General features: G+C 50.0%; 4 protein-coding genes across 4 annotated transcripts in view; 2 read left to right on the plus strand and 2 right to left on the minus strand.

The window, feature by feature from the left end:
- The window catches only part of SSC4D (scavenger receptor cysteine rich family member with 4 domains), a 9,047-nt gene extending 5,841 nt beyond the window's left edge, over positions 1-3,206 (plus strand). The window contains exons 7-10 of the mRNA XM_087815097.1: positions 1-47; positions 164-475; positions 1,431-1,508; positions 2,148-3,206. The exon at positions 1-47 is cut by the window's left edge and continues 28 nt beyond it. Of these exons, the coding sequence (XP_087671223.1) occupies positions 1-47; positions 164-475; positions 1,431-1,508; positions 2,148-2,464 (754 nt within the window). The 3' untranslated portion in view covers positions 2,465-3,206. The remainder of the gene's footprint in view (positions 48-163; positions 476-1,430; positions 1,509-2,147) is intronic.
- Positions 3,207-21,937: 18,731 nt separating this feature from the next.
- On the plus strand, positions 21,938-46,032 carry YWHAG (tyrosine 3-monooxygenase/tryptophan 5-monooxygenase activation protein gamma). The gene is made up of 2 exons (XM_016199003.2): positions 21,938-22,187; positions 42,640-46,032. The coding sequence occupies exons 1-2, from the start codon at positions 22,101-22,103 to the stop codon at positions 43,294-43,296; spliced, it is 744 nt and encodes a 247-aa protein (XP_016054489.1). The 5' UTR covers positions 21,938-22,100; the 3' UTR covers positions 43,297-46,032.
- A 12,536-nt stretch (positions 46,033-58,568) lies between these two features.
- On the minus strand, positions 58,569-60,099 carry HSPB1 (heat shock protein family B (small) member 1). Its single transcript, XM_016199051.2, has 3 exons — positions 59,503-60,099; positions 58,971-59,034; positions 58,569-58,880 (listed from the first exon to the last, which is right to left on the minus strand). The coding sequence occupies exons 1-3, from the start codon at positions 59,873-59,875 to the stop codon at positions 58,691-58,693; spliced, it is 627 nt and encodes a 208-aa protein (XP_016054537.2). The 5' UTR covers positions 59,876-60,099; the 3' UTR covers positions 58,569-58,690.
- Positions 60,100-68,516: 8,417 nt separating this feature from the next.
- Positions 68,517-120,962, minus strand: SRRM3 (serine/arginine repetitive matrix 3). The gene is made up of 15 exons (XM_087815098.1): positions 120,761-120,962; positions 100,585-100,849; positions 95,362-95,463; positions 86,557-86,685; positions 86,369-86,446; positions 85,821-85,850; positions 85,304-85,366; positions 85,147-85,182; positions 83,226-83,276; positions 82,610-82,711; positions 82,078-82,255; positions 71,513-71,886; positions 70,719-70,943; positions 70,466-70,603; positions 68,517-68,754 (listed from the first exon to the last, which is right to left on the minus strand). The coding sequence occupies exons 1-15, from the start codon at positions 120,960-120,962 to the stop codon at positions 68,517-68,519; spliced, it is 2,211 nt and encodes a 736-aa protein (XP_087671224.1).
- Positions 120,963-121,896: the final 934 nt, after the last annotated feature.

Below are 121,896 nucleotides of genomic sequence, written 5' to 3' on the forward strand. Positions count from 1 at the left end.
GGAGACCACACTGTTCACCACAGCCTCCTGGGCCGCGGGAAAGAAAAGTAAGTGGCAGAGCTGGGACTCTTGGGGGGGAGGGGGAAGGCTGGGGTTGGGGCCCTGCCTGGGAGCGGGTGGCTCCAGCCCAGCCCCTCTGGCCGCGGGCCTGTGCGCCCTGCAGGCGGGCGGCTGCGGCTGGTGGGCGGCCCGGGACCGTGCCGCGGCCGCGTGGAGGTTATGTACGCCGGGGGCTGGGGCACCGTCTGCGACGATGACTGGGATTTCGCGGATGCGCGCGTGGCTTGCCGAGAGGCAGGATGCGGGCCTGCGCTGGGCGCCACGGGCCTCGGCCACTTCGGCTACGGCCGCGGCCCCGTGCTGCTGGACAACGTGGGCTGCGCTGGCACGGAGGCCCGCCTGAGCGACTGCTTCCACCTGGGTTGGGGTCAGCACAACTGCGGCCACCACGAGGATGCGGGAGCACTCTGCTCAGGTGAGCCCGCGGCGGGATCACGCACGGAAACGAACTGCGCGGACCAGACAGCACAACCTTGGGCGGGACCGCGCGCAGGCTGGTACTGCGGGGAGGGCGGGATCAAGCGGGATTTAAGAAATAGGCGGGGCCGCGCATGCGCACTCACTGCAGCGCGGGCTCGCGCGGGTGCGTACTGCGGCGTGGGCGGAGCAAGGCAGTATTTGAGTGAGGAAGGAGACTGCACGTAGGCACGCACGTAGGCACGGGTGGGGTGGGATCTGTTGAGGAATGGGCGGGGCCGCGGGTGAGGCCTCACTGCGGCTCTGCAACGTGGGCGGAGCCGGAAAGGACGCGCTCTCCGCAGAGAGGCGGAGCCCGCCCGTTGACGCAAACTGCCGCTGCGCGGCCCGGGCGGGGCCGGAAGGGAGTGCCTTTAGCGGTGAGAGTGTGAGGCGGGGCGTGGGGAGGGTGCGGGCTCTGCCGCAGTGAGGGGCGGGGCGCGGGGTGAGAGACCTGACACCATGGATAAATTCTGAAAGTCCACAAAGGGTGGGGCTGGGGCGCTATTGCCCTGCTGAGTTAAGACGCAAAGCTCTAATAAACGGAGAGTTATCAGTGCTCGGGAGCAAGCGTCTGACCTTTGGGAGGAGGAATCAGTAGATAGGGGTGTTTGCAGAGTCTTACACATTTTAAAATGCTTCTGTTCATTGCTTGGTTTGGGAATTGGTTGGTATCTTCTCCCTAGTTTGGTAGCCCCGGGGCCTGGTAGCCTTGGCCACGAAGGGTAGGCTACAAAGGATTCCACTTTGGGCCCCAGGGTAAAAGAAGCACAATCACCATTTTTGATCCAAGGGGCGGGGGAGCTGTTCTTAAGGGTCCTGTGAAGTTCGTTGTCCCTAGATCAGGCTTCTGCCCTCAAGGAACATATTCCCCAATGTGACAGCCACCTTTTTCTTTGTCCTTGATGAGCCAGGCCCAGAGGAGCTAGGACTGCAAGTCCAGCAGGATGGTTCTGAGACCACCCGAGTGCCCACTCCTCGGCCCAGGGACGGTAGGTGCCCACAGCCCCTAAGAGGGAGGTAGAGGCATCAGAATGGTAAGGATCAGGGGAGGTCACAGCTCAGCATATTTTTACCATGTCCTAGAACCTTTCTCTTGTGCAAGTCTTAAGTCTCATTAATAGAAGTATGGTGTCCAGAAAGAGGGAGGTGGGTTTTAAGCTAGAGGAATCTAGAAATTTCTAGAAATGGGACCAAAATGAGGGGATAGGGCACCTTTCCTGAGGAGAGAAATGAAAGAATTCATTCTTTAGCCTGAGAAGCCCAGGGGGTGAGGGTAGGCACCCCCTCAGAGGGGGTGCCTTCAGAGGACACAATCACAGTGTCCAGAGAGTAGCCCTGTAGCTGAGATACTGGGATTATGAACAGAGAACTAAGGAGAGAGCAGACATGGAACCCAACATGCCTAGAGCACCCCACAAAGGCTTGTACATGTTCTTCCATCTGGAGGCTGTCTTGACTGATATCCATCCTATTTTACTCTCATTTGTCTGCCCTTGTCCAGTGGCTTCCAGGGTAGTGCTGTGTCTCAGACCAACACCCTTTGCCTCCTCTACCCCTTCCCTGGCCTTGCTTGGAAGTGGCCTGGCATGGGCCAGCACCTTCCAGCTCCCGGCCTTGTTCCCTTACAGGGCACCTACGTCTGGCCAATGGAGCCCACCGATGCGAGGGGCGTGTGGAACTCTTCCTAGGACAGCGGTGGGGCACTGTTTGTGATGATGCTTGGGACCTGAGGGCAGCCGGTGTCCTATGCCACCAGCTAGGCTGTGGCCAGGCTCTGGCAGCCCCTGGAGAGGCCCACTTTGGCCCAGGCCGAGGCCCTATCCTCCTGGACAATGTCAAGTGCCGTGGAGACGAGAGTGCCCTTCTGCTCTGCTCTCATATCCGCTGGGATGCCCACAACTGTGACCACAGTGAGGATGCCAGTGTTCTGTGCCGGCTGTTATGACCCAGCCCACTCTGCAGACCACCTCTTCTGGGAACCTACTGTGACCTGCCCCTCTTCCTCCAGGAAGCCTTCCTCCTGTGACAACTGCAGTTCACTCAGCCCTTCCCTCCCTTTGCCTGGGAGAGAGCTTGCCCAGATGGTGTGGTCCTGCATGGGGCAGCCTGACTTTATCCCATCAACTGTTGTGGGCCCAATTCAACGAAAGCTCCCACTTTCTGCTCAGCCAAAACAGAAAATTGGGGGAAGGGGATGACTTCTAACTCTCTCTTTGGTAGGGTTCCAGCACCCCTGATTCTGCCTTCCTGGAACCCAGTCCAGGAGGTTTAGGGGTTCTCTGAAAATGAGGTCTCTCCCTTCCCCCCACCCCAAGAAGAGGGGTCCCCAAGAAGAGGGAAGGCAGGAAAGACCTGCAGCTCTTACCTTAGCCTGCCTGGGGCTGTAGAAGAACCTGGGTCATTGCCCTGGCCTGTTCCATGAGGACCCAGACTCAGATGGTGCTTGGCTGGACAAGGGGACTGGAGGGGCCAAAGCAGGGACATTGGCCCCTCCCTGCAGCTGGAACCAGCATCTCTGATTTATGCTGCCCCCACCACAAAGCCTCTACTTTGCAATAGCAAAGAACTGTGGGGGCCTATAGCCACCCGTTCATAGGTGCCAAGTCAATAAAGCATTGTCCCCCCCCTGTCTTTTAACTGAGGTCAGTGTTTGGGCACAAGTGCAGTGTTTGTGGCAGCAGGAAAGACTGGTGAGGATTCTCTGGAGGCTTGGGGATCGAGGGCAGTTCAAGAGCATCATCAGAGAGCTCTGTGCAGGCCCATCACATTCTGGAAATGCTGACTCACAGTGTCAGGCCGGAAGGCCCCTAGAGGGTCTCCTAGCCCATCCTTGCTTTGCTTTTACATATAGAGAAATCTAGGTCCTGCAAAAGGAAGGTCTACTCAAGGTCACATGGCAAGGTGGTGGAGTCACTAGAACAGAAAAAAATGAGAGGAGGCAGGAAGGCAGATAAGGGAGAGCAAATAAACATTGGGGCTTCCCCAGAGGCTGCTTTTGGGGCACCTCACCTGCGTTCCAGGGGCAGAGAGAAGTGGCAGATCCTGCCAGAGCTCTCAGCCACGGGGTCTTCCCAGTAGCAGCGGTCTAGTGTCAAGCCTCTGCTCTCCAGGTATAGCCTGCAGGCTCTGCATTAGTTTCCTATAGCCGCTGTACCAAATGACTACAAACTTAGGAACTAAAAACAACACTAAATTGATTGTCTTACAGTTCTTCAGGTCACTAGTCAGAAATGGGCTAAGTTCAAGGCATTTGCAGGGTGGTGTTCTTTCTGGAGGCTCTAGGGGAGAATCTGTTTCCTTACCTTTTCCAGCTCCTAGAGGCTGCCTGCATTCCATGCCTGCACATGTCCTCCTTCCAGCCAGCAATTACATCACTCTGACTGCATCTTCTACCATCTCAATCTCCTCTTCTGACTCCCTCTTCCATTCTCTAAAGCTTCTTGTGATTATGTTAGACCCACCTGGATAATCCAGGATAATCTCCCCATCTCAAGGTCCTTAATTTAATTACATCTGCATAATCCTTTTAGCCATGTAAAGTAACGTATTCTGGAGCTCCAGGGATTAGGATGTGGACATCTTTGAAGGGCCATTATTTTGCCTCCCACAGGCTCTAAACTTGGTCCTGGCTTCCAGCCAAGGAGGGAGGCAGACACTAGCTCCAAACTCCATCAGCTCTTGTCAGTAATGGCTTTGTCTGCATTTGTTAGGGAGCGCTCCGAAACCCACTGTGTCATTGGAGAGATGAGGGGTGGAGGAATGAAAATGCTTAAGAATTCAGAGAGTTGGACAGTGATGCTCTATCCACCCCACAGCCCCAGATCTGAACACAGCATACTCAAATTCTGCTTAGCCTCTGGTCATAGCCATTACAGCTATACCCACTTTTGAGTGTGCCTCTCTGTTGTCCTCAGAAATATCACAGCTTCCCACTCCTTAAGTCCCCTTTCCCATCTAAACAAAGTGTTTTCATTGATGATCTCTCACCCTCATAGCAGCCCTGTGAGGGAATTATTATTGCCTCTTTTTACAGACAGGGAAAACTGAGGTTCAGAGAGGAGAAATGGCTTGCCCAATTTTGTACAGTGGACCCAGGACTACAACCTAAGATTCTTGATGCCCATTAATACTGGTCACCAACATGTCCATTTCTTCCCCTTCGTAGCACATGGTAGCTTTGCACTTCCCTGCCCTCTTGAAGTGAGGTGTGGCCCTATGACATACTTTGGCCAATGAAAGGTGAATAGAAGTGCTCCCCAGGCAGAAGCCTTTAAGGACCTGAACACAATTGCCAAGTTCCCTTCCTTCAAGGTGACCAGTGATGTTCCAGGTGGTAGAGGCTCCATCAACCTGTGTCCCTGAATGAGGGCCACCTGAAGCAAAGTCTTTATTGACTCAAGATGGACACAGAGAGTGAGTGAGAAATAAATCTTTGCTGTTGCAAAATACTGAGATTGGGGGTTGTTTATCAGAGCAACCTAGCATAGCCCATCCTGACTTTCCTGTGGGGTTACCTAAAACCTGTTTTCCAGCCAGTTATTAAGGCTGGTTCTGATCACTGTTTTATTCAGCACATTTAGTGTTCTATGTGAGAAGACTCAGTGGGATTGGGAGCATACAGATAAAAAAGGGCTTTTGCCCTTGAGAAACTCCTAGAATAATCCAGTGATTGAGTACCCTGCAGTCTCCTGAAACTCAATCTGTCCCACTGAGAATTTTGTCACCTACACCTACATCTGGGTTTCCCTGTTTAGTAAGCAGCACTACCAACCACTAGCTTAAGCTAGATATCTGGGTATTATCCCCAACAATCCCCCCAAAACCTAATTAATCACTAAATCCTATTGATTCTATCTCCCAAATCCTGCTGGAATTTGTGTCTTCTCTCCATTCCCACATTTTTTACAATGGCTTCTTCACTGTCTTCCTGTCTCCCAACCCATTCCCCCTACCACAGTGAGCTGTCTAATGTTTACAAAGCCAATAGTGCCACTCCCTTGCTCAAACCCCTTTTATGGCTCCCCAGTGCTCTTCCTCAACTCCTTAGCTTAGTTTATAAGATCCTGCACAGTCTGGCTCTGCCTCTGTTTTCAGCATCATCCCTTGCCACTTGCTGCCAGGATCTAGCCAGGTTGAACTACTTTCAATTTCTCTAATGTCTGGGCTCTCTTCCCACCAAGCCTCTGCACATGCTGTTCTCTCTGCCTGGAATAGGCGTCACCCTCTCTCCTCCTTCCCCTCAGTCAACTCTTATTTAGCCTCATGTCTTGGCTTTCATTTTCTCCAGAGGCCTTCATTGACACAACCCCCTTTCTATCTGGACTAGGAGCCCACTCTGCACCCCGTACCTCCCCAGTGACAGCATTCACCCCAGCATCTCGGCAGACTGCTATCTTGGCTGTACCCTCTACTAGCCCAGGATCCTTGGAGGGCTGGGTCTGGGTCTGTTGTGCCCAACTTTGTATATAGGATCTCACACACAGTAGGTGCTCAAGTAATATTTACCCAGTGAATGTAGGACATTAGCAAATATTTCTGGAGCACCTGTGTGCTAGGCCAAGTGCCATGCTGGGCTCTAGAACTGCAGAGCAAGAAGAGATGTAGACCAGGTTCCGGTTTGCACAGATTGCCTTCAAGGGAAGATTGATAAGCCATTAAACAAATCAATAGCCAAGAGAATCTGACCTACTGATTAGTGCTATAAAAAACATAAAGCTGCCCTAGCTGTTTTTGCTCAGTGGTTAGAGTATCAGCCTGCAGACTGAAGGGTCCTGGGTTCGATTCCAACCAAAGGCTCATACCTCAGTTGCAGGCTTGATCCCCGGCCCTGGTCGGGGCTTGTGCAGGAGGCAACCAATCAATGTGTCTCTCTCACATCAATATTTCTCTCTCTCTCTCTCCCTTCCACTCTCTGAAAAGCAATGGAAAAAAATATCCTTGGGTGAGGATCTTTTAAATAATTTAAAAAAACAATAACCATAAAGCAGCCTGTTGTGGTAGGAATTGGGTGGTCAGGTAAAGCCTCTGAGGAGGTGAGGTTTGAGCTGGGTCTCAGTAGTGAGAGGGAGCTGGCCATGAACTTTTGGCCATTCCAAGTCTTTCAGTGGGGATTTAGCCTGACCTGCAAAAAGGACCAATGAGAAGGGCATTGTGACTGGAGCAAAGAGGGTCATGCTGAGATGAGTCAGAAAAGCCAGGGAGGACCAGACCACTCAGGGCTTTCTAGGCCATGGGAGGAGTTTTATCTAAGGGTTCTGAGACTCCATTGGAAAATGGGTGATACAGGTGCCCCAGATGTCAGCCTCTTGAATATCTCCCACCTCATTTGACTTGCTGAGAGCATCTTGCCTCTTAAGATTTAATTAAAAGGACCCAGCCAGGTATCTCCTATTCAAGTAGGATTCCCAGCATACCCACCAAAAACCTCAGGAATTCTTAAGGAGCTTAGATTCTGCTGATTTCTGAATATCTGAGTTTTGCTGATTTCTGAATCTCCCACCTGCTTTTGCCTCCTCCGTGACTCCTTTTTTCTGGTCACTGACTAAGCTTTCACTCCGAAAGTTCCACCAATTCCATGCTGTGCACATAGCACACCTGGCTGATGATTTGTAGCAAGTAACCAACAAGCACCTGAGAATTTAAAATTAGATATCCTGTTTTTAAAAAGTCCTTGTATACACACACACACACACACACACACAGCCTCCCAGATAATTTTCACTGATTTTTCTCTACTCTAGCCCTAATGGTCTACCCCAGTGCTAGGGTCCTCTCTTCTACCACTTCCTTTCTTCTCTTCCCTTGTTTTCAGACTCCTACATTTTTGCTTATTGGTTTTTTGTGTTTTTTTTTTTTAATAACAGCTTTATTCACATATAGTTCACATACTATAAAGTTCACTCTTTTAAAGTATACAATTCAGTAGTTTTTTTGTATAGTCGCAGGTTGTGCAACCACCACCATCTTAATTTCAGAGCCATTTCATCATCCCCACCAAAAACCCCCCTCATATCCATTAGTCGTCACTCCCCGTTCCTACTCCCCCAGCCCCTGGCAACCACTAATCTACTTTCTGCCTATGGATTTACCTATTCTAGACATTTCATAGATATGGAATCATGCAATATGCAGCCTTTTGTGTCTGGCTTTTTTTACTTAGCATAATGTTTTCAAGGTTCAGCTGGGTTGTAGCATGTATCAGTACCTCATTACTTTTAATGGTGAAATAATATTCCTTTGTATGGACTTAACAAATTGTTTATCCCGTCATCTGTTGATGGACACTGGCTGTTTCCACCTTTTGGCTACTATGAATAATAGTGCTGTGAATATTCCTGTACACGTATCTGTTTGAGAATCTGTTTTCAATTTTCTTGGGTATATACCACCTAAGAGTGGAATTGCTGGGTTATATGGTAATCCTATGTTTAGCATTTTGAGGAACTGCCAAACTGTTTACCACAGTGGGTACGCCGTTTTCCAGTCCCAGCTGCAAAGCCTAAGGGCTCCAATTCTCCACATCCTTGCTAATTCTTATTACTCCCCCGCCCCCACCCCCACCCACCCCCCCTTTAAAAATTTTAGCTATTCTAGTGGCTAAAATTAAAGTGTTACTTACTGGTTTTGGTTTCCCTAATGACTAATTATGTTGAGTATTTTTTTCTTGTGCTTATTATTTGTATATCTTCTTTGGAGAAATGTCTATTCAAGTCCTTTGCCCATTTTTCAACTGGGTTCTTGCTCATTTCTCACACATAACTGTTCAGCTATCTTGTCTGCTGCTTAGCCTCCAGGACTAGCTTTGCAAAGTTGCCCTTTTCATTTTGCTAGTCAAAGCTGGCCCTCCTAATTAGAATTCTGCAGCCACCTAGGAAACTTAAGTTGTTCTGTTTCCCCTCCCCATCTGTGTACACTGTCTCATGGCATTGTCCCAGCCTGAGATGGATTTCACACAAGGATTGAAGGATTGTCCAGGATCACACAGCTAGCTAACTAGTGGGGGAGGTGTCTTCACACCCTGAACGGACAAACCCCCCAAAGCCCCGCACTCTCCGGTACTCATACTGTCTCGTCTCTTGACCATCTGGGCGGTGCTTGTCATTATCTCCGCAGTAAGGAAGGGAAACCGAGGGCAAAGAAGCGTCAGGTTTTCTGAGTCACACAGAAAGCTCAGGGACCAGGTCTAGGAATTCCCACCTCAGCCCACAAACCCGCTTCCAGCCCCACCCGCTCGGCGGCGTGGACCAGGAGGGGACGATGCCGCTCGGCCCTTCAGGGCCCCGGGCGTCTCGCTTCCCGCTGAGTCACCGCCGGCGGCCGGGCGGTGCGGGGCGGGGCGGTGCGGGGCGGGGCGGGGCGGGGAGAGGAAAGGAGCGGAGAGGAGGGCGAGTAGGAGGAGCCCATCTCTCGTGAAAACCGAAGCCTCACCCCTGGCTTCGCGGCAGCCTCTCATTGCAAAGCCTGGGACCGAGCAGCTCGCTCCTCCCCTCAAAACAGCCCTTCCTGGGCGCGCCCCTGGTATCTTTTGGGAGAGTCCGGGTCTGGGCCACTGGAGGGGTGCGGCTGGCCGGACCCCGGACACTGAGCCAGGGTGCGGCCTCACGGGGGACCGAAAGGAAGGCTTCAGAAGGGTCCCTTTTAGTCTGAGCGGCCATTTGCAGCTGTAAAAGAGCGTTTGGCCTCCCCAGTCTGGCCGGGCTGGGACCTTTACTCTTGTTTTCAGAGATTAACCTAGAGAGACGCCTGTTAAATTGTAACGCTGCTTTTCAATAAAAGTCGATTAGAAAGGGGCGGGCCGGGACATTCACAGACCTGCACACTAAACTGAGAGTTTAGCAACCAGCTGCTTAGACGTACTTCAGCCGAGGCTTGGGGATGCGGGGTCACGCTGAGAATGTGGCACCTGTGGTCTCCAGAGTTGGCCCCGAGGGCCTTTGAGATGTAGACTAAGCAGGGAGGGTGGTCTCTGGATCTCGGGGGTTTGCTTTGCAAACTCATAGTCAAGGCCTGATGCTCTGCCCATCTCCCTCTTACCTCTGCCTTCGCTCTGGCACTGTCCCTCTCTCTCCACACACACACTACCCTACCGCCCTTGCTCTTGATGTGTCTTGGTCGGCTGGAGTTTACTTTATTCTCAAAGACTTTCAGTCTTCCTTCCTTTCAGCTCAGCTACTCAGCAAGTATTTGAGTCCCTTCTTGTGCCAGGCAGGAGTGAAAAGGCCAGTGAGGGTGAACCAGGTCTCTGCTCCTCTAGAATTTACAGTCTAGCAGGAGACAGACCAATGGTTATATCAAAGATGGATGAGAGTTGGGATGGGAAAGAACAGAGTGCTAAGTCAGGGGCAGGTTGCCCTGGCAGGGTGGCTCAGTTGGTTGGCATGTCCTCCTGTGCACCAAAAGGTGGCGGGTTCGATTCCTGGACAGGGTGCCTACCCATCCAGGTCCTATCGATGTCCCCCCCAGCCTTTTCTCTCTCCAATCAATAAAAAGCATATTCTTGGGTAAGGAAAAATAAAAAAGATTACCGACATTATCCTGAGGGTACTAGGAAGCTAATTAGAGAGTTTTAAACAGAGGACAGACATAGTAAGATGTGAATTTTTAAAAGACCACTCTGGGAATCCTGGTAGGAGAATAAGATGAAAGCAGGGAAACCAGTTTGGAGACTACTGCAATAATGCAGGGAGAGATTATGTTGGTTTGGACTCGGTGGAAGTGGTAGAGACAGTGAACAGAGGATGAACTGTTGACCTGTCCAATGGAGGCTCTAATGCTTCAGGAGCCTTAGAGACTTAAAGTGGCCCCATTTATTTATTTGCTCATTTATTCTCTTATTCAATAAATATTTGAGCATCACTCTGGTTCAGAAATTATGCCCAGTCTCCCAGGGAAGGGGTTACTTCCTGACCCAGTCAGGGTGTGGAAGGCAAGGGCTGATATCTGCAGAGGGGTTGGTGCAGACCTCACTTTGACCCCACAACTTCATAGTATTTGGACATTGATGTGTGTGTGGGGGGGGGGGAGGCTCCTATGTATTCCAACTTTCATCAGGGCCTCTGCTGCCAGTCAGCCAGATATTATTATTTCTACTTGGCAGATGGAGAAACTGATGCTCAGAGAAGGGACTGACCTGCCCAAGGTCGCCTATCCTGAGCTAGAAGCAAACCTGGAACCTGGAGATTTGGGCTCCCATTGGTTTCTCTTCCCATTGTGGTCTGGCTGCCCACATTTAGGTTGTTTCAGACTCAGAGAGCCCCTCCACCACCGTCAGGCAGGAGGAGAAGCTGCAGACAGTGGGGCACCTGCTGTCTGCCTCTCTGTGTCCAGCTCCAACCTCAAGATTACTATATTATTAGCAACAGCCCACAGCTGCGCAAAGCTGTGCAGCCTCCAGCATGCCAGGGAACTTCGCATGCAATATTTCATTTGCTCCATCTGGCCATAATGGGAAGTGAAAATTATTATCCCCACTTTACGACTGAAAAGACTGAGGCTTAAGACACAACTGTTATGCATATATTGAACTCCCTTGAAATTCAGAGATACACAACTAATATGTATCCCTTTAACTCTTATGCCCTCCTACTGTGCAGGGCTTGATAGGATGCAAAGATGAATGGGATCTGGGCTCTGCTCCAATGAGGAGACAATCTATAGGGATATAATGCATATACATTCCTAGCTTTTGTATAAGATCCCAATGTATGGGGCCTAGAGGCAGAAGAATTCACTCCTAGAAATCCTGGGAAGCCTCCTGGAAGAGGAAACTTTTAAACTAAACTGGAGTTGAAGACCATTGTAGGCAGTCCACATTTGAATGAATGAGAAGGCAAATGAGTGGTAGAGAGGCAGAATGAGGCCAGTGTGCAAGTGACCTTGGTGATCAGGAGAGTCTCTTCCAGTCCTGTTGTGGAGGGCTACCACCTGGGGCAGATCCCTTGAATGGTTAGGACAGAGGAATAAAACATGTCCTTTCTTGTGACAGGGCTTGACACCCGGCATAAGGGTTCAGTGCTGGGGTTTGGGTGTGAGGGGAGGTGGATAGGAACCCTTAATTGGTAGGATCTTTATCAGTTGTGAAGCCCTGGGAGCTGGGGTCACAACCTACTCTCATGACTCATCACCCTCAGCCCAATTCGCTTGGCCAGATTTTTGGAACTATTCCCAAAGAGTGCTGGGAACAGAAGGCATCTGTTACCTCCAAGTTCTTGTTGGACCTAAAAGACATCCTTAATGCTCCAGGCTATCCAGGTCCCTGTCTCTATGGAGCAGGTGAAAATGTCAGGATCACTGAGGGTTGGGTGATTGTTCTCATTTGACAGGTGGGAATGAAGCCTGCAGGGAGCTCAGTGGCTGCCAAACCCCCACAGCTAGTGAGAGGCAGAGCAGGGGTCCATGCCTACAAAGCAGCTTTCTTCTCCGACCTCCTGCTGCCCTCAAGGAAGCCCTCAGGGGGCATTCCTTAGTCTGCTTTGGGCAAACAGGGTCACCTGGCTGGGCTTTCTGCAGCAGGTTGTGTAGGCAAAAGAGATGGCCCAGATGCCTGGCCTAGTGGCCTCTGCCTTCCCAGAGCAGCCATCCTTCTTATATTGATTGAGTCCAGCCCAGCAGCTTCTGGGATGAGCTGCGGGCACCTGGCCAGCCTGCTCTGTCTCCTCATCTCTGTCTCAGGCAGTCTTTCTTTCTGATTGTCCCTTGTCGGATCCTTGTGTGTATGCGTGTGTGTCTCTCTACTGGGTCTACGTCTCTGCCACTGTGTGTCTGTCTCTCTGTCATTACCCTTTTCTCATCTCTGCCTTAGAGCTTCCTCCCAGGCCAGGAGTAACCTCCTTTTCACCCTGCTTCAGAATTAACCCCAGGACAGCCAGCTCCTCAAGAATCATGGTTGCTCCACTCTGCCTGCTGCCTCTCCTCAGTCACCTGCATGCCCAGTGGATGGAAAAATTATAAAGCAGGGGAGTACCATAGTCATGCTCCAATTTGTTCAAGCCCTTGGCAACCTCTTCCCTCATTCTGAAGCTCTAATTGTCATTTCACAGAGGTGGAAGTGCTGGCCCAAAGATCAGAGTTAGGGGAGCAAGATGTGAGGGTGGCAGGGCCTCTGTGCCAAGTAGAACTGAAAGGTATGACGTTCTGAGCCACTAGCTGCCCCGCTGGCTGGGTGTTTTTATCCTTCCACATGCCGTGGGCACACTCCCTTCCCTAGGGCTCAGGCCTTGTAGTTCTGTGAACCGTTTGCCTGGATAGCCTGTAGCATTCCTGGTGGCATTCCTGAGGCCTTTGGCCCCTGGTTGCAGTTTGCCTCCTTCTCCAGGCCCTGCCTCACCCTGTGGGATTCCAGCATCCATAGACATAGCATCTCCCATAGCATTTCTCACCTCTCCAGGGAAACTCTTTAAACCTGGGCCTCAGCCCTAGCCCATGTCCACTCCCAAAAATTTTCCATGGGTCTTGGGTAGCATGTCAGAATGGTGACATCTCACTCTCCTGATCCTCTGGCACTCCCACTTCCCTGCTCCCCTCTGCTTGTGCTGTGTTCCTGAAGCCTCCAGCCCTGACTCCCTCTTGAATTTTATTTTCTCCACCTCACCTTGTCCTTGGCCAATCTTGGCACTCACTCCTTTGATATACTGAGCTCCCTGTACCCCAGTCTCTGGGCTGCAGCTGGCCACTGCTTGCTGTGCTTGGCCTGACCTCGACCTGCTTACCTCCTGGCCCACACTACTGAGAAAACCACAGGGCTGGGCAGATGGGGCCCTTGAGTGTGGCCTCCAGGTCCAGCTGGTCTTCAAATGGTCAACCTTTTGCCAGCTCATTCCCCCACCCTCCCCAGAGGCTCCCTCAAACCTTCCTGGGCTCACAGCCTCTTCCCCTCCTCCTCCCATGACTCAGCAGATGACTTCAGCTTCTCCTTCTCACAGAAAGAGATTCCCAGGAACCTCCCTTCTTTCCAATCAGAAGTCTATCCCACTTGCCTTCCACCCCAGCAGACTCTTCCTCCAGGGCTCTTAACTCCCACCCCACCTCAATGCATCCACCTGTTCCTTCTACCTCCCCCATCCTTCCAGCCTCTCTTTCTCAAGACTCTTCCCCTTGAGCATTTAAACAATGCCCAGCCTCTTTCAGACAAATGAAACTCTCCCTCTGCCCTGAGTCACCAGCAATGTTAGCTTCTCCCTCCTTCATCTGACCATTAAATTACCAATGAAGAGTCATCTCCAAATCCTAATTTGTTGCCTCTCTACCTTCTGCCATTCTCAAACACTATAGTTGGGCTCCACCAAAATTTCACTTGCCAAGGTCAATAGAGATGCCCTAACTCGTGAAATGGCCTTCTTTTCTGTCCTTATGTGAGTTTTCTGGAGGCATTAGGTGCCGTGGAGCACTATGAGGACTGGATGGCCACATTCTTCTGTGATCCATCAGTCACGTGGACTCCTGGTTTTCCTGACGCTCCCTCTATGTCTCCTCCTGAGCCCATCTTCACTGGCCATTCCCACACTTCACCCCCCGCTCATTTATATCTTCTCAGGCCCTGGCGTCTACTCCTACTGAGAACTCACAATTCTATGTCCAGACCCAACCTGGGCGTCTCACTTGAGTATATCCTTTCACACACATTTAAATCAATTCCTAAACTGAACCTGTCGTCTTTTTCTTAAACCTGCTCTATCTAGGTGAATGGGACCGTCCCTGTCCACCCATTTGCCTAGGAGCCATGCTGATCATCTCCCTCCTCCCACAGCCACCACTGATGCTCTGCCCCAACCCTCACCACTTCTCAGAGGAGCTCCCGCAGGAACCCCCCCAAATTACTCCCTTCCTTTGGTCTCCCACCCAATCCACCAGCTACCCCAGCTGCCAGAGCAACTGTTCTAATATGCAAATCTAACCTTATCTTGCCCTTGTTTAAAATCACTCCTGACTAAAAAAATCTTAAGTTCAGCATCTGGTCCATTCTGAGATTCCCAACCTTGATGCCTCTCGGGACCCTTTTATTTGTCTCTGCCTCTAGAACCCAGGAAATCCCTGTGATGTCATAGATATCCAGGAAACCCCTATGATAGTATTGTGAGATATCCTGATCTACATGGAATAACTGGAATTCAGATCATTTTAACAAAGGTAAGAACATGTAAAAGTTTTAGTATTAACCCAAGTAGCTTGTTTTGAGCTGATGAATCATTGGTTCCTGATTTTGCAAAGGACGGACAGAGATCCAGACAAGAGAAGTAATTAGTTTAAGGCTGTTCAGCAAGTCATTGTGTTCTGTTTGCTGTACCAGGCCCTTAATCCAGCATGGACAGCCACAGCCTTGGGCAGTACACCTGGAAATGCTGTTCCTCCAACTCCAGGAGGGCCTTGGCTTTGACTCATCCCCCTAGAGACCACACTCCTTCCCACTTCTGTGAGCGAGCAGGTCACTCACCTCCTCCCTCTGCCCCCCCCCCTCAGCTTTATCTGTGTCCTCCCACAGGAGAGGTTAGAAATAAACCCAGCTGTGGGTAGGGAGTCAGGCCTGCCTTTACTGGCTCTGAAAAGGGGGCAACAACAACAAACAATTCTCTCCACTGAGGTGGTGCTTCTGGATGGTGAGATGAGGAACAGGAGACACATGAGCCTCCTTTATGACCCAGCCCTTCTGCTTCCTAGCTGTGTGACCTGGACAGGTTACTTAACCTTTCTGTGCCTTGAATTCCTCATCTAACGTGTGGCTTCCCTACTGTCTGTGGGGGCATGGGGCAAACACATTTGCTCTCCTGTTTTTTCTCACTTATTGGCCTTTCCTTGCGATCTGAGTGTTACAACGGAGGTGAGGGCTTAGGAGTAGGAGGAAAAAGCATTGATTATAGGTCCCGAGGCAGCCTTGATATGGGTACCTGGCCCAGCCTAGGCTGGGGATGGCTGTTCTGGAGTTGGCAGCCAAACCTCTACTTGTCATGAAGTGCACTTAGGCCTTGTATAACCCTCTGGGCACACATTTTTCAAGTGTGTGTGTGTGTGTGTGTGTGTGTGTGTGTGTGTGTGTGTGTGTGGAGGGTAGGTGTCAAGAGCTCAGTGACGCCTGTCCTGGCAATGTGTCTCTTTGGCCATCTCTCCATTCCCACCAGGCATTATGGATGGAGAAAAGCACATCCTGAAACCGACTCTCTGCTCCTGGGGAAAGTGTCCAATGTGGAGACAAAAGGCTTCATATATTCTGGTCTCAAATGTAAAAGGCTGGTGGGGAGAAGGGTTTTCCTTTTTCTCATAACACCAGAAGGCAAAATGAGGAACAATGGGAAGATGGGTCTAGAATGTGAAAGCTGTTAAAACCTGTCCCATAGCTGGAGGGAAACCTGGGGAAATGGTAATTGCCTGTGTTTGGAGGTGTGCTAGCAAGGGCTGCCACTCAGGAGAAGGGGTGCTGCAAAAGGGATTCCTCTACTGGAGGGACAAGAGTCCTTCTGCCGTCCCTTCCAATTACCAACTCCAAACTCCAGGGAGACAGGGAGGAAATCTGGCTGGCTCTGAAACATTGGCATGGAAGGGGTGCCTTTTGCCCCTGCCTGTCCCTAGGCTTAGAGCAAAGAGTTGATGCCGAATGTCTTTGCTTACCTCCCGTCCACTGCTACAGCCTGGGCTCCTGTCTGCCTGCTGTGTCAGCATCAGCATTCCTATTACGTGACCAAGTGGGATTTGCACTCTGGAAGCATTAGTGCTGGGTGGACTAGGTAGAATGGCCAACAGAAGAAAATGCTAGTTCCCTCACCTCTTCCAGCCAGCTCTCAAAAAGCCTCATGAACACTAATTCCTCCTCAAGCAACCCAGCCTGGCCTCCTTCAGAGTTGCCAGGGCCTTTTGAGTTTACCCTAGCAGACTACTGGTGGTAGAATAATCCCCCAGAGAGCTTTGGAAACGTACAGGTTCTCAGACCTCATTGCTGGAGATTCTGACCTCATATGTTGGATCTAGGACTCTGTATTCTAGACAAGCATCCCCCAGGTATTGGGGGATTGTTGATGCACAGCCAGGTTGAGAACTACTGCTCAGCATCATCCCTGATTGGCTGGTCTTCTGGCCCTGCTTATCTGCTGGTCCCTGACCCAATTCCTATCCTACCCCCTCCAAACTCAGCTCATGTCATCACTGGACAGTTCCATCTGATGGAGAAATTGCTTCCTTGAAATGAACTGAATCTGGTGGGCTCTCTGCAGCTTGGAGTCCTCTAAAAACAGAAGGCACCTGCTCCACTCGATGTGATTGACAGGCTGCCACCATCTCCATCACTGTGGGACTCCCATGAGTCATTTGCTCTCTGTTGGGAGTTTCAAGCATCAACACTTCAGACCCCTCTACCAAGTCAAAGAATGCATTCATGTCACAGTCCCATTTAGAGGGCAGGGTGGAGATTTGTCTTTACGATTCAGTGGGGAACCTGAGGTCCAAATTGGTGAAGCACTTGGCCCAAGTTCACATAGCTGAGTTTGGGGTGAAGATTCTAGTTCAGGCCCCTCTGCCCTCAAATGTTGGTCTCTTGAAAATGGGGACAATTTATCTCTTTGTTTGAGACAGTACTCATTTTTTTATGGTGACAGACATTCCCTTGGTGTGCTAAATTCTGAAGTTGGCTCTTTATATGGAAATGTAAGACTTAAAATGTAAAGATGTAGTAGACTTTCAAATTTCTCCCTCTTTCCAACCCAGTTGGTTTTAGGGGATCTAAGAATCAGGCCCTAGATTTAGGGAAGCTGGTCGGTGAGGGGTGGTCAGCCCCAGGTACTCAGAACAGGAAATTCCTGTGGGTCATCAGCCTTATGTCAACAGGCTCCTTTTCGAAATCCACTGTCTGAATCCTCTCCAAGATCATCCTTTCTGGCTGTGGCCTTTTTTGCTCCTGGGATCGTCTATAGTCCTGCCTTCTTGAATTTTTGCACAACTTGGCCATGGCTACTTGTTTGGGGCAAAACCTTTCAAGTCTTACTCAAGAGGTAAGACCATTACTAGGCCAATTCTTTCTTGAAGCAGAGCATACCTTTCATTGAATGAGACTTCCCTGAGCACCTGTTCTATGCCAGGCTCAGAGCTCAGAGGTGACTCCAATGGATCCTTGTTTTTGAGGAATGGTTTGTAAGACCCTAGGAGAACACAGACTTATACAAGTGCAATAAAAAAGTCTAGACCCCGGGCTGGAAGCATGGAGCATGGAGCTGTGGGCAGGGGGGAACCAAAGGGGGACAGTCAGTTCAACTTATTGTGTCTGAGTCTAAAGGATGAGGAGATAGGAGTTGAATGGGGGTGGGGATAGATGTAGTTCTCAGCAGAAGGAACAGCTTTTGAAAAGGCTCAGAGTTGGAAGATGGCACTGTGTGCTCGGGAAATGCCCTGTGTGAGATGGGGAGGTAGGCAGGGGCTCTCAGGAAAGGCCTGAATTTTAGGCTAAGGAACAGGAACTTTGGCCCATATGTAATGAGAGAGACATGCATGGCAGAGCCAAGGCAAGGGAAGGAAAACAGGTGTACATTTGGAAAGATATTTCAGATCTTTCACTGGGGAGGCTGGAAAGACATTGAGGCAGGGCTGTTTAAAGGCTGTTGTTATAGGTTGGAAGAACTTAAAAAGCATCCATCAAATTCTTTTATCTTATTGATGCACAATCTGATGCCCAAAAGTTAAAGCGACTTGCTCAAGGTCACCCAGCAAGATTAATAGCAAAGTCAAGGCTTCAACCTGTGGTTCTTGCTTCCCAGCACAGGCATCCTCCACTGCCCCAGTATCTTCAGGAAGAGAGGCAGCCCACTGAGATTTCCCTGTTGTCCTTTGCCTCTGAATCTTGGTGTGCTCTGCCGCTACTGCAGACCAGCCCGCTAAGCCAGTGACAGGGAAGTGTTCCCAGAGGACAAGGCAGGGAGCACTGCCTGTCTGCTTCTGAAGCTGGGGCTGCTGCTGCTGCCGCCTCTACACCAATCAGGGAGCTTTCCAGCCGCAGGAGGAAGCCAGGAGCCAGAGGATGGGGCTGCAGTGATTTATGACTGCACAGAAACAGCAGGACACTAACATCTCTGGCTGGCCTGCTTGTCCGCCAACTTAGCCAGAGAGGATGCCTCTAAGGGTCGTGTCCTCCAGGCCTGGAGATGGGATGGACAGTTAGCCATACAGGGTACCTGCCCAGTGCCCTTGTGTCAGGCCGGCCACCAGAAGGCAGGGCCCCTCCTTTCCTGAGTACATGCCAAGGGGTAGATCCTCATAGCCTGGGCAGGAAAGGGTATCCTTGCTATGGAGAGTCCAGAAGATCTGCCTGGGTTTGAATTCAGGCTCTATCAGTCACCTGTAGCTGGTCACACAGCACCTGTCTCAACATTTTTGTCTAAAAAACAAGGATAATTCTTTGCCTCTCAATCATTGGGCCTCGACCATCTCCCAGGTTCTTAGGTACAGATCCCTTGTTTCCACAGCTAAAGAATGCCAATAGTTTTCTATTTCAGAAGAGGAACATGCTGAATCTAGAACTATGATTCATCACAGCTGGATGGAGCACTTAGTCTCCTTTAGTTTAATTTCTCACTTCAAAGGAGGGGAAATTGAAATGCAGAGAGGGGACAAGGCTTGCACATTGAGCTGGGGGCCAGGCAGAAGCCAGAATGCTAGTTCCCCAAATCCCTGCTTCAGGTTTCTTTCAGCAGTACCAGGCAGTGGAGGAGGAAGCCAGAATATTAAGCCATTTGCTTTGTATAATGTCACCATGCCTCTGAAGCAGTCCTCTAAAAAACCAGGGGCTGCTGGGCTGCTGCAGCTTTAAGCCTAGCGTCTTAAAAAAAATCAAAAGGGAAAGGAAGGCAGGGCCAGCTCTCCCCTGCACCAATGGAGAGAAGCCTCGATATGGAGACTGCAGATGTCATTATTGTTTGGCTTTGGAACATCCTTTCTTTGCATCTGCTTGACTTTTCCCAAACAGATTTGGCCTGGATTTTTAATTTTTTTATTTTTTTAATGCACACTGGACTGGTAGGGGAAGGAACTGAGGTGGAGAGGTCAGGGAAGCAGCCTGAAATGTGCCAGGAATTTCCCAAGATTTAGCATTGACACATTTAATCACATGTAGACAACCAGGGTTGACTGAAACAGCTCATTCTCATGGACCTGTGATGCCCAGGCCAGAATAGTTCAGGCCTGGCCTGCAGGCAGGAAGAGAAAGGAAGAGGAATGATTTGGCGAACAGTCTTATAAGAGACAGAAGGAAGTGGGAGGGTTTATTCACCAGCAGGATTGCATTTTGCTGGGTGGTATATTAAGAGGGGCTAGCTTCTATGTTGGAAGTAGGGAAGAAGAGAGCCATTCTAGATTCTCTCCTCACTCAGTCCATATTCATTCCTTTCTTTAATATGTTCTACATATTTACCGTGTACCAGGCACTGTGCTAAGCACTGAGGAGGCAATGATGAAGAAGACAAAACACAAATCTAATTTTCTGCCCTTTTTAAAATCTCTCACAGGCTTTCTATTTATTTCAGAATAAAAATTTCACTTCTTTGCCTGCCATTCAGGGCTCCTCATGTTTGGCTTCTGACTCCATCCACAGCCCCGCTATCCATCACTTCAGGCAACAAACACTGGATTCTTTGTCTATCAATATATATGTCAGGGAAGAAGCTGCCTCTGAGTCTTGCTGTCTGTGCCCTCTGCCTGCTCTCAAATCCTATGTGTCCTTTAAGAGCTGAGTTGGAAATGTTACCAACCTCCATTGAGCAGCTTTTCAGAATCTATTCCTACCCAGCCCAAAACACTTAGGCACTGCTGGTGTGGTTCACTTGGCTGAGCGTCATCTCATGCACTAAAGGGTCGCCAGTTCAATTCCCAGTCAGGGCACATGCCCAGGTTTGGGGTTCGATTCTCCTGCAAGAGGCAACCAATCAATGATCTTTTTTCTCTCTCTCTCTCCCTCCATCTCCCTTTTGCTCTTTCTGAAATCAATTTAAAAACGGCAACTTAGCACTTAACACATTCTAAATTCCTGAGGGCAGGGTTCCATGCCTTCTCCCCCTAGCATCGAGCCTGGAATATTCCCTCAAGAGAAACTCCTTCATTCTAGGTTCTCATACACAACACTTAACATCCCTTACTTTATGTTTTTACTCCTTATCACTTTTTAACATACTCTACATACAGGGGTGGGCAAATGTAGGCCTATAGTTGTGAGTACCTGAAACACAGAGTTTATTCTTGTATTATTATTTATTTGTACAACTGTAAACATACTTTCGCCCACCTATATTTATATCCTGCCTTTTGCTTGGGTAAGGATTTTTGTTTTTGTTGTTCACTGCTGTATCCCATGGCTTAGAACAGTGCTGCAACATAGTAGGTGCTCAACAGATACCTGCTGAATAAATGAATAAAATGTGCAGTGAAAACTACGGGGTATGAGCTACATGGAATGTCAAAAAGGGAAGCACATGAGCAAGCATTTGTCAGTTTGACCTCAGTGTGTATGTCCCAGGCGGAGAGGATTGGTTAACGCCAGACATAACTCAGTGTTAAGCATACAGTAGGCTCTTCCTAACAGAATTGAATCTTTAACACTCCACCCTGGAGAGGAAGAAGGGACTCCCCAGGCGTCAGCCGGCAGACAGCTGCATCCTTTCTGTAAATTAACCAGTATGCCTGGCCAATATTTTGAGAACTTTGTTTTCATCAGGTCCAAGAACCTCAAGGTGGGGTTGGGGAACTGGAATCTTGTAGGGGAGGGAAACAGTTTAGCTCCCAATGTTTAGCTCCTTAATTCAACCGCCCCAGGGGCGGGCATCACCGTGACAGTTTGGACCTACAGTAGACGCGGGCCCCTCACTTGTGAACCGCCTGGGCCCCATACTTTATCTCGGGGGAGGCCCTGGCCCCCTGCCCTCGTAATTTCCTGGAGAATATGGGGCGGGGCAGTGAATCAGCACTCGTTGGAGCTGATGCAGCCTTCCTCCCCGCCAGGGGTCCCCAGCGGCCGCGGAATTAGAACCCACCCCTCCCTCCGCCTGAGCGCTGTGACCACTGGGAGATGTAGTGTTGACCGCCCCTTTGTCCTTGATCTCTTCAACGCATCACCTCCGCGGTGGGTGAACTACAACTCCCAGGGGCCCAGGCGCCGGGGACCTGGCAGGGCGGAGGCCTTAGGGGGGAGGGGTGGGGGCGTCTGGGGAAGCTAGCACGCTGGAACCGGGGTGAAATGAAGAACCGGGAGTGTTGAGAGCAGCGGGGAAGGAAGGGACAAGCAGAAGGGCGCGGCGAGCTGATTTGGGGAGGGGAAGCCCTAGAAGCGGAAGAGCCGGGGCGGAGCCTGGGCGGGGTGCGCGGGTGGGCAGGCCCTGTGCGTCACGGGGCGTGGGCGGGGCCGCAGGGGGTTGTCCTCCGCGGCACGCACGGCAGCCGCAGCCGCTTCACGCCCGCTCCGCTGGTTGCAACTCGAGCTGCAATCTTCGCGCCGCCTTAGTCGCCTCAGCTACCCGTTTCGTGGGTCGGTCCCTCCGGCACACGGGCTCCAGCCGCGCCGCAGCTGCCTTCCGAGCCCTCAGGCCTCCCCGGTTTTCTCGCCCGGCCCGACCCAGCCCGCGAAGATGGTGGATCGCGAGCAACTGGTGCAGAAAGCCCGGCTGGCCGAGCAGGCAGAGCGCTACGACGACATGGCCGCGGCCATGAAGAACGTGAGTTTCTCTTCCCCTCCCCCTCATCGCCCCAGCCCCTTCGCAGACGCGGGCGTTCGCGTGGACGACCCGTGGACTAGTCGCCTGTGGCGACTGTAGGGTTGGCCGCCCCTCTTCGCTCACTAAGGGGACAGGGGATGGTCCTGATAGCGTGTTGGGACCCAGATTGTGACGCGGCCTCTCCCCGAGTGTCTCCCAGGGCCGGCGGCGCTGCCTACTAGGCCCTCCCCGGGCTAGGGTTGGGGCGGGGTCTTGCTGGGCTGGTCTGTGAAGTGAGGTCTCTGCCCTCGGCGTCTCCGGGCTGCCGGGGGCCTGAGCCGGGACCGTGCGCATCCTTTGTGCCCCACTTCCCCTCCTCCCAGCCTTGGCGTGGGGGCGGGGGACCGCATGGATGCGGTTCCTCTTTTTCTCCCTTGTGTCTGGGCGGCGCCTTTCCCATTCACTCAGTTTGTTTCTCGATTTCTTAACATTCTCTGCCCCCCCCCCCCAATCTTTCTCGCTTCCTCTCCCGACAGATCCTATAGAATCTCCCTGGGAAAAATGTAGGCTCCCCTGAAAACCTGGGCCCAGTGGTGCAAAATCGAAACCTTTCTCACGTTTTTCTTAACAAAAGGGCTCCCCTTTCTCCATTTCCCAGAGCAGAGTCCTCGTGCTTTTAGGACGGGGGGAATGTCTGTCTCGCTAGTCTTTTCATTGATTGTTCTCAACATGCCATCTTCATTTTTTCCTAATGTTTTGTACTGAAAAGGGTAGGTATTGTCTTTAAAATAAAGGTGGTGAATTTATCTGACTGGTTCAATTTGTGACATGCTGTTTGTTTTTTAAACACAGGCACACATCTGTTGAAATTCCTGTTAAGTTGATAAAATATTCTCACTAGTCTGTTATTGCAAACAAAGCGGTGGTGGGAGGCAGTATCAAGTCATTCCAGAAGATTCTGCATTTGTCATATTGCAGAGAGCCTAGACTGGGTGGAGGCTGGGAGGAGTTATTTTAAAGGGGAAAAAGTCTTTTTTAAAAATTTTGTTAGATGCATCTGAGGCTTAAAAACAAACAAACAAAAAAACAAGCTAGCACATTCTCATGCTGATGAAATGGGAATACTGATCTCCAGTTGTCTACAGATTCCTGCCTGTATTGCACCATTTTGTCAGTGTCACTACATTTATCTAATGGGTGTCAAAGAGTTTGATATTAAGGGGGGAGGTATTGAGTATTATTAAATGAAACATGGAAAATTAATCCAATGATTTAGGCCTCCCACTATCTTAATATTTAACTTCCTACCTTATGTAACAAAGGTTTTAAAATGCATCTTAAGTGTGAAGTGGATTTTGGAGTGTATCTTACATGTTAAATCTTTTTAAATGAAGCAGTATGGGTATTACAGATTACTGAATAACTACAAAAAGATGATAATGCTGATGCCTTTATATTTAAGCCAGCTACATGAACAAAAAATTGATCTCAGTAAGGAATGCAGTCGGTTCTGAAATTGGGAGTACCACTGAATTAATACATTGCTACAGTTGCTATCTTAAAACATTTTAAAACTCAGATGATAAGTTGCACTTTTAATAGTTATCAATATTGGAAATATATTTATTTCATGTTATTTAGTCTCTTCTAATATTTCCGTACTTCTAGTATCACAGAAAAGCGAGTGACCTCCCACCTATATCCATAGCAACCCAGTGATGTCACACACAATGACACAGAGGCTGCAATGCACCTAAGGGCTGGTAGGGAGTATGCAAATGGCATTTGTCCAAGGTAATGCAGAAATTAGTAGATAAGCCAGGTGGAATTGAGCACGTCATCTTTCACCAGATAAGAATTAGTGCAAAAAATAAGAATTTCATTTACCCTTCGACATGCAGGTCAGTGACCTCTAGATATGCCTATTCATTTTCCTATTTCTAGTTTTCTCACAAGAATGTATAAGATACATTTGTATTTTTAAACATTCATCTCACCATTAAAGTTGGGCAGTGATGGAATAAAGATAGAAATTTTAAACAAGAATACATTTTATGATCATAGTGCAGGAATGGGCTGTATACTTGGGCTTGTTGCATGTTATTAACTTGGCAGGTTTTAATAAAAACCTTTAAAAAATTATGACTTCCCACTGGGTCATTTCAGTAAATGTTAGGGAATATTCTGTTACAAAACACTAGGTTGGGATTTGGAAAAGTTCTCTTTTCCTATATTTATGCTTCTGCTGCTTGATGGAGTTTGAAGGAAAGAACAGTTTGTAAAATAAAGCAGACCTTTTTTCAAACCTGTTTACTGGGACTTTGATGAAGTAGGTTTACCTTGAACCTCATTTTCCTCATCTGTAAAATGGGTTAATATTTACTTGAAAAAGTTGTGAGGATTAAATAAATGCAATAGGTGCTCAAAATGGAAACTAGAAAACTTTTTTTCTCATAAAAGTCATCTCATGGAGAATTTGGAAAATACTGGAAGATAAAAAGAAAATAGTCCTATATGTTAGAGGGATTGCATTTATTTGCATTTAATGAGATTATTCTAGTAATAACACTGTTGGGATCTGTGCAAAATGGTAGTTGTATATGGGTAACCAGGCTAGAAATAATATGCAGTATTTTGAAATGGAGGAAAGGGGGAAATTTAGTCTCTAAGACAAATGTGCAGCCTTGCACTTAAGAAGAGAGTGAACACCTAGGTGTTTGCTACTGGTTAGACAATGCTGTCTAGTCCTTTGGATTTTAATGGCCTCCTAGGAAGTTAACGTTCTAAGTAGGCTACTGGTACTTGCCTGGGGTGGGGGATAGAGAAAACATTCTGGGCTACTAATTTTGTTGAAGTCACTGGGTTAAGCAATTTAACTGTGTGGGTGGGGGGAGGGCATTGGTGGCAAGAGGCTATCTTAATTATATTTTAAAAAGTCTTCCTAGTAGAATTGATATACTTTAAAATTCTTGCTATCTCAATACTCTGTTTTTCCTACTAGCTCTTCCAGGAGGCTAGATCAATAGCCATTATTGCTAATGGAGTAATGACACCTTTGTAGACTCTTCAGAGGTGGAGTTCTGCCAGCCATTATTCTAAGTCATGTGGTTTCAATTGTTCTCTTTGGGGTGGAAAGAATACAGATAACAGTTTGCTTTTTGTGTGTTATCCTTCACAATAACAAATGAATGTTAACTGCTTTTATTATTAAAAAATTATATTGAGATAATAAAAGGTATTGCTAAATGTATATCCTCATTAATCCTTTGAATTAACTGCTGACCCTGGGGAGGATTTCATCCCTTGTACTTGGTGGAAGCCTTATTTATTTATTACACCAAACTAAATTATTAAAAAGAGTAGAGAAAATGTCCTTGATTTTATTGAGGTAAAAGTGACATAACTAACCATTTTCTTTTTAAATTTTTAAATTTATTTTTTAAAGAGGAAGTGGGGGGGGCCTTCAGTTTATTGTTCCACTTATTTATGCATTCATTGGCTGGTTTTTGTATGTGCCCTAACTCGGAATTGAACCCGCAACCTTGGTGTATTGACACACTAAGCTCCTAAGCTGTCTGGTCAGGCACAAACTAACCATTTTCAAGTATACAATTCAGTAGCATTTGGTTTATTCACAATATTGTATACCATCATCTCTAATTGAAAAAAATGAGATCTTTAAAAAGTGATGATGGTCTGGCTATCGCTGGCCGGATTTCAAGACATGACTGATTCAGGAATGTGTCAGTAATGAAGTACCCACAATAGCAAAGCCAGCAGCAATCAGTATCCCTTTGTCTTTGTTTTCTAACTTCTGAAACTTTTCAGCATAAATTTAAAAGGATTTACTCTGAGCTAAGTTTGTATTTCCATTTTAAAAAAGCTACAGAGCTTAAAAATCATATGATGCTCGTCCAAATACATAAGAACAGTTTATGAAATCAGAGCAAACTATTAACTATTTGTAGATCATGGAGATTTTGCTGGTGGTCTTATGACTCATTTTCCACCCCAAGGCTGACTTGGTTATAGGTGATTTCCCTGCTGTGTGGCTGCAGCCTCCTAATGAACACTATGCAGTACTGAGAGTGGTGAGCTACTTAAGCACGTGATTCTTAACTGATGGGATTCCAGTAAATAAGATGTTAAATACAGTGTTGTGGTGATTCTGAGGTTGCCAGAAGCTTCTCATCGTCATATCACTAGCCCTAACCCTATCTGGCAGGGCATTTTTCTGCATTTCTACCAGATTTCATGGAATGTGAAAGAAAAGCAAAGACCACTTTATACCTTTAATAGTCAAGGGAGGGGGGAATTACATATAAACCACTATCTTTTGTCTTATTTTCTAAACTCTGTTTCTTAGTGCTTGACCAGACATTTGAAACTGTAATTATGGGGGAGCTATATTTTTGTTGTCTTTCTAGGCTACCAGTACCAGTTGTCTTATGGCCTTTCCTCTCATAATCATTTTTCTGTTGTATTCCCCAAATTCCATTTTAGGTGTCAGCTATCATTTTGGTTCACTATCAAACCATATCATCCTACTTTAAGTTTGGCACTTGTAGAGGTCCTTGAAATTTTGTTTTTACTAATTTGTGAATTTGAATAGTTAAGAAAATAGTTACATGAAAAGTGATCAAAAAAATTCCCAAAAGGCAGTTTAATTTTAAGATAAATGGTTAAATAACTGGTCTGGTCCCATGATTTTGCAGAAACAATAAAAATTGTAAATCTTAGCCTGGCAGGGCGTGGCTCAGCGGTTAAGGTCGGCCTAGGATCCAGGAGATCGCAGTTCGATTCCCAGTCCGATTCCCGGTCAAAGCACATGCCCGGGTTGTGGGCTGAATCCCCCATCGGGGGGGGGTGTGGGAGGCAGCTGATCAATGACAACTCTCTCATCATTGATGTTCCTATCTCTCTCTCTCCCTTCTCTCTGAAATCAATAAAGATATATATAAAAATAATAATAATTGTAAATCTTAAAACTTTGCATGAGTTTTTTTGCTTTCTTTCCTCTTAAAAGAACTTCTGTTGTCCTAGCCAGTTTGACTCAGTGGTTAGAGCGCGTCAGCCCTCGGACTGAAGGGTCTTGGGTTTGATTCTGGCCCAGGGAACGTACCTGGGTTGCAGGCTCTGCCCGAGTCTGCGCCAGAGCAGGAGGTAACCAATCTACGTGTGTGTCTCACGTTGATGTTTCTCTCTTGCTCATGCGCTCTCTCTCTCTCTCTCTCCCTCCCCCTTCCACTCTCTTTGAAAAGCTAATGGAAAAAAATATCCTCGGGTGAGGATTTTTAAAATAATAAAAATTAAAAATAAAAGAACTGCTGCCTGGCTGGTGTGGCTCAGTTGGTTGAGCGTTCTTCTGGTCAGGGCACATGCCTGGGTTGTGGGTGGCTCGATTCCCCAGTAGGGGTTGTGCAGAAGACAGCTGATCCCTGTTTTTCCCTCTCCCTCGCTCTAAAATCAATAAATACATATTTAAAAAATAGGAATAAATGAACTGCTGAAGTCTAAACCAAATCTTCATCAACATTTCACTTATAAGGGTGTGTCCCACAGAAGTAGAGTTTTCTTTACCTGAGCTGAATGCTGTTAATGTGCCACAAAGCATTAGTTGGGTTGTAAATAGGTAAACAGAAATGAGAGCCTTATGTAGATTTTTAAATATTTATTTTTCAATTACAATTTACATTTACTATTTTGTATTAGTTTCAGGTGTACAGCATAGTGATTCGACAATCATATACTTTACAAAGTGATTCCCCTCAATATTTCCACTACCCACTTGGCACCATACATAGTTATTACAATATTATTGACTATATTTCTTACGCTGTACTTTACATCCCCGACATACTGATTTTTAACGTGACATTTAAAAAATTTCCAAGTAAACTCATTGGTCTTATTTTCTTAATTTTTGGAGTGAAGTCTTATTTTTTTAGAGAGATCTAAAGCCAGTCTTAGCGAGTAGGGCCTAGGTGTAGTGTCCTTAATAATTCTGTTACTATAACAGGGTGTCAGAGCTGGGAATGTGACAGTGACAGCAATGGGCAGCTGAACATGTAATGACAGTAGTAGCTCAAGAGGAATCCCTTATCCAACCTCCCCACAGCTGAGTCTGAAGAGCAGCTGCAGTGGTATAGAGAAGTGAGAAGGCTAAGAGGTAACAGGAGGAAGGCTTTTAAGAATGCAGGTTTGTTTTGAAAGAGATCATTGAAATCTTTAGCTTTCTGAAAGGAGTTATGAATTAGACAATTAAGCTATCATATTTAAATACCTTGATCTAGGAAACAAAGTTGCCTATGGTGCCAGTACTTTAAGGATGTAGAAATGAGCTGTTTTTTGTTTTCGTTTTTGTTTTTTACTGAATTATTTCACTTCAGTACCATTCAATTCAATACAATTCTCCTTTTGTAGCAGTTTAACATGAAATAGTGAATGGGCATGTCTTTGTAGTGGAGGTCGAGCACGAATAGTAGCCATGCAAACAATCCCGTACTCCCTACCAGTATACTTTTACACATGAGGCCTGCTTGGTATGGGTAGACTATGGTGGATGGCTGTTATTTTCAAATCATACTCCAGTCTTCACATGTGGACTACATCTGGTCTTTTCTAACTACATTTGTGTAGTAGAAATAGAAACTTTAAAGTTTAGACACCAGATTTTTTTCTTCTAGGCTGAAAATGACCCAATCCAAAAGGGCAAGGAGACCTAACTGGTTAGAAGAACAGTAGTAAAGAGCATTCTGAGGCAAGCAAAGCTAGTGGGAACAAGTGGGCAGGGAAGGAATATTCTAGAATATCTTGAATTTGGGGATGTTGTGATTTTTCTAAGGAGTCTGGTTTTTGGAAGGCTGTCATCAATGAGACTGACTACTGATGATTAAAATGTCTGGCATTTAGGGTGCTAGAAAATTTGGGAGAAAAAGCAAGTATTTTCACTAGAATAATTCCCCATGGACAGATATTGCCATCATGTCTTTTTTGACATGTTTAGGCTTGCTTTTGTACCTTGCCTTTTCCCCTTGACATTATTTCAAGGATATTTCCTTCTATCATTAGTATTCTCAGTGGCTGAATAATCCTATGGGTGTGTCATAATTAAATTATTTTTTGTTTGGCATTTAGGCTGTTTCCAATTTTATAAATAAAACTGCCATGAATATCTTTGTGACTAAGGCTTTTGACACAGTTTATATATTAGGACAGAGACCCAATAGTGGAATTGCTAAGAATAATTTTTAGGGATCTTGAGACCATTACTAGTACTAGGTACGACCTCAAAAGTTTTGAAAAATATAATTGTTTGAACAGGTATGACACACAGTTCAAAATTCAAGGATACCCTACTGATCTACCAAGAAGAGAAAATGAGGTTCACATGGGGGAAAGGTTGACTGCTAGCTTTCAAACTTGACTTTTTTATAAAATTAAAATTACCCCTATTTGCCACAAATGCTCAAATTACCAGCAAGATCTCTTTACATTCAAATTTGGCAGCCTCAAAGTATAGTTTCTTGCTTAAAGCGTTTACTCCAGCTGGCAAATAATTTAATTTTTCTTGATTTTTAAGAGGAATGCTTCTTTTAAGTTAACATCCAAGTCAGCTTTTACTCTCAGGAGGGGTTGGTTGAAAGGCTTGATGGGTCACTAATAGGGAGAGGAAAAAGAAAGAGTTCTGTATTTGCATCAGTATGTTCTTCCCTTTTTACTGCCTTTTCCTTGTTTTGAAAGGATAATGAAGGTAGATTCTTTTGTCAGTTCTAGTTTTTATTACTAATCTGATAGAAGAGCTAAAACCCAATTGATTTGTTGAAGACAATGTGAATAAACAAATTTTGCTTTTGCTAGGCTTTGTTGCTTGCCAAGCTTTTTTTTTTAATGTATTTTTTCTTTTTTTAATATGTCTTTATTGATTTCAGAGAGAGGAAAGGAGAGAGAGAGAGAGAGAGAGAGAGATAGAAACATCAATAATGAGAGTCATTGATCTGCTGCCTCCTGCACACCCGCTACTGGGAATTGAGCCCACAACCCCACCATGTACCCTTACCAGGAATTGAACTGCCGTCTCCTAGGTCATAGATAAGATGCTCAACGGCTGAGCCATGCTGGCCAGGCGCCAAGTTTTTTTAAGAAGAGAATAAAGTTCTCTTTTTTTAAATCCTCACCTGAGGATATGTTTATTGATTCTAGAGAGAGAGGAAGTGGGGGAGGGGGTGGAGAGAGAAACATCAGCTGCCTCCTGTACAATGCCCTGATGTCCCAACTGGGATAGAACGCGAAACCTAGGTATGTATCCTGACTGGGAATCGAACCCACGTCCTTTTTGGTGTATATAGACGACACTCCATCCAACTGAGCCACCCTGCTGGGGTACTTGCCAACCATTTAAAAAAAAATTATTTTGCCTTAATGTCAATATACTACTGGGGGAATGTGTGTATAGATAATCTATAGTAAGTGTACATATTAGCTGTCTGGACCCAGACAGCTGGGGTTTGAATTATGCTCAGAAGTATAGAGCTGACCAATGTAATGATATCAGTAAATTAGGTGGATATACTGCCATTTTATTTTATATTTTACATTTTATTTTATTTAATTATTTTTTACCACTTGAAGGTCCTGTAGGTAAGTAAAGACTTTAGATAGTTGGAACTTGATCCATCTATTGAGGAAGGAAGGGAAAACAATATGGTAAACTTCAGCTATAGTAATGGATTGAATTTTAAAACTTGCATGAAATATATTTCTATTGATGATGTTACTTATTTAGAACTATGTCTAGCATTTAGATTCTCAAAAACAATGAATTATAACTAGTTCTTATTGAATATATGGTATACTTAAATTTTAATCATGTTTTTTCTGTGTTCATAAGTTGGCTGGCTATATATACACATATAGGCTATATATACACGTTTTTAATAAATGATGACTAAGGACTTTTAAACAAGTGTTTATATCTTTTGTGAAAATTGAGCCAATACCATTATTTACTGCACTATTGCAGCGTAGCATTGCTCTGACCACAATGGAGAACTTAGGGTACTTTTTGGTATAACTTTTTTTTTTTTAAATATATGTTTATTGATTTCAGAGAGAGGAAGGGAGAAGGAGAGAGGGAGATAGAAACATCAATGATGACAGTCGTCATTGATTGGCTGCCTCCTGCATGCCCCCAACTGGGGATCGAGTCTGCAACCCAGGCATGTGCCCTTACTGGGAATTGAACCGTGATCTCCTGGATCCTAGGTCGATGCTGAACCACTGAGCAACGCCCAGCCGGGCTGGTATGACTTTTCTTAAACATCTGTTCTGTAGATTTCTGAACTGACTAAAATCTTTTTGGGGAGCCCTAGCCAATTTGGCTCAGTGGTTGGAACCACGGACTGAAGGGTCCTGGGTTCAGTTCCGGCCAAGGGCCTGTACCTCAGTTGCAGGCTCAATCCCCAGCTCTGGTCCAAGTTGGGGTGCTGCCGGAGGCAACCAGTCGATAGGTCTCTCTCACATCGATGTTTCTCTCTCTCTCTCTCTCTCTCTCTCTCCCCCTCTCCCCAAAAGCAATGGAAAAAATATCCTCTGGTGAGGATTTTAAAAAAACAAACAAACAAAAAACATTTGGGAAAACAAAAGACAATAAATTACATACTCTTAGATAAAACATTGCAATGTAGTTTGACCTTTACTCTTACTTGGGAAGCATCTTTATATACTTTTTCCACTTAATTTCACAAAAGTTTTATAAAGTGAGAGTCCCATTTGACAGGCATAAATATTTAAGCAATTTTCCTAAGGCTTCAGCTAAAAGTATTTCCCCCCTCTAAATTTAAGGCTCTTTTTAAAGGTTTTTTTAAGGAGTCAAAGGTAATCTGTATAAATCAATATTGATGATCTTTTAACTGTTGTTCTCACTGATTTATTTTCATTAACTTTAGTAAATTTTCCATTGTTTGCAGAAACATTAAAAATCCTTCAAACTATTGCATATTTAATATTTTTCCAGTTAGTTGTCCTCGAGAGGGTCATTATGTAGTCCAGATTAAAATATAGAACAAATTTCCTTTAGAACAGTCCTAAAGGCATATTACTCAGTATGAGTGTAATCTGGTTTTTTTTAGAAAACACTTAATCCCATGATCGTGGTATGTTTTAAATGCCATTTAATAAAGGAGAACTTTGGATTTTTAACATGAGGAGTTAAGTACTATAGCTTTGCTCTAGGAGTTTTACAGGTATTTCCAGGAGGCGAAAGAATGCCACTTAGAACTGGATGAAAGAAAAGACCTTACTTGAAAGAAATGGGAGGAAGCTGTGACCTTTTTAAAAAAGTTTTTTTAATTGATTTCTAGAGAGAGGAAGGGAGGTAAAAGAGAGAAACGTGGTGTGAGAGAAAAACATCGATTGGCTGCCCTCCACACCCACCCCTACTGGGAAATGAACCCACTACCTAGGCATGTGCCCTGACTGGGAGTTGAACCTGCCACCTTTTGGTGCACTGGACGACACTCCAACCAGCTGAGCCACACCAGCCAAGGTGCTGTAACCTTTTTGCACATCAAAAATAATATGGTCTTATGTAGAATTCACAAATAGGAGTGTGGAAACATGTTTTGAGTGGATTTGGATGAAGATCAAAGGAAGAAAAAAGATAGTAATTTGAATATTTTGGAGACAGTCTAAGCAAGTGGAAGAAGTGAACAATATTGATAGAATCACAAAGGGAAGACAGTTGTGATGAAGGATTATTGAACATTTGTAGGAATATTTATTCCACACATAAAAATGGAAGTAAGTCCTGGCCAGTGTGGCTTGGAGTGTCGTACTGTACACCGAGAGGTTGCCGGTTTGATTCCGGTCAGGGCACATACATAGGTTGCAGGTTTGATCCCCAGTTGGGGTGCATATGGAAAGATGACCAATTGATATTTCTCTTTCTCCCTCCCTCTCTCTCCCCCTCCCCCTCCCCTTCTCTCTCCCCCTCCCCCTCCCCCTCTCCCCCCTCTCTCCCCTCTCCGTATCCCTCTCACTCTCTAAAATCAATAAGCATGTCCTTGGGTGAGGATTTTTTTAAAAAACGGAAGTAAGCTCAGTGGAATCAGGACATTGACATCACACACTGGGCATCAGGGGGGATTTCCTAGAGGAAGTGATGCCAGAGCAGTGTGGGTGGGAGGGGGTGGGAGGAAGGGGGAAAGGATTTAGGAATAAATGTCTAGACAAAGACTAATAGCATGTTTAGCTTTGGGATATACAAAGAGCAGAGTCTGTTGCAGTAAATACTCATTGTTGATTATACTGGGGGAATACTATAGTAGTGCTCATTTGAGGGGATTTAGGAAAGGAGTCTCGCCCTGGCGGGTGTAGCTCGGTTGAGCGTCTCCCATTCACTGAGAGCTGGCCGGTTCCAGGTTCCATTCCCAATCAGGGCACATGCCCAGGTTTCAGGCTCAATGGTGGGGGGGGGGCATGCAGGAGGCAGCCTATCGATGTTTCTCCGCCTCTTCCTCCCTCAAATAATTTTAAACATTTTTTAAAAATAGGGAAAATAAGAAAATGAGTCTAAAGTAGTAAATGGATCAGTTCATGCAGGCCTTGTATAAGAGGACAGTGACAGTGAAGGAGTCTGATTAGTAGAATGTTATAGGGATCTAGTCTGAAGGGATGAGTACCTGGAAAAGGACAGATTTGAGAATTTGATGACTGGCAATAGAACAAGAAAAGACAAAAAATGATGGAAAAGATGGATTAAGTTGCGGCCATGCTGAGTTTGAGGAAACATGTAAGTAGAGGTAAATAGAGACAGCATGGTTTCATTTTAATACATGAAAAGCACTTAGAACAGTGTCTGGCAGAGTGTAAGCAGTCAGTATTACTTATTATTCATTAAGTAAGCAAGTATTTATTTAAAACCCACTAATTATCGGGCTCTGATCTAAGATAATAATATACCATCCCCAATGTTCTAGTGGGAGCATTCTATATATCCATGATAGTTGAAACCAGGCATAGTAAGATCACCTAGGGACAATGGAGAATTGAAGTCAAAATGTGAAGCCCTGGGGAGTAGTGCCTTAGTAGTGACTGGAATGAGGAATAACAGACTAAGAGTGGATATATGTGCAGAAAACCAGGAAAGAATGCTAACAAAAAGTCAGCAGTATTAGATTCCTTTAAGATAAAGACAAGGTAATATTGGGTATGTGAAAGAGGAAGACATTTGATGACTTTTTAAAGAGTGGTTATAGTGGTAATGAGGTAAGAAGTGAAAGAAAGTTGAAGAAATGATAACAAATACAGTAAATTCTCACTTAACATCAATAGGCTCTGCAACTTCGAGTGGCGAAGAGGGTTTGTTTGAATAGGTACTAGTAAGTCAGAGTTCAACCTTTTCAACCCTTATTGCTTTTCAGCCATTCTGTTTTCAGACCGTTCGAGAAGCACACTGAAAAAATGTATTTTATTCAGTACAGGTAGGGCAAAAGTAGGTTTTACAGGTAAAATACCTTTGCCCCACCCTCTTTTTTTGACGACTAAAATTCCATTATATGGATATATCATAATCACCTCCCATCAAAGGTTATTTAAGTGGTTCAGACTTTAGTTGTTACAAATAATGCAGTGAATTCTTTTCTAGAAATGGAATTGCAGAGTTAAAAGGTTTTTGAGCATTTGTGTTTTCGATAGTCATTTCCAAACTGCCCTCTAAATTTATAGTTTCCAACAGTGGATGAGAGTGCTGTTCACCCACACACATACTGTCCCCTTTCACATGAGTCGTCAGACTTATAAGTTTTGTCAGTCTGATCAGAGAAAAATTAACAGTCATAATGAATGGGGTTGGGAACTCTATGTATATTTTCCTTTTCTTTCTACTGTCTATTCCTTTTGACCATTTTTAAAAATTATTGGTTGGTCTTAAATTCTTTTTAGGAGGTCTTTATGTAATGGAGAAATTAGCCCTTTTCCTGTGTTGTATTAGAGACTCTGCATGGGTGAAAGAGCACAGAATTTGAAGGGCCCGAGTTTGTGTCCTTGTGCTACTGTGTGTTAATGGTGTAATTTGAGGGGGAAAATTATTTCATTTCTTTGCATCATGTGTAATGTCCCCTGTAGGGTAGTTGTGCAAAAAACATAGGACTTAGTGATGTCAGAAAAACACAGGTACTCAGCCAGCTCTCCTCTTATCTCAGACCTTGAGCGTGGCCCTGAATATACCATGGAAGTTTAATACTCTTCTAGAATGACTCTTCATTCCGTCTTCCTGGAATGTTTTTCCCTTCTGTAATTTGTGTCCAGGGTGACCGCTGCTGGTTTTTAAAAACCTAGCTAAAGTAGTTACTTTTTTTTTTTTTTTAATATATCTTTATTGATTTCAGAGAGAGGAAAGGAGAGGGGGAGAAAGAGATAGAAACATCAATGATGAGAGAGTCATTGATCGGCTGCAGCCTGCAACCCAGGCTTATGCCCTAACCGGGAATCGAACCCTGATCGCCTGGATCCTAGGCCGATGCTTAACCGCTGAGCCACGCCCGGCCTAGCTAAAGTAGTTACTTTCTAATTAAAATATTCTCTAAGCTTTCCAGGAAGAGTTTTGCTACCTTAAAAATACCTCTGTGACTGATATTCTAATTTGAATAAGCTCGTGTTTCCTCCTTGTGGAGAATTTTATCTTCAGCACAGTGTGGTGTAGTTGACACTGTTGGATGTTCAATGAATTACCTGCTAAGGAGTGGCTTTTAAGTATATTTTCCTTGCCATCAGACCTTATGGGACATGTTATATCAAGTTATCTAGAATGAATATGTGTTGGAGGTCCCCAAGACTATCCCCCTAGGTTTAATGATTTGCTAGGACTCAGCATAGAGTCTCACTGGTGGCTATGGTTCATTACAGTAGAAAGATACAAAGCTAGATCAGCACAGGGAAAAAGTGCTTAGGGTGAAGATCAGAGTAAACCAGGCACAAGCTTTCAAGGGTCCTCTCTCAGTAGAGTCACACAGGATATATGTGTGAAATGTTTACTGAGTAAACTTATTTTTACTTTTTTTTTTTTTTTAATCCTCACCGGAGAATATTTTTCCCATTACTTTTCAGAGAGAGAGAAACATATATGTGAGAGAGACACATTCATTGATTGGTTGCCTCCTGCACTTGGCTGGAATCGAACCTGGGACCCTTTAGTTCACGGGTTGATACTAACCACTGAATCAAACTGGCTAGGGTAGGGAGTTATATTTCTTAAACTGTTGGTGAGAATAACAGATTTTTCTAGCCTTTTTACTCTTAATCTCCAACTCACTAAAAGAAATGTGAACTTTAGCTAGTATTGTAAGAGTTGAGAAGAGAGAAACTTCAATTTTGTTTTTAAGCAGAACACACAATGCTGGAATATACAAGCTTTCCACATATTCCAACACTTGTGACAGTAAATTTTGGGGACCATATTTGTAAGTATTGCATTCTTATAAACAATTCAGTGATTGTTTTGAAAAACATTACTTCCCTTTTGGCATATGTCACATCTTCCCACATTGAATAGTCATTCTATCTTGATTAAGCCTTTATTGGACACTGGGAATTTTTTTGTCCTTTTAAAAAATTATCTTTTGACCTTTAAAAGTATTATGGTTGTGATCTCTATTTTAATGTAAAAGTCACAGATTCATTCTCATACAAGTCATTTTGATCTTAAGGATTTTTCAAAATTCTGATTTAAGGTTTTTAGAGTAAACTTGCTTTCCTTTGAACAGACTTTTTAGAGTTAAAGGCTGTTCCCTCTGATTTAGTTTTCAGTGGCAGAGAACATCTGGGCATGTTCCAAATGTGGTTGAGTTACTGTATCTAAAGGTGATATTGGCATGTCATAGTCTCCATGTTCCAGTTTGTCAGAGGCAACTAGACAAACTTTACATATGCAGAAATTGCTACCTTTGGGCTCTGTAGCCAAACTTTATTTGCAGTATGAGACCTACCAGTATGTAGCATACTGGTGAGGTAATCTGAGCTTTAAATAGTTGCTGGCTCTTGAAATAAGGACAACATGATTTAGGGGAAAGGCCAGGACTCTATCTCAGTGGCCTTAGGCACTCTGTGGCTCCTCCTTACATGGAAGACAGTTATTCAGTTGCTCTAGAGACAGCTAGTTAGTCTTCAGTATCTGCACATTCAGTGAGTATAGGCTAGAGTCCTATGATATGTTGGCCCAAGGCCTACAGAGGTCCTTGCTTGCCATCACTTGGCTTGTTTGAAAGCCTGTCTGGGGAATTTTTCTAGCTATATGATACTATAGTTTATGGAAAGACAGTGGTGTAAGGTAGTTTCAGCTTAGAATAGAGCACAGGATGAAATGGAGAAGAGATACTCGATATAGGAAGATAAATTAGGAGATTGTATAAGAAATTTAGAGGCTTCCTAGGTGAGAATTAAAATGAAAATTATTCAGGGTATTCTCAAAAGTAATTGCTCCCATCTGTATACAACTTGGCTGTGTCAAGAGCACATTATTGTTCATCTGATAAGCACTCACAACCTTATGAAAGAGGCAGAGGCCTCTGTTTTATAGGTAAGCAAACTGAGGCCCAGGCAGATGACATGTCTTGCTCCCAAGGTCACTTAGTAAATGGTGAAACTGGGAAAACCCCCATGTTCTGGGATATTGGAATGTGTATCAGAAATCAATAGGAATGACAATGGCCTGAGGGCTGAGAATAGTGTATCCAAAGCCTAAATATGTAAAGAATTGGATATGAGATGGTAAGCCTCCTTATTCAGAAGTGATGTTTCCACAAGGGGATATGGTAGGGGGTCATGGAGCAGAAAGCACCTCTGTCTTGGTTTTCTTCTGCTCTGAAGTCCAGTATACCAAACCCTAATCTCCCACTTTGCAGTCTATAGCACTTAGGTCATGTCTGGTAGAGGTACTGTTGTTCTCTAGCGTTATAATGGAGAATCAGTAAAGCACAGTAAAAGGTTAACATAAGAAAAATGACTGAAATATTTGAGTGTATATTACTTGCTGGATATTGTGAGAATTAGTAAGCAAAGCATGATCAATTCATTCAAAGAATGAATTGCAATAAACTAATAAATATGCTTTGGTTTATATTCTGGTTTAATTATTTCTGAGACATTATTTTAAGTTGCACAACCTGTTTCACTAAGCATAACCCTCCCCCACCCACCCCCTTTACAAAAGTAGAATATATACTGAGTGTAAATGATTCATACATAGAAAATAAGTTTATTGGCATCCAATCACTGCCCCCCCCCAATAGTTTAGCAGATCTTTTTGGATTATAGCCCCCTGACCTTTCACATCTATAAGGAATGCGATATTACATAGATGCTGTGGTTGATCTACACAGGAAACAGTGAGACCTCTAGAGAGTAGCCAGTTTAACTGGGGGTGGAAGGAGAGATGGGGAAGATTTCTCAGGACAGTAGTATTAACTTGGTTCTTGATAATTGTGTAAGTATTTTCCAGGGAGGAACAGTGGGAAATAGTCTAGGCAGGGGCAGAAGAACAAAGAGCAGAAGTATGAAGGTTTTCGCAATTAACATGTTACAGCTGGAGCACAGGCACATGAGGGGGTGAGGCGAGGGAACCACCTAATTTGCTGTAAGACTTAGGAAATAGTGAATGATCTGGGGTTCTTGATGTTGTGACTTAGCCATGGACTTAGTATACACCAGTTTAGGTATGATAGTTAACTAGACAAATAAAAATGTGACCTCAGAATAGGAATAAAAAGAGTTCTATCCTTGTAAAATTTTCTGTTTCATATTGTCACATACTTAGTACTTAGTATATATGGATGGCTCTGATACCACATAAATCAAGTTATATAAATTGAATGTAGTATTAGTGACTTGATTTATTATATCAGTTTCAGGTGTACAGCATAGTGGCTAGACATTCATTCATTCATTCATTCATTCCTCACTCGAGGCTATTAACACTAACCACTGAACCAAACAGGCTAGGGCAGTGGTTAGACATTTATATAATGAAGTTATCCAATGTCATTAAATCTAGTACCCACCTGGCACCATAGATAGTTATTATAATATTATTGACTATATTCCCTATGCTGCAGTTTACATCCTCATGACTATTTTGTAACTACCAATTTGTACTGCTTAATCCCATCACCTTTTTCGCCCAGTCCTTTAATCCCCCTTTCATCTGGTAATCATGAAGTTATTCCCATTTTATTTTTCGTATTTTTTATCTTTTTTTCTTAAGTCTTAAAAATTTCTGGTAATAGTGGTTTGTTGGTGATTAACTCCTTCAGCTTTTTCTTGTCTGGGAAGCTCTTTATCTCTCCTTTGTTTCTAAATGATAGATAGCGTTGCTGGGTAGAGTAATCTTGTTTGTAGGTCCTTGCTTGCCATCACTTTGAATATTTCTTGCCAGTCCTGTCTCGCCTGCAGAGTTCCTTTTGAGAAATCAGCTGACAGTCTTATGGGAGCTCCCTTGTACATAACTCTGCTTTTCTCCTGCTACTTTCAAGATTTTCTCTTTGTATTTAACCTTTGGTTTTTTAATTATGATGTATCTTGGTGTGGGCATGTTTAGGTTCATCTTGTTTGGGACTCTCTGTATTCCCTGGACTTGTGTGTCTGTTCCCTTCAGATTAGGGAAGAGTTCTTGTCATTATTTCTGCAAATAGATTTATAATCCCTTATTCTCTCTTCTCCTTCTGGTACCTGTATTATGCAAATTTTGTTACTCTCGCTGTTGTCCCAGAGGTCCCTTAAACTATCCTCATTTTTTTTGGATTCTTTTTGCTGTTCTAATTGGGTGTTTTTTGCTACCTTGTCTTCAAATCACTGATTCGATCCTTTGCTTCATGTAATCTGATGTTGATTTCACCTAACATCTTCATTTCAGTTATTCTTTATTTCTGACTGGTTCTTTTTTTTTTTTTTTTTAATATATCTTTGCTGATTTCAGAGAGAGGAAAGGAGAGGGAGAGAGAGAAACATCAATGATGAGAGAGTCACTGATCAGCTGCCTCCTGCACGCCCCCGACTGGAGATTGAGCCTGCAACCCAGACATGTGCCCTGACCGGGAATCGAACCCAGATCGCCTGGATCCTACCTCAACGCTCAACCTCTGAGCCACTCCCGGCCGAGCATGACTGGTTCTTTTTAATGGTTTCTGGCTCTTTAAGTTCTCACTAAGTTAATCTATTCTTCCCCTAAGTTCATTGAGCATCCTTATATCCGGTTTTTTGAACTTTGTATCTGGGAGATTGCTTGCCCCTGTTTCTTTAGGTGTTTTTTGTTTTTTTTGTTTTTTGGAGTTTTGTTCTGTTCTTTCATTTGGAACATGTTTCTTTGTCTCCTCATTTTGGCTGCCTCCCTGTGTTTGTTTCTGAGTATTAGGTAGATCTGCTGTGTCTCCTAATCTTGGTATGGGGACCTTATGTAGAAGTGTCCTGTGGTGTAGTCTCCCTGTTCACCTAAGCTGGGTGCTCCAGGGGTGGCCCTTGTGTGGGTCGTATGTGTCCTTCTGTTGTTATTGAGCCTTGATTGCTCTTGGCAGGTTGATGGGATTCACCCTCCAGCTATGACTGGCTGAGAGGACTGGCCGTGACTATAGCAGATGAGCTGTTGTATAGGGACTGATCCCACAGAGTGGATTTCGCTTTGGTGGGGCTCTGGTGCCTGCCAAGTTCACCCTTTGGGTGTTTCATTTGTGTAGCTAATTGGGTGTTGGCTCTGGTGTGGTCTGAAGCCAGCCAGGCATGTTGGTTCTGGGGCCTCTTGGAAGGGACTCTAGTGCAGGCCAAGGTGAGCTGCTACCTGTGTCCAGCCTGAAGCCACCTGGTAGGAGTTACAGAGTAATCTAGGATTGGTAGTGATCTAGGAGAGAGGCTATGCTATGAACCAAGGCCAGCTGCCACTAGAACCCAGGGCCGCTCAGCAAGAGTACAGGACACGTGGGGCCAACCGCTGCTTGTTTTAGGTCTGTGGACCTTTGAGAGATTTTTTTTTATTTTTTAATCCTTACCCAAGGACAGTGCTCAACCAACTGTGCCACTCTGGCTGGACAACCTTTGGGAAATTTTAGGGAAGTCTACAGCATGGGCCAGGGCCAGTAGCTTATGAGGAACAGCCTGTGAAAGAGGCTCTGGCTGATGCACAGGTTGGGTGGAGTCGGGTCTCAGGTAATCATAAGGGTGAGGCCAGCAAGTGGTGTTAGGTAGTTTGATGGAGACTCAGATTTGGTACCCGCCTGGGAGGAGGGTTCAACAAAGGAACAATGGCGTCTGCCAGCACTCTGTCCAGCTCAGAGCTGCTCCTCCATCCTGTACCCTATTCCTCCCCATATGTCCCTGACGTTTTTTGAGCTGCTGTCCCAGCACTGGAGCTCAGAGCAAGGGAATGTGTTAGTAAGTCCATGCTCAGGCCTTTTACGAGGAAATTCTGGGTCTCCAGAAGCCCTTCATCTCACCCCGACTGAATCCCCACTTATTTTTACAGCCAGATATTGTGGGGGTGGGACCCCTCCCTCCTCAGGGGAAGGTCTGCAGCCAAGGTACCTCTCTGGATTCTTGACCTCCACAATTTAGTTGTAATTTTGGTGTGGTCATGGGAGGAGGCAAGCACAGCGCTCATTTACTCTGTCATCTTGACCAGAGTTCTCAGTGTTCTGTTGCTTTAGTTTTCTCAAGGCAGCTAGTCTTTGGGATGATGAAAACCCTTTAGAAATGCCCGTCTTGAAAGAAGCATTAATTCCTATTGGCCACCTCAGCTCAGAAGTACTTGTTCACCTCTTCATTCTTTCATATTGCTAATTGTATTCAGTCTGACACTACAACAAATATGTGTTCCCAAGTTACTAAAATCTTAGTGGTCAGATTCTGTCCCATGCCCCCAATTTTGACTACCTTTCTGAGGTTTATAATTCTGAGGCAGAAAACCCTCCTTGTTTCTAAAAGTCTGCTTGAAGTTGACTCAGTATTCTCAGCCAATACTCAAAATATTCTCACCCAGAAGGGATGGGACTGGTTTAGCAGACAGGGCAAGATTAGGAGGAAGCTGTCATTTTAGAACAGAATGGAGTATATGAGGCATATAAGCCATCTATACTAAAATCCCTAGGATTGGTGTGTGTGTAATGTTACATGAAAGAACTGTTGACCAAATTTAGATCAAAATTTGATTTGTCATCTAATAGCTAGACTTGACAGTTCCTTAATGGAACAGCTATGTGATAAGTATGTGTCCTTTTATGGGGGGAAAGCAAGGGTTCAGGCACCATTGAACCGGCTGCATTTTTTTCCCTGTTGCTCCTTCCACCTCCATCCCCCATTCCTTACACCCACACAACCTAATTTCTCTGTTAACCACTTTAATCAACTGATGGATCTGTTTGTGTTTTAGCAATATAAGGTTAAACCAACTGACATCATGTGTACCATAACAACTCTATTCTTTTCTTCCTAATAGGTGACAGAGCTGAATGAGCCACTGTCCAATGAAGAAAGAAACCTTCTTTCGGTGGCCTACAAGAATGTAGTTGGGGCACGCCGTTCATCCTGGAGGGTCATTAGTAGCATTGAGCAGAAGACTTCTGCAGATGGTAATGAGAAGAAGATAGAGATGGTCCGTGCTTACCGTGAAAAAATAGAGAAGGAGCTGGAAGCGGTATGTCAGGATGTGCTAAGCCTGCTGGATAACTACCTGATCAAGAATTGCAGTGAGACCCAGTATGAGAGCAAAGTGTTTTACCTGAAGATGAAAGGGGACTATTATCGCTACCTGGCTGAAGTAGCCACTGGAGAGAAAAGGGCGACTGTTGTGGAATCATCTGAGAAGGCCTATAGTGAAGCCCATGAGATCAGCAAGGAGCACATGCAGCCTACTCACCCCATTAGATTAGGCCTGGCTCTTAACTACTCCGTTTTCTACTATGAGATCCAGAATGCCCCAGAGCAAGCATGCCACTTGGCCAAGACCGCCTTCGACGATGCCATTGCTGAGCTCGACACTCTCAATGAGGACTCCTACAAGGACTCCACTCTCATCATGCAGCTCCTTCGCGACAACCTAACGCTCTGGACAAGCGATCAGCAAGACGACGATGGTGGAGAAGGCAACAATTAAGGCCCCCCAGGTGGACTGGCAGCGCACGCTGATGCTACTACTGCAGTCTTTATTTTTTTCCCATGAGTTTGGGGGTCGGGTGGGGGAGGGAAAGGGAGGGATGACCTTCCTAGGGAGACACCCACGACCTGTCCTGTCTTTGATCGCCTCTTTGACATTTTTGCCAAAATACCACTAGTGGAAAGTCAGGCTAGCTGTGCTGGTATTGGAATAGCAGCCTCACACCGGCATATGGACTGTTCTGTAGATTAATGCAAGTGGAGCTGTCTGTCTTTAATTTAACTTATTGCTAGATAATAGGATTTTAAGATGAAAAGAAAACTTCAGTGGAATGGCCCTCATTCAGTAAGTTCTGTGGTTCCAGTAAGGATTTTTATGTACATATGCTCTTGTCTTAAGTTTTGGGTACTTTCTATCTCATCTGTTTTAGCTGTGCATTTTTTTCAGGGTGTACTCTACCAGACATGGAATAGTTTAAATCCCAAACGGACAGACTTAGAACATAAGGTATATTTATCCTTATGGTTTAGGCCTTGCTAGTTTTCTGAAGTCTCTGATTAGTTGACAGTATTAACACTAAATTGCAGTTTACAGTATTTCTACATTACAGCCATATGTAACATCAAGCCATTGACTGTGTATTTTTCTTTGCTAGTTATTTTGGCTTTACATTCTTATTCAGCCTTATCCAGGTTGGTTCTCTCTCTCCTAGGCCAAAGGCTTGCCTGAGGAGCGTCAAAGCTACTTTAGGTTCTGGTTAATAGGTGCTTGGCAGGTGGCTGTGGGATTTTTGTCTTTCTTTCCTCTTAAATCCACCACAAAAATTATTAATCACTTTAATAGAAACATTAAACACCACAAAAATAGAGAAAATTCAGGTCTGTATGTCATTTATTGCATTGATATTTTCAGAGAAATCCTGATTTGTAAGCTGCCACAGCTCCTTCCTCAGGGATTATGCTGCCATTTCACTCTTCACTTGAGTCTTCCCCACTGTACTTTATGCTGATGCCACTCGGGTTGAAAAGCTGTTGGGTTGTAGAGCTGGGTGGTCATTTTGAGAGAGTTTATGGTGCAGTGTGTGAAAATTCAGGTGCTAGAAGCTTACTGGTAGAAAAATCCCAAAGGAAGAGCTCTGTTCATAAATATTCTGTCCAATTCCAGGATCCTTGTAAGTGTGTCAGTTTTTCCTCCCTGAAAATACTCTTTTCCCAATTAATTGTTACAGGAAAACAAACTAAAGTCATTATCAAATAATAAATACTTAACTCCTATTTGACCAAAACTTTTTTCTATATGTTTTTTTCTCTTTAGCAAAAGCATAGAAATCAGATTCATTTCTTGTGCATTCAGTGCACGGTTTAGAATAGAAGGAAACCACATTGCTATTTTCACAAATTCCTTTTCATTTAGCCTTAAGTCGTTCATTCTTATATTTGATAAATCTGTCTGAAAACATGATCTGTGCATGTGTGTGCAGCCTTTTTTATAAGATCAGTAACTGTGAACTCCCAAGATAGGTAATGACACCAGACTTGATTTCTTTGTTTTATTTAGGCAAGGAGACAGATCAGTAATGATTGAGGAAAACTGACACTTGCTTTTGCTAATACCAAAATTGAGCTTACAATTATGAAATGAATACGTTTAATGGGATCCAGGTGATAGTGAAGATACAATGGTGATGATACTCTGTAACATTGCACAGTTTATCCAGCATGACTTTCCTTAAAAGGTCCCCTTCCTATGCTAGAGTGAAAGTCCCAATTAACTGAACCCTACCAAAAGAACTAATAGAAGAAAGCTTTATAGCTTTTTTGCCATTATAGGGCCCTAAAGTCAATGCCATGGATGGGAAAAGATTTGAGGGGGGGAGGGTAGGTGGGGCTTTCCTTAATTTATCTTAATGTCCAGTGAGCAGTGTTGTTGTCCTTGTAGCATTTGGAAATGATTTACTGGAATTACAAAACCTATATATTTTTTTTAAATTTCAGCTTTGGCTCTGGCTGCTTTTTAGAATAATGTAAGATAAAATCATACCTGAGGGCTAAAAATGAAGAGGGAATAGGAGACTTGATATTTAAGCAGCTTGAATGGTTTCTTTTCTTTTCTTTATTTTTAAAGAAATGCACTTGCCTATGATATTGTCTCTCCAGTGAAATGATTACTCCTCCATTACTCTATTGATACAATATTGTGCATGCTAGTGTTGTATTTCTATACAGTAGCTTGAAATTTATTAACTTATACTGTAGGTGTTATGTATTCCTATGACAAAAAATTAAGTCTTCAAATTTTTTAAAGTTTTTTTAATTTAAGTTTTCCTTTTGGGGGTAAAGTTTGCTCTACCAAATAGTGACTGTAACAAATTGATCTGTTTTGGATGTTGCTATAGTGACATGCAGTTATATATTTTGTTTTTAAAAGGGGGGGGCAAAAGAAACACCAGTGTTAGCTTAATCTTAATGTCTGGTGTTTGTCATGGTGAAATTATAACTATTACAGTGTAGGAGAACAATGAATATGTTCTCTGAATGAGCCTTTGTGCTTTTTGTCATGTTATGCAGTGAACTATTTTTAAGGTCTAATCAGTGATTATTTTTTCAACTCCGTGTTTCTCTAAGGAATTATTTCACACACGGACCATTCTTAGCAGTTTTCCTCAGTGATGGAATATCATGAATGTGAGTCATTATGTAGCTGTCGTACATTGAGCAAATAAACTTACAGATCTGATGTCAGTGCTACATAGTTTTATTTAATGAATTTAAATTTTCCTTTGCTTTTGAAGGTTTGATTGGATGTGAGTGTTCTCTCTCCCTTCCCTACTCTTGGATTGGGGGAGGGGAGGGGCAAAACAATATATATTGAAAAGCACCTATATCTGGGAATCAGACCTGGATTTACTGACCGTGAAAAATCATTGCACCTTTTGGGCCTTCTTTGTTTCTCCTACAAAATGAGTGCCTTCAACTAGATCTTTGAAGGTGGCATACAATTAGACCTTAGTTTGAGCCACAACTCCTTTTGATCTTGGAGCAAAGGGCAAATGACAAAACTGAGCCTTCGGTTGGGGGGGGCGTAAGTCTAAATGAAAACTGGGTCATGTGCCTGGTTCAGAGCTCTCAGGTGCCCAATATTGTTGATCTCATTATGTATTAGATGAGGTGGTTCTTTGTACTTATAAATGTTTATATAGTCTTGGATTTTTTTATTCCTTCTGAGGTGGTCAGCAGCCATAGTTGGTGTGGGCTGAACTCTCACCAGTCTGTTGTTGCTGATGGCAGCTGTCAAAATGTGTCCACCACCTAAATCACATCCCTGGGTGTGTGGGGTGTTCTCCCATGACCAGCGACGAGGAGGGCTGTCTCTACAGGAAGGAATGCCAAGGCAAAGGCTTTCCTCCTCCATCAACTTGGGTGTGCTCTAGCAAAGGAAGGGGCGGGGGGCACTGGTTCACACAGTGGAAGATGGCTTTTTAATTTTTTGAGAAATTAGAATTCATATTTTAGGAATAACACTGTGTGTGACTAGGTTTTTGCCTGTGTAGTCAGTGAATTCACCTACGAATTCATCACTCAGAACCATCCTGAGAGTGCCACTGCAAGTGCAGCTGTGGAAATAGAAGTGACTGATGTGCTTGAAGTCCCGCAACTTGCTGATAAGCCCACATGGGAGGCCCACTCAATCTTTGGACTCAATCTTTGGCCCTCCTCAGCTCTGCCTACTAACACCAGGCAGTTTCTGCTCAGCTAGGAGACTCAGAAACTGAGCAGCTGCCAACATTCAGCCACACTGACTGAGAGCTTTTAATGTGGGAGTTACTGAGGGTAGAGAGATGAATCAGACATCTTGCTAACAGGAAAGTGCAGATATGGGCAAGATCAGAACAGTCAAGCTTATTGAAAATAACAGACTCGCCAAGGCTCGTCAGAAAGAAGGGAAAAGTTGCTATTCTAACACACTTGTTCCTTCCATGTAACTTCCCACTAGGAGTGCCTGGAATTTGCCCAGAGGATTTCAGTAGACACTTAAATCTCTCGAGATAAAATGCTATCTGCAAGTTCCTATCCAGTTTTAAGAGTTCCTTAATGCAGTGTTTTTCAAACTTTTTCATCTCGGGACCCCTTTACACAACTCTTAAGTGCTTTTGTTTATGTGGGGCGTATCCAAAACTGGAAACTAAAAATACTCATTTAATTAAAAATAAAAACACATTACATGTTAAGATAAATAATTTCATGAAAGGTAATTGTTTTCCAAAACAAAAATAGAAACAGAAGTATTATTTTAGAATTTTGCTAATCTCTTAGTAGAGCTCAGCTGGACTCATAACTGTCTCAGCATTCAATCTATTGTGCTATGTGGTTTGAGTTGAAGTATTTGGGGGGGGGGGGGGTATCTGGCATCACACCAATAAGTAGTTGGAAAAGGATGGCCCTAAAGTGTTGAGGTTAAGAAAGTTCTAATTCAGAAATTGCATGATGACCCGGGTTAGACACTAAGGAGAGGTCCTGTTCCTCAGTGCACTTTAGAATTTAAAAAATTAGTGTGAAACAAAGGTGATGAGAAAGGGATAGAAGAGTAATTATAAAGGGGTGAGTAATCCACTCTGCTTGGGGCATCCACAGAGTACAGTTCTCCATTCCTAGAACTTTGCAGGTGGAGTGGAGGGGCCATCAAATGAGATTTAGTGACAGGGGACCTAAAAGTGTGGCAGGTGAGTTGCTGTTCAGTGTGAGTGGTTTTCCTCCACTCTATTTATGTGTCATTACCACATGCATTGGCCTCTGTCTGAGCTGGTCAGCTGAAACTGCATGTTGACTCACTGCTGATCTGAGTGGCTAAGAATGGCAGTTACCTCCTCTTGGTTACACAGTTCTCAAAGCAAGCTTGGAGAAACAACCAGAAGTCTAGCTGGGTAACACTGTTCTCTATGTTTAGGAGTTGACATTAAGTGGTTACCAGCCTAAGCAGAACATTTAAATGTGGGATACCAGCTTGAATAAGGATAAATGTGGTTGAATCTGAGTGACCACAAACCCCACCTCTAATTAGCCACAGATACCTGTGGTCACAAGAGTGGCTGGGTCACACCGATGAATCCTCAGTATACCAGGGTTTAGGATTGTTGGTATCTCATCTTCATACTTAACCCACATCTGGCAAGACTGGAGTAGGATTTCCCAATTTAAGTAGTAGTATGAAATGGCACTCAATTATCCGTAGTAATGGGAGAGAAAAGTTAATAGGAATTATTTTGGGACACTTATTTTTATTAGAATAGGTAGTATACGCATGTTAAAAATGCAAAAGGGTGTAGTCTAAAACAGGTTTTAGTATTGCCTTTGAGCTAAGAATGGTTTTTACATTTTAAAGGGTTGTAAAGAAGAAATGTGCAAAGAGTGGGCTGCCCATGAAGCTTAAAATATTTACCATCTTGACAGTAGTTTGGCAACTCCTGGTTTATCAGTAACTCTCTATGCCTGTTTCCCAAGTCACCCATTTTCCCATCCTAGAGGTAACGACTGTTCTTTAGTCTTCCTAATCTGGCTCAGTTTGAGACAGTAGACTTAACTGGCTTTCAGATAGAAGGATTTTTGCTTCTTTTGAGCACTGACTCTTGGTTCATAAAAGGTTTTGCCTTAGGATTTTAAACATGGATAAATGAAATTTGGTGGACCCAATAAATACCTCTTGAATTAGATTTAACCCCAATTTAAAGGGTACCTAGCCTAGCTAGGTGGTATTGGGCTACTTTACCCCCCAGCCCTTTATTTTGAAATTTTTCAAAGACAAAAGGTGAAAAAGAATGGCGCAATGACAACCAGATACCCACTGTTTGATATGACAGTTAATACTTCGCCGTATTTGTTTTACATTTCTGTCTTGTGGAACCTTGAAAATAATGACATTTTTTGTAACCACCCCTACACACACCCTGACCAGGATCTAATTAAAATTAATAGGATTTCAGCCTCTATTCCTTCCACCTCTTCTTGAGAGACCAGGCTACTTGATAATCTTATAGAATGGCCCATGTTCTGGGTTTGTCCAGCTGTTTCCTCCTGTGCCATTTAACTTGTTCCCATCCCAATTGGGACGCTTTTTACCTTGCATAAGGATTTCATTTTGTGTATCTAGCCTTAGGTAGTTTATGTGGAATGGAAGAGGGGCTGGCCAAGTTTCCCCGCCCCCCCGAATCAGGTGATCTTAAGCAGCAGGCAGCACCAGGGCCTGTTACCTGAGCTTATGAAGACTAAGCCACAGTTCTGAACAACAGGCTAGAGGGAGTGCCTGCCGCCCATCTTGTTTTCTGAGTCTTCTAGACAGGGTGTTTTGTCTCCTAACAACCCTGTCCTACCACCCCTGGATGGAAAAAGTATTAGGTGGGTGCCCAATCACCATTTACTTTGACTCTGCAAGCCATTTCACACATGCATTCACTTGGCCTGGTGGGTCCTGGTGGCTTGCAGCTCTTCTGCTGGTGTCTGGGGGAGGTAGTGAAACTGCAGCCCACCATGTACTGGGGAGTTCTCATGAACAGGCAGGCATTTCTGAGAGGCTGCCTTCACGTTGAATCTACATCCATAGAATGAATCTAGGCTTGTTTGAACACAATCTTGGTGTTAACTGGTTCTTCCCACCATGATGGGCAAATCACTAATACGTACTGGCTCTTCGATAGGGTCTAAGAAGAGACATCAATACTTTATACTCTGTTCACTTTCTCTTAGCTTGAAGCCAGAATTTAGGGATGGAGTTTTTGTTGGTTGGTCAGTCCTTTAAACCCTGATGGAAAGCTCATTTTGAATTCTATTAAAGTATACTGCCTTCCAAAAGTCTGTGCTTCCCAATATGTGCAGTTATGCCATATGTGTTTGTGCCTGCTCGGTTTTTAAATCATTCCTTTTTGGCGATGTTGTGGTCCCTCAGTGATGAGTTCTAGGTTGGAGAGGGTTGGATAGTGGGGAACACTAAGAATGAAAAATATTCCCTTGCCCTAAATTAGGTTACATTAGAAATAGAGAAAAGATAGATTTAGTAAGTAATGGATCTGGCTGCCGCTGTCCCATTTATGGGTTACGGAATGGTTTGCAAGGTCCTGGAATTAGGAAGGGGGGGTGGGGATTCAGCATCAATCCTGGACCAAATCTGGGCCCCAGCACTCCTCCCACCTAGATAGAGGCCTGCTCTGGTGGTGCCGTCCTATGCTGTCCCCAGATCTCTGCTGTCCCCCAACGGGCGCCGCCAGCTATGCAACTGGTCCTCACGGAGCCCTGCCCCGCCCCAAGTTTGAGCCGGTTGTGCTTCCCACGAGCATTCAAGCTACCAAGGTTTGTCTAAGGTCCCAGGACAGCAGCAGCGCCCTCCAGTCCAGAGCGTGGGCGGTCCTCAGGTCACCTCCCAACCCCAACACCTGGGCCCCAAGCGAAGGATTTTGCTGTCCGCGAGTGCCCGTGGGCACACGGACGAATTTGCATGCATGAGCTGCATGGCTCTAAGGGTTCCCTGGTGTGCATGTCGGCCCCACTGCAAGACTGGGCGAGCCTCTCTGAAGAATGAGGGGCTTTGACGACTCGGTTGCGAAGGTTCCAGGACGCGCCAGACTCCCATCTGTGAGCTTGATCGCTGCCACACCTTCCAACCGCGGGCTTTGGCGAGAGCCAATCATAGGCCAGTCTGTCCAGCTCCTCCAATGGTCGGCCTGTTGCTAGGACTTGGGTTCCTGCGCTAGGATCTGCCTGCGCAGCTGCCCCTTCTGATTCGCTCCCGTCGCCGCGCGCAGGGCTTCATCCGCCCTTTTGCAACCACCTCCACCTTCCGCCCGCCACCCTGCGTGTCCGCCTTTGTCACTCAGAGAAATGTGGCCTGGGCTCTTCAGGGCATTATAACTTCTTAAACGGCGTTAGCGACATCTATTGGTGTTGTCTATCGCCTTGGTGGGTGGAAGGAGGGGGTGGAGCCTCAGGCTCCTGCGGGGCTCTGACCCCATGCCTACCCCTCAGTTTCCCCATCTTAACAAAGAGACCTCTAATGTCCTGTGTAGGTTTGCTGTGCTTTGTTACCTACATATCTCTCATTCTGGAACCAGCCCCAGGAGGTCAGCATTATCTGTCCACAACAGTTGGAGGGGCGCAAAGAGGGTTGGTGACTTGGGTTCTGTCACCTCACAGGTTCTGTCACCTCACACGCTGGTCCCATGGCAGAACGCTGAATTAGAGGGCAAACTTGCTGTCATGAGGAGAGTGAGGCCAGCTCCTGCCTGTCTTTGACATTCAAGGTCCTCTGGCATAGCGATGCCCAACCTACCTCTCCAGCCTCACCTGCACCCCCCTCCCCCCCCCAGCCCCAGCCCCATCTTCTCTGTGTATGTGCTGTTCTACTAAATGCCCTGAATGCCCCTGCTTTCCCCCACACTCCTGGATAGGCGCTCAGCTTTGAATTGAATGGTGGCCGCCCAGCGCGCTCTCTCAGAATCAGCTGGCAAAATGTTAGGGAGCGCAGACACCCCAATCTCTGCCCTTCTCATTTCCCACCGTAGAGAGGTATAATCCTGAGGTCTGGGGGGGGGGGTAGATGGGTTTCCCAAAGCACAACCAAACCTAGATTTAGGACTTGAAGATAATTTTCAGTGGCTACTGTTTAGAAGGATGAGATTTCTGTCACTGAGCAACTTCTGTCATTTTCCAAATGAAGGGTTGTCAGTGGAAGAAAGCTTAAGAGCTCAGCACTTGCCCGGCGGTGCGTGGCTCAGCGGTTGAGCATCGACCTGGGATCCAGGCGATCCGGGTTCGATTCCCCGTCAGGGCACATGCCCGGGTTGTGGGCTTGATCAATGACTCTCTCATCATTGATGTTTCTCTCTCTCCCTCTCCCTCTCCTTTCCTCTCTCTGAAATCAATAAAGATATATTTTTTTAAAAAAAAAAGAGCTCAGCATTTGATTTCTCATCCCACCTTGCCCTACTTACATGGTGCTTGTAGCTTCCTTAGCCTTTCAGAGTGTCAGTTTCCATATTTGTAAAATGGAAGTAATACAGTCTACCTCATTAAAACACTTAGCATTGACCAGGTGCTTAATGTGTTTAATGGCCAGGCACTGTTCTAAATGTTTCATGTGTATTAATTCATATAATCAGCTTCATTTTCCAGAGGAAGAAACTAAGACTTAGTAACTTTCTCAAGATCACATAGCTAGTAAGTGGACCAATGGGGATTTGAACCCAGGCAATTTGAAACCAGTGGCCAAAAGCATAATCACAATCCTGTTCTGCCTCTCAGAGGTATAGGGTTGCTATGAGAATTTAATAAGCTAAGGCGTGATTGATAGCTAGCAGGTAGACACCAGTTGTAATTAGTAACAGAAACAGTGGTCAGTACCTATGCAGCAGGGTGGGGCAGGGGCTCTGGCTCCAGACCTGGGCTGTCAGACCCTCAAAGGCAGAGGCAGGGGTGGCAGCCAGGGGAGTGAACTAGGTCCTCCAGGAGGGAATTTTCAGGAGGCTTAAGGGTTCTCAGAAACTGAGGCTCAGAGCAGAGAAAAAGGCATGGTAGGTGCCAGGCTGGGGGCTGTCAGTGTGTTCCAAGACCAGGTCTTCTGTGCCCATTTCTACTCTGGACCTAGCAGGACCCAGAACTTGAGCAGGTTCCCAGATGTCCTGGGGTGAGTGGTGTCAGGTATCTGGATGTCTCTGTAGAGCACCAGGGGGCAGTCACTTACTGTCCTATCTGGGCCTAAATGAAGGGGAGGGGCAGGTAGAACTCTGGTGCCCAGCCTCAGGGCATCCTGCAGGGGGCAGTCTCAAGGCTTGCCTTGGCAGTGCTCCATCTCCTTGGCAGATGGGGCCAAGGCTTCATTTCTGGAGTTGGCCAGTACAGTCAGAGGCCTGACTGAGCTGGCCAGGCCTGCTGCCTGCTTGGTGGTGATTGATTACTCCTCCAGAATCACTCTTTTTCTCACAAAGAAGCCATTGCCTTTGGGCTCCAGAACCCCTGCTGAGGGATTGGCCTGTAGGGCCACTCACAGGGTTCAAGGCTTTCAGGCTGGTCAGGCCTAGGGAAGAGTATCTTTAGATCTTCAACAGAGCCACTGAGGGGATTGTAAAAGGATAGCCCATGACTCAGAGAGAGGTCGGGTGGGGATCAGAGGGCACAGTGACCTCTCTGGTCATTCACCTGATTAAGTTCTCAACCTCCCTATCCCATGTCATTCCCCCCCTTCCCCAATCTGAACACAGGCTCTCACAGCCATCCCTAAGCAGACTTAAAGGACTCTTATGAACCCATATTGTAGAGGGGAAATGATGTGGGAAGAAAAGGGTTACCCAGACCTGCGCTGGGGTCAGGGCCAAGACTGAAGCCTTCCTCATGAAGGTCCTTCAGTCCTGCAGAGAGCTATCCTTACCTTCTTGGGCACCCTTGGGACTTTGGCTTTCCTACCATTGTTAGGGGACTGACCCTGGGCAGCCGCCAATCTTTGTTATTCTCCCTTGATTCCCATTCTGCACCACACCGACAGGCAGTTAGATTAGGAGGGGCCTCAGAGGCCACCCAGATCCCTCAGAATGGAAACTGAGCCCAGAACAGGGCTGGACCCCAGGCCATGCCTCCTAAACACAGAGCTTCTCCTGCCCCCTCTATTCATTCTTTAGTCCAAGCCTTCCTAGCAGGTTCAAGTTCTGCCCTGTTAACCCTAGGGGTGGGTGTAACTTCCTTTCATTGAGGCAGTCCCTGAACCACCAATGCAGAGTGGTATACTGGACTGGTAAGTGAACAAGGCTGGAAGGAGGGTGGGAGGGGGGCATTATGCTGCAGGGACCCCTCCCATAGCTAGGTAGTTTTCCCAGGAGCTCCAGACATAACCTTTTCTCTCCAGGCTGGGGTTTGGGAGCCCTGGCCTCAGTCTGCTCCTCAGTGGAGAGGTTGGTGGCTGGCTGGCCAGCAAGGCTCTTCCACCCTCCAGGCTCCTACCTGAGGTCATCCAGCAATTCTGCTATAGATCTGGAGCTGTCCCTTCTCAGCTAACCCTGGGATTCCTGGCATTTTTCATGCTGCCAGCTCTTCCAGCACAACTAGAGGTTGGCAGAACTATCAAATAAGAAGTTCATGAGAATATGGTGCATCCTTGGGAGGCAGGATTATATAGATATGCATTTATAGTGAAGTCCAAAGTCACTTGGCCAGGTGGAAAAAGGGGAAGAAGACCCAGAGCCCTTAATTAAGAGGATTATGCCAGGCATGGAGTGAGTTCCTGCTTACTTGTGGGTCTCCCCCAGGGGACCCTGTGCTCCTTAGGGCTGGCACACAGGGATATTGATTGATTGACAGACAGTACACATTTTGGGGGTGGAGGGCACATGGTGGGCTTCCTCCTCCACATTCCCTGGGGTCAGTCTCCTTGGGAGACTAACATGAGGGCAGGGCTTAGCCCCATTTTATCCAGGGCCCAATTCTGGCTAAGACCAACCCAGGCTTACCCAGTTGTGCTGGCCCATGCAGCTCCCCCCCTCCCCTTTCCTGCATTGGTACTGAGCTGGCAGCTCCTTGCTGTTGTGCAAATGTGGGCCTGGGGCCAAGCCCTGAGCTCCAGGGTTGTCCCAAACCTCTAGGTTCCACTGTGTGCATATGGAGTTGGGGGTAGGGTGCAGGGAGTCCAAAGTAAGGCCAGCAGATAGGATCCTGGCCAGCCTGATTCCTGCCCTGCCCTGGGCTCTGCCAGGGTAGGACATGGCTTGGTGACTTCTAGAAAACCAAGGGGTCTGGGGTCTCTGTTAACCCAGTGGCCAGTTCCTGGCCAGAAGCTCCAGTTCTGCCTGACCCTCATCTCCTTTATTACTTTGGTTGCCCCTCCCCCACCACAAAGGTTCTCTGGCCACACTCTTTGGACCCAACCCTGGGTTCCTCTAGGCAACTTTTGTCTCCCACCCTGCCTTCCCCACAGAGCAGTGCATACCTGGTAAAGCCCAGGTTGATTCTGTAATGGGGAAAATGATGATATCTGGAAACAATTCACTCACCCAGCAGCCAAGGTCTGGGGTCTGCTTGACCTTACAGAGGCAATGAGGTCAGCGAGCCCCAGGTAATGAGCCATGGCCTTAGCAGATCCCCGCCTTCTCCTCACTGCTCCTCACACCTCTACCTCCAATCCATCACCCCACACTGCAGAGCCTGCTGCTGCTACATCCAGGCACCTGGTTCCCTTTCCCCCTCTCCCTGGCAGGACCCATGTCCAGTACATCTCAGCAGCACATTGCCCTCTGCATCTTGGCTGGCTCCTGTATGATCTGGAACCTGTTTCTAAAGCAGGGATGCTTAAACCCTTTGCTGACTCCATGGCGTACAAAGCATGGCCTTCAGTGCCCTCCAAGACAGGGCCCCACCATCTCCCATATTTGTCCTCTTTCCCTCCTTCACTTGCTGCTTCTCCTGCAGTCTAAATGCACCAGCCTTCCAGCCCTTGACTATGCTATTCCCCCTGGCCTATCACAAAAGGGTCACTTCTGGAAGTCCCTTTTCCCAACTCCACTGAGATCCTGCACCATGTCCCAGCCTCTCTCTAATGTGTAATGCTGCTTGTCACTGAGCTGTTTCCTCCACTTGCCCCCTTGAGAGCAGGGACTTGGACCAACTGGCTGGGTGCTAGGCTAGAGAAGGTATCAACAGGGAGGGCAGATTTCACAACTGGGAGGGAGAGAGAAAACAAGAGACCTGGGAATCAGCCTGGAACTGAGGGAGGTTTGTGTGCTCTACAGATCCCCAGGGGAGCTGGCACCAGCCAGGGGTGACCAGCAGCCATAGGGACTTGAGGTCCTCGAGGGAGCCTTTGTCATCAACCTGGAGCATGGAGCATTGCCCCTCAGATACCCTTCAGCTGAGCAGAGGGGCCCAGATGCTAGCATTCATCAAATCAAGGCCAATATCTGAGTCTGGAAACTTGAAGGACATCAGAGGCCTTTAGAGAAGGACCCACTGAAAATTAGGGAAATGCCTGGAGAGCTTTGGAACTGCTCCTGGGTCATAGCAGGAGTGCAGGGACTCACCAGGGCTCCCAAAGCCTAGTGCCAGCCCCTCCTAATGGAGATCCCAGACCTGAGCCAGCCAGCCCTGTCCACTCTGCCCAGAGGCGCTGCCTCAGAGGCGCTGCCTCACATCTTCCAAGCTGAGCTCTGAGCATAGGGCCAGCCCACCTCAGACTCTCCTCTGCCTCTGCCCCTCATGTGGCCCAGGCAGGCTACAGGGCATCGACCTCAGTTTCCTCGTCTCTTACATTAGTTTCCCATGGAGACGGGCCTGTTTCCTTTGCAGAGAGTGGATTCCTTCCCTCTCACCTACCCCTTGCCCCAGCTGTGTGACAGATTATGGTCTGAATCCTGGGGACCTCAAAGCTGCTGCCCTTGGACTCCACTCCTATAGCATTGATAGCACCCCAGGTGCTGACCCCTGCTTGCCCCAGACCATGGCTCTGGACTCTGGGCCTGAGACTCTAGAAGCTCTCTCCAGGCCATTTTGAGCCTGGCTCCCTTGAACACCTGTGGCCCCTGGGCTCATCTGCATCCATGTCCTCCCCATCCTGAGGTCCGGCCAAACCTTGTTTGCAGCACTTTAAGCTGTGGAACCCCCAAACCCCATCCTTCCTGTCTGAGCTAACCTGCCCTCCCTTGCCTATAGCCACACAAATGTAACCCACCCCTCCAGGACTACCCGTGTGGACCAGGGCAAGTTTCTTTACTTCTTTGAGGCTCTCTGCACCCAGTTAAGCAGGACTAACCACACCTCTTCCCAGGGCTGATGTGGGGGTTATTACCTTGTCAAAAAGGCTTGGCATCAGCTTTCCCACACTTCAAGGGCACTGGGAGGTGTTGGCAGCTCTCTCTGACAAGGCAGGAGGATGCAGCCACACCTGTAGAGGCTAGGGCCACCCCATTGCCACCCACAAGGGAGCTGGCAATCAGAGCAAGGGTGAGAACTAGACAGGCTGACTCTGGATTGTGGCCACAGGAGCATGAAGGTGTCCAGGACACCTGAGATGTGGGATGTGTGTGTCTGGAAGGAAGGTAGCAGATTTAGGAGACTGGAGCTCAGGAAATGAGCGGAAGGTGGAAGGGTGGGTAGACTGGGCAGTGCCTTGGCCTTCAGGCCCAGACCTGTGCTGCCAGCTGGGCAAGCACAATCCTTGGTCTATGTGTTTATTTCCCTGTTGGTTTCCCTCCAGGTCTGGCGAGGCCTCCGAGGGCTGAGACCTGCTTTGGCTTTATGTCTGCTCCATATTATGGTATCCCAGCAGGGAGCCTGCACCAGAGAGGGGAAATCAGGAAACTGAGCAATTTCAGGGGTGGGGTATGTGTGTACACATGTATGCCCAAGCCCTTCCCTGTGGGGTGCTGCTCCTCTCAAGCACCCTGTGAAAGTAAGGCCGTGGGCTTAGAAAAAAATGCAGGGGGATCTTGCCACAGCCTCAGGCTCTAGCACCTTGTCTGTAGAGACAGTGTGGGGGTGTCTCAAGCTCTTGAGGCCTTGAGACTGGGCTCCAAAGCCCCCATCTGCTTTCTCCCTCTCCCAGGTGCCTCCAAACCCTCTTTGGGTCAGGTAAGAGGGTGGTGGGTTGGGCAAGGGCCGACAAAGAAGAGGACCAAGGTAGATGTGACTGTTCCTGCCTGGCCCAGTCAAGGCAGGCCCTCCTGGGGCAACTAACCTCCCTGTTAGAGTCTTTGCCTCTCTTCCACCAAAACCTAGGCCTTGATCTTTGGAGGATACACTCAGGCCTGAGAGGCCAGGCCCCATCCTGCATGCATGAGCTGGGAGGAGGGAGAATGGGTCCTTTGACTTGGCCCACCTCCCCTCAGAAAGTAACCTGGAGTGGCCACACCTCTCATACTGTCTACATGGTCCTGTCCCTGTCTAGGAGGAGAATAAAGTCATGATGAAGTTAGTACCAGACTCTGAGTTCCCAGGAAGTTCCCCTCCCCTGGTCCTGCTGTCGCCTTCCATCTGACCCCAGCCTAGGTGTCTCTGAGTATCCAAGCCTGGGGCAGGAGCCTCTCCTGGTTTCCCTGGCTCCCACACCTGGCTTTTGGTGTTTTAATTGCTGGTTACAATCATTAACTTTTCTCAACAGAAGAAGGGTTGTGTCCTGTGATGGACAGACAACATTGTACCCACAGGGCCCAGCATGGGGCTTGGCACACAGTAGGCACTCAGCAAATATGAGGAATGTGTGAGCCAGCAAACAGCACCAACTCCTAGGCCTCCACACACACACAGGCAGTGGCAGGCAGTTGCTTTGAACTTTATTTGAGAAAAACAGAACATAAATGTATCAAAAGAGCACACAGGCTGACAGGTGGGGATGGTCAGTGGTTGCTAAGGGGGGGTTCGAAGCAGGGCTAAGGCCTTTATTTGGCTGCAGGCTGCTCGGACTTCCCAGCTTCTGGGCCCCCAAGCTGGGCACGGGCCTCGAAGGTGACAGGGATGGTGATTTCTGCTGACTGGCTGGCTGGTTTGGGCATCGGGGCCTCCACGGTGAGCGTGCCCTCAGGGGACAGGGAAGAAGACACCAGGGTGGGGTCCACACCAGGGGGAAGCCTGGACATGCAGAGAGGGAGGACAAGGGTCACACACAAGTGAGTCACCCTGTCCTCCTCCCGACCCCCTCCATTTGGTGCCAGGACTCACGTGTATTTTCGAGTGAAGCACCGGGAAATGTAGCCATGCTCATCCTGTCTCTCTTCGTGCTTGCCTGGGGAAGGGAAGGAGGTCAGAGGGTGAGGGAGGGACGGCCGCTCAGGTCAGCCTACATCCAAACACTTCCCACACGGTGGCCTGGATTCATGGTCATCCCAGACTGGTGGGGGGATTTGGGGAGTCCCCGGACTGTCCCAGGCCCTCATAAGCTTCGGTAAAGCCCCGTTTGCCTGGGACATACACCGGGTCCAGGGACCGGATATGGGAAGAGGCAGCGCCTGGGGGTCACTTGGAGGTGGGGCTGGGGGGAGGGGTTAAAATCTCCGCTGGAATGGGGCGTTTCTTCCCTTAAGAGAGCGTAGTTTAGGGCCGAAAGTTCCCTGAGGAGCTATCCGCACCCCCTCTCCCCTTTTTGGAGAAGGGAGTACAGGCCGGGGGCAGGGCCAGGACGCTGATTTTTCACTGCCCAGGCTCCCCGCCCCGCCAGCTTTATCTCCGCAGGACCCGGGTGGGGGCTGCTCACCGGTGATCTCCACCACGCCTTCCTTGGTCTTCACAGTCAGCTCCTCGGGGGCGAAGTGGTTGACGTCCAGGGACACGCGCCAGCGGTCTGCAGTGTGCTGGATCTCGGAGACGCCGCTGCTGAGCTGCCGGCTGAGCGCGCGGCTGTAGGCGGGCGCGGCCACCGCCGGGGTGCCTTCGACGGCGGCGGCCGCGGGGAGCGGGCGCACGTAGCCCGGCCAGCCACTGTGGCTGAACCACTGCGACCACTCCTCGGGCAGCCGCGGCATTCCGAAGGCCTGCTCGAAGAGGCGGCTGTGGCTCGGGTACCAGTCGCGGAAAGGGTCCCAGCTAGGGCTCCGCAGGAGCGAGAAGGGCACGCGGCGCTCAGTCATGCTGGCCGGCTCGGCTCTGCGCTTCTGGAGGAGGCTTGGAGAAATGTCCGGTGCCCGAGCCAGCGGCGCTTTTAAAGGGTTTCAGCCGGGTATTTTTAGCAGGAGGTGCTTCAGGTCTCTATTAATGGCAATGACTAGTTGTGGCAGCCCCTCCCCCTGCATACCGGGGCCGGGGCGGGGCGAGGAAGGCTCTACCCACCTCTGGAACCTTCTCTTGTTCAAAAAAACAAATAACTGAAGCGCAGACGCTGATGCACTGCCCACTGCTGGACACTCACAGGCCTGGGGGCCGAAGCCCTGGGCCACTGCCTGTGGACAGTCCCATCCTTTTGTCCAGCTGAGCGAATGAGCCACTTGTCCCAGGCCACGCAACTAGGAAGTGATGGGCCAGGATTTGCACCGCAGGATATCTGTGATAAAATGTTTTAAGAAGCAGCCTGGTGGTTTTTTGAGAAGTGTGGGCTATGGAACCAGACTGCCTGAGTTCACATTTTGGTTCTGCCACTGATTGGAAGAACTTCTGCGAGTTAGACTCTGTGTGCCTCAGTTTCCCCATCTGGAAAATGGAGACGATGATGAGATAATAATGCTGACATCATTGGGTTGGTGTGAGGATTCAATGACTTAACGCAAGCAGACTTTAGCTCAGGGCCTGGTACATGGTAATTGTTAATTATTGTTATTATCTACCTGGAATTGAAGAGAGGGAGGAGGAAGGAGTGTGCATTTCTCCCTGTTGCAGAGGCAGTGGCATGTGTGGGTCTGGCCATTTTCCTCCAGTGGGGCTGGCCCAGAGAAGAAATCTCAAATCCAGTGCTGAGAGGGGTTCCGGAGGAAGGTTATTGTCAATCTCCACATTATATCTATGTTGTGAGCAAGGGAGCGTCCCTGAAAGGAGTCACTCACATATGTTTGTGTCTTTCCACAATGTCAGGTTCATCAGGGGAGACCTTCCCAATAAGCCAATAGAGCCTGGCCGGTGTGGCTAAGTGGTTGAGCATCGCCCTGTGATCCAGGTGATCATGGTTTGATTCCCGGTCAGGGCACATGCCCAGGTTGCAGGCTTGATCCTGAGCTAGAGGGGCCAGTGTGTGTGTGTGTGTGTGGGGGGGGGGGGGCGTGCAGGAGGCAGCCGATCAATGACTCTCTCATCATTGATGTTTCTCTTTCCCTCTCCTTTCCTCTCTCTGAAATCAATAAAGACAATTTTTAAATGTTCTAAAAAAAAAAAAAAGATAAATGAAAAATAAGCCAATAGAGTCACACACAGGTTACACAGAGAGGGGGAGCTTGCACGAGCAGAGCCAAGTCCTGGGCACTGGGGGCGTCTGCAGGTGGAGAGGCAGGCATCGGTCTCAAGCCAGGTGGCTAGAGTGGGGGCATGCATCTGGTGGAGTGAAAGTCTGGCAGGGCTCCAAGTGTTACCAGTGCTACAGCCAAGCTTGAGGTGGTAGGAGTTCTAGTTCTTATTGCCCACAAGGGGTGAAGGTCCCACTCATCTCGGTACCCACATGGAATCCTTTACCAAGTGTCCAGACTTGTGGTTTTGGGCCTTCCGGGCTCCTCCTAAGGGTGTTCCCATTACACCCTATTACCTCAGTTTTGACATACCTCAGTCTTGTCTGACAGTGACTCCATATTGGATTGTCCAAAAAGGTGTCCAAAAAGTCCGCTCAGCTCTTGCTCTATACAATCTATTTTTTCTTGAGGACAGGGAACCTGAAATGCAGCTACCTTGAGTCTAGTCTGGGCTTTGCCACTGACTTACTGTGTGATTTTAGACAAGGCCCTGTCTTTCTCTAGTCCTCAATTTCCCTTTTTGCAAATTATAATCACAAAACCCCTTTTTGATTCTCACAGTACAAAGGGAGAGGGGGCTCCAGCTGGTACAGTTTGCTAAATCTTGCTTATAGCCTGAGGCCTGTCCCTCGACTCCATCTCCTACCTGACCACCTAATGGAATCCAGACCCCAATATCCCACCTCTGGGAGAGAGTGGTGCCCTAGGCTCCTGCCATGATCCTAACATTCCCTTGTTCTGGCCTTCATAGGCATGGCTCTGGTCCAGCCTTCCTTCTCAAGACTCTGTCCTGTTATCCCTCCTTTTTAGATGAGGAGACTGAGGTTGAGAGTGACTGGCCCACCATCTCCTGTAAGACACCCTCAGAGTAAACCTCTTGACTTCAGTGCTCAGGGCTCTTACCCTCAGGGGCTCCTCTTGACTTTAGTGCTCAGGGCTCTTACCCTCAGGGGCTCCTACCTTGAGGTTTCCCTACCTCCTCTCTTTCTGAGGCCCACCCTGCTTATTGCCCCTCTCCTGGGGCTGAAGCTGTACTCTATCAGTTCTACAGGAGGCCTTGCTCTGCCCAGGACACCTGAGGGGCCAGAAGCCAGACTCCAGGCTACTTACCTTGATGAGCAAGGGGTAACAAGTTTCATGCTCTCTCTGACTCTCAGTTTCCACTTCAAGAGAGAGAACTCCTGGATACCTTTCTTCTTTATCACCCTGCTCCCCATCAGGAAGGAGCTGGGGCTGGACCACCCAAATCTGATGTCACCTCTGGAAAGGCCTCTGAGCACCTGGGGCTCTATTGAGTCAAGGGTGGGAGGCAGACAGGACCCCTGCCCTCTGCCACATCTCCCTTACTGTGTACCATGTCATGAGCCCAGTGGGTCTCAGTTGGGAGCTACTGGCTTCCTCCCAAGGATCTCAGCTTCAAGAAGCCCCAGGCTTTCACTCCTTGGCACTCCCAGCCCCATAAAGTCAGGATTAGGTCAGGAGCCAGGGAGGTCCCTCATCCGCCCCTGCCTGCCCACATTGGCCCAGACTGGAGCCCAGGTGCTCCACCCTCAAGGGAGCTATCAAGGGTAGTCATGGGTGCTTTCAAGTGTGGTCCTGCAAGGCCCAGCCTCGCTCTGGGTGGGGGCTACCTGTCTGGCTGCTAGCATTTTATAGACACAAGCTCCCTTCATCCTGCCTGAAACTAGGCAGGGAAGATCCTTCCTTGCTGCCCCAGCCAGGGGAAGTTGTGCAACCTGAGGTACAACAACCCCAGCACTCTGCCCACAGTGGGTGGGGAAGGCAGAATGGAGAACTCACATTCATCTTCAATGGGCCAGTTCTTGAGGGACTTGGGTCACCCTGCCAGTCACAAGGGAGGGGACATGAGTGGCTCTGGGTCATGATAAGAGGGGGTGGGGCGTGGGAGAAACTGGGTTTTGGGGTCAGACAAGGTTGGGCTTGAATCTGGGTGCTGCTGTTCACTGGCCTGGTGACCTCTCTGAGCCCACATGTCCCCATCTGTAAAATGTGGCTAATAATGTACCCATCTTGCAGGATTGTGGTGAATCTCAAATGCAATAATGCATGTGAAATGCCTGGTGCTCACTAAGTGTTAATCGTCATTAAGGAAAGAGGGCCTTTAATTTTGGATATTGAGACTTAGACTAATGAGCATTATCCTGTTGTATGTGCATTACAGCATGCCCATGTCTCTTATCAGAGTCCCATTATTGAGATGAGGAAACTGAGGGTCAGAACTGCCTAAGGTCACAAAACTGGAAGGGGTGTGAGGGATTGGAACTCAGGCCTCCTGATCCTCTGTCCTGCAGGGGAGAGACTTCCCAGGCAGTCTAGTGAGGCGCAGGGTGTTATGTTCAGCCAAGGGTTGCCGGTCAGGATGGAGAATTGGGCCAGACTCTCTGGGGTCCCTCCAGCCCTGACCAAGATGCCCTTCCTCCAGAAGGTTGCACTCAGAACCCAGGCACAGGGCTTGGCAAAGGGAGCAAAAGTTGGACATCTGCCCCCAGTTGCCTACCTGCCCAAATGTTCTTTGACAATTATCTGCTTGCATTCCAGTCACTGAGCTTCCAGGGGTAGTTTTTCTGGGATTAAGAGGGGGACAACTAAGTCCACCCCCATGGATTTCCCAGAAGCCATAGTGGGGGTTGGGGGAGGGGAGGTGGGCACTGTAGGGTCTGGGGTTACTTAATTGGAGGGTCTCTCCCTTCATCTCTGGCTCCAGTCTGGGATACTCTGAAGCAGCTCGAAGACCAGCCTCTCAGCCTGACACTGTGCCTGAGGCCTTAGGCACAGTAGCCACACCCTTGGCTGGCTTTTGCCAATTGTGGCTGAGCCAGCTCTTCCTTCCCTGACACAACCTCGGAGAAAGTTCGAGAGTCTTCAGGCAGCTGACAGAGCTCCCTGGAGAGGTCTGACAGCTGACAGATTTCACCTGTCACTGAGCCTGCTGGGAACTGAAAATGTGGGCAGCAGTAATTAGAGCACATGGGGGTGGGGGGCACCAGGTCTTTCTGGAAGTGTCTAAACACTGACCCTCTAGGAGTCCATTTCTACAACCCCATTTCCAACCTGCCCACCCATTAGGCCTCTGGCTTCTGGCTGGCCTTGGGATCACCTCACCCCCATCACCACTGAAGGGGTGCCAAGGAGGGGCCAGGTGGAAGGGGACCCATCCCCTGGCCCCTACCACCCCGCTGTCCAGGAGAAAGAATCTTTCTAGCTTGGGAGTCTGGGGACCTGCATGTCTCTAACTCTGGGACCTCAGCCAGCGGCCAGCTCCCATGACTCATTTTCTTCATCTGTACAATGAGACCATTGGACGGGATGTTCTCTAAGACTCCTTCCAGCGCCGTGAATCAACAGTTTCTCCTCTACTTTCCCCCCTCCCCCCAGGTCCCCTGCACTGCCCCCTCTGCCATCTAATGCTGCTGGAGGGGGTGTGTATATGGTGAGTAGAGGCAAAGGGTCAGGGAGGATGTGGAGATGTGGCATCCCCTGTGGTGGCCGTGGAGGTGGGAGTCCCCACGGCTGGAGCACCTTCATGTCTTAGGTGTCCTGAGAAACTTTTTCATGAGAGGGGGATCTGGAGAAGGAAGAGAAGGTGCCTGGTGATAGGACCAGTTTGTTGAATATGTCCTCAGCTGAGAGACTGGTGAGTGGCCAGGGGGCTTCCAAGACCATTTCAGAAAGGCAGAGGATGGGGGGTGCCAGCTGGGACACCCAAACTGGGCATATGCACTTGTGACTTGCTACCCCGAGTCTGGGTCCTCAGGAAACCAATAGGAAAACGGAACACAGGAAAGCCCTGCCCAAATGCCCAGTCGCTGTGGTTGTTGGAAAGGGAAAGATGGGGGGAGGGGGCCCTGCAGCCCCATCTATGGAGAGAGACCAGGAGAGAACCTACTGCATCCCAAAGGCTCACATCCAGGGAAGGTCCCCCCACCCCCATCCCATTTCCCCTTCCTTGTTACCAAGGCAGAACTGGAGTTTCCTGTTTTCCTGCCTGCCTTCCTGGCAGTACTTTTCTGTTTTCCCAAGGTGCAGAGCAGAGGATGACGCTTCAGTCTGTGGGGGGGACCCTGGTACCCTTCCCATCTTTATCCATGGAACGGGCTTCCTCAAATAGCCAGTGAGGGCGCGGAGGACGAGCTTCAGGCTTCCAGGCTGACCAGGACCCTCCCCAAGGGCTCTCTCCTCTTAGTGCTGCCTGTTTTGTGCCCCTCCTGGCAGATACCAACGGGCAGTTTTTCCTCTCTCTGTCGCCCTCTAGTGTCTTCCTGCTGCCAACACACCTTGCCTTTGGTCCCCTGCCCGCCTCCCAGGGTTTCTGGAACCGCTCACTCCATGGCTCCCTTGTTCACTCATTTACTCATTCAACAAACATTTCAAGGCACCTATTTTGGGGGTGGCAGAAACCAAGAAAGCATGGCCTGGGCTCCAGAAGCTCACAGATTTAGGGAGAGAGAGGCTTTCCAACAAACAACTGGAAGAAGATCTTAAGACCCTAAAATCAGGAACAGACTCAGTACTGGAGGAACCCAGAGGCAGGAGTGGCACAGCTTGGGACCAGAGGCTCTTCAGAGTAGGAGGCAGCTGAACTGAGCCTCACCTGAACCTGTGGAGGTGAGGGACATTCTTGGGGGCACAGGAGGGAGGGTCAGCTGAACTGGAGTGTACTGGAGAAAAGGGCAGTGGTGGGAGAGGAGGTTGGAGGGCTGGCAGGAGGAAAGGACTGCTGTTCCTGGTGGAGCCCCTCAGAAGCATTCCAAGCCCTATGAGCTGGTGAACTTGGTCACAGGATGCAGGGTCCACAAGGCAAAAAGTTGTTTCATTAATTCAATACTATGTCCTCAGAGCCAGGCACTGTGTGGCACACAGTAGGTTTTCAATAAGTATGTGTGGAATGAGTGAATGAAAGGTTGGATTTGCATTTTAGATAGAGCAGGATGGACTGGAGTGGGCAAGAGGTGGGCATGGGAGGGGTGCTAGTGAGAAAGCCCAGGGTTGTTGGGCCAGGAATGGAAGTGGGACACAAAGGGAAGAAGTGGTACCATCTGGGGGCAGCCTGACTGTAGGGTGCAGGGAGAAAGGAAGGCCTCAGGCTGAGCAATGAGGAAATGGAATGGGGGAGTAGGGAAGGAGCAGGTATGGGCTCAGTGTGAAACAGGCTAAATTTTCATGCCCACCTTTGTGTTTCATGGCATCTCCACACCAGGGCCAAATATGTGCTCCCTGTAGCCCCAAGAGCTTGCCTGAGGGTCAGTTTTGCTGAATTTGTGTAAAGGGTTAAAGAGACAAGTGCTTCTTTGAACAGCTTCCTCAGATCAGAAACAGAGCCACTGGCCAAAGGCCCCCTCAGGTGCCCCTTCTAGTAGGAAGGAAATGAAACTAGAAAGGAGGTCATGTGCTGACACAACCATAGGCTTCAGGAGCATGACCTCTCTGCTCTGGGGACCAGGCCAGAGCCAGGACATCTGTATCATGGCTCACACAGATCAGAGCTATAGACATGTCAGGTGCTTCCTCAGCAGAGGTGGACCAGGGGGCCCTAATGGCTTAGTAGTGTCTGTGCAGTCCAAAATTGCATGCCGAATTGTGGGCATGTGCACATCTTCTGGGAAAAGGGTTCCCAGCCTTCATCAGGTTCCTGAAAAGCAGTTGATTCAAAACCAGGTTAAAATCCACCACTCTAAGAGAGAAGAAGGAAGAGAAGGAGGAGGACAGGAAGGGGAGAGAAAGGAGGGGGAGGGGAGGAGATTTTTGCGTATTTGTTTAGATCTCTATAAAAGAAAGATAATGAAACTGTTAAAAGAAAAAAAACAATCCACTACTCTAAACTCTCCCTTTCCAGGTGCCATCCTAGGGAGCCTGGGTTCACAGCCATATGATGCTACAAACTGTGTTCTAGCCAGTCTGGAACATTCCACATATAGGGAAGGTTCTGTGTGTTGGCCCAGTGCCTCCTCCCTCTGCCCCACCCCACTCACTGCCTAAGCTAGATGAGGTGTGGGGGCTGCGGGGAGTGGGGGACCCCTAGGACCCCATGCCCTCCCCACACTCTCCAGGTACCCAAATCCACAGAAGCTTGGTCTCACCACCTGCCCTTTGGGCACTGAGTGTTTTATTAGAGTCTCAAGTTTTATCCGCACTGCGGAAAAAAAAAAAGGAGTGGGAAATAGAGAGAGGGGAACCCGGATAAGACCCCAGACCCCTCCCCCCACTGGAGCCCAGGGCATCTGCCCTATTGGGCCAAGGAAGACTTCATTAGATCCCTGAGGGCCCCAGGAGGAGGGGGCTGGGAGCAGCAGAAGAGGGCTGGGGGCCACTGCTTCCTGTCGATGCCCCAGGCCAAGGCCCTCAGTATAGATCCTACCCTTTCTTCCAAGGGCTATAGCACCCTTCTCTGGGAAGCCTTGGCTGGCCACCTCCTCACCAAACCCTGAGGAGGAAGTGCTCTCTTGGGCAGGCCTGAAGCCCATGTTATCCTATGCCTGTGACCCAGACAAGGGGCACATGGGAACACCAGGGCCTGCTCAGTCATCAGGCTGCAGTGCTTCTCCCCCCTTCTCATAGGCTCTTCCATCCACTCCTTCTCTCTTCCACCTACTGACCTGAACCCCTTCTCATCTCAGGGTCAGATTCAGTTGTGGTCTGTATGTCCCACCTCTTGTCATGCAGAAGGCCTGGCTTGTGTGGCTTTGGCTCAGGGAATGAGGTGAGGGCTGAAGGGGAGAAACTGGCCTGGAGAGGAAAGGTGGGACCAAGAGTAAGCTCCCTGGCTCTTCCTGGCACTCCTGGGCCTGGAGAGGGAATTGGGAGGCTGTGGGGCCAGCCACCAGCCCTCAGACAGGGTCTTCCTGCAATCAGCAACTCCCCAGCCTGGATGGTGGTACACTAAAGATTAGGCCATTCTTCTAACTTATATCCTGCTTTCTGTCCACCTCCTTGCTCATCCAGTGATAGAGACAAGCCAAGGGCCCTGCGGAGTGGGTAGGGGAAGCTCCCAGGATTGGCACCTACAGAGATGTCCCTGGGTCCACTGAGCTGAGGTCCCCAGCCTGGTGAGCTGGCATCAAGCAGGAATGGGGGCAGGGTGATCCCTGTGTTCAAAAAGGCTCTTTGTTCCCTGGACATGGTAGGTGGGCAGAAGGTGGGGGTAGGGACCCTCTAGAAGCAGCAGAACCCAGCTCCTCCTTGTCTGCAGGGCACCCACCCTCAAGGTCTTCCCTGGCCCTGGGACCTCTTTGTATAATAGGGTATAGGCCCCTCCCATGGGCCCTGGGGCCTGACCCCTTGCCTCTCCCTGTGACAGGGGGCACCAATCTGGGTCTGTATGGGCTCAGAAGCCCCCACTTTCTGAGCTGCTCCGGCTGTGATAGCTGGGACTGGGGGTCCGGGAAGGGCTGCGCGTGCGACTTCGGGTCCCTCGACTGCGGCTGCTGTAGCTTCCGTGGCTGTGGCCTGGGCTGGGGCTGGGGCTGCGGCTGGGGCTCCGGCTTGAGTAATCGCTGCTCAGGCAGCTGGAGGAGGAGGAGGAGGGGCTGGGCCGGTAGTAGGGGATGGGCCGCTTTCGGGCACTGCCAGGAGGAAAAAACCAATTACAGACCATCCAAGGCCCTCACTTGGGCCCAGAGCCCCTCCCCAGCAGTGGCCAGGGTTCCGCTGCCTCAGATGCACCCCCTCCCTCCCCAACAGAATTGGACAGTCAGTGGTCACTTGCCAATTACATGTTGATCATTTTGTTTTTCCTCACTTGTCTACAGGAAAAGGGGGGCCAAATCTCAGCTTGACCTAAGTAGGTGCTCAATAAATATTTGTTGAATGAATGTAAGTTTTAAATTTACATCAACCAAGCTAAGCAGTGGTTTCTGTGCATGGAAAGGTTTGTGGATATGGCCCAGCTCTGCTCCTCTGTTCCCCACAGAATGGAGGATTTGGGACTTTCCGGTCATGTGAAGGGAACAAGGAGGAGACCCCTGGCCACTGCTGCCCATGCCCACGACCTGGCCCAGGCCCACTGGCCCCCTCTCCTCACTCAGCTACCCCCCACCAGCCCTGGAGTTAGTTTGAAGCCAGGAGACTGTGACCCAGAGAAAACAAAAGAGAGTGGTTAAGATCGCACTGGGTTAATTCTGAGGAAGAAAACAGGTGTACGTTAGTGGGAGGAGGAGGCAGCCTGGGAGAAGGGCTGAGGTGGGTACCAGGTGGGAGGTGTGAGGGTCTGCCATGTTAGGACCTCCCTCATATGTCTGGGGGGTGTCCCAAGCCTGGTCTGGCCTTTAGCTTTGGGGTGAAGGGAGGAGGCAATGTGATCATCAAGGCCTACGAAGGGCCATTTTGAAAATCAGACCATGTGAGAGCTGAAAAGGTGCTCAGGGAGGCCTGCTTATTGTTTGGAATGAGAACAGAGACCCAGAGGAGCCCACGGATCTCCCAAGGCTGCCCAGCAAGGCTGTGGCAGAGCTGGGCTCAGAATTTTGCCTGTGGCCTTCTACCCCATGTCAGGGGTCTAGGACTTCTGGGTGATTTCTGCAAACACAGACCATTGGCTCACCTGGAGACCCAGGCCCAGACCCTCCAGTCCTGGCAGAGAAGCTCTGATCATGGCACAGCCCCACTGGACTGTGTGGGGAAAGTAGGACAGATGGGTTCTCCCACAGCTGCCCCAGAGACCAGGCTGCTGGTGCCCCCTCCTCCAAATTCCCCAGGGGGCTGTAAGGTGAGCAGTGAGGTTAGTGAGAAAAGGAGAGGCAAACAGACAGCTGAACAGAGCCAGATCAGCTCACATGGGCATCTCCCCTGCAGCCTGTGGAGAGGGGGTCCACTTGGCCCCCAGGCTGGCCACAGGCCACTCAGCAGGCTGGACCTTGAGATGAAGGAGAAAAGGAGACATCATTGCCAGGAGATGAATGTAGGGAGGAAAGGAGGGAGGGAGGGGCTCCAGGAGGGTTGGCTGGAATCTTCAGAACTTAATTTCAGGTTTGCCGCTTTCCACCCAGACCCAAGTACAGATTTCCCCTCCCCTCCATGGGCCCCCACCGGGGACCATTCCCTTCTTGAGGCCTCCCTCCCCTCAGTGAACCTCCACCTCGGTCTCTGAGTCCACACCCTCCCCAGCACCACCAGTTCTAGCCTCTCTCCTCGATGAGCCCTCTTCCCTTTACTGAACCCCCACCTCCTCTCCTCCAGCCTCCTCCTCTCCCAGTACTAGGTTCAGTAGGGCCCCCCAGGAGGTCCCAGGGGCCTTCACCCCCTAGGTCCCTGGCTAGTCCCTCGGCCCCTACATACCTGGTGATGCGCCGTGGCTCCATGAAGCTGGGAGAGTCCCGGCGCCGCTTGCGGATGGGCGAATAGCTGCGGGAACGGCGCCGCGCGCGGGCGGCCTCAGCCTCGGCGTGCCTCGCGCGGCCCTCGCCGTCCTTGTCCCTGCGGGGCCGGGCCCGAGGTGAGCGCCGCCGCCACGCGAGGGCGCCCGGGGCCCGTCTTCTCCCCCGCGAGCCTTCTCCCCTCCACCGCCCGGCGGGGCTCGGCCTGCACTTACCGGCTTGGAGGTTTCTTGGGCGACGGCGAGCGCGTGGGGCTGCGGGCCCTCCTCTCCGGCGAGCGCGAGCGGGATTTGGAAGGCGAGCGGCTGGAGCTCCACGAGCGAGGGTGGGGGCCCGGGCTGCGCGACGAGCTCTTCCCCTCCGGGCCGCCGTGCCGGCCGTGCGCGCCCGGGGACGGGGAGATGCTGGCTGGCCGGGCGCGCGGGGGCCGCTCCTTGGCCCTGGAGGAGGGGCACGGCGACAGGGGGCTCAGCTAGGGAAAAAGTGGGCTCCGCAGAGGGGAGGAGCGGAGTGGGGGGAGACAGGGGAGCCGGTGTAGGGAGGAAGTGGGCTCAGCGGAGAGCAAGGGGCTCAGTAGGGGCAGGGGTTTGCGCAGGAGGCGTTTATTGAGGAGGGGATGGGTTAGGAGCCGGAGGAAGTTGTGTGAGAGTTGGAGGCGCAAGGTTGCTGGAAGGGGAAAGGTTTCCTGAAGGGGAGGGGTGGCAGGGAGAGAAATCAGTGAGGGAAAGGGAGAGTGATCAATGAAGGGGGGAGTACAAATGAGGGAGGAGGGTGCTCCGTGGTGGGGGGAAGAGAAGGATCGTGGGGGTGGATAGAAGAGAGGTCGGGGGAGAGTATTTGTGAGGAAGAGAGGGCTCCCTGGGTCGAAGGAGCGCGGTCAGTCGGGGGGCTCAGTGAGCGCGGAGGGCGAGGGCGCAGCGAGGGTAGAGGGGTCGGTGGGGTGGGTGTTCCGCGGCGGGAGGCAGTGCGGGGAGGGGAGCCTCCACTCCCTGGGACCGTGCCCGCTCACCGTTTACCGTGCCCGCCGTGGCCTCGCTCGGAGCCAGGCTCGGGTCCGGGGCCCGGGGCCCCGCCGCCGCCGCCGCCGGAGTCGCTGCTGGACCGGGCCCTGCTGAGTGATCGCGACGAGACCCGGGGCGGCGCGGGCCGGGCGCGCCGGCGGCCTCTGCGGCGGGGGGCGGACCCCGGCGACCTCGAGCGCCGCCGCCGCCGCCTCCGTCGCCGTCGCCGCCGCCGCCTGGCCTGGCCGCCCGCGGCGCGGTCTCCTCTGCCCTGCGACGACGGCGCCGAGCGCGGGCTCGTGCTCTCCTTCCCCCGCGCGGGCGACGTGGCTGCGCCGGCCTCCGCCTGGTCGCCGGCCCTGGGCGAGGGCGAGCTGGGCTTCTGACGGGGAGAGAGGCAGAGAGGGCACGGGGGCGGGGGCGGGGGGAGACAGAGAGAGTGACGGAGACAGGAGAGAGGGGACAGAGAGACCGAAGCGGAGCCAGAGAGGAGAGGGCGGAGAACCCAGAGGGGAGAGAGGCAGAGTCACGGGAGACGGGTGAGGGGAGACAGGGTCAAGTTAGAGAAGCAGAGAGACAAAACGGAGAGACGAAGAGTCCGAGGAAAATAGAGAGCGAGGATAGACCAAGAGAAGGAGCGAGAGATCGAGGGTGAGAGAGCGGGTGGGTGGGGTGGGGGGAGAGAGGGAGAGGGGGCTTTCACCTGGCCCAGGCCTGGGGCTGCCAGTCCCGGAGCATCGCACACACGGTTCCCCGCGCCTGCCCTGCCTCTGCCTCTCCTGAGTGTCCACCTTCTGGCCTCAACAGTGCAGCTCATGCAAGGTTCTCAGCATGCAAAACACAAGAGGAACGGAGCGGTGGGGGCGGGGGGCTGACAGGGACGGGGCTCCAGGACGGGCACGGGGGCTGGCATTGCTCCCCTCCAAGGGACGGACGATCCCGGCCGAGAGAAGAGAGAGGGCGGGCACCGGGAGGCCCGACCAGGGCCAGCCCAGCAGGCCAGGCCCCCCCAGCGTGGGGTGAGTGAGGGGACGGAGGGGGCACACGGCACAAAGATGGGGGTGGGGGCGAGGCGGGACAACTGAACTCAAAACTAAACCGAAGGGAAGAAAAACACAAATAAAAAACAAAATCCACAAATGTCATTAGATACCAAAATCAAAAACAATGTCTGAACTCCTGGGGAACTGACATTTTTCTGTTAACATTTTTCTTTGTTTTCCGGCCCTGCAGAGACCTGTGGAGCTGTCAGTAACACCCGACTGTCTTTCTGTTTCTCTCTTTTCTTTTCTTTTTTTTTTTTTTCTTTAAGTTCTGATTTTTTTTTTTTAAGTCCCTCTTGGTTAACGTCCACTTACCAATAAAGTGGCACTTCCTCCTTTAGTAGGTAAGATGTGTAAGAGAAGGGAAAAGTGTGGTAGCGTAAGTTCATCATTAGATTCACAAAAATGCAAGAGAGATAGAGAGAGAGAGAGAGAGAAAAACTCAACCACCCCATTCTAGGCCTAGAGGAGGCCACACTGCCTCTGGAGGAAGGACTGGCAGCGCCTGGCTCCTTGGGCCTGAGCAAGCACCTCTTGGGTGACCATGACCGTTGGATAGAGATGTCACATGTTTTTCCAAAAGTGGAGTTAGGACACAAGGATCTGGATACAGAAAACCAGAAAGGGTACCTGGTACCTTCAAAAGGGCCCTGGCTGGGAACCAGGGTCCCAGAGCCTGCCACTACCTCGCTTAGTGATCCTGGCCAAGTAACTTCCCCCTACTGAGCCTCAGTTTCACCATCCACAAAATGAGAGTGTTGGGCTTTGCTTCCTGATGTTCCTTCCAGAGCAAATATTCCAAGATTCTTTGCACGCTCCCTGACCACCCTCTCCACCCCCTCCCTCCATAGAACTGACCATCCTCCAGTCCTTGGGCTTCCATCTGGTAACAGTTGATAACACTTATCTATTTATAAGTCTGTCCATCGCTCCTACCCCACCCCCAATAACAGCACCAACTTGACTTCGAGTACCTCCAGGGCATATTTGGTGTTGAAATCAGCTCTGTAACCTGAGTTTTTAATCACAGAATTTGGCACCTAGTAAGGCCTCAATGCTGTTTGCTGAGGAAGGAAGAAATACCTTTACAAGGGCCAAGGCCAAACCCAGGGAGTCTTAGGTCAGGGTCAGGGTCTAGGTCAAGTTCTTTTGACAGGCTCTTGGGATGAGAGAACAAAACCAGCTGCTACCCCTCAGGGCACCTTGCTGCCAAGGGCTGTAAGGAATGTGGTTGGCATGGCCCTGGTGCTTCCTGGGGCAGGGTGGTGCCAAGGCCTTCGTGTACAAGTCTGGATCCAGCCAAGGCGTGAAGGTAGAGCCAAGAAGTCAGCCCCATTGGTAGAGAGGCACAGCCAGCTTGTAGCTGGTAGCTGAAGCAGCCAGCAAATACCAACCACAGAAAGTGAAAGCAGCTGACCAGAGACAGATGGGCCATGAAGTCCTCCTCCTGGAAGAGCCTGACATCTCTCTTTGGGGCAGATACAGGCATAGGTGGGCAGAGTAGATATTACCAAGTACCAAGGTACCCCTCTGAGCATCCTGACCCTAGGCTGGGAGAGATGGAGGCTGGGCTCTTCAGCCATGCCCCTTCTGAGATGGCATTTCCATTCTCAATAGACATTACCAGAGACCTTATCTCCCCAACACATGTCCCCCACCCCTGCTGGTATAACTCTCAAGCCCCCAGCAGTAGGTTCTGTCATCCAGCATCTTTTTCCTTCCAGAGAAGGCTGTGAAAAGTCTCCAGGTTCCCCAAATTCCCAGTTTCTTTTCTAACCCCTGGGCTGTCAAAAAGTGTAGAGTTAACAGATACTAGGTGGGAGAGTGGGAGCCCTGGCAGTCAATGCATCGTAACTCATATCCAAGGAGATGCTGGATCCCACCTTTAAGAAGCCTTTGCTTGCTACTTTGGTGGTGGTGGTGGGGAGGGGCACAAGCAAGAGGGCAGAATATTGAACTTGAGAATTAGAACCTGGATGTGAATTCTGCTCCAACCCAGACTCTGGATCTGAGCCACTACTTCTGACTCAGGGACGAGGCCAGCAGGGCAGGAAGAAGCCCAAGGGCTACGATGTTCTTTCCCACAGGCACTGTGGAGCCTTCTCTACTTCCCACTGTTGGTCTGGGAGTGTTAGGAATAAAAAGGGTCTGGGTTGGGTGGACACCCACCCCCATGTTTCTGTCCCTAACCATGAGGTGCAAGTCCCTGGGCCAAACCCCTTGTGCTGATCTGGACCCTTCCTGCCTGGCACGTCGTGAAGTCCAAGCTCTTTTTAATTTCCCTCTCACTTCCTCCAAGCCAAGTGGCTGCCATAGCCCAAGATGATGGTCATTGGCAAAATGAACACACTGGAATCAACCCTGATGAAAGCTTGCTGTGAGACCTTAAGGGAGTCACTTAACTCTGGGGCTTCAGTTTCCTCATTGATAAAATGATCGTAGCTGGGGTCTTTCTGAACAGGGTAGGCATGTTCAGGGATTGAGAGATTCTTTACAGAATACAACTGACTCACTGTTCCCTCAGAGACAAACAGAGTCAGAGCAGTGTAGGAAGGGGTGGGACCCCATGACATGTCCCCCAAGTGCCAGGATGATGGAGGTTGGGAGTAAGATGTTGCTAGGTAGGGTGGCACATAGTGCCTTCTCTCAGGGAAGACTTCTAGGGCCAATCTCATCCTAATCCATCCATTCTTCCAGAAGCCCTCATGAAAGGGTCACCATGATCTTGCCAGAGGGTGAGCCTCATCCTCAGCCTGGCTGGGTTCCATTCTTTCCAGGAATTGAGGAAGATACAAGCCCAGACACCATGGGATCTCATTGCCAGACAGGACTGTGGTGGCCAGGGACCACAAACATCTCTGGAAGCCTGTTCTGTGTGAGTCCTGTCCCTCTTTCCTGGAACTATTCTCGCCTCTTCCCCCTCCTCTCTCTGACTCACAGCCTGGTTAATGCTTATCTTTTCTGTAGTCAGCCCAAGGCCACCACCTTCAGGAAGCCTCTCCAGAGCCTCACCCTAAGTCAGGTGTGCTCCTCTATGATCCCACAGACCTTTGTTCCTTCCATAGTATGGACTGAGCCAGGACGTGCTAGGGTGGGGCTACCCTGATGAGCAGAGCTCCCCATCCATGGTTCAGCTTTTCCCCTCTCATTGTTCTGAGTGATCTTTTTGTCTGCCCTCCAGCCTGGCAGGTGGAGGCTGCAAACCCAGGTCTGCCTGCCTCTCCCCTGGCATGAACACTCAGACAGGGCCTGGCACAGAGAAGTGCTCAGCAAATGCTTGTTTAGTGTGTGTGTGTCTGAATGGATGGATGAGTGAGCGAGACCTCACCTGCCTCTGAGCTCTGCTCCCAGGAGCCTCTCTGCTCCTTGGTACCACCTGCTCCCTGACATCTTTTTTTTTTTTTTTTTTTTAAGTTTCTTAATTGTTTTAATGAAACTTTACCTCAGGTTAAATTTATGTGATACCTAAACAACCATTTGATTCAGTTAATGTGGAGAGAAAAAAGTACAATGATATTGGGTGATCACTGACTTCCTATCCAACTTCTTTTTCTTATAAGAAATTTTTGAGGTGAAAAGACAAGGGGATGAGAGTAGCAAGGAATAGTGTGCTTGCCTGATCCTGGTATTCTTAAAGACAAGAATAAGTGAGCATCTGGGACAACCAGCCCCTCCAACTCAGCATTTGAGGATCCTGTTTCTGGGTGCCTGATCACATCAGGTACTCCTTGAGGGCGGGACATCCATTCCTCCATCAGACCAGCAGTGCTTTCTCCCTCCGTGAACAATTTCCTTGTCTGCCCTCCTAGAGCCACCCAGAGTTGAAGAATGTTCTGAGTGGGTGAGCCCTGAGGACCTTCCCCTGGGGTCAACATGGGGGGAGATGAGGCCTTCTGTTTTCAAAGCTGAGGATGGAGGCCCAGCAAGGCCTCACAGGGTTGGGATGTCAAACATCTGTAGCTGCTCCTAAGTGGGACAGAAAACAGTTTAAAGGGAAGGGATGGGGAGCTGAGGTCCCTGAGGACCTACCTGTGACATGTGCCCTCAGTGAGGCTGGATGAGCACTGGGCTGGAAGTCACAAGTCCCAGGACCTAGCCTGGTTCTGCCCTAACCTTGGGGGTCTGTGGTCTCTACTGACTATCCCTTCTGGATCATTCACACTGAACTCAAATTTGGAAGACAGAAGGATACTGGGGGAAGGAGGGAGCCCGCCTAGATTGGGTAGTGGTCCAGGGAGGGGAGGGTTAGCTGAGAATTCCTTCCATCCCCCGAACTGCTTCACAGAGACTTTTCTAAGTAGGCCCTCTAAGTCCAGTGCCTTCTCCTGGCCAGTTCACCCCCACCCAAAGTTCGACTACCATCACACCCCAAAGATGGAGCTGTGGGGTTCAGCCCTGGTGTCAGCTGTTGCCCCAAAGTCCTGCAGCTCCCACCCTAAAGCTCGGCCTGCAGCCAGGGCAGCACCTGCAGGAGCCCAGCAGGCCCCAGAGAGTGGGACAGGGCTCTTTCCCCAGGCTTGACCTCAGCAAGAACTTCCTCCAGGATCTAGAGGTCAAAAGGCCCAGCACAGGCCCCTCCACCAACAAAGGCTTATTGCCCAAGTCACCCCAGGGGCTGGCAGGGGTGAGGAGTGAGAGGCTTAGCAGTTACTCCAGACAACAGAAATCAAATTTGCTCAACCACAGCATAGAGTTCAGGAAAGGAACACAAACTTGGAATGCTAAACCACACAGAAATGCATTCAGACAACAAAATGAGAAAGAGAGGGCCTGAAGAGGGATGGGGGGAGAAGGAGGAGCAGGGAAGGAGGGAAGAATGAACCAGAAATGTTGTTGGGGGAGGGGGAGAAGTCAAGGAAACCAAACAACAAACCAGGAAACACAGCTTTGTAGCTCATTTGGAGAAAATGCAAGTTACAAATGAGTAGTCACTAAAATAAAGAAAAGGGGAGGGAAGAAAACCAACCGGAGCGAGACTGAGAGAAAGAGAGAAAGAAAACCACATTCAAACCAAGCAGAGTGGCAGGGCTTATCTGGAGATGGGAGCAGCGAGCGCACAGCTGAGCTGGGATACCTACCTTCTCAGCGGTCAGGGACGGGAATGCAATAATAAAAAAGAAAAGAAGGTCTCCGCATTGGGAACGCAGACTGGGGAAGACAGTGACTGTAAGCTGCGCTCCCCCTCTGAGCTGGCATATGGGCAGCCAAGTGTGGCTTTCGGTCTAGTCCCTGGGATGGCAGGGGACTCCTGCCCAGCCATTTCTGTGCTTTTTCCCACCCACCACCGATTCCAATAGCCAAGTTTTTCTTAACTCTTTAAACAACAGAAAACCTCCAGAGGGCATGCAGGAAGCAACTGATAGAAGCAGAACCACAGGGTGGGCAAAGGAGGGGCTGGCAGCCTGGGGAGATAGGCCTATTGCAGAGGAGAAATGGAAAGAAAGACAGAGACACAAGGGGAGAGAGAGAGAGACAGGGAGAGAAAGAGAAAGACAGAAGCAAAGGCAGAAGGGAACAGAGAGACAGAGAGAAAGGTGGACCCAGCCAGAAAGAAGACAGAGAAGCTGTTCAAACAAGGCCAGTCAGAGTGGACAGATGGGGTGAAGTGGGAACTGTGCATTTAAAAGGGAAGGCAGCCACAGATTCAATTTAGAGGATTGATCCTGCCTCAAGTCAACCTTACTCCCTTTCCCCCTGGCTTTAGCACCATTTAGCAAAATTCATCCCTCCTGCTTTCTGGCTTCATCCTGTAAGAAATGTCAAGATGTCCCTTCCTATTCTGACTGCCCCACTCTAGCCATGGTCACTGCTCTTCCCTGGGGGTGTGGAGGAGAGGCCTGGGATGAGGCAGGTCAGGCAGTGCCCTGGGTACCCCTTCTTGGGGTCACTCTAGGCTGCCTGGGGGCCTTGCTCTGAACCATCTCTGACTCAGCAAATGCTGAGACTTCCCTTGATACTTCCAATGCTAGGGACAGGTGGAACCAAGGCAGGGAGCCCTACTTCTAAGGCTGCAAACCCTGCAATCTATCTGGCCAATATGCTGGGCATCTTACTCATCTATCTCACATTATATGACCTTGAGCAGCTCCTTTCCCTCTCTGTGCCTCACTATTTCTTTCTCCACATGTGTGTGAACTGTGAAGGTTTAGGGTCCCTGAGTTGCTAAAACTGCAGTCATATAGAGTTGGACTTGTGTAACACCAGGCTCACCTATACCCTGGTCTTCATGTGGGCAGGTCTCAGTGCTGGGAAGTTGAGAGAGCTGGGAGCCTGCCATCAACATCTGGAGGGGTCCCCAGGGGGAAGGTATGAGTGGAGACTCCCAGCATCCACCTCCCAAATCCTCCTCCTCCTGCTGCTCAGGGCTCTTGGAATGTGCTTCCCATTGACTACTGTCTCCACATCTTGGCTGTGGCTGGGGGTCTTGAGGTTAGATGGTCTCCTTTTAGTTTTATCTCTAAAATGCTGTGTGACTCAAACTGGTCATTTGATGTCTGTGAGCTGCAGAGAGCAGTAAGCAACAGAACCCAGAAATCCCTTTGGGGGTTCAGCCCTGGCCTGGGATAAGACAACAAAGAGATGTTGGGAGCTAGCATCCCACTGACCTCAGTCTAAGAACCAGGATGGATTTCTTTCTCTTGCTTGGGAGTGTCTGGCTTTGAAGCCCTCACCTGAGCTAAACTCTCTAAGATGTCTTCAGCTCCCTCTTCCAGGGCCTTCTAAGGATTTGAGGCCTAGCATGGAAGGTGCTGAGCAGCGTGTCCCTGTCATGCCCAGCCATCTTCTTATACTAGACAGAACTGAGGAGACACGGGAAGCTCACTGCTCTGGGTGACTGGGACAAGTCTTTCCTTCCCTGGGTCTCCCAGCTTCTCTCCAAAGTTCCTCATAGGCAAGGACCCAGAAGCATGGTCTGCACCACTTTTGTTAATTTGAAAGCTGAGGCAGTTCCACCAGTGCCTTGTGCCCAGGGTTGAGGGAAGGGATGGCAGCTGCTTGCAGATGTGGCAGAAGCTGTTGGTATGGGGATCATTTTTTAAAGAGTTATCTTCCCTTTTAAATTCTGATTACAAAGGAAAAAAATAATTATACAGAGATATGTATATGATTAATGTTCACTGAGATTCAAAAACCATCTCTGCATTAGGAGGAGAGGCTCCCACAGTAACGCACAAAAGCAAAATTCTAGAACAACAGAGAAGATAGAAAAAACCCAGAGAGATAGTTTGCATTTCTGTACATTACAAAAGGAAAAAAGAACAGGAAAAGAAAATACAAACAAAAACAAAATAACAGGAAAAGTTACATAAACTTCCCCACCCTCTTCCCTTGCCACTAAATGAGAAATGGAATCACAATATTACCAAGTTTCAAATGGGAGGCTAAAAAAAAAACAAAAAAAAAAACATAGATGGGGTTAAAAATGGTGAGCTTTTCTTTTTCCATTTGTCTCTCTCTCTCTTTTTTTAAAAGGTAGACTCCAAGAATACCACCCCCAGTGCTTTTCCCAAAAACCATTTTTGGTTAATGGCAAAGTCTATGACCCCCATCTCACCTCCCTGGAGATGAGAGAGAACTAGCCTCATTTCACTTTTAGGAAAGGCTCTATAGGGCAAGGAAGGGGTCTGGGTTCAGGTGAGAGGCAGGGGATGTTCAGCAGTCCCTGATGGCCCAGAGCCCAGAGGGTAGGGAGAGGACTCAGGGGCCATGTTTTGTGAAAAGAGTAACAAAGTGTTGTCTCCTAGAAGACTCTCAGGGCAATGTCAAAATGGAGTCCCATTTTGGGAGGGAGACAAGATTGGGGTGCTGCAGAGGCTTCCTCCCCAGGTCGGAGGCTAGGCCACCTTCTCTGACTGCTTGCTCCGAGGGTCTACCTAGTTGCTGTGGCCATTTTGTCTGCACATGCCCAAGGGCTCTTGTGGGGGCTACTGCCCAGGCATCCAAGGCTGGGGAGGAGACCAAAAGTGGGAAGGGGCCTCCTTTCCACCCTGACTTGAAAGAACATGCTTTTCTGTACTTCTGGGGAGGGGAGGGGCATGAGGATGTAAAGCTTCCATGAGAAGGTGTTTGGGGCACTGCCCTGTTAGGGCTCTGTGCCCATAGGGGTGGGAGGGTGTCCAGGTTGGGCATCATGTCTCATACCTGTCCCTGTCCTGGCTGCCCTCAACTACCTCTGCAAGCTCTCTCCCATACCCAGGACAGATCCAGGGACAACGGTGAGATCCTCCCCACATGGCCCGACCAGGCCCCTTAGAGCTCAGGAGCCTGGCACCCTGCCCAGGTGGGGCAGTTTCCATATAAGTAATGTCCTTAAACAAAAATTAACCTTGATACCAAGAGCCTTTTGTCAGGTGCCCTTGGCTTTCCTTGCTGAGGCCCTGGACTCAGGGTATTTGAGAAAAGAAAGGGAGTGAAAGGAAAACAGCCAAAAATCAAAATGAAACTGACCAACATGTACATGTTTGCTGCTGAGACCTGAGGTCCGGGGAGGGGCAGCTCCCCCCTCCCTGCTGAAGGTTCTGGGCCGCCTGTGGGTCTGGCAGGGAAGAACCTGCAGACTGGCAGACTGCCGACCCTAAGTCCCCTGTGTCCACCCAGTGTCCCTGCCAGTGCTGTATCCCCTTCTCCCTGAGGGGGCCTCCATACTGTACTCTAAGATCAACAGACAGAAGTGGGCTATATGCCTCTCCTAGGTCCTATGAGATCCCCCACCTTGGTTCAGACATCCAGCTGTGGGCTCCTACAATTGCCACACCTGCCTGTGGGTCTCCAGGAATCTGTGCCCCTCCTGGAGGATGGATGGAGACAGCTTTTGGGGTGTTGTTGTTGTGGTCTCCCAGGGAGCAATGGGTACACTGGGAAGTGCCTTAGGAAAGATGGCAAGTGGAACCCCCAGGTTTGATACATCTGTCCAAGTGAGGGCAGTGCCTAGGAAAGGACAGACTCTTCCTGGAGCAGGGACTTTAGAAATGCAGCTCTGTTGTGTCAAGGGGACTGAGATAAGGCGAGGAATCTGAGAGAGGGGAAGGGGGTTAGTGAGGGGGTTGAAGGACAGAGAGCACTGTGAGAGGGTGTAGGGCTTGAGGAGAGGGAGGCTCAGGAACCCAAGTGATGCCCAGGGGAGTCTTGTCTCTGGAATCCTGTTCCAATGGCCATGCCCTCTCCCACTTCAATATGGCTGGGGGAGGGAGGCAAGAGATCTTGGTTCCTCTTACCTAAATGGCTGAGTGTCCCGGTGGTCAACCCTCTCTGGCTTTCAGTTTGCCAAGCTCAAGGGTAGCCCAAGCCTGCAGCTCCCCCCATCTCCCACCCAGGACACTAGAGCCAGATGGGCATAAAACCAAGCACTCCTGGCCGCTCCGTTCAAAGGAGGGCGCATGGGAGGGGGAAGCGGCGGGCCTGAGGGAGGCGTGCAGCGCCCCCGCCCCGTTACACACTCACAGCCCCCGGCCCCGCAGCGACTCGCCCCGCCCCAGCACGGCGCAGCCCCGCGTGGCGCGGGAACCCTCTGCAAAGCCAGGCGTACGTACATCGGGCGGGCTGTGCGCCGAGCCCGGGCGGCCCCGGTGCGCTCCGCTCCGCTGCCTGCTGCCTCCGTTCTGTTGGGGCGACCCCCATCCGCTGCCGCCCGACAGGGAAGGCGATTGGCTCCCGCTGGACCGCTGGCTGCCCGTCTTCCGACCTTCGCCTCTGTGCTTGGGGCTCTGCCTGCAGCAGGGGACACAGAGGGAGCTGGCGTGAGACACCCCTCTACAAGAAACCTCAGCCCCGCGGGAAGGGCAGCCCCCTACCCTCCCTCGCACTAGGCTGGGAACCTTTCTATTTAAAGAGCCAGGCCCCAGGCCCCACACAGCCTTGATTTCCACTCAAGGTCTGGGATGCCTAGTCCAGTTCCAGGTTGGCACTGGCACTGTCCTGGTAAACTACCCGCTGATTAATTGCTGCTTTGTCTATCAGCACGGCCCCCCAGCCCTTGAGTATGTTTAATATGCGCGCTCCTTTGCCCCAACAGAAAGCCGAGCTTAGCCACATCTTGAGTGCTTCCAGTGGCCCAGGACCTACCTGCTGGGTGATCTGGAATCACTGTCCTGGGAGGAGAGTGAAGGGCTGTGGGAACTTCCACTGCTGTGGCGATGGGACCTCCGGCCTGGGGACTCGTGTGGCCTGGGAGAGAAATCAGCCTGTACTCAAGTTCTACTTGACCTCCCCATGGGGATGCCCATGAAGGCCTGATGGAAGCCACGGCTGACCAGTATCCCCTCCCCAAGTCTCCTACAAAAATAACACAAAAACTGTTCACATAGGTGCAAAGCCCAGCTAGTCGCTGTGGGTCATTTGTGGGAATTAGGAGGTGTCTTTTTCTCTAGATGGTCCCAGGCCTCCAGGATGTCACTGATCCCTCAGCTGTTGTTCTTGTGACTCTGAAGAGGTGCAGGGGAGTTATAAAGACTGAGCCTGAAAAGACCCTGGACTGGGAGGCAAGAGGCCTGGGTTCTAATTCCAGCTCTGCCACTGCCTAACGAGGGCTCTTGGCTTATTCTCTGCATCTGAATTTTTCCATCTGGGCAGGGTATACAAAGTGAGCTATTTCTAAGAGCCTGATTCTGAGACTCCAGATGGCCAGGTTTGCCGCGTGGGAAGAGGGGCTTAGGAGCTGGAGAATGGGAAGAGTGCTCACCTCTTCCTCTCTTTGTTCTTCTCTTTTCTTTTGCTCTTGGGGCTTCGAGATCTACAGAAAGCAGAAGCTAGGTGACAGCACAACCTGAGCCAGGCAGGGGAGGGAGAGGCCTCCAGCCCTGGAGCCTGGCTGTGCCCAGGTGTGGACCTGAGATTTATTCCTCTCTATGACCTGAGCCTCCCTGGCAGGTATGAAATTGCCCATCCCATCCCAATGCTTTGGTTTCTTCCACTCAGTCAAGTCTGTTCCTTCCTTCTCCAGTAAGTCCTGGCCCATGATCACCTCCTGCCTGGGCCCTAACTGCTGCTCCCTCTGGGAATGCCAAAGGGTGGTATGGCTACAGATCCAAAAGGAAGGGTGACATGCCCTTATCTTCTGGCATCAGTCTAGGGACAGGCCCCTCTGATGAGTTATTGGGTGGGGGGTGACCCCTCCACACTTCATTTGTGTTCCCTGTGCCCCAAGTCTCCTCAGATGGGGCCTTCCCAGGTAGAACCCAAACCTCCTGCTTCTCTGCCCTCTAGACTGTGGCCCAGCCCAGGGCCAGCTCATCCGGGTTTTAGAAAAGAAACGCTTTCCTTTGGTTGTGATCTTCCTGCCCTTGGGCATAATTTTCCTGCTTTGGGGTTACTACTCTGGACCCCCATCCCATGCAGCTCTCTGACAAAAAAAGAGCTGCTTTTGACAAAAAGATTGAGAGCCTTCTGATTAGCCCTCTAAGGTCATACCTCATGCCTGGTCGAGTAGGTCTCTCAGCCCAAGCTCCCTTATGCCAACAAATTCTGGCTCAGTCCTAGTCCTAAACAGGTGCTTTCTTCTGACCAAATATAAAGTGATGCTAAGAAACACACTGGAAGGTGTTTCTCACAGGAGCAGAGTAAGTGGGGGGCAGGCCTGGGGGGTGGGGGAGAGGGGCAAAAGTTTGGGTCTAGAACCCTTGTTGCATGCTTTTGGCCTCAGTCTCCCCATCTGGAACTATCTAGCCTAACTTATCTCTAGGTCCTTCCCAGTACTAATGGGTGCTGGCCAGAGGATCTCTGTAAGCTGATGGTGACTACGGAGGGCAGTGGGGGCCCACACTGGCCTATAATAACTGGGGGAGAGGAAGGAGCAGGAAATTGGGGAAATAAGAGGGCCAGGATTAGGCATTCATTTAGGCTCTTTCCCCACCTGGCAAATGGCCCTGGGCAAATTCCCGCTGCCTGAATGGGGCTGGGGACTCTGCCCCTACTCAGGGTTGCTGGGAGGGCCTCTGGCTCTCATGCCAATCATGGGAATGGGACTGCCTCAAATCTTTCCCTCTGTGCTGAGTGTTCTACTTTCTCTATCCCTGCTTCTGCCTAGGCTCCTGCCTTTCACTTCCTCCTGTCCTCTCTCCCAATCCATCCTGAGTAAGTCACTGTCCTGCTCAGAGCCCCATGCTGGCTCTCAGCCCTGCCTAGGTGGAGGCCATCTCCATAGTAGTCAGGCCTGTTGAGGGCTGGCACCTGGCCCTCAGCTACTCTACCTCTAGCCACAACCCACACATCCTGTCTCTTACCAACTGCAGCTTCCTTCTACCCGACATGCCCTTTTCCTACAAATTCAGGGTTCTAATGCTTTTGCCTTCTTAACTGACACCTCTATGGACACGCCCTTTGAACACTGGACCTGCTGTGTTGTCTGGAAATTCTTGGGATCCCTGTGTCAAGGCTGACTTATAGAGCAGGTAAGGATTGCAAACTACTGGTCTTCATCTTCCTCCTCCCACCCTTGGTCCCCTGCCTGGCTCTAAGAAGGAGTCCCTGGAGTGGGAGGGTGGGGCAGAGCAGGACCCTCACAGCCCCTCTCCCATCATGGCTTCCTTTGGGCCTTGGGTTCTGCAGGCGGGCACTAGCTTCTGTTTACACCCTCCTGTAAGCCTCCACAGGGCACCGCTCACCTGTGCCGTCTCTTCCTCCTGGACCCAGAATCAGACCTGTAGAGCCATAAAAGGGTTCTCTTGAGCCCACCTGGGATGACCCAGGGATACCCAAGGAACACAGCCTTGGTCCTGGGCCCCATGGAAGTGCGAGGAGGCCCCAGGAGAGGAAGGGTACCTGTCTTTGCGGTGCTTCTTCACGCTCTTCTTCTTCTTGCGCAGGGGTGAGGAGCTCCCACAGCTGTGGACAAAGGTGTGGGAGGTGGGCTCTAGTGAACTGGGGCCTGGGAGGTGGAGGGGCAGCTGGAAATGGCTAGGGAAGACTGGTGCCTGGGGCATCAAAGCTGGAAAAGGGCATTCCAGGCCATGAAGCCAACTGCCGGTTGTACAGAGTGAACCGAGGCCCAGAGGGTCAGCAGGGTCCCTAAGGCTGCCTGTGTGGCGCTGCCTGTGTTGTCCCTGGTCACTCTTCTAGCCTCCTGGCATTGCAAGAGAGGGCTGTTTCAAACCCAAAGGTTGGAGGCTGTAATGGTGGGATTTCTGGCCTCCGTGGGGATAAGCTGGTGGTGTCCAAGGTCCAGGCCCTGAGGTGCCAGGCCTCCTGCCTCTGGAGGATGGCCCTGGAATCTCACCCTCCCACAGACACCGCCCCCACACACAACCCTTCCTGGTCCTTGCCCACCTTCATCACTGACCTGCACTCGGAGTCTAGTCTCCTCTTTTTGCTGAGGGCCAGGGGAGAAAGAAGGACAGACAGTTGGACCGAGTTAGTTGGGCCCCCAGACATTTGCCAGGGTCTCACTCAGGACAGGGGAGGGGGAACCACAGATGAGACCCTGCCAAACCCCTCCTCCCCAGGCCACTCATACTTGTGGGGGTGAGGGCAAGGCTGCTGACGAAGGGCAGAGGGGTGCCCACCAGGTGGACGGAGCAGCTCTGGGGTCTCCGGCGGGTGAGTGCCAAAGTGGGGGACTCAGTGATGGGAGGGGACTTGGTGAAGGGGAGGGGCTCAGTGGGGGGAGGGGCTTGGTGAAAAAGAGGGGGTTGAGTAAGGGGAGGGGTCAGTAAGCAGGAGGGCACCTTGTTGGGGGCAACACAGTGAGGGGGAGGGATTCAAAAAGGGCAGAGGGACTCAGCGAAGGCAGGCTCACACAAGTGCAGCGGTGGGTCCCTGCAAACACCGCGGGAGGGAGGGGGGACCCACTGTGCCCCTCCCGCCCCCGCCGCTGGGTGGCGCTCTCACCGGCTCCTCCTGTGGCTGCCTTTCTTTTTCTTCTTCTTGGGAGGGGGCGACGCCGAGCTGCTGGACCAGTGCTTAGTCCTGAGCGAGAAGGGGCGGGGGGAAGGTGAGGGGGTGGGGCCGCCCCCCCCCCCCGGCCCTGCCCCCCGGGCCCTGTCCGCCCCCCTCCTCCGGCCGCGCCGTGGGCTGACCTGTACCCCCGGTGCCCGCGGTAGCAGGCGGCCGGGCAGTCGCAGTCCACCGGGCCGTCCTCTTCGTCGAAGGGCAGGTACTCCGGGCCTGGCTCGGCGCCCTCAGGCAGCCGCGGTGTCTCCGCCACGCTGCCGGCGACAGGGACGCTCAGCACCCGCCCCCGCGGGCCGGGCCTTCCCGCTGCCCCTTTCTCAGTGCAGCGCCCCAGGCCTGGTCCGCCCCGAAAGGTCCAAGGTAGGCGGGATGTGGCCGGCTCCGGGGTCTGCAGCCTCGACCCCTAGACGGTCCGGCGGGGATTTGGGAAATCCTATGGGGAGCCTTCCTTACAGGACTCCCAGCCTTAACGGTGCCATATTTTGCAAAAGAGGAAAAAGAGCACTGAGCCCTCCTCCTTCTAAATTCCCCCCACAAGTTCTCCCTCTCTCATCAGTGAGCCCCCTTCTCCTGAGTGAGGCCCCTCCCCTTATTGAGTCCCCTCCCTACACCGATTCTTTGTCCCTTAGTCCCATTCATTGCACCCCTCACCCAGCCCCTTTCCCCTCTCCGAGCCCATTCCTCCTCCCCAGTCCTCCTTTTCCCTCACTGAGCCCCCCTCACTGATTCGACTTCCTTAATAACTGCTGTCCTGGTCCCTGAGCTGCCTCCCCCTGCCCACCCGGCTGCCTCCCTCCCTCACACCTCTCCTTCCTCCAGCCCTGGCTGCCTCTCTGAAATATTCATAGCTTCTCCGCGCCCTCCTCCCCTTAGCCTCCAGCCTCCCGAGGCCTCCTTGCTCTTCTGCTGCAGGCTGTCATCAATCACTGCCTGGCGGCAGCAGGCGCAGACCCCAGCACTCTGCCTCAGATGCTCCCCATCCATCTTGCAGAACTCTCCCTTGCACTCGGCAGGGACCCCGGTCCCTGCTCCTGGCTCAGGAGTCCCCAGCCTTCTGCCAGATGTTTGCACCCTGCGGGCACTTCAAAGAATGCTTTTTTCGGAAAGGCAGCTGGGCTTAAGGCAAATGCATGAATTTTGAAGCTGCAGATGTGCCCTCATCACACACTGTCCCTGAGTCACTGTGTGACTTGGTGCCTGTCATGCCCCCTCTCTGAGCCTCTTCTCCAAGATGAGGGTGATAACTGTGTTATAGGGCTTTGGGAGAATTTGCTAGGTAACGGGTGCTGTGCAACTTTGTTTTTTACTGAACAAGCCCAGAAACCACCCTCCAAAGGTCCAGCTCCAGCATAATGGCTCCAGAGTGGTGCCCCCCCCATTTCATTTTTCATTCCATACTGGCTCAGACAGTGCCCCTTCCGCATGGAGGCTCAGCCCTGGTTTTGGCAGAATTACCCTCACTCCTGGGTGCCATTTTACCTCGCTCATTCTTTCCCTGACCGGAGAGGAGGAGGCCAGGACTTGGGTGGCAGAGTGTTAAAAACATGACGTGGGCTTTGGATTCACACGGAAAGGTCTGAATCCAGGCATGACCAAGCTCACTGAGCCTCGAGGTCCTTATCTATCCAACGAGGAAAAGGATACCTCAGCTTTGAGGAGGGATTAAGTGAGATTCTGTCTTTGAAGCTCCTGTTGTCCCACACATGGTCACCACTGTGAGAAGAGGAGCCTCTATCTGACACTCACATACCAACACACCCTCTTCCAGGGAGAAAAGCCATTGTGGCACATGAAAGAGATACAGCACAAGGAAGGCAGGCCACAGGCACCGAGGGAAAAGAATTTTCAGGGACAAATCTCCAGCAGAACACCCACTAATCTGCTAATCTCGAATCTCAGGAATGTCATTCAGTTCCCTAACACCAACCTGACCCTGGCAGCCTTGAAGTCATCCAGGTAGTACAGGAGGTTTATCTGGGGTGATGAAGGAAGGAGAGGCTCATGTCATTCTCCCACCTCCACAGAATCAAACACCCCCACATCCCTTCACTCAAACCTCTGTGCTTTTCCCCACGCTCCTCTTCCTGAAGCCAGTGGCCTCCCACCTCCTGTGTCTGTCCCTGAAATCTCCAACTCCTTGGCCTAGTCAGCACCCCACCCTCCCAGGGCCTGTCACCCCACACAGCCCTCAGCCACACAAATGCCTGACACATAAAATACAGTCTTTAGCAAAATTTAAGGGCACTCCAGCATTGTGTTGGTGAGCCACTGGGAGGAGGGGTTTCCATTTATATGGACACAAAAATGAGGACGGTTATTCACAAAAATAAAATAGCTCAGTTTGGGCACTGTCTTCAGCAGGGATCCTTTCTTGCCTCCTAACATCCAGCTGAGTTAGCCACTGAGTCTAGGCCCTCACTGAGCTCCCCTTCTCCTCGCTGTGCACTCTCCTTAGTATGCTGGCCACACCCCCAGGGTCATCTCTCCTTTCTTCCTCTGTAGCAGGGACAGAACTCCCTCCCCTCCACCCCACCTTCCTCCCTAGGGCCTTATCATTTGGACTCTCATTCCTCAGTCCTTTCTGAGAGGCTTACTTGAGAGCAGGCTTAGGGTAGGAGTAGCAGGCTCAGGGAGAGGCCCAAGGTCTCAGAACCTTCTGGTAAGACTTGTCGTGGGGATATCAATGGAAGTAGGCTGCTGCAACCTCTTTTGCTAGTTTTGTGGGGCTGGTACTACTATATCTGCTTTGTAAGATCTCCCAGGGTTCTCCTATCCTGCTTTTCCTGGGTGACAATATCACTAATAATAATATTTTCTAATGTTTAAATAGTTCTTTGCAGTTCACAAATCCCATGCAGAGCCACTTAGAGAAATTGCACCTTCCCCCATTTTACAGATGAAAACACCGAGGCCCAGAGAGAGAAAGGAACATCCCCTATGGTTTTGGGACCTTCGAGTAAAGAATATAAGTTCACCTATGCAATTGGCTTTGAGAAGTCATGTGCAAACAGGACAGCTCTTGACTTAGCTGGCTGGGCTTCCCTGCTGTAGATGTTAGCTCAGCTGTCCCCTTCCTGCTTTATAGTAGGGGGTGTGTACTGAGCTTTAGATTTAATATTTCCTGCTCTTAAGTTCATGTTTGTGGTCTAGTTTACTTCTCAGGGGAGGCGTTTCTCCTTATGACAGAACAAACCAAGCCCCACAGAGCTGACCAAAGCAGGTCCAAAGAGTCCACTGCAGAGGGACCAAGCACATATCGAGGTTGAACACAGCACCTCATAGGACACATGCTGGACTGGCTGCCATGGGCAAGGTTCTGACCTAGGAAAAGGCTGCCTGTCACATGCCCTTCTTCCCACCAGCAGTTTTGCTAATTAACTGGTTCTGTTTCCCATTAGCCAGAAGCATAATGGCCATTTGACAGATGAATGAGTCCAGACAGAGGAGTGGCAGACCCCAGGCAAAGGCTCTGCCCTCTCTGCTCATTCACTCAGCCAGTGTGCCAGGCCTGCCAAGGACCTGAAGGGGTGGGGTGAGGGACAGTGGTGGCAGGAACAGGAATGAGTCAGGCCTGGGGCCTCTCCTCTATTTCCTCAAAATGCAGCATATATTATAATTACTAATTATAATATGCACTGTGCATATTATAATTACTAATACAGGTTCCAGGTACTATTCTAAGCACTTTACATGTATTTATCTCATTTAATCATTTAATGCGCCCAACAAGCCTCTGATGTGGGTATCACCATTAATATTCCCACCTTACAGAAAAAACAATGAGGCACAGAGAGGTCACACTATGTATAAAATTAGATGCACAGAAAAAAGAGATGAATTTGCTCACTGTGTTAGAAAGTAGCTTGTGAATTTTGTTTTCTATAAATCCTCTCTCCCAAACATTTTGTTATATTACATAACTATGAAAACAATTATACTTAAAAGTTGTCATCTATTAGAGTGAAAAAAGAAAAAAACTGACAGCGGCCACAAGAAGTAAAGAAAACATATACATTCCAAAGAAGAGAAGGTTTTACTTTTATCCTGGGAATGTGGACAAAGTGGTTTTTAGAGGCAGCCTTGGATGATGGGGTGTTTTGAGCCTGCGTAGAAGGGGCAAGGGTGTTTCAGGCTGAGGGCCCAGTATGAGAAAAGATGTGGGGGAGAGACTATGCAGAGCATGGCTGGGAATTGCCAGCAGGTCAGGCTGGCTGCTGCGTGATGCTGAGAGTGGGAAACCAGGTTGGGTCTAGTGTGTGGAGGCCTTGAATGCCAGGCCAAGGAGTCAGGACTTGATTGCATGGGTGATGGGGAACCCACAGACAGTTTCTGGGGGGGAAAATAGGACTCCTCACATTTCCTAATCATTTCCAAGGACAAAAGCGTGTCCTCTCTCCTTATCTCTGGGACCTCATGCCTCGTCTCCATAACCTCTTCCCCAGCTGCCCCACTGTTCACCCAACTGATCATCTTCCAAAGGTTAAAGCCCCCAAATACCTGCCTGACCACATCACACCCCTCAAAACCACCCACTGGCTCCCACCATCTATGGGATCATATCCAGATACTGCAGCAGTGTGACATTCTGGTATCTAGTATGGAGGGTAGACTGGAGGTGGGACTGTCACAAGAGGCTGTCACTTAAACCAGTTAGTCAGCTTAAGGAGGAAGGATGATCCCTGAGGATTAAAAGGCTCTGGGAGTGACTCTGTCCCTGTTGAGACCCTTTCCTGAATGGGAGGTGTCATGGGCTCTTACAGTGCCAGAGGGTAAAAAAATCACACACACACACACACACACACACACACACACACACACACGGTGAAGATCCTTTAGTTGGCTCTTCTTTGTCATCTCACTCTGAGAAGGCATTGAATTTCCCCACATCTCAAATTATCAGTCTATGAGTGGGTGTGGGGTATCAGGGTCAGGAAGCTAAAGGCATTAGCACAGGGACTGATGGGTGGTCAGAGGGCTTCATGGATCCCCGTGAGAATCCCGCAGTTGGCAGAGAGGGTGGAGACAAGGGGCAGAGAGGGTGGATTGACCAAGTTAAGGTCAATCTAGTACTAACCATTGCCAGGCCTCCTGTTATCATGGGGATTGTGACTGTTATGGACTGAATGTTTGTGGCCCCCCAACCCCCAAATTCATATATTGAAACTCTAACTCCAATGTGATGGTATTAGGAGGCAGGGCCTTTCAGTGGTAATTAGGTCAAGAGGGTGGAGCTCTCATAAGTGGGACTAGTGCCCTTATAAGAAGAGACAGAAGAGCTAGCTTTCTTTTTGTCATGTGAGGATATAAGAAGGTAGCAGTCTACAACCCAGAAGACATTCCTCACCTGAACCTGACCATGCTCTCAGACTCCCAGCCTGCAAACCTGTGAGAAATAAATTTTGCTGTTGATAAGCCACCCAGTCTACGGTATTTTTGTCATAGTAGCCTGAGCTGACTAAGACAGTGGTGGTGATCATCTATTAGTGATACATGTCTGCTGTATGCTAGTGACTATTCCTCACACTTACATTCATTGTCTCATTTAATTTCCTCAATAGTCCTATGAGGTAGGTACTAATATCTCCATTTTATAAGTAGAGAGGTGGAGGCCCAGAGAAGTTAAAGACCTGCTCCAGTCACACAGCTGGGGTGAGGTGGAGCTGGAATCCATAGCCCAGGGGGCTAACATTGAACTTAAGGGATTGGACAGGTGGAGTGTCTGACACCAGAACCCACACCCTCCCTCCACTACCCCGCACTTAGAGCTAAGAATTGAAGGTCCACAGGAAGGCAGGTACCTGACTAATCTGTCACCTGCCTCCGGCCTTGAGTTCAGCACCACAAACAGCTCCTCCCAGCCTCTCAGTAATCCAGGGCGCTTCTGCCTCCTGAGCTTGCTGCAGTCACCATTTGGAGTGCTATTTTCACACCATTTTGGTTGCCCAAGCTAAAAGAAGCCTCCTGGTCAAACCCCTGCTCTATGTAAAGGAGGAACCTGAGGCTTTGGGGAAAACTGACAAGCTGCTTTGTTCTAGGCATCAGGGATATAGCAGTAAACAAAACTGATAAAGATTTTATCTTCATGGAGCTAACGTTCTAGTGGGCTCCCAGGATCCTGCCAAGTCTATGGTCTCCCCTGCCTCCAGAGTAGGAGTCCTCCCTGACCATCAAGTCTCCCAGACACTGCCTCTTCCAAGGAACCTTTCCTGACTGGCAACCCTGACCTGTCCCCCTCAGTTCCTCCGCTGGACAAGAACAGGGCTGAAAGGTTCAAGTGGCCACATTGTCAGTAGTTGCCAGTAATTACTGGTTTTAGGTTTCAGGTTTGTGTTTCCACCCAGAGAGCAAGAGGCATGTCTTCCCCTCATCTCCTCCCCCCTCATTGTACTAGCACAGGGTTAGGCATGCAGATGCTCAAGGACATTTCTTTTTATTATGGAGGCACTACAACATCCCCATGGCATATTTCCCAGTGTGTCCCAGTTCTTAAATGCATCATTCATTCATTCATTCATTCACTCAAGGAAGATAAGATCAAGACTACTGGGAAAGACCTGGGAATCATCCGCTAGCAGGAGAGATTCAGCCGTGGAAAGGATGAGATCCCCAAGGAGAGGAGGGAAGGCAGAAATTGGAAGAGAGCTGAGGACATCACAGAGCCTTGCAGGGAATGGCACCAACATCTGGGAAGTGGGCAGGAATGAGGGAGACAGAAGAAGCCATCAGAGGGGCAGGAGGAATCACAGAGAACTGCATCTTGGAAGCCAGGGGGGAAAGTCGGTTTTCAGAAGGAGAAGCACAATGGTGGCAATTGCTGGTGATATCAGGCCCACAGCATGGTAAATAGGATTCAGGTGGTTACAGCCTGAACAATTCAAGGCAGTCATGGGGCAGAAGCCAGATCTCTGTGGCTTAAAGAAGTGGAGACAATGCACGCCACACACTCTACAGAAATTTGGTTGTGAAAGGAAAGACAAATGTGGGCTGGTATCCAGAGGAAAAAGCAGAATTGAGAAAGAGCAATAACCACATGAAGAGGAAGGAGCCCGGGGGAGGGAAGGAGGCAGGCCTGAGCTGGAAGGGCCCAGAGAAGGTGGCAGGTAGAGTCCAGAGGAGGCCTCTCACCCTCACACAGGATGGAAGAGGAAAGGGCAGGTGATTTCCAGAGGAGTCCTGGGCAATTTGAGGGGGCACTGGTCACAAAGCCAGAACCTCTTGGGTTTAGAGATGGTGTGGGCAGGAGCTGGAGGATTTGGTTTGTCAGGAGGTTTGAGAAACAAAGAGAAGGGCTGGCCTTGCTTTGCAAGGAGCTAGCTGGCATCACTGAGGGGGAAGACACAGGAGCTGTTGAGGGATACTGGGAGTTCCTTGGGGCTGGAGAGGAGTTGTTGGTGGTATCACCTTTTCCCACCAGAGGGGAAGAGGGAGAGGTCAGCTGAGCCTGGTTCCTCCAGGTCACCCCTGAGGCCCTCACAAGCCTGAGGCTGCTCCAAGTCAGCTTTCACTCCAAGCCAGAGAGGGGAGGTTTAAGTGAGGTAAGGTGCAGAATCCCCCACCTCTGGAGCCTCAGCAATCCAGACGGTCTGCAGAAAGGGCTTCCCCAGTCACTGCCCATTGAGGTTCATTATTCTCACAATGCTGTTTGCTCTCAGACAACTGTAACAGAAAAATCCTCAGAAGGTGCTCTGTTTTTTTTTTGTGTGTTTTTTTTTTTTTGTGTGTGTGTGTGTGAGTAAAGGTGACAGATTTAGGGCCTCAGCAAGATGCCCACTCTCTGTGCTAGTCCTACTCTGGAGGAAATGCCCAGCAGCATTTACCCCAGCCTCTCATCCGGCCTCAGCTTCACTTCCAGACAGAGAAGCAGGGAATGCCAGAACAGGGCAGGAACACTGAGGCTTCGCCAGGGGAAGGTCCATCAGAGTGGATTCAATGACACTCCCTCAGTGCACGCTGCCTGCCAGGCATCTGGCCATCCAGCTATGCCTGGACACTCTCAGGGACAGGCTGCTCTGCCCTCCTATGGCAGTCTGCTCCATTTTGTTCAGTTTTGAGTGGTTCCCAGTTTTCTAATCTGAGACAAAATTGACCTCCCTATAACTTCCCTGTTTATCCAAAGCCCTCCTGGGAGTCCAAAGCACACCAGTGCCCCTCCTGCTTGTGACAAGTGCAGAGATGTCTCACACACACACACACACACACACACACACACACACACACACACAGCAGCTTGTGTTCTCTTTCCTTGACAAGACTTTGGCCAGCTAGCAATGACATTTGGTGTGTTGGTTCTTATTTTCCAGAATACAGCGGTACCTCAGTTTTTGAACATCTCTGTTGATAAACATTTCAGTTTACGAACACTGTAAATGCAGAAGGAAATGCTTCAGTTTTCGAACATGCCTCGGAAGTCGACCATGCCACACTGCTTCCGCTGAGGGCAGGATCCTGAGGCCTAGCTGTGGGCTGTGGACCCCTCAGTTTTCGAACATTTCAGAACTTGACCGGTCTTCTGGAGCGGATCACATTTGAAAACCAAGGTACCACTGTACATGTTTACTATGGAGGCCACTGTACTGGAGGTAAGAGTTGGGGCAGAGGGACTAGCTTGGGGTCACATTGTCAGCCTGTGACAAAGCTGGGGTCAGAACATTTCTCAGGTTTACTGATTTGCAGCCTGTGATTCCCTGAACCGAGATTTGGGCTGCCTCCCCCACTGCTGGGCCATAGATAGAACCCCGGTGATGCCCTGGTGCCTCTCAGCCCCTGCCATGTGCCTGGGCCAGGTTGGAGCTTTCAGTGGACAGAGTCCATGTCTCTCTCTTTCCTCCTCATCCTTGCACACTCCCAACCCCCAGAAGGAGCATTTGGCACCCAGCTGCGGCCTGATCCTGCACCCTCCCTTCTCCTGCCTCCACACAGGTGGCACTCACATGTGGCCTCCAGGCCGGTCCTCCCTGGTGAGCATTCCCTCCTTCTCCATCAGCATCTGCCGGAAAGTCCTGACCTTCTGTCGGGTTTCCTCTTCAGAGTACCTGCAGGGGTGCAGGGAGGGCGAGAGCTGCTCTCTTGGCTTTGGTTCCTTTCCAGCCTGTGCCTCCCCCTCTCCTTCCCCTTCCCCCAGGCTTCAGTCACAAGAACATTTTCCAACTTGGGATGATCTGTCCAAGCAAGGTTCTCAGTGCTGGGGAAGCTCAAGGCCTGCCCACTTTGTACCAAAACAGTCAGCTAACCAACTAAATAAACCACCAGCCAAACAAACAAATAAACTAAAAGAAGTTGTTCCTAGAGGTGGAGAGACTGACTAGGTGAGGCGATGCCCTTCCTCCTGGCACTCATTCATTCCCAGGGCAGGCTTCCCTCCCACATCCAGGCTGCAGTCCCTCTCTGGATACATTTTAGGGAGAAGTGAGAATCCATGGCTTTTTCTGCTTTCCTGGCCTCAAGGACATTGATTCTCACAGTAGCCTTGGGACGTCCTTAGAGCATTCCCATCTCTGCAAGATCAAGGCTACTAAGTGGCTTGTTGGGGATCCCAATGCTAGATCCATTGTTTCCCTCTGAGCCGGGTGGATGAAATCTGGGCCTTGAATGGAAGTTCCTCACTTCTCTACTCCCTTTTCCCTCCAGGTTTCAGGCTAGGGACCAAAGTCCAGAATTCTCTGCTCCTCATCGTTGCTCCCACACCTGGGAGTCAGTCTTCACCCTCTCTCATGGCACCACTGTGACAGCTGCTGCCCGGGCCTTCCAGCTCCTCTGGCATTTCTTTCTCCAGCATGTGTCCATGCGGCCCAGGTGGGGGGTGTTTTTGTTTGCCCAGGCCCTTGCCCTATGCCAGGGACACAGCAGGTATCCAGTGGCTGCTGCTGAATGAATCTTGGGGTCCCCAGCCCCTACCCTCTCTCCTCCCTGGGCTGCAAGTCATTGTCCTGGACAGAAAACATGGTGGCAAATAGGAACAGGGGTCCTGTCTTGTCTCTATCATCCGGTCACCATTCACCCTCTGTCGACGCAGCAGGCCCAGCCCTCCCCACTCAGCCTGTTCATGAAACAGTACACTGTTCCCTCTTAGGGACTCCAGGTCTTTTCTCCAACCTTTTCTCTTCAATCCTTTCTCCCCTTCTTCAACAAGCATGTGTGGATTGGCCCTGCCTTTTTAGAGAGCAACTGGGCAATTCTTTTCAAAAGCCTTAAAAAATGAACACTCCCTTTGACTCCTAAATTGATGTCCAGGTTTACCCTGAGGAAATAATCATGGCTAAGCACAAAGATGTGACTCATAGGATGTTTACAACAGCATGAATACCCTCCGACCAGGTTAGGAGCTGCTGTTTGTGTTTTTATAGCAGCCAGTACCTCCTGGATCCTGGCAGGTGGTCCATGTGCTAGTCATTATGTGTTGACTCCTCTGTGTTCTGCCCTGGCCTGGGCGTTCCCTGAGGGCAGGGACCTTGTCTGTCTGGATTGCCATTGTGTCTCCAGCACTTGGCACCTTGCTTGCCACATGTGGCACCCCAAATTTTTGATAAATGAGTGACTGGTGATGGAGAGGCACTGAAGAGTTTGAAGTTTGGATTTTTATTTTGGAAAGGTGGCTTTGGTGGCTATGTGGCTACAGGAGAAGGACCTGGAGGTGTGGGGGCCGCCATTGGGCTACCACAGGGGTTCATGCAGGAGATGGTGAAATGAGAGCTAGAGAGTGGGCCTGAAGGTGGAGGGGAAGAAGTAGACAAACAACTGTCTAGGTGGAAGAATGGCTGGGTCTCAGGGACTGATTGAACATGCTGGGGAGCAGGGGTAGATGAGAAGCACAACTTTTTAACCAGATGTCCCTTGTCCTCTGATCCTCTGCAGGTTCAGGCACCTGTGTGGCCCACCATAGGGAGGGTTGAATCCTGCCTGGAAGGGGGAAAGGCCCATCTTTCCCAACTCCTCACCTCATCACAGGGAGGATATGTGTGTGTGGGGATGAGGAGGTGCTCAGGCCACACTATACTGATACCTCTAATCCAGCTTCACCAAGCTCTGGGCCTGGGCCCATGGTGTCCACCTCATTCCCTGTTTAGCACTCAGCTGGAGAGTCCTTGTCCTTGTGCATTGGGCAGTACAGAGCTCTCAGATGGCTGGACTGGCCTGGTGCCCAAGAAGAAGGGATGGTGGCCTCTCTGAGCAGTGGAGGCACAGAGGAACTGCTCCCATCTCACCTTTTCAGGAAGCCAGCTTGTCATTGCCACCAGCACAGAGACAAACAGCATAGGCCCTTTAAACTGCTCAGTCCCAGACCCATAGACCTCTGGGAGGGAGACACAGGGTGGCTGGACCATTGGCATGGGGCCCTAGAAGTGGTGGGGCTGGGGAGGAGATGGCCTAAGAGTAAGGCTGGGCCAGATCCCCAGGTGGATAGGAGGGGCTTCAGGTCAGGGTCCAAGCCCCATGCCTGGGGTTCTATGGAGCATGTAAGGCTGGGAGATGGGTTTCATTAAGACCTGGAATAGGACATGTGCAGGGACTTGGGGCTCATCCCAGAGCTGCCAGATTTAAGGCAAGTTGACTAACTTCAACACTTGTCGTTAGGGGGCTGGGAGGGCTGGATTGAACCAACTAGGAGGCTTAGGGAGGACCACTCTATGCCCCAGGGTTTCATGCTGGGAGAAACTGGGGACCCAGGGATAACATCTGGTTATTTGGCAAAGAGGTCTCAAGTGTGACCACCACCTCCCAGTCTCCCCTTTCCTCATATCTCTTGAGGCCAACCCTCTCAGTTGAGGCCCTGTGGGACAGTGATTAAGGGGTGAGCCAGGAGAGCTAGGCAGTCCTATTTTTGAGTCTTGGCACTCCCCCCCCCCCGCTTTCTAGTTTTGTGACCTTGGACAAGTCCTTACACTTCTCTTAGCCTTAGCTCCTACATCTGTGAAATGGGATAGTAACCCGCCTTTCAAAATTGTCACAAGGATTAAGAGAGATGGTGCATATAAAGCCCTTTGCCGGGCATAGTTGGTGCTCAATAAATTGTAGTGACTGAGTATTTTTGTTCCAGAGTGGTGTGGACAGAGGGTCTAGCTATCCCAGGCACTCTGCCTTTTTCTACTCCAGACCTCTGCCAGCTCAGCAAGGTCCCAGGTCAGGAGTTACCTGGGCCTCTTCACCCTGCATTCTCAGGAGGCAAAGGCTGACATGGAAGGGAAGCTGGTACCCAACCACCCACTCTCTGTGAAAGTGGTAGCATCTGCCAACTTAAGGCCATGCAGGAGGCCTGGCTAGCATTGGCCAAAGCTTCATACTAAAAATCAAGGGCTTGGACAGGGGAATGGAGATAGGGAGGACAATGATGTCTATCTCCCTCGTCCCCATTCCACTGTATGGGAAGGACATGCCAAATCTGTTGTTGCTTTGGGGACTTCCTGGGTTGCCCTCTGGAGCTGGAGTGGGATGAGGGGACACTGTATTTTAAAAGAGGTCCCCAGAGTGGTGAAATGAAATGAAATGAAAACGTTTCATTCTCCTTGCCCAGACCCAGGGCTCCTAGATAATTCCTTCCTTGATCATTAATTTGGTTTTCCCTGTAGCTCTGAGGGGTAGATGGCCTCACTATTCCCATTTTATAGATGAGGAAACAGAACAGGGAGAGGGCTCAAAGCTTCAAGTCCAGCTAGGGGCAGAGCTTGCTCTGTCCACCTTGGCACCACCACCATTACCACTGTGTCCTCACAGAAAGGAGCCTGGGAAGGGGAGGAGGGGGATGTTTGTGATGGGGGAGAGGGTCCGGTATCACATTGCACAGGCTCCCCAGCTCTGTCCCCACCCCCATAGTGATTGTAGGCTGCACACAGAGGCTACCCTGGAAGGTGATTTCAAATGCAGCATCAGTCACCTGTGAATTAGCTGGCCATCCATCAATATTAAGAAAGGGATCGCTTTTTAATGGGGCCAAAGAATGTGTGTTCCTGTAACTAGTGGGAATATTTGTCAAATGCCTGAGAACCTGGTAAATAAATGCGAATGAACCAGTGTTTCTAGAACTGGATATTAATGACTAGATTTTATAACAGGGCAAGGGTCCCTAATGTTTGTGGAGCACTTTCTGGGGACTGACTGGGGGTCCAGGAGCCCTGTAGGTGCATGCCTTAGTTCACAGGACCCTCAGAACAATTCTGGAAGACTTATTTTATAGGTGAGTAATTGTGGCTTGCCCAAGGTCACAGGCCTGGGTCAAAAGCCTGGATTGTTGGGTTTCAGGGTGGCTGTGGCCTTCACTCCTCAGGCTGCCACTAAGTGATGGGAGGGGAGGAGGATGGTGACTGGAGAGAGAGCTTTGTGGGAAGCCCCAGTCTAAGGACCACCTGCAGTGAGGGCTTGGGTGTGAGGAAGGGGCTGGGACTGAACATCTGGAGACCTAGTGGGTGCTTCCCAGAGAGGCACAGGTCATTGATGCCTGGGGAATGACACCAAGGACATAGCCAAATGCCATCCCCTTCCACCTGAGACTGCCCTCACCTGGTAAAGGCCCTCCCAAGAGCAGTGAGGGGCTGGGGCTCCTGGAGGAGAAGATTCAGCCAGGGGGAAGAGACTCGGGGAAGGAGAGGAGCTTCATGAAGGAGGTGGTTCGGGCTTCCCTGAAAGAAGGGCTCTGGAGGGGTCAGATTTCAGAAAGGAAGACTCAGTGAAGTGGGGGGGGGGGGCTTAGTGAGGGGAGAGGTGCTCAGGGAGATAGGGGGGCTCTGTGAGGGGGAGGGAGCAGAGTCCATTGTGCTTTCTTGTCTGGCTGCAGCAGGTGCTTGGCACAATCTAGGTAGCTCGATCCACCCATTTTATAGAAGGGAAACCTGAGGCTTTGAGTTGTCATGGATGTTTACATGCCTCTCTCCTCCACTGGACTGGACTGGATGTTTTTGGAAAGCATGAATTGTGTCTCCTTGGTTTCTGTGAATTTGAGTCCAGTTCAGAGGTGTTCAAGACAGTTTGTTGGTTGAATAAACTAATAAATGGGCTTATAATAAATGGGCTGGGCTTGCAATGACTCCACTTGGGCTGTTTCAGACTCCCGTCCCTTGCCTGGTTCCAGGGTCCCCAAGCTTGCATAGTTCCTCCCTCTGCCCCGCGCCTTGGCCCTATCCCGCAGCCAGGACGTCCCCTCTTTCCACCCCGCGCGAGCTCACCCCTGTTCCTCCATCATCTCCTGCAGCTCCATGCACTTGAGCTCCACGCGCCGCTTGCGCTCGTGGTCCAGGATCTCGCGGTGCGCGCGCTTCACCAGGCCCGGCTCAGCGGCGCGCATCTCCTCCTCCGCCCGCGGCCAGTTCCCGGAGGAGGCGCCGGGCTGCGGGAAGCCGTTCGCAGCATCGGGCGGGGACGGCATGCTGGCCGCCCCGTTGTTAACGGTGGAGGACATAGCAGCTGGCCCCGCAGCTACTGGCCTGGGCCCTGAGGGACAGACACAGACACGAGGCGGGATGGTCACTTCTCGGCCACCTGCTAAGCTCCTCTCTGCGCAGTTAATCCTGGAGATTTAAAGGCCCACTCATGGCTCTAATCCGCTTCCCCTCAGGCTGCGGAGGGGGATGGACAGCAGGTTTGCACCTTTGGGTCACACCTCAGAGCATGAGGGGGCATTGGACACTGGGCTTTCCCGTCTGTAAGATGAGTGAATGCAAGCGGGGCTATAGATAGTCTCTAAGGGCCCTTGGCTTGGAAAGGAGTCATTTTCAGGGACCTAGTAACCACCTAGGGCAACCCTCTCTGCCTTGTACCAGTGCCTGGGCCTGACCACCTAGCACCTGCCTCCACACCTGCTTGCAACTCCCCAGGCAATCAAATTAGTTCCTGGGAACATTTGTTAGTTTTATTCTTGTTTTCCTTCAAGAAAACCTCCTCCTCCCCAAAACACTCATTGTCCTGGCTTTGGCTGGTGGCATCACAGACCACATGTGCTCCCACCTCCCAGTCTGCTCCCAGGGCAGCCCTGCAGAGATGGGAAGACAGAGCCTTCTCCAGGCTTAGGGGCATTCCCACCACAGATGCAGTTTTCGGTTCCCACTTTAATTTGGCTGACTTCTCCAAAGCCAACAGTCCGGGTGGGGGACTGATCCAGATTGAAGCCCATAGGACTGTCCCCTCATTGTCTGAGAAACACTGCTTCTGAGGATGTGGCCAGAAGTGGCACTGACATTAGCTTTCCGGACAGACACATCCTCCTATAGGCTCAGGGTGACATGGGAGTCAGCATGGCTTGGGAGGTAAGAAGTCCTGGTTTCACACTAGGCCCAAAGTAAGGCATGTGCGTGCATTTGCCCAGGCACATGTGTGCACACGCACACATACACACCAAGGACCTATCTTAACAGGGAGGTACTTCCTGAGCTATTTCCATTTTCTTTCTCCAAGGCTCTGCTAGTTGCTAAGCAACAGGGAGGCCTCCTTCCCAGGGAGTGGGACGGGAGGGAGGGAAAGTGTGGAGGGAGGTGGGAAGAGAAGAGATTGGGCATGTCTGGACATCCTGAATGGACCTTCCCTGCAACACAACCCCCAACACACACTCTCCTTACTAACCTCAGAGTGATGGGAGTGGGGGAAATTCAGAGCCACAGAGATTGGAAGGCAGATGAGAGAGAGGGGGACTGTGAGAGGCACTAGAAGCTCTAAAGGGGACAGAGTGACAGTGGTTATGAGAACATAAGCTCCTTTATATGTCCATCACCTTAAGTCCCAAGTCCCTGGGGTCTAGGCCAGGCTCCTCCACTCTTTGCTCTGTGACCCTGAAAGCATCACTGTCCCTCTCTGAACCTCTGATCCCCACCTGTGCCTGGAGCATCATCCAGACTCTTCAGGAGAGGAGGGCTCTTGGAGGTTTACAGACCAGAGCTGTTTTCTTTAACCTTTCTCCACCCCAAACCCTGCAGGCATCCTGCCTGTCCCTATCCCACCTCTGCACCCCAGCTCCACCAGGGCTTCTCCTGGGGCACCCTATAAGCATCACCTACTCCCCTGCCCCCACCCAGAGCACTAGGAATCCTGCTCCACCTGCCTTGGCCGCTGTGCTTAGCTCATAGGTAACCCCTCCATATGTTGGTCACCTGAGCCAGGGGCATATATGGAGTTTGGAGACCTCCACTGCCTTGGCCCACTGCAGCTCACATGTCATCATCCCCTCTTCCCAGCATCACTCACATTTATCCACCTCCTTCTCTCCCATTACCATCTCAATCCAAGCCCCTTACTCTGATCTACTCTGGCCTCAGTGTCCTGCATGGCACCTCCTGACCTGTCTATCCATGCCGCATCAGCAACCTGGGAGATCAGTCCAGGAGCAAATCAGACATGTCATGCTCTGATTAACAGCCTCTAGTGGCTTCCTGTCACCTTGGCTTAAGGTCATGACCTGACCTGCCTTTTGGTCTAGCTGTCCACACCCCTTCCAACAGATTCTCCATCTTTCTTGCCTCTCCATTGCCCTGGGATACCCTTCTGATTTTTACATGTTCTCAAAGTAACTGCTCATATGCATCACCACCTTCTGGAAGCTTTCACTTAGCCCTCTGGCAGGTGCTGCCCTCCCAGAGCTCTTGCCACTCACTGTTGTCACTGTGGGTTCACAGGCCTGGCTCCCCCTGGGCTGGGGGCAGTTTAGTTTTCTGCTCCCAGTGCCAGCAAAGTGCCTGAGCAGGTGGAGCTCAATGCATATGGGCAGAGCAAATGGAAAACAATTATTATGGGAGGCAGGATGGAGGACTATCTGGCACAGTCCTTAATACAGCCTGCAAGGCCCCTTCATGTTTTGCCTTATGCTATCTCTCAGCTTCATCCGTTGCTACACCTCATCCTGCAACCAACCTCCAGCCCCTCAGCCTTGGTCATCTGTTCCCAGCCAAGCATTCTCACTCCTTTGTGCCTTCGCCCATGAGGTTACCCTGTGCTGGAATACCTGTTCCCCTCTTCTCCATCGGCGAACTTCTACTCATCCTTCAGTGCCTAGCCCAAATGTCACCTCCCCTGGGAAGCCTTCTCCACTTCTGAGGAACGATGAGTCATTCCCTCCTTCACTCCCACTGCTTTTGTCCTCACCTCTTTAGATACTGAGGTTCAACTTGTTGTTTTCATCTGACCCTTGTTCTAGACTGTGAACCCTCTGCGGGGACTGGACAATCTCTTCCTTATAGCTTCTCAGAGCCTCCACAGAACCTGGCAATGCAGGAGGCACACTGAAGGTGTGGTAGAAAGCCAGCTTCTTAGTCATGCTGCTCTGAAGGCTTACCCTCTGATGTGGGTGAGGCTCCCCAGCCTAGAGCTTGGCCCAAGCTCCTTGAAGGGAGGAGAAGAGAAGCTGATGGGGGGAGTTCTGAATGTACTCAGATCTCTAGACCCCAAGAAATTCTATCCCCAGCACTGGGAAAATGTCTTAGGCTACCAGGGGCAATCTTTCAGGTTGTGGAGGTACAGGGAGAAGGTGCCGTCTGCATTTGCTCTAGGACAGATGGTGGATTCTACCAACTTATGGTGAGTTGGAGGGTGCCAGGCAGGAAGCTGAGGTAGGTTATTAAAAGCATGACCCTTGAACACCTAGAGAAGAACCCAGGGGTCATTGCACACTAAGCCCACCTCTTTCCAAGTTAGGGTTGCTGGACCAGCAAACCGGGGAGTTACTGCAGACAGGGTCTCTCTGTGAGGCATCTGACATTATCTTTTATGGAATCCTTATGAGATTTCATAAGGCAGAGGGACATCATACTGGTTAGAGTGTCAGCCCTCGCACCAAAGGGTTGCTGGTTTGATTCCCAGTCAAGGGCACATACCTGGGTGCAGGTTCGATCCCCAGCCCCAGTAGGGATGAATGTGGGAGGCAACCAATCGATATGTTTCTCTCACATTGATGTTCTCTCTCTCTCTCTCCCTCTCTCTCTAAAAATCAATGGAAAAAATATACTCAGGTGAGGATTAATAACAACAACAAAAGAATATACAGGCTATCAGAATCCCTATCTTTAAATATTTGAAGGCTTGTAGAGGATATAGGCCAAACCTGGCTGAATCTTCTGGGAAGCTTGTAAGAAGTAGGTAGGGTTGCCAAATTTGGCAAATAAAAATATAGGATGTGCAGCTAAATTAAATTTGAATTCCATGAATTTCATATTTGGGACATACTTATATTTAAAAAAATATTCACTGTTTATTTGAAATTCAAATTTAACCTGGTGTCTTGTATTTCACATGTTCATCCTACCTGAGACTCACCCCAGACCTACTGAATCAAAATCTCCAGAGGAGAAAAAAAAAATCTCCGAAGGTGAAATTGGTAATGTTCCCCAGGTGATTCTGATATAGACTATAGACCAGCAATTGGGAACCCTGTCAGAGCAGAGGTTCTCAGATTCTATTAGGCCTCAGAGTCACCTGGAGGGCTTGTTAAAACACAGTGGGCTGGGCCCCACGCTGAGTTTCTGACTCAATAGATCTGGGGTAGTGTCTGAGAATTTGCACTTCCAACAGGTTCCCAAGTGCTGTCTTTTGACCACACAGAGAGGAGCAGGGCCCTAGCTTATCTGTCACTCTCTCCCCTTCAGAGACTCACCCACTGCTGGCCTTTGTCCTAGAAGACAAAGCCAGGATTCCGGCAGGGAAGTCATCTAGAGTGGACTTCAGTAAGTCCATGACAGGATTTTTCCGCCCTAACAATCAAATCTTAAAAAACAATAAAAAACCCTAAGCAGTTCAGTTCATGCCAGGATGAGTTCCCCGTTACAGGAATTGTTCAGACAGGAGTTGGATACTATGTTCATTCAAACACTCACCCAACATCTACTCTGGGCCCCACCCTATGAAAGGCTGAGGACTTGGAGATGAATGAGACCCCATCCTTGCCTGGAAGCTCACAAGATAACAATTGGTTTTGGAAACCAATTGTTATCTGGGTCTAGTGTGAATAAAGAGAATTTGAGGAGTGTCTGTAGCTTTGTCTGGTTGTCAGGGCAGGCTTCCCAGAGGGGGTGGGAGGGTCTGGAGGCAGCGACACTGGAGTAGGTGAGGCCTGAGCAGAGAGAGTAACCAAAGAATTTATATGCATATATGCACAACCCAAGGACACAGACAATGGTGGGGAGCGGGACTGGGGAGGGGGAAGTAACAGGGGAGGGAAGGGGGGGGGAACAGGTCATTGGGGAGAAAAAGGGACATCTGTAATACTTTAAACAAAAAATAAAATAAAATAAATAAAAAAGAGACAGACTTGGCAGGATGTGACTGGATGTGGGGTGGTGGGGAGGTGTCTTGGATGACACTGACTTGGGTGACCAGGTGGATGGTGTAGCCATTTACTGTGATGGGGAACATGGAGGGTAGATTGAGAGTGTGCTGAGGGTGAGAGGTTTGGGGGGGGTCAAGCAGGCAGATATGACATCTAGAGCCTTAACCCTAACCCTGACCCTAACTTGCCAAGGTCCTTGGGGACATTGACAGAGTCTCTTTGGAGGCAGGGCAGCAAATGGGAAATCTTTTCTCTACTACTGATTGGCCATGAGACCCTGAGCAAGTCTCACCCCCTCTCTGGGCCCTTGTCTCGCCACTGGACAATGAGGGGAGCAGGGGCTGGACTCAGAGACCTTACACGTCCTTTCCTACTCTGGAAATCTAGGTAATTACATATGTATACTGCCAAGATTTCAGCTACCCCCTTTCTGCTGATGTAGCCAGTGGCCAGAGCCACAGCAGCCACCCCCAGAGCTCAGTCTTGAGTCTGTCTCCAGCACTGGGTCAGGTCCCAAGGGCAAGCCCAGATGCTGGGCCAGCCAAACCCATGTGCAGATTAAGTCATGCAGATCTAAGTGGTTAAAGAGCCAGACCTCTGATTTCCAAGCCTCACAGCTGAGTCCCTGGACATTCCTCCTACTCCCAGACCCAAGCCTGGGTCCCCTGAACAGACCTGGCCGAGGACAGGATGGAACAGTCTGCTGGTACCTGCAAGCCCAGTCCTGCTGGTAGAGATTAATTGAAGGTGAAACAGTCCATTTGTACTGCAGGGTCCAGTCTGTTGACAGGCACAGAGGCCTGTCAGCTAATGAGATCATCACTCATCCTGGGGCTCAGAAGGGTGGGATACTCAGATGGGTAGTGGACTGGCCAGACCTGGGAAGAGGAAGCAGTGGACAACATATGTGTCTGAGGGGGAGACTGGGCCCTGCCCTGGTCTGAAGGAGAGACAAGTCTATGTTCTTTGGGAACTCAAAATCTGAGTGACCTTGTCATGTGTCTTAAACTCCGTGCCTCAGTTTCCTTGCCTGTAAAATGGAACTAATAACAGCACCCTCCCCAGAGGTTTGTTGTAAAGGACAAATACATGTGAAATGCCACCACAGCGCCTAGCGTGCAGTGAGTGTCTCATAAATGGTGCAGGTGATCGTTGTTATTTGTCAGTGGTGACTATTTTGAATAGGGTGGGTGTGAGGAGTTCCTAGACTTAGAGGGGAAGATGTCCAGGAGTCTCAGATCATGGGTCTGACATTCAGGAGGCTGAGGTGGGGCCTGGTTTGGGAATTGTCATACACAGCTGGAGACTGAGACTGAGACTGGAGATTGAACAAGGTTGTTGATCATGGAGGGAGGAGAGAGCAGAAGCAGGAGCTCAGGGCAGGGAATGGGTGTCATTACAAGGAGCTGGCTGAGGTGACATGGGCTACTTTCCTACTGCTGGCCTCAGCAAACTCCTTCCCTCCCCATCTCACTCCCAGCACCTCAGCCTCCAGCACCCATGGCACCAACCCAGGGGCCCCCTTTGCTCCTGAGGTTCAGGAGCCTGTCTCACCAGGGGACTGCACTCAGTCCCCTGGAGGCCTAGGTGAGCAGGGAAAGCCATTATACCTCCTGAGCCTCAGTTTTCTCATCTGTAAAATGAAGACAATACTCCTTACCTCACAGCATGGTAGTATCATTCATTCTCTGAATAACAAGCTTGTTATGGGGACAGACCCTAATTACACCCTCTCCCCGCACCCTAGCTTGGTGCTGGGGGAGCAAATAAACCAGAGAAAGTCTACTTGGCCTGGGAAGGTGAGGGAAGGCTTCACAACTGCAATGGTGTTTGAACTGGCCCTTTGACAGATGAGTTGGTCTTTGTAAGGAAGGGGAAGTACAGGTGGGGGGGCACCACAGGCTGAGGGCAAGGGCAGGCAGGGTGCAGGGCCCTGGGACTAAGAGGACCAGGGTGGAGTGGGATCATGATGGGGAGCTGCTTTCCTGTGAGGTGGGGGCTGGGAACACAGTGTGAGCCCTTCCAGAGAAAAAGCCCAGTATGGGAGAGAGGGTGGGGAGGGACATGCTTCCTGAGTTTCCTGGAAGAAAAAAATTCTTTGTAACTGTCAGAAACGTGGTGGAACTGACAAACACACATGAAATCACGTACTTAGGTTGTGAAACTAAGTCCGAGTCTTTGTAAAAATGAGTGTGCAACAATGGTTTGTCAGGATAGTTTGTCAGTCTGGGAAAGAAAATCCATCTCCACTGTGTCCAAGGAAGCTCTGTGTGTCTCACCCACCTCAATCTCTGGCACTGAAGCCAGGCTGTACTTGTGATACGGATGTGTTTCCTGGGACACTGGGGGAAGGGGCTCTCCTGTGGACCCCTCCCTTCCCTGTGGGGGCCCTTCTCCAAACCTCTGTGAGCCACTCCAGCCATGTGGCTACAACACACTGGAAGCCTTCCCCATGTTCCCTGCCAAGGAGGGCGGGGCTGGGGGGTAAGGGCCACAGGGTGAGGAGAAGATCCTCAGCTCTAAGGGTGGGTCAAGCTCTCATGTCACAGCTACTCAGCGAGTGGCCACTCTGGGCCCCAGCAAAGGACAAGAGAGAGATATAGGGGGAGAAGCAGTGATGCTTGTAATGTATCAAGATAAGTACTGGCATGGCAGACATGAAGAAACATTAACTAACTAGGGTGTGTGTGCGGAGGAGCGTAGCTGGGAGGCCTTCCTGGAGAAGAGATCTTGAAGCATAAGTAGGAGCTGGTGGGACAAAGGGAGGTAGGACGTCTTGGGAAGAGTGTGGCGCATGTGGGAAGAAAGCTTAATGAGGAAAGAGGGAAGAACATGGGCTTGTGCACGGCTGAGCACAGTGGATGGGAGGGGACAGAGGAGCTAGGGCTATACCCTGTAGGCAATAGGGAGCCAGAGAAGGCTGTTGAGCTGGAGAGGTCATGGTCAGATTTGCATTTTGGAAAGATCTCTTTTGCTAACCAGTGCCTTCACTTTTGCTGGCCCTTGCCCTTTAGAGAAAGGTGTGACCCTAACTTCACATTAACCCAGTCCACATTAATCAAGACACATAAAACTTGAAATGCATTAATACATAGACTCAATGAAATAAATGAAAACAATCAAGATGAACATGTGCTGACCAGCAAGTGGCAAAAGAGCCAGCCTAGGTTCATTCAAATCACTTACTATGTGCCCCAAAGTGACTAAACCTCTGTGCTGTTTCCTCATTTATAAAATTGTGTTAATATAAGTAACCCCATTAGCGTTGAAGGAATTAACCCTTTAGTTAAGAGTATTTACTAAGTTAAGGGTATGTCTAAGTATCCTCGTTGTATTACCATAAACAATGTCAACCAGTCTAAACCACCACAGGCATGCATGAACCAGTGAGCTCAGAACAGATTATGTAGATAATTTTCAATTCCAAATCAGTACAACTTGTGAAGATTAGTCTGCCAACAAGGTCACTTTTCACAGATACCAACCCAACATGGCCCAGTAGAGACCAGTATTCACGGGTAAGAAAATGCTGCAGGGTGAGACCTGGGAGGAAGGCACTGGGGCAGGCCGGCAGTGAGAGGGTTAGCTAAGTGAGCTTCATCTCTGCCTCCTGGGGACTCTCGGGAGGGCGGGAGATGCTGGCACTGCTGCTTGTTACCCAACCCTCCAGAAGATGCTGTGGGGGAGGGGGAGAGAGGGAGAAATGCTGAAAGCCTTCCTTTCAATTATTCAGCAGCCAGAGCTTCCTGCCGCCCTGGCTGGAGCCAGAGGAAGTCCTTGGCCAGAGTCCCCAGGCTGGGGCTGGCTGGGTTGAGGGAGTGCTGGTTCCAGGAGGGGCAGGCAGCCTGGCCTGTGGGGGTGCTGGCACTGCAGCCTGGGCCTGCACCACAGTGCTCTTGGTCCTCTCCTGCCTTCCCTATCCAGCCCTGTGCTGGGCCCAGCTGTCCCTGGGCAGGGCTTGGAGCTGTCCCCTGCCCTGCAGTCTCAGTCTGTGCTATGGAATGGAGGTACTGGGGCTGGCCAAGTTCCCAGAGCCGAAATGGGGTATCCAGAAGGGAAGGGAAGGAGAGCAAGCCCACTGACCACAGGAGAAAGGCCAGGCAGCTTAGCTGGCGCTTGGTTCCTGGTCATCCTGTCTAATCCCGGCTGTGTTTCAAACACACGGCGCTTTGATCCACCCAAGAACACACTGGTCCACTCTGGCCCCTCTGCCTGGAATGCTCTTACCCTTCCATTCAACCTACAAGATTCTGCTCAAGCATTACCTCCTTAGCAAAGCCTTCCATGACCTCCACTGGGAGACACCTCTATGGCCTGTCCTGGGCTACAGTGGTCTGCACTGGTCTCACGTAGGTGTTTTGCCTGTGCTGTGGGCCCCTCAGTAGGGATCAGACAGCTGAGGCTTCCTACCTCTGCTGTGCTCCTAAAGCCTCACCCTCTGGTTACCACTCTCAGCATTTAGGTAATTGTGACTGTTAGCTCCCTGGCCTAGTTAGGGGCTCTCCAAGGGCAGTGACTGGGTTCCCTCTGTCTTTGTGTCCCTGGTGCACAGCACAGAGCTTGGCACAAAGCAGCTATCTGTGAACGTTTCTTGAAACTCAGAATGTATTTGTACTGACAGTGAGCTCACTACTTGTTTTTTATTACTGCTATCTCCAGGGACCTCAGCGGGAAAGGTCCCTAGTTACCACTCTCAATATGCCTATACTTTGTGTGTTGACATTTGCAAGGGCCATATTGTCATATACTTTGTAAGCCCTGGAGTCCAGCTCCATCTTTTTTTGTTGTGGTTGTTAATCATCACCTGAGGATATTTTTCCATTGATTTTTAGAGAGAGTGGAAGGGAGGGAGGGAGAGAGACAGAAACATTGACATGAGACACATCAATTGGTTGCCTCTTGCTCGTGCCCCGACTGGCTTTGGGGACTGAACCTGCAACCTAGGTATGTGCCCTTGACTGGAAATCAAACCCGTAACCCTTTGGTGCATGGGCCGATGCTCTAACCACTGAACCACACCAGCCAGGGCCCAGATCTGTCTTTGAAGGGACAGGATTGACTTGCCTGGCATCCAAGCTCCTGCCCATCAGCCTAAAGCCCCTGTTCCTTTTCCTCTTGGCTCTGATTTGGGTTCCCAGAACAGAAGATCTAAGTGGCAGGTCCCAGGCACAAGGAAGCCTCATCTGTCTGTTCCCTACTGAGGGGACTACAGCACAGGCAATACACATACGTGAGACCAGTGCAGACCGCTGTAGCCCAGGACGGGCCATAGAGAGCCTCAGTCAGACTGGATACATCAACAGAGGATGTTGAGGAACCTGCAAACCACAGTAAACCAGTAATATAAATCAGTGGATAGAGCCGAACACGCAATACTGGTCATTGAAAATAATACAGACCAGTTCCACCCAGTAGATAGACCTGTATAGAGCAGTGCTGACACCAAATAAGCAAGTACTATTTTAGCCTCCCCTGCACTCTAGTGGAACAAAGGAATCCTGCCCCCACCCAGCCCACTCAGCTCCTATTCAGGCACCTCACTGGCCTTCAGGGAGCTGTAGCTGTTCAGCCAGGGAGCAGGTAGTTTCCTTGTGGCTGTCTGAGCTAGAATGGAGATTTGGGAAGGGAGCTTGAGAAAGGACCTTTGCTGGCATGGGCTCCTACCGAGGTGGTGATCTCTGTGTCGGGCTGCGTGGGGTGGGGGGGTCTAAGCCAGACGGCAATGGTGAAGTGTCCTAGGGAAAGCCACCTAACTCTGTGTCAGGACTCCATGCTCTCCAAGGACCCTCCCATACTGGCCTCTGGGGCTGACCCTGGAGTAAAACCAGAGGAGCCCACATGCTCTCAACAGCTTCCATCACCCCCTTTACTTCCTTCTCCCCGCCAGGATCCAACCCTCCCAGGCTCACACCTGGGAGCGGGGCTGAGGAAAGGTAAGATGAGCTAGAAGCTTTATAATCAGATCTCTTTTCCTTTTCAAGCCTCAGTTTCCCCATCCAGAATACGTGTCAGAAGCTGGGCTCTGAATCTCTGGCAGTCCAAGATGGAAAATAATAAAAGTTGGGTGGTGATGATCCTCCCAGGAGCTATCAGCAGGAAGGGTGTGCTGGGACAGACAGATAAGCACCTTCTACCCACTGGGGCGGGTGACAGGAGAAGCCAGGGACAGCTGCCTCCACTGCCCACACTGTCTCATTATGGAAAATTCCCTCTATTGACTCAGCTCTAATCAGGCAGGCTGCCCTGGGCATCCCCTCCAGGTTCCTGCTGGGCCCGGTGAGATCAAAGAGAGCTGGGCTGGGGGCTGGAGCCTCAGCTGCCATTCTCATCGATCCAGATGCGCCTCTTGTTGCTAGGCAACAGCCTCCAGTCTCTCCTGGTCCTTCTTCCTCCAGGGGCTGCAGGATAGGGCACTTAAGGGGGGGGGGAGAGACCCCACATTCATTCTCCAGGTTTTCTCATACCAAGCTAGAGATCTCTGTCACCAAGCAGGGAGCCCCTACATCTCCCCAGGAAGTGCCCCCAACCTGGGAGCTTGACCCTCTCACTAAAAGAGACCCCTGTCTCCCCTCACATGTGTATTCATCACCAGAATATCCAAAATCCACACCTCCTCTGCTCCATGGAAGCACTCTCTCAGGAATACAGGCCAGGGGTTCATCAGAGACGGGAGGGGGCCCCTAGGGGGTCAGTGACCAAGTCAAGACCAGACTGCAGGCTACCAGCTTCCAGTTCAGTGTTGGACTTAGATGTGAGAGCCATTTAATCTTGAGAGAGTGTCTCTGAAGACAAATTCACACTCTCGGTTTTGAGTGGGTTGGCTTTTTTTTCTCTCTCTTTCCAAAACGTAGGATGCATTTCATAGTAGTTTTTTTCTTTTTTGTTTCAAGTGCTATAATTTAACACTGTAAGTTGTGCTTTAAAACAGGCATAAAAATGTACTGTGGATTTTGGGGGCTGTAATTGACTAAATAATGGAAATCTGATCATTTTATCACAGTTTAATATTTTGCATATTTTATCTACCTGATGCTGCTCAGCATCCGCCTCCCCCTTTTTAAACTTCATTGCAGCAGTTGTTATGGGGTGACCTACTTATCTCATGGCTTATTTCGGGTTTTAATGTCTCTCCCCCTCCAAGGTCTTTACAGCCCTTGGAGACTGAAAGTATCTGGCTCTTCCCTCTGGTCCCTCATCAAAGCTACGTTTTTAATGCAACTCAGGAAGAGGAAGGGGTGATGCGCTTCCTAAAGTGTGAAGAGCCAGAACTCAGCAGCCTGGCCCTAGGAACCACTGAGAGGTGCACAGTCCCTGGGGCAGCAGTCCTGGTGTCCTTGGTCTTGCCACTGCCTGCCACCTGCTCCCCCCAGCTCCACAGCACAGTGACAGCTCCTCCCTGACTCCCCTGCCCAACCCCAGTCACACACTTCAGCTCTGAAAGGCATGGCTTTCCAGGGTCCTTGACAAATGGTGGCCAATTAATGTCAATTAATCTGATTAGCTTAAATAGTTAATTAAGCAGTTAATTAAAAACATCATTGACAATAACCTACGGTTCCTGAGGGATTGTGGGTGGGAGGAATGAGTGATGGGGAAGGGGGTCCTTCCTTGCTCTGGGAAGGGGCAAGCCCTTCAAGGTCAGATTGAGAGTGAGGGCCGCTTCTGCAGCTGTGGTTCCTCCCAGTCTCCACTTTGCTCTGCCATCGGCCCATAGAATTGTCATCAGGTTGTCTAACCCTACCCCAGCCATAAGCTTGCTCCCAGCCCCTGGCCAGTGTTGAGAGGGTCTGAATTCTATGGGAGAGCCTGAACTTTAGCAGAGCAAAGGAGGGGAAAAGGCCGTTCTGGGAAACTCATCCTAAAATCCCAGAGAGGAGTCCTGGCCTTCATTGCCAACACTCCAACCCAGACCACACACCTCAGAGCTTACAACCCCATTAAGACCAGGGACGTCCCCAAGCTGCAGAGGAGCCCTGGAGGGGAACTGTCATCCTTAAGCCCATCTTACAGATGGGGAAACTCAGCACCTCCCATGTGCCATGCCCTGTGCTTGCACTGGGGACCTGCAACCATGAATAACACAGGGTCCCTGCCCTCAGAGAACTCCTAGTCTGGGGCATCATAGGACAGTGCAGCCTCTGTGGTCCTACCACATCTTAGCTGGCTGATGCTGGTTGGTAAGCCTCAGTATCCACGGCTGTGACCTGGCTCCTTCATAGGATGTTGTGAGGACTAAATGAATTAGTACACGAGGCCCCTAGAGCAGTGGCTGGCATGTGGGAGATGCTAGGTGAGTGTTCGTGATGATTACTGAGGGAGATGGAAGGGCAAACAACCAGCCAGGATAGAGTATAAACGGGACCAGGAAGAAGCAGCACCAGGCATATGGGGGCATGCAGAGGGGAGGGCCTGGAACAAGCATTGCACAGAAGACATGTGAGCAGAGTCTGAAGGTCAAGGAGGTAGAAAAAGAAGAAGGAAATCCAGCTAAAGGGAACAGCAGATACAAAGCAATGAGGCACCAGCTCTCAACTCTAGATGTACAGTCACCTGGGAGCTTTAAAAATGCAGAAACCCAGGCCCCACACTCAGACTCTGAATGCCTGGGCCCCAGGAATCTGCTTTTCACAGAATGCTCTGGAAATGCTGAGGCAGGTACTCTGCATCTAGAGATCATGGCTGCTGCGGTTCTGGATGTCTCAAGTCGGGAGGAGCAGAGCTGCAGTAGAAGAGGCCCCAGGCCATGTGACCTATGTCCTAAAAGCACACCACAGGCCCCCCTTCTCTCCATCTGTCCAAATCATGCTCGCCCTTCAGGGGTGACCTTCCTGAAACAGCTCTGGCTATGTGCTTACCTGCTGGAAAAGTCCCTTGGTTTCTCTGCTGCCTGCAGGAGAAAGGTTAGACTCCCTCACCTAACACTAAGGACCCTCATGAGGCCTCTCTCCAGCTTGGTCATTTGCCCCTCAGGCTTGGGCCCTGATTCTCCAGCCACACTATTCCCCAAGTGCCTGATGCTCTTTCCTCCTCCATAGTTCTGCTCATGCTGTTCCCTCTGCCCCAAAGGCTCTTCCCCTTTTTCTCCCCCTGACAAACCTGTACTCATCTGTAAATACTGGCTACAGAGTCACCCAGGCAGGCGACCCTCCCATCACCACAAATGCTCTGCAGCCCTGGGGATGCTCCCACATATCCCATATTCCATCCCCAAACATCTACCAGCTTATGGGCCTTGCCTCCCACTAGACTGAGGGTGGCTCCTCCCTTTCTCCAGTGCCTTCCACAGGGTTTGGGGATGACAATGATAATTGAGCTTTTCAGTTCAGAGGACCTGCTGAGAAAATGTCTGATGAATGAATGAATAAATTAATGAACGAATAACCATTGGGTGCTTTCTGATGTATGAGAAGCAAGGGACAGAAGAAGAGAGAAATTGGGAGGCAGAGAAGAGAGGTGTTCTGGGGACAATAATGGGTGGGTCACAAGGATGAAGAAGCATGTGTCAGACCATGCCAAACAAGGAGGGGACTCAGCACTGCCCAGAGGCAGGGTCTACTGAGTGTCCTAACTTCCTTACAATCCCAGAAGTCCCCTCTGGCATCCTATTTGGAGAAGGGGTGGCTGAGCTCCTCTGCCAGCCCTGAAGCTTACCCACCCCAGCCTGGGGTTCTCTGTCTGGCACTGAGGTCTATGCCAGCAGCTGGGAAGGGCATGCAGGACAGACTGCCCCACTTCTCATCCTGTCCCTGCCCCATGGGTCTTCCTTTCTCCCAGAGTGAACCTAGCCTGGAGCACGTGCACATACACCCCTGTCAAATCTCCTAGAGGTGTCTCCGGTACCTGTCCCTTCTCCTACTGTGCCGTCACCTTCTCCCCGGCCTCTCGCCCTTGGTCTCTTTCTCCCCATCCTCCACTAAATGAGGTCAGAGTGGGGTTCCTACAGTGCACATTTGACTGTTTCATGACACTTCTCCAAAGCCTTCCATGACTCCCATTGATTTCTAAATAAATTCCCAGCTCTTACAGTGGTTTTTAAGGTCCTCACAGACCTGGTCCAGCCTATCACCCCCCCCCCCCCCCGGCTGCCCTCTCTTCCCAGGAATGCCCTCTGGGCTATGGCTACATTAGATCATTCACTGTCCCCTTAGTTCACCAGGACTTTTGTGCTATTGTTGCCCACGCTGTTCTCTGCCTGCTCTGTCTGGTACCTTCCCTGTCATTCTCCAACGCCCAACTTCAATGTCCCTCCCCCAGAAGCCTCCTTTGGCTGCCACATCCTGTGGACATCTTAGTCCCAGCAGAATCTCAATAGGTCATCACTGTCAGTTCCCTCATGCCTCTCTTTCCCACTAGTCTGGGAGCTCCTCAAGGTCAGGGTGTCCTCAGTGTTTCTACTGTGCCCAGAAAATAGGGGGCACTGACAGATGTTGACTGTGGTCACACACTCATATGACCACTGTCCCTGGGGAGTGCACTGGGTATTTTCCTTCCTCGGGGGCTTTCACACGCCTTACCTGAGTCACTTCTCATGGCGCATGTGGAGGAAGGTATCATTATACTCATTTTACCGGCCAGAAAAAAGACCTGATTGTGGAGGTTGGGGCCCAGATGAGATTCGAGCCCAGAAGATTGGCCGTTCCCAGTTCTGAGCTCTTTCTTCTGAGATCTTATTGGATCCAGGCTCTCATCCTCTCCAGGGGATGTGTGACTCTCTCATGCTCCCCCTCCTCAGAAGCCTTGACCCTGCCCACCTTGGTGCTGGCAACAGGCAGACTGAGGAAGCAGGCCTAACTCAGTCCCTGGCTGACACTGTCACAGCCCCATAGCCATCCTCTCCAAGCGTCACCACAGCCAGCAGACCCTGAAGGTGTGCCCCACTCAGGAGGGAAAAGGAGGGGCAAGGTTCTCCCTGCAGCCGTCAGCGGCTCCCTGGGAATCAAATCCACTCATGCCCAGCCTTCATATGGCCATTAAAAGAAAGCTTTTTGAAGAGTCTTTAAAGACATCAGAAAATTCTTATGATAGAGTGAAAAAAGAGCATGCCAGTTTCCCCCCAACAGCATGTTCCCAGTTATTTAACTCTGTATCCATGAACACATGGACAAAATCCTGGAAGGGAATCCTCGCCCTGCTTTGTTCACAGTGGCTATCTTTGGGTGGTATGTATCTTTGATGATTCCTGTTTTCTCTTTGGTTTCTCTATTTCCCAAGTTTTGTACAAGAAAGATGTGTCATTTTTCAAATCAAAAGACTTCAATGAAACTTTTACCTGTCTCCATCCTGAGGAGTTCTGGGGAATTGTGCAGGGGGTGTGGCTCATTATGGGGAGAGGTCTCAGAGCCACAGGCCTTACTCAGAGCTAGACATTGGAATGCCAAGAGCTCCCAGTGCAGTAAGCTGCCTGTACTCCAAGGTCCTGTTCACTGGGCCCAGGCTTCCTCATGGCCCTCACAGGCCTTAAGAGATGCTAAGGGAGCTGTGGCACTGCCCGCCAGCTCCAGCTGGCAGAGCAGCTTCTGCAGTGGGCAGCAGGCCAGGGCGGGGGTGGCAGAAGGCTGAGGCCAGGCTGATTGCCCAGGAAGCGGGTGTTGCAGACAGAAGGGCAGGAAGGGCCGGCTGGCTTTTGACAGCAGGGTGGAAACCCCTAGGGGTTGGGGGCTGCTCTGGAGCCAAGGCCCACATGGCTGCTGAGGCCTTTCTCCCAGGTCAAAAGTCAGCCTGGGTAACCTGGAACTGGCACACCTGCTCAGGCTTCCTGAGAGCCCCATTCTGGATGACACAGAATCGACAGGACTTGGCGTTGGGGGATGGAACTATTGCCCTCCTGGGCTCATGACCCAGAGGAAGGTGAAGAGGCAGAAACCCAGAGGTGTCAGCAGGCACTAAGCCACCATGAAGATCTAGGCTGGGTCATGCTGGGGTCTCTAATGAGCCCCTCGCTGTCATAGGCCCCTCTGCTCCTCTGGGCCTCTGTCCCTCTCGCTGATCTCTCTGTTCCTTCATTGAGCACCTCCCACTCCCTTCCTCTCTGAACCCATTCTCACTGAGTGCCCTCTCTCTGATCCTTTCTTTCTTCATTAAACCCTTCCCTTCTCTGAGCTCCCCACCCTTTCACTGAGACCAGATGTTGGAACTAAGAAGGAACTTCTCCATTTCTTGTCTGGCTGCCCCTCCCTACGGGGCCTGGACTCGTTGCCATACCGACTCACCCCCTCTGCAGGGCCCTGCATCCTTTCTTTAGAGCATCAGCTGCAAAATCCCTGACTGTCCCCAAGACTCCCTGAATAAACCTCAACCACCGCACCTGGGCAAGGGGCCTGTGCATGTGTGCCTTGGAGCCTCCTGGACTCTGGAAAAAAACTCTGGGAAGTTTGTGCAGGGCATCTTCAATGTCCCTGCACGTCCTGGGTCAAAAGGGCTTCAACTTAAGGTCTTACAAGAAGCCAGTGTCAGAGATGGGCCCAGAAAGAAAGTCTTTGGACCCCTGTCCCAGATCCCTTCAGTCACCTCCACCACATACCACCCTCCAACTCCCACTGACCCATGGTGCCCTGGTTGACAACCCACCCCCCCCAGGAGAACCTGGGGAATTGATGACAGAGTGGTGTTGTGGGAGCCACACTGGGTGCCTGAGGCGGTGGGCTGGGGTTGCTCCAAGACTTTGCTCCGTGACCTTGGGAAAGTCACATCGCTTCCAGGTCTTGTTTTGCTCCTCTGTGAAAAGGACCAAGTTATGTGAGTGTGAAATGAGATAATGTATGTGAAGTGATAGGTCTATGGCAGGAGCTTAGAATGTGTATAGGAGTTAAAAAAGAGGGTGCGCTCCCCCATCTCCTCAGCAGAGCTCCCCGCTGGCTACTGGGACAGGAGGAGCAATGATTCTGTCCCTGGAGGCAGTAAGAAGTGGTCAGAGGAAGGGAAAAGTCAGTAGGGGAGACATAGGCCAGCAATGGGGCAGCTGCTCGTGACCAAGGCCCCATCTCAGGGGCTGAGGACTAACCACTTCAGAAAGGAGCTGGCAGTCACCACCTCTCCAAGGTCAGCAAGAGGCTGTCACGCCAAGGAGGGAAGAAGTGGGTGCAGCAGTGAGCAGATGGGCCTGTCAGATTCAGACTCCCCCTTTGGCAGGCATGCCAGTGCCGGGGGTGGGTTGAGGTGGGGGCACCCAGCTGGCCAGTTCAAAGCACTTTCCACCTCCAAATATCCCAGCGACCTTGAGGGAGTCAACTCCTTCCTGCACTGCACACCTTCACCCATATGTCTCAGGCTTCCCACCTGGAAAGCTGGCAGCATGAATCAAGAAACTGACATTTAACTGGGCTTTGCTATCAAGGGACTGGGACAGGCTATCAGCTCCACTTCTGCCCTAGGGAAGATAGCTTGTGTGGGTGGCTTCATGACCTTGGGAAAGTCACTCGAGCCTCATGTCTCAGCTGTGAAATAGGGACAGTGATGGATGCCTTGTGAAGTTTTTGTGAGGATTGACTGAGCCAACTGTAGCATTGTGGCTAGCATAGGGCCTGGTATTAGGCCCTCAACCAGTGCCCACCTCCTCTGGGAAAAGAAAGATGTGCTTTAGACAATGCTGAAAACTTTTCCACCTTTATCCAGCTTCTTAAGAAATTCTTACTTGCATTCAATTTACTAACATTTGCCCAGTATTTTACAGCTTTAAATAGTTTCCCATCCATTACCTGGATTATTTCTTTGAACAGCAAATTACATACTATTAACACTATATTTGTTTCACAAATCGGGAAACATGCTCAGAAAAGTAAAGTGGTTTTCTGAAGTCACATAACTTAGATTTGAACCCATGTTTCTCAGACATCAGAATCCATGACTCCAAACCCATCCACCCCCACTGATTAAAATCCAATCAAGTCTTTATTCACACTTCAAGAATTCTTCCCCCACCCCTCAGAGGAGAGTGGGATGGGGTATGAAATTAAGGAACCAAGAAGCTGGTGTTATGTGGGAGCAATTTCCTAGCCAACTTGGTCCTATTTTCGGCTAGGGAAGAATCTAGCTTATGCTGGGAATATGACCTTAAGATTCCCCTTGACAGAGAAACTCTCAAGCCCCTGTCCTGCTTTCCATCAAAGTGTCTGCCTTTTCTCTTGACTCAGGACAAAAGACCAGCACAGGCCCCCTGTTGCCAGAAGTGGGTGAGTGAATGAGGTCTCAGGGGAGGGAGAAGTTATGGTTAGGACAGAGCACAGGCATTGGAGTACCAGGCAAAAAACTGGCTGCCCTTCTCTTGCTCTCCCCCAAATCCATCCCCACAATGAACCTGCTGCCAGGAGCAGGAACTGCAGGAGCTTCAACACTGTCCAGGCAGGAGCCCTGGGAGAGAGGGGAGGAGGCAGAGGTTGCGTCTCTTCTCTCATCTCTCCTTTTTATCAGGAATTTGTTCTGGGTTTAGGTCCACTCTGATCTCCAGAAACTCTCCCCAGACACCCAGAGAGCCCATAGAGAAACCCCCTAAACTCTCAGTGGCTATTTTCACTTCAGTGTCCTCCATCCTCTTCCCAGTGTGAGAGTAAATGCCATCCTGTGTGAGACCCAGTTCTCATTGCCAGTCCTGCCTTCCCAGGGGCATATGGGCAGGTGAGAAAGGGGCCAGACTGTCCCTTGTGCTGCCACTTCCTGTTGGACAGAAGCCCAGCATTCGGGTGGGGGCCTGCTCCCTCCACCCCTCCCAGTGACCAGCATCTCCACAGGGTCCCTGCATCGGTCTCTCCCTTCCCTAGGGAGCAGGTCCTTCTCCTCAGTTGGGGGGAGGGCACTTGGACTGCAGCTGGAGGGCTCTCCAGCATTCTAATGGGGCAGGCCATGGTCATTTATGCCCAGAGGAGTCCTGTCCATGACCCCGCAGGGTTCTCACTTTCTCCATTCCTCTCTGTGACATGAACGACGTTCCTCATCTCTGTTCTCCAGGTGCCTCGCATCCCCGACCAAACACTCTAGCAGTCCCCCAACCACCCTCTGCTAGGGGCCTGCAGACTCCGAGCCCCCCGGCCCAGCTAGGGAGGCCCGAGGTTCAACCCAGCCCCAGCCCCTCTGGGAAATGCCCCCGCCCCACCAAGGGCTCTCACCTCCCTGCTGGCCGCCGCGCTCCGCCGGGCACTCAAGCCAGGGCCTCAGGCCCCGCTTGTCTGGACCGCCTCCCGGCCGCTTCTTCGGGTCGGCAGGGCAGCTCCGCGGGCCCCCACGGCCCCGCGCCCTCGGTCTCCTCGCGGGCGCCGCCGCCGCCGCCGCCGCCGCCGCCTGCTGAAATGCTGGACAGCGCACTACCATGAAGGCGGCCTCCCTGCCCGCCGGCCGGCCAGAGCGGCCTGGCGCCCACAGCGCCCTCTGTAGGTGCGGAGGCCACTCCCTACCCACACCCCGCGAAGCGGAGGGGAGAAATGGGGCGTTGGGAGACTCTCCACGCAGGGACGTGGGTTCCATTTCCTGAGGAGTGGGGCGGGGCATGCCAGACCGGAGTAAGGGGGTTTATTAATTTGGCACTGGGAGTGGAATTCGGGATGCTGAGTCCTGGCCGGGGCACTGTGCAGCAGATGTCTAAGAGGGCCCGAGGATCCAGCTGGGAGAAACCTCCAGAATACTCCTTTCATCATGCATCCTGGTGGCCGGACAGAGGCCAGGTCGGGTGGTAGTGGGAGACATCTCAATGGATGAGAGGAATTTTGAGAATGGAGTCGCTGGATCTTCAATGGTGCTCGCTCAGTTGGGCGTCTGGAATCCTGAGTCCTCAGTTCAAGTAGCTCTTTGGTTACTTTTTCTGACTTTGGATGATCTGTCCCTCCTGTGGCTCCCATCTCCCTTTCCTGAGTGAACAGTGAGCCGGCTGAGTATAGGAAATTCAGGGGCGGGCTCCCCAAGGGGTGTTGGAACCCAGAGACCTTTCCTTAATGGAAGCCAGGAAGGTGAAAGCCTTTTTTGGAGCCCACCAGTGGTGTCCCAGTGGAAGCTTCCTGACTCAGCAAGTAGGGCTGGAAGTCCCTGAGCAGGCATGAGCAGGGCTGGGACTAGGGGTAGGCAAGTGAAGCAGATTTTAAGAAGGCATTTGTATGACATTAAGGGTCATCCCTGGGTCAAGTGTATGTTTGTTGTGAGTCTGTGTGGGTTTATGAGCATGTGTGCCCATCTGTATGTATGTATGACTGTGTGTGTTTCTCTGTCGGTGTCTGGAGTCTGTGTGTGCCCTCTCCTTTCCCCTCTCCTTTCC

This window comes from Miniopterus natalensis, chromosome 3 (genome assembly GCF_054644295.1).
Source record: "Miniopterus natalensis isolate mMinNat1 chromosome 3, mMinNat1.hap1, whole genome shotgun sequence".
Classification (NCBI taxonomy): domain Eukaryota; kingdom Metazoa; phylum Chordata; class Mammalia; order Chiroptera; family Miniopteridae; genus Miniopterus; species Miniopterus natalensis.

Coding starts and splice junctions, on each gene's coding strand:
- HSPB1 (XM_016199051.2), bottom strand. CDS start 59,875: ATGACTGAGCGCCGCGTGCCCTTCTCGCTCCTGCGGAGCCCTAGCTGG. Junction 59,035..59,502: donor AGGCGTGGTGGAGATCACCG/GTGAGCAGCCCC, acceptor TCCCTTCCCCAG/GCAAGCACGAAGAGAGACAG. Junction 58,881..58,970: donor TGCTTCACTCGAAAATACAC/GTGAGTCCTGGC, acceptor CTGCATGTCCAG/GCTTCCCCCTGGTGTGGACC.
- SRRM3 (XM_087815098.1), bottom strand. CDS start 120,962: ATGGTAGTGCGCTGTCCAGCATTTCAGCAGGCGGCGGCGGCGGCGGCG. Junction 83,277..85,146: donor AGGAGGAAGAGACGGCACAG/GTGAGCGGTGCC, acceptor TGCTTTCTGTAG/ATCTCGAAGCCCCAAGAGCA. Junction 70,604..70,718: donor CCCAAGAAACCTCCAAGCCG/GTAAGTGCAGGC, acceptor CCGGCCCCGCAG/GGACAAGGACGGCGAGGGCC.
- YWHAG (XM_016199003.2), top strand. CDS start 22,101: ATGGTGGATCGCGAGCAACTGGTGCAGAAAGCCCGGCTGGCCGAGCAG. Junction 22,188..42,639: donor TGGCCGCGGCCATGAAGAAC/GTGAGTTTCTCT, acceptor TCTTCCTAATAG/GTGACAGAGCTGAATGAGCC.